General features: G+C 46.2%; 3 protein-coding genes and 2 long non-coding RNA genes across 27 annotated transcripts; 3 read left to right on the forward strand and 2 right to left on the reverse strand.

Annotated features, from left to right (window-relative positions):
• The first annotated feature begins 12,281 nt into the window (after positions 1–12,281).
• Positions 12,282–18,816, forward strand: LOC144285127 (uncharacterized). The gene is made up of 4 exons (XM_077850376.1): positions 12,282–12,291; positions 12,448–13,686; positions 16,267–16,460; positions 17,323–18,816. The coding sequence occupies exons 1-4, from the start codon at positions 12,282–12,284 to the stop codon at positions 17,473–17,475; spliced, it is 1,596 nt and encodes a 531-aa protein (XP_077706502.1). The 3' UTR covers positions 17,476–18,816.
• A 9,126-nt stretch (positions 18,817–27,942) lies between these two features.
• On the forward strand, positions 27,943–49,273 carry LOC144284230 (uncharacterized). Of its 10 annotated transcripts, XR_013352581.1 has the most exons (6): positions 40,323–40,458; positions 40,573–40,639; positions 41,545–41,656; positions 46,316–46,365; positions 48,223–48,295; positions 48,920–49,055. XR_013352581.1 is itself a non-coding variant. In XM_077848558.1 (4 exons), the coding sequence occupies exons 2-4, from the start codon at positions 46,358–46,360 to the stop codon at positions 49,123–49,125; spliced, it is 297 nt and encodes a 98-aa protein (XP_077704684.1). In that variant the 5' UTR covers positions 41,560–41,656; positions 46,316–46,357; the 3' UTR covers positions 49,126–49,273. The 10 variants fall into 10 exon arrangements, 3 of the variants coding, with proteins under 3 accessions (XP_077704684.1, XP_077704682.1, XP_077704683.1); XR_013352580.1 differs by lacking the exon at positions 46,316–46,365; XR_013352583.1 differs by lacking the exons at positions 41,545–41,656; positions 46,316–46,365.
• A 9,742-nt stretch (positions 49,274–59,015) lies between these two features.
• On the reverse strand, positions 59,016–61,669 carry LOC144284232 (uncharacterized). The gene is made up of 2 exons (XR_013352587.1): positions 61,528–61,669; positions 59,016–59,225 (listed from the first exon to the last, which is right to left on the reverse strand). It is a non-coding gene; the product is annotated as an uncharacterized LOC144284232 (long non-coding RNA).
• Positions 61,670–65,330: 3,661 nt separating this feature from the next.
• Positions 65,331–80,708, forward strand: LOC144284233 (uncharacterized). Of its 14 annotated transcripts, none has more exons than XR_013352600.1 (9): positions 65,331–65,428; positions 68,924–69,132; positions 71,530–71,667; positions 73,143–74,105; positions 74,487–74,596; positions 74,754–74,882; positions 78,522–78,789; positions 79,327–79,443; positions 80,137–80,708. It is a non-coding gene; the product is annotated as an uncharacterized LOC144284233 (long non-coding RNA). The 14 variants fall into 14 exon arrangements; XR_013352588.1 differs by having other exon boundaries at positions 74,487–74,574; positions 80,137–80,707; XR_013352599.1 differs by having other exon boundaries at positions 73,143–73,251; positions 80,137–80,702.
• Positions 78,527–81,627, reverse strand: LOC144284231 (beta-defensin 103A-like). The gene is made up of 2 exons (XM_077848559.1): positions 81,408–81,627; positions 78,527–80,263 (listed from the first exon to the last, which is right to left on the reverse strand). Exons 1-2 carry the CDS (start codon positions 81,625–81,627, stop codon positions 80,118–80,120), a joined length of 366 nt encoding a protein of 121 aa, XP_077704685.1. The 3' UTR covers positions 78,527–80,117.
• Between the last annotated feature and the right edge of the window lie 20,802 nt (positions 81,628–102,429).

The raw sequence follows: 102,429 nt of genomic DNA on the forward strand, positions 1-102,429 counted from the left end.
CCAGGTGGCTGTAGCAGGTATGAAGGGCCCCGGCCCTGCCCGAGTCGCCGACACTCCAGCCTCCGGCCCCCGGGGTCCAGTCTGCCTCCCGCTGACTCGATTTCCCTTCCCCACTAGCAGTTTTCTCCTTAATCTCCGGCACCTGACGGTGCCAGCTCCGTTCTTTTGCCCTCGGTTCTGTATCCACACCGGGGATGTCAGGGTGCAGGCTGCCTCGCTGTGTGGCCCAAGGCCCCCGGCGGCGGAGTCCCAAGGAGCCAGGGCGAGAAGGCACCGCCACCAGAGAGCCTCTGGGCGGGCGGGCGGCGTTGGAAACGGGACAGCAGCCGCACAGCTCCCAGCCCCCGGCTCGTGCTGCTAAGAAGCATCAAGAAAATCGAGCTGTCCGTCTCGTTGACCGGGAGGCAAGGTCACAGATGGCCAAGTGAGGAGAGACCCCGGCTCCTTGGCTCCGTTTTGGGGGGAATATGCTGCAGTGCCTGCCGGTTAAGGGAGGGTGGGCGGCAGGCTGGGATGCACCCATCGTGTCTAGGCTTGCGCGGAGCCTCCAGCTTCTGTTTCGCGTAGCCATCCGCCCTCCGGAAGCTGCAGGCCAAGTTCAGGGCCACCTCTCCCGGTGAGGCCCAGCCCTTCCGATCTCTCCCGCCCATTCTCTTTGTTCACAGCCGGTTGGATTTGGCACCTGCTGCCTGGGACACTCTTGGCTTCTGTTCCCCCATGTGTGAAATGGGGGGACAGCATTCCCAGGGGTCAACGGTGCTGGTGTTTGTGGTGTTCACACAGACTGGCAGAGGGACCGGGGCTGGACTCACATTGCCCCCCATACGGGGTGCACGGAGGGGAATGCGAACAGCAACATCTACTGACCGCTCACAGGCACTGGGCTGGATGTGTAACTTGGCTGGTTCCTCAGTACAGATCCACTTGATGGCATTTCAATACTTAACGACGTAACAACGGTGTGCTGAGCACCGCAGGGGTGAAGAACATTCCCTGCCTCTGGGGGCTCGAAGTTCCTGGCGGTGAGCTGTGCTCATGTTCCCCATCACCTCCTCTGAGAAGCCCTCCCTGACTTCCACACATCCCCCTAAAGGTGGTTGGGGACCTCTGAGCTGCTCCGTCTCACCCTCCTTCCCCATCACAGTGACCGTCACGTGCTCTCCCTGCTTGTCCCTACCCCCCACCCCCCGGCCTAGTCAGTGAGGTCTGAGCGAGGGGCTGTGTGGGAGCCCCCTTCCTTTCCCACCAGGAGGGTCCGGTGTGCGGCGGAGAGAACCAGACACCGTCCGGAAGAAATGCACGAACAGAAGTGATTGACCCGAAAGGCCTCGGGTTTACAGTCTCCGGCCCTCCCTCCGGCGGGAGGGCAGCCCCTACGCCCTTACCGCCTTCTGGGGAATGGTAGTCATGGGATACTTTGTGATAGAAAAGCATGAGTCAGGGTCTCTTCAAGGAGGAACCTAAGATTTAAGGACATTCCTGTGGGGAGAAAGGAAAAGAAAATCTCTGTGCGTGCGTGTGTGCGTGTGTGCGTGTGTGCTCACAGTCATAGAGGCAAAGAGCCCAGAGCCTAAACGGAAAAGCCCAGTGTTTAGGTCTGGGAAGGGGAAGGGGGCTCAAAGGGGCGGGCCGTGAGCCAACCCTGCCTGTATTCATTCTGCACATTTTTATTCGGGGTGATCATTCGGTTAATGGGCGCCGCGTGCTGTTCTGTGGCTGTGCGTGTCCCGGGAGCAGTGGGCACAGTCCCCAACCTTCCCCTGGCTGCGCTCATGTGCACCAGACCTTGACTGTGGTCTGCTCAGGTCACCTCCTTGGCCGGCTGGTCTCCAGGACACCGTCTCCCAGGCCTCGGTGCTGGCCGCTGCCCGGAGGCAGGAGCTGTTTGGGTCAGGTGCTTGTCACACCTTGGGAGCATGAGACCTGTGCGCAGAGGCGAGGGCGGGCAGGTGGGGAGGGGCGGGCAGGTGGGTCGCAGCTGCCTCGCGGCCCCACAGCCGGGATCAGGTGAGATGCTGCCTTCCACTGTGGGGTTGAACGGTTCAGGCCGAACCCGGGCTCCCCCGAGGCCTGGTCTCCACGGGTCTGTGGGAGCCGCTCCTCGGGACGGGGGTGCAGGGGAAAGAAGGGCAGAGGCTGACAGCAGCTCCCCAGGGCAGGGCCGGGGGCAGACCCCACACCTGTGCATGCACCCACGTGCGGAGCCTCGGAGGCCACGGGGGGCAATGAAGTGGCCCCTGCGGCAGCAGACTGGGCTGTGATCCTGCGCCTCCAGCCAGGGGCAAGGTCCCTGTGCACATGGCATTGAGCTGCTGCCCCGCTGCCGGGGAGACCCCACAGTCCCCACCAGAGGCTCATGTGCATCTCCAAAGTATAAGATGAAGAAGTGACAGATGGTGAGAGGCGTCCGACCAGCACCGCTGCTCGCAGCTCTTGCTTCGGGCCGGCTCCGCATTGTCCCCGCCGCCCCGGGTGCCACACCTGCACTGGCAGCGCCACCGGTACCGAGCGAGGGCCCAGAATTGAACCCAGGTGGACGGACCGTGGGGAGGGGGCCGGTCTCAGCTGTCTTCCCTGCTGCCCGCGTTCTTCACACAAACCACACACATTTCTGTGAAAAGCTAAGACAATTCTGCTTGCAGATCCTGAACGGGACCGCGGCCTTGCGTTCTGCTTCCTGCAGATTAGGGATTGCTGGTGACTTGGTTTCTCTCCGCCCGCGGTGTTTCCCTCTGGCACTGCAGAGCTGCCTACGTGCACGTCTTCACACATGCAAGGGCTTTTATTTATCTTATTTATTTTTATTTTTTTTAAGATTTTATTTATTTATTCATTCATGAGAGACACAGAGAGAGAGGCAGAGACACAGGCAGAGGGAGAAGCAGGCTCCATGCACGGAGCCCGATGTGGGACTCGATCCCGGGTCTCCAGGATCACATCCTGGGCCAAAGGCAGGCACCAAACCGCTGAGCCACTGAGAATCCCCTGCAAGTGCTTTTTTTTAAAGCAACATGCCATTACTGTGGTGGAGCGTGCTTCGTTTCCGATGTTCATTTGGGCATTTTTTTTTATATCATTGGATCATTTTTATAATGCACCTACACTGCACCTGTGTTCCATCTACGATGGAATACTTTAAAAAAAAAGATTTATTTTAGAAAGAGAAAGTGAGAGAGTAAGCCCATATGGGTGGGGGCGAGGGGAAGAGAAAGAGAAAGAACCCAAGCCGACTCCTAGCTCATCACAGAGCCCGACACGGGGCTCCATCTCCCGACCCTGAGATCATGACCTGCACCCAAACCAAGAGCCAGACGCTCCACGGACTGAGCCATCCAGGTGCCCCTTTGGCAGGATATTCTTGAGAAAATAACTTTTGTTTGGAACTTATGGTAAGATACATAAAACATAATATTTACCAAGCTAACCATTTGAATGTACAGTTCGGAGGGGTTAAGTGTAGTCACACTGTTGTGCAACCGTCACCGCCATCCAGCCCCAGAAGCATCCTTCTCCCGAGAGGGGAACTCTGTGCCCGTTAAACACGAACGGCCCCTTCTCCCCGACCCCAGCCCCTGGGAGCCTCCACTCAGCTTCCCGTCTCTGAATCCGACCGCTCTGAACCTCACGTAAGTGCGATCACGCGGTATTCACAAGTCGTCCAGTTTCATTCATGCTGCGGCAGGTATCAAAATTTCCCTTCTTCTTAAGGCTAGGCAAAGTTTCAGGGCGCTTTGAAGAAATACAAGATCAGTAGTAATTCTACAGCTGAGGAAAGTCCCTAACTCAGGACCCTCTTCTCTGCTCACCCTCCGTCTCCCTGTACTTAGTAGGGCAAAGCCTCCCTAGAGGTAATCAGCCCGCACCCCAGCTGCCAGTGATCCTCCCGGGAGGTGTTAATACCTCTGATTTCTGTACCAGAACTGATGCTTGGACAGTGTCCCCCCCTAAAATGTAAACACACTCCATGAAGGTCACATGGTCGTGACCAATTGATCCCCCTCAGGCAGCTGCAAGCCTGCCTGTCCCAGCTCAGGCACGGGACCGGAGCAGAGCCCTGCGTGGGTGCCAACTTCCACAGTGATGCTCGAGTTGCCATGTACGGCCCCGTAGAATCGTAGCCTCATGGCATCCGAGCAGGAAGGGACGTGAGCATTTCCTCTGCAGAGTCCCTGGTTTCCATGAAGACATGATGGTTCTACCAAGTACCAACAAGTCCCGCGCTCTGGGCCTTGCCCTGCTTCCCCCAGAACAGCCCAGATACATCCACTCTCTGTGTCAGGGCTGAGGATGAGCTTCTGTCCGACAAAGGGTTTCTGGGAGTTAGGAAGGAAGGGACCAAACAAGTCCAGCTCAACACAACCAGATGTTTTGCAGATACAGAGACCAAATGCAGAGTGAAGGCATGTCTGCAACGTCCTAACACTTTCGTGAAATGGGGACCATTGGAGGTGTCTGTGGCGAGTCTGTGTCTGTCCCGGCCCCTGGACCTGGCCCCTCTGGCCTGGCTAGGGTGGCAATGCTGTCCAGAAGGTCTGGCCGGTCTCTCTTCACCCTTGCGTGAGGCCTTCGTTTCCAGAATCTCTGATTCTGAGCATACGTGGGACTCTGAGATCCTTGATTTGCAGGGACTTGCTTTTTGTTTCACACTAAAGCCAACCACAACCACACCTGCCTGCTGCTGAATGCCTGCTGGGTTGATTTTTAATGTTGACATTGTTGAAAACAGAGGCGATTGAAAGAATACCAGAAACCCAGGGGGGAATTTATTTTGGTATGTGAAGCAAAAGAGTTGCTAGACCCCAAAGGAAGTAAAACCAGTTTTGAGTGTGCAACTTCATTCCCCAACAGAAATCCCCTAGACCAGTTCCCGCTGTAACCAGCTCTTCCCATTGGTGATTTGAACACCGACTTTCCTTCTTGTAAGTAGGTAATGATGTCAGAAGTCTGGAACTGTCGGGGTCATGAGGATCTGGGAAAGCCTGGGCTGGAGCCAGGAGGTAGGATGGTCAGGTGGGAAGCCTCCGGGAAAAAGTGCCGGGAGGCCAGTCCTGAGTCAGAGCTTAGGTACAGCCGGCTGTGTGAGATCTTTGACAAATTACAGGCTGTTTACCATTCTTAGTTTCCTCTCTAGAAGAAAAACAACAACAACAGCAGCAAAAACAAACCACGGGAATTTTATGGGATTTTTAGAGACCAGTTTCCAAACTGGACAGCCCATTGCAATCACCTGGAGCATCTTTAGAAACAGCCTCCGAATTAGAATTGCCAACAGCAATAGTCTAGAATTTGTCTTTTAAATATGCTCCCCCAATAAACACAGATCATGCAATGCCATTTGTTCTATGTTCTCACGTATCTTCATGCATTTCTTTGATTTGTCAATGCACACTGTTTCGTTGTGGCTTTTTAAAGTTGGGGTGAATCTTACAGTTAATCATAATAATTTTAATATAAAAAGTCTGTAAGATTATAAAGTATACTAAATAATAATGATGATAATTAATGTGGTCTCCCCTCCATTGAAAAGTAGGTAAAGAAATATGAATCTAGGGCGCCTGGGTGGCTCAGTCGGTTGAGTGTCTACCTTTGGCTCAGGTCATGATCTCAGGGTCCTGGGGTTGAGCCTCACGTCAGGCTCCCTGCTCAGCAGGTAGTCTGGTTCTCCTCTCCCTCTCGCCCTCCCCCTGCTTGTGCTCTCTCTCTCTCTCAAATAAATAAATAAATAAAATCTTAAAAAAAAAAAAAAAGAAATGTGAATCTTACATTTACTGGCATTTTTATATTAAGGAAACACCTAATCTCATTTCCATTTTTATGGTAGTCTTAGGAAGTAGGCCTTGAGGAATAAATTATTCCCTTTTCATAGAAAAAGCAGGCTCGAGTAGGTTAGACAGGTTATTCTTTGATTTATTTATTTATTCAATCAATATTAATAATAAACATCTTCCCTAGGAGAGGTGCCAGGCTAGGTTAAAGGGTTGCAAAGATGAATAAAGACCTGGTTTCTGTCCTCAGGGAGCTCGCAGGCTCATGGGGACATAGTTATACCCATGGCTGGATTGAATTATATTGAATTATGGCCCTAAAAGCCCCTTCGGGAGCTGCGGGGACAGAAGGATTGGCTCTGACTGGGGGTTGGGATCCTCCCCTCCTTCCCACTGTTGCTCTGTATCCCAGCCCCACACAGTCTGAGGGATTTGTCAGGGGCAACACCAGGCAGAGGAAAGGGTTTGACTCCGGGCACATCACTACTTGATTTATCCCACAAACGTGCACGGAACGCTTTTTCATCAATGCTGTGCTGGGCACACACGAAGATGGACGAGACAGGTATGCGTTCTCGATCTGAGCATGGCACACAAATATTAAAACTTTTGCGAGTGTTAAATTCTCTGAAGGAGGAGTATGTGCAGTAGCACTCGTACAAGACAAGGTCCCTGGTCTCATCTGGCTGTGAGGTTAGTCCCTTCAGAGCTTGGGATTTGAGGCTGAGATTTAAGAGATGAGCAGAAGTCCAGGCAAAAGGAGTGATGCAGGGAGAGATGGATTAAGAGCCTTCTAGGCCGAGGAGAGAGGGTCCCTACGGGCCTTCCACGGAAGGAACCCCAGCAGTGCGCCACAGCTGGAGCTGAAAGACCGAGGGCGGCGGGAAGGAGGAGTGCAGGGGGCAGGAGAGGCCCTGTCTCATGCCTCGGAGCACTGCTAAGAGTTGTGGATCTTGGGCACCTGCGGGGCTCAGTCGGTGAAGCGTCTGCCTTCGGCTCAGCTCACGATCCCGGGGTCCTGGGATGGAGCCCCGCGTTGGGCTCCCTGCTCGGCCGAGTCTGCTTCTCCCTCTCCGTCTGCCACGTGGCCCACTGTGCTCGCTTACTCTCTCTCTTTCTCAAATATATAAATAAAATCTTTATTTTTTTTAAAAAAAGTATTATGGATCTTCCTCTGGGGACAATAGGAAACTGTAGAAAAATAATTTTTAAAAAAGATTTTTTATTTTATTTTTTAAAAAGAATTATTTATTTATTCATGAGAGACAGAGAGAGAGAGGCAGAGACACAGGCAGAGGGAGAAGTAGGCTCCATGCAGGGAGCCCGATGTGGGACTCGATCCCGGGGCTCTAGGATCATGCCCTCGGAGCCAAAGACACTCAACGCCGAGCCACCCAGGCGTCCCTTTTATTTTTTAAAATATAAATATACATTATGGTAAAGCATACACAACATGAAATTCACCCTTTTAACCATTTTTCAGTGTGCAGTGTGGCATAAACATATCCACCGTGTGGTACAGCCATCGCCACTATCCATTTCCAAAGCAGTTCTTCTACCCAACCTGAAATACAACAATAGCACCCCATCCTCCTTCCCCCAGTCCACGGTGAGCTCTTTTCTACCCCCTGTTTCTACCCGTCTGACTATTTCAGGAGCCTCACAGAAAAGGAATCATGCAGTATTTGGCCTGATGTGACTGGCTCATTGCACTCTGCGTGCCTATTGTCAAGGTTCATGCCTATTGTAGCCTGTGTCGGAATGTCCTTCCTCTGTAAGGCCCGATACTATTCCATCTGATGTATATACCACAATTTATTTATCTATTCATCTGATGTTGGAGACCTATTGAAAGACAGAAAAGTACCATGGTTCCACATATGTTTTGTGAAGATCCACCCGGTTGCTCTGTGGAGGCTGATTTGGAAGCAGGTGGGAGTAGGTCTCCCAGTTGGGAGAAGGTTGCATGGATCCCGCCTAAGAGGATTAGGTGGTGGTGACGATGGTAAGAAATGGAAAGTTTAAGAACTACCTGGGAGGAGGAACCAAAAAGTGTGTTTGGGTGTGGGGGGAGCCAGGGAGAGAGAGTCAGGCAAGTATTATCCCAGGTGGACGGGGCTGCCATTTGAGAGGAAAAGATGCAGATGGAGAGTTGAGGTTTAGATATGTGGGGTCTGGGAAGCATGGGGCCCTCCAAGCAGAGATTTCTCAGTCTGGAGCTCAGGGGAAAGCTGGCGGCTCAGATGGGACAGTCACCGGCCCTGAAGTGATCATCGAGGCCAAATGGATACATGTAACGGCCCCCGAGCGAGAGTGCAGAGAGGGCGGGGAGGTCCAGGAAAGGATCCATGAGCAACTTCCATGTTTATGGTCTAGTAGAGTTGGATCAGCCGACCCAAAGCAACGAGAGAGAACATTCAGAGGGGACAAAACCAGAGGAGTGTGGCGTCAGAAAACCCCAGGGAAGAAGAAGGGCTTTCAGGAAGAAGGTGTTGAGTGAGGCGAAGACTGAAGAGTGCCCATCGATTCCAGCCCGTCCTTCCAGGAGAGGCAATGATAGGAAGGCGGTGGATATGGAGTGTGGGACGCCCGCCGGGCAAGGGTTGATGGAGAACTGGAGGTAATGGGTGGTTACCAGCTCCGTGTCTTCAGTCTAATTGTTCAACTTCTCTGAGCCTTTACTTCCAAATCTGCAAAATGTTCAAAAGCCATGCAACAGCTCATCCCAGCTGTGCTTTCAGGCGTGGTAGGTGGACGGGCTGGAGCCACCGCTGGAGCTGACGGGAAGTCCTGTCAGCACAAGACGACTTCCTTGACCTTGCACCTGACTCCCTGCTCTCCCTGCAAGCCAACAGCAGCAGGACTCTTGAGGAGTCGGCACGTATCCTCAACACTTGTCCCCTGGACCCTAGGGGGTGGGAGGCAGGATGAACATGGAGGGCCAGCCTCCTCCGCTGCAGAGAAATAGCTCAGGTAGTTGTCACCCTCTGGTGTTTGGTTTCTGGGAAGCCAGTGGCAGGAGGGAGGAGACCAGGCTCTGGTCTGTGGGAGACTGGCCCCGCGGCCTTGGCAAGCCGCTGCTTCCCACCTCGGAGGTTCCTAATCGGCCAGCTGGATTCTTCTCCAGCGAGATAATGCTGCAATGCATTTCCTTATTGCAGGTGTGTCTGTTTTGCAAAGAAGTCCCTACCGAGAAGGTCGTGACGATGCCTTGGACAGAAAGATATGTCTCCTAGCCAAGGACTCACATAGCTATTGTCACATTAATTCCCCCAACAACTGGTCCGGGTGCTGTGAATCCCATGGAGTGGACGCTGAGGTGTAGGTTTTGGAGGCCAGTGACCTGCTGGAGTGGGAGAGAGCACGTTCGTACCACTCAGTAAATAAGGTTCAGGTAAGGAATCATGAATTTAAATCATAGTTGATGCATAGTTGACTGTTCCCTCTGCAAAAGGAGTCAGTTGAGCAGGCCAATGCCTGACGGAGCCCCAGCTGCTCTTTCCTTCCTAGAGAAAACCTGAAATCCTTAGCAGATCTTTGGAGACGTCCATTCCTTGGATCTCAGCAACTTTCCCTGGATTATCTTCCATTTCTCCGCTGTGCTCCCAACCGTCTGTAGCGTCCCTGCTCCTTTCCAACTCCTGCTTCTCCTGCTGGTCATACCTTTGCGTTATTTCCTGGGCCAGGAGGCCCTTTCCTAGCAACGCAGGCGAAGCTCCGCGCATCCTTCAAGGCTCGTGAACCTTTCTTGACCTCCCAACCGCTGTAACATCTTCCTCCTGGTGGATCCTTGTTGCACCTCATCCTTCTCTCTTGGTTCTGCTGTTTCTCTGCCTTGAATTAAAGTTGTTTGTCTATCTCTCCCCTTCATATTAGGACAGTTAGTAGGGGGTGCCTGGTGGCTCAGTCGGTTAAGTGTCTGCCTTCGGCTTAGGTCATGGTCGCAGAGTCCTGGGATCAAGTTCCGCATCGGATTCCCTGCTCATGAGAAGCCTACTTCTCCTTTTCCTCCCTGCTCATTCTCTCTCTCTCTCTCAAACAGATAAATAAGGAACAACTAGCCTTCAAGTTTCATGCAAACAAAGACCATGACAATAGTTAGCACATAATAAAAGCTCAGGGGCCCCTCGTTGGTTGGAAATGCCTCCACCTTAACTGGTTTTGGGTTTGCTCCTGCCCACATTGACCCAGTCACGGATCATTGCAGTGTGCGTGAGGTCTCATCGTGAGGTCTCATGCTACGTGTAGCGTTACCATGGAGAATAAGGTGTTTCACTGACTTTATCTTGGGAAAGTCATCCCATTAAGTAGCCACCTGTTTCTTCTGGATGCCCCCTACCAGCCAGCGGTCATCTTGGCCTGGTGTGTCTGCACCGTTCAGAAAGCTTCTTTTTAAAAATATTTTATTTATTCATGAGAGACAGAGAGAGAGGCAGAGACACAGGCAGAGGGAGAAGCAGGCTCCATGTGGGACTCGATCCCAGGTCTCCAGCATCTGGCCCTGGGCCAAAGGCAGGTGCTAAACCGCTGAGCACCCGGGCTGCCCCTGTTCGGAAAGCTTCTAATGCACGGCCAGACCTGCACTTGTTTGGTAATTACCTCAGCCCCTGAGATGAGTCCAGCAGGTCCACTATCCCCACATTCCCATTTTCTAGATGAGGAAACGAGTTCAGCCACGTTAAGCTGCCTTACCTGGGACTTCACAGTTCCCGGGTTGGATGGCTGCTCAGTCTTCTGGTTTCTGGTCCAGTGATTCCTCAGGGTAGGAAAAAACGTTCAAGAAATACACAGGTGAGGACATGGCAAGTGGGGAAGAGGCGCCCAGACACGGTGGGCAGAGGAGAAGGACTCCAAGGATCAGAGGCATGATCTTTGAGCAGGATACGCGGCTTCTGGAGTTCCCACTGGGCTGGCGACGTGGATGCACAGTCGGGTCTCCGCTGCCGGAGCCCACACTGGCCAGGCTGGCTGGTGGGCGGCGAGCCCCCCCTGAGCTGGGGACCAGGGCCCACGGGAGTCCGGGCGTCTTGCATGAGGTCTGTGCACATCGACTCCACCTCCATGTGCGGACTTCAAAATCCAACCTCCTCGCCACGTATTCAGGACCAAAGTGGGTTTTGCGTTTTCACCGCGTTGAGAGTGAAGTGTTTCAGACGGTGATGGACAGCTGTCTTTGCAGGAGGAAGGGGGTGCAGGCCCCCTTCCACAAAGCCGGGGAAGGCCTGGCTCGGGGCTGAGGTCCGAGTGCCGGGTGCCTGCGCCTCAGGAAACCCCTGCCCCTTGCCGTGAGCACACCGGGCCGAGCCCGGCTGTCCGGTCCTGGCAAACTGTACTGTCTCCACAAGCAGGTACTTCATGCCATTTTCCAGAAAACCCAGCTGGCCTCCCCACCAGGGCCCCACCAAATCGTACCAGGTCCTCCCTGGGCCTTGGTAGGCTGCTCACAGAGAGGTGACTTTGAACCGTTTGACTCCTAGGGTCCTTCCCCTCCTCTACATTTGGAGTCTACTCAGGGACGGATCACCTCCTGCCTGCGGACTTTATGCGTCACCTTTGGTCCTCCTGCCTTGGCTCCCGGACCAACCAGGACGGCACAGCGTGCTGGGCCCGGAGACTCAGGACGTCAGACTCCTGCCACCCTTCCAGAGGAACTGGGTGGCCTCGGGCAAGTTACGTTCCTTGCCTCAGTTTCCTCACTTGTAAGGTGGTGGTAATAACTACCTACTGCCTGAGGTCGTTGTTAAGAAATAAATGTTACTATAGAATTAGAACAGTACCTGGCACTCAGTGAGGGCTGGTGGGCCTTACTGGTTTGTTCTAGATGTAGGTGTCTGGCCTCCTCAGCTTCCGTGAAGGGGGGACTCCTGTTATCTTTCCGGGGTGGGGGTCCCCACCGGGCTCGCCAGAGCTGAGGTTGCTTGAATTCATTCTACTCCAGGCCACCAAAAACCCTCATTTCAGAGTTAAAGTCCCTGGGGGCTCAGAGGGTGCCTTTAACCCTGAAATGGGGAAACAGGGTTAAATAACTGTTATCCGAAGCCAAGAGTGGGGGTCAGCTCCTCTGGAGCCCCAGTGGCTTTCAGGAAGTTGTCTGACCCCATTCTTGGCCTTGGGTATCAGTTATTGACTCTCGGGGCATTTGCACTCAAATGCAAATACCGTGTGTGGATTGTCTTCATTTGTGTCTGATTGTAGGATTTGCTCGTGGGAATATATAGTTACACAGAGCGGAGCCCTGCCTATAAAAAGTCATTTTTTTAGACGTTAAAAATTTTAGAATATGACATGACTGCTCTGCTTTTAAAATAATCAGACAGGGGGCCCCTGGGTGGCTCAGTGGGTGAGCGTCTGCCTTTGGCTCAAGTCATGATCTCAGGGTCGTGGGTTCAAGCCCCGTGTTGGGCTCCCTCTCCTCCTCCCCATGCTTGTGCGCTCTCTCTCCTCTCTCTCTCTCTTTCTGTCAAATAAATCAATAAAATCTTTAAAATAGAATAAAATAGAATAAAAACGTAGAGAATGCGTGCAGGTAAGATTTGTTTGCTACCTGCCCATCCGAGCCCCCTTCTCTTTCCTGGAGGTAAATACAGTTCACATGTGGTGATTCTCTTTTTAGGCTCTGGGCTTTTTGCTCCGCATTTACGTCGGTGAGTGTGCACACGCTTTTGTAGATTTTCGTGAGAAGTGCTCACGCCCCACGCCTTATTCAGTGAATGGCTTTTGTCGCCCGACACGGATCGCCGGGGCGTCTGGGCTGTGGTGTGGGGTCCAGCGACTTGTGACCCCCGGGGAGGGGGCATCGTGAGCTTCCCCCAGGGCCTGCCCCGACCCCAGCTGCTGCCACAAGCCGCCGCAGGCACAGCCAGGGCCAGTGTCCCGGGAGGGGCCTGGCTCCAGGGGGTACAGGCTTGGCACAGCCTGCCGCAAGGTTCAAACCCAATTTCGTCCCCGTGCTGCCAAGGGGACAGGCTCTGGTGTAACTCCCGTTTCCTAAGTGAGGAGACTGGGCAGGGGAGGTCTGCAGGCACTGCCATCCGCGGGAGGTCTGAGCACCCTGTCCTGGGGGCCGAGCAGCCTTCCTTTGGGGCCGAGCACCCCTCCCTAGGGGCTGAGCACCCCTCCCTGCGGGCTGAGCAGTCTTCGCTGGGGGCTGAGCAGTCTTCGCTGGGAGCCAAGCATCCCACCCTGGGGCCCAAGCACCCCGCTCTGGGGGCCGAGCACCCCTCCCTGGGGGCCAAGCAATCTTTGCTGGGGGCTGAGCACCCCACCCTGGGGCCCAAGTACCCCACCCTGGGGGCCAAGCACCCCTCCTTGGGGGCCAAGCAGCCCTCCCTGGGGGACGAGCACCCTGTCCTGCAGGCCAAGCATCCTGCCCTGGGGCCCGAGCACCCCACCCTGGGGGCTGAGCACCCCACTGTGGGGGCTGAACAGCCCTCCCTGGGGGCTGAGCACCCTGCCCTGAGGGTTGAGCACCTGCCCCGGGGGCCAAGCAACCTTCCCTGGGGGCCAAGCACCCAGGGCCCAAGCACCCCGCCCTGGGGGCCAAGCACCCCTCCCTGGGGCCGAGTACCCACCCTGGGGCCAAGCACCCCACCCTGGGGCCCAAGCACCCCGCCCTGGGGGCCGAGCACCCCTCCCTGGGGTCGAGCACCCTCCCTGGGGCCGAGCACCCACCCTGGGGCTGAGCACCCGGCCCTGGGGCAGCGCCGGCTTCCCTCTTCCAGACGCAGCCGGGCAGAGCTGCACAAGTGCCTCAGAGTTGGTGGTTCTGGAAAAAGCTGGACAGACTGGCTGAACCCCACCTCCTGCAGCATCCTCCCTCCCCAGCCTCCTCCCCTCCACAGGACCAGCCCGCGCTCCGGCCAGGCCACACCTGCGTGGGTGCCAGCAGCCGAGAGGAGCCACGACAGGAGCACGTCCAAAGGTCAGTCCCGGGCTAAGGGCTTGGGCTGAACCCTGTGCCTTAGGGCAGCGTCTCGCACCCTCCACACGATGACATTTTAGACTGGATCCTCCTGCTGCGGGGGGCCGTCCTGTACGTTGTAGGACATTGGGCAGCCCCCCCCCTCACTGGATGCCGGGGGCACCCACAGTTAAGACTCGTCCCCAGAACTGTCCCCAGAGGTGTCCCATGTCTTCCAGGGGCAAAACGCTCGGGCTGAGCGGCTCTGCTCCCCGGAGGAAAGTCTCAACCCGGTTTCAGGCTTGTGGCCGGCGCTGCTTCCAGGAGGGTGTGCCCAGGTCCCTGCAGTGGGAACAGCTGGGCAGGCTGCAGGCTCCGTCCTATCGAGGGCGACTCGCAGGGGAGCGACCACACGCGCTGGCTTTCCTTCTACTCACTGAGCAACCGCAGGGCCCCTGCCCGGTGCTGCCTGGGCCGGGGCTGCGGTCCGTGCCTCGGGGGCCCGGGACGGAAACGAGGTGTGCCCGCCGTGCGGCCAGGTGGGGGCTCAGGAAGGTGACGTGCACGTTCCTGCCCTTGTCCCAGCGTAGGAGCAACAGCCAGGCTTTGCAAACAAGCCCGACGAGGAGTCTCCTACACGGAATGTTCTGGGCTGCTAGGAAATGGTGTGGGCTGTGTTACCAAGGAGCTTTTCTGCTCAAACCAACATGCCCTCTGGTACTCTTTAACAGCCAAATGCAATTTTTAGTTGTCGGAAGTCATATTCTTCTCATTTTCTGGTGCATTTTATTTTATTTTTTAAAAGAGTTTATTTATTTAAAGAGAGAGAGCAAGAGTGAGCGCACATACCAGTGGGAGGAGGGACAGAGGGCAGGCGATGCAGGCTTCCTGCTGGGCCAGGACACCCCCCACCCCCCACCCCACCGCCAGGTGGGGCTCATCCTAGGACCCTGGGATCATGACCTGAGCTGAAGGTGGATGCTTCACCCACTGAGCCCCCTGGGGGCTCCCTGGTGTATTTTAATCATTCTGCACATCACCGTTTCTCCTTAGTTGGCCCATTCACTCAAAGGTGTCCACGGACCGCCCTGGGTGTGTCCCAGACCCGCTTAGGCTGGGGCATCGGCGGTGAGCTGCAGGTGCCCGGCTGTCTGTGGCCCCTCCAGGGGCGGCCTGAGTCTAGCTTTGCCACCGTGGGGATCTCCTGTGGGCTTTGGGAGGTGTTGGTGACGTGAAGGGAGCCTGGCGGTCCCCCAGGCTCCCGGTGAGCATGGCCTTCTCAGCCTCCACAGCTCAGGCTGCAGCAGTGAGGGACGTTTCTGGGATCCTGGGCTGCAGGCTCGTGGAGGACACCCCGCCGGCACCCCCTACGTGTATGAGCTCGAGCGGATTCCCTGCTGTCTTTCTGATTCAACTCACATGGATTCAAGGACATCCAGGACCCCTGGTCTCTTCGAAGTTTTATTTTAGTGCATGAGATTAACCTGGGATGACGCACAAAGTACATGCACACACAGGTGTGTGTGTGTGTGTGTGTGTGTGTGTGTGTGATGTGCAGGCAAGGATCGGCGTGTGATAAAAATTAAGCAGCATGAGATGAAGGAGGAGTTCGTTGAGAGGCCTGGCCAGCGAAGGTGCCCCCGAGGAGGAAGTATTTCAGCTGAAACCTGAACAGAACGTGGACAGAGCTCTGCGAGGGCCCAGTCACCAAGGTCATACACGTGCACACACCTCTGCATGCCTATGCACACACCCAAGCATACACAGGTGCACCCCACACACGCATACACACATGCACACGTGTGTGCATCCAGGTCAGCCGGCTGGCCTTCCCCTTTTCCCCCAGCTTTGCAGTGCCCTCCGCTTCACTGCGCCCGCAGACGCTGGTCCCCCCATGGTGTGCCTGGTGCAAAGCCTGGTTTCGGGGCTGGAGGGCAGGAGGGCACGGGGCCTGGGGTTGTTGCTATAGGCTGGCTAAGGGGAGGCCAGGCGGAGATGAGAGCCAGGCTTGGGCAGATACCTAGGGGAAGGGGAGGCCGTGGGGGTGGAAGAAGAATGACTGGATGGAGCGCCCGGTCTAATGACCCAGGACCCCCTGCGCTCCATGCCCCACCGCCTCCAGCCTGCACCTGCCCTCGGGGACCTGTGAGTTGAGCGAATGGGGTGCAGCGGTGGGTGCAGGCTAGGTCTCCTGCCGCAGGCCCTCCGAGCATTCCTGCCTTCTGCTCAGCACTGGCCACAGCTCCTAGCAATGGAACAAAAGGAGTTTGAAGCCCGTCCAGTGGACGTTTCCACGTTGGCGGGAGGCAGAGCTCCCAGGGGTGCGTGGAGGGCAGGGGCGCTGCAGCAGGTGCTGTCCGGAGCCTGTCCTCCCAGGCCTCTGCCTTCCTTCCCCGTGTGAGTGAGAGAGTGGCCTGGTGGGCGGGCGGTCGTGGCCTCACTGGCCATCTCTGTCCCTCCGGCCGGGCTCCAGGTGCATTGCGGCCAGAGCCCTGGGCTTCGGTGCTCGGGATGGTGAGACCCGGACCCTGAGTCACTAATTACCAGATGCGCGACCGGAGGGACGAGACCTACCTGCCCTGCTCTCATTTTCCTTTACAGTAACACAATACCTGCCGTGCCTGAGAGCAGATGGCGAAAGATACAGGAGAATGCTTTCACCGAATGCAAATCTGGGGGGACCCGCTTCATGGCCCCCGCCCGGGGCAGCTGTAATGGGGTGTGTGCATTTCGGTCTCCCTGTTGCAGGCAGCGTGGGCTCAACCAGGGAGCCTCTCTTCTGGCGGAAAAAGCAGGTGAGACCCCTCTCCCCCCGCGCCTTAATAGAGACCTTTGCAGACAGAGGCTGAGGGACGCACGTGAGAGCTCCTGGAAGCTGGGACCGCACCCTATTTCGGTTCTTCTGTTTTACCTTTAAGGTATACACGGTAGTGATTTAATATACACAGACATTGGGAAGTGGGCGCCACAACCAAGCTGATTAGTGCACCTCCATCACCTCCCATAGCTCACACAGCTGTGAGCTGAGAACATTTAAGGCCTACCGTCTTGGCAAATTTCAGCTCAGCCACCACGCGTGCATTACATCCCCAGACCTTAGGCACCTCATAAGGGAGGGTTCATACCCTTTGGGCATTTTTTTTTTTACGTGATTGGTGCCAAGTAAAGAAAGATGGAACATGCCTGGAGGAACATCCCCTCCTTCGCAGACCCCTGTTACCCACACCCTGCACCACCCCACACATCTTTCCAGAATTTGCAAATGGTCAAATCCCAAAGGTACTGGGCTCTATGACAGGCTGTCCTAAGGGAGCGGTGGAGAGGGTGAAGCCCACACCCTCCACTAGGAGTTACTGCAAAGTGGGGAGAGCCCACAAGGAAGAAGAGAGGGACGTCAGGGGTCAACTATATTTTTGCATTTACTCTCAGGACACGTAATCCAAACAGCACCAAGTAAAAACCGATCAAAACCGTATCATTTCACGAGAGGTAGACATCCAATTGCCGAGACTGCTATCATTTAAATAATTCTGGTATAATCTGATACAACGTTTTCTAACTTCCTCTGGCATACCTGAGAGTTATTGCCGGGTACCAGTGATCCGGGGACTAGGAACAGAGTTTCAGAAACAGCTCTGTTGCCTCTTCCACCTTCAGCACACAAGGGGCTTGCGAGCGGAGTTCGTCTTGCGGAATGCTCGAAAGGCCACGTCAAGGTCACGAGGTGTGGAGCTGAGAGTCTCCAGTCCTGACGCTGTAATTCTGCTGGAAACACACCCTATCACTTTGGTCGAGTCAACCGATTCATGATTGTTCACTAAAAACTCCTAGGTACCGGGTCTTCTGCAGGCACGGTGCAGATTCCTAGGTCACTAAAATCGTCGGGGGGATGGACGTGCATGCAGCTGACATTGAAACGAGCTATGCTGTTGAGTTCCTGCTTCTGCCTCTGATAAAAATATCTGGTTAGGTCAAGACAATTTCTTTTATTTATCTATTTATCTATCTATTTATTTATTTAGTTGGTTTAAGGGGTAGAGTTTAGTGATTCATCAGTGGCATACAACACCCAGTGCACATCACATCACATGCCCTCCTTAATGCCCACCCCCAGTTATCCCAACCACCTGCCCCCAGCCCCTCCAGCAACCCTGTTTGTTTCCTAGAGTTCGGTATCGCTTATAGTTTGTCTCCCTCTCTGTTTTTGTCTTATTTTATTTTTCCTTCCCCTCCCCCATGTTCATCTGTTTTGTTTCTTAAATTCCACATATGAGTGAGATCATATGGTATTTGTCTTTCTCAGTCTGACTTATTCTGCTTAGCATAGCACCCTCTAGGGCCATCTGCATTGTTGCAAATGGTCAAGATGATTTCTTATGGTGCTTATAAATTTTTGATGGCTGAACAGCCAAAAAGTATTTTACTAAAAAATTAATGAGAATCTGAGGTGCAACCAACTTAAAGAAAAAAATGTTATTATGATCCCCATTATGATCCCCCATGACCTATTGGCAGTATTACAATATTGTGGTATGTACATATTTTACTATTATTTTTGAACAGTGGGTTAACTTTTTAAAAATAGAGAAAGAGTAGTGTAGAAACCTGTGTTTAAATATAACCTCTGTTGGGACGCTTAGGTGGCTCAGTGATTGAGCACCTGCCTTTGGCTCAGGTCATGATCCTGGGGTCCTGGGATCGAGTCCTGTGTTGGGCTCCCTGAGGGGAACCTGCTTCTCCCTCTGTCTGTGTCTCTGCCTCTCTTTCCGTGTCTCTGATGAATAAATAAAATCTTAAAAACTGCTTTCTAGGGGCACCTGGGCAGCTAAGCATCTGCCTTGGGCTCAGGTCAGGATCTCAGGGTCCTGAGATTGAGCCTCACATTGGGCTCCCTGCTCAAGAGGGGAGTCTGTTTCTCTATCTCCCTCTACCCCTCACCCTGCTTGTGTTCTCTCTGTGTCAAATAAATAAATAAAACCTTTGGAAAAAAATTAAAAAATAAAAACTGCTTTCTTAACCAGCCCCCTTAGTAAAACTGGTTGACAGAATCCATGAACTTGTTGTTTTGTTACTGTTTATCATACCACTTGACCAAAGCTCTACGTACTTGGACTTTGGAATATGACCTTAGCCCTGTCCAACTCTATCCTTGCATCTGTCCTTCATCAGAGTATGCCCTGGCAACACCTCTGGCTCTCAGCTCACTTCTCAGGGTGACACGTGAGCCACTGAACATCGACCATGGAAGCAGACCAGTGAATGTGGGCTACTGAGTGTGGACCACCGAACGTGGACTGCCAACCATAGGCTGCTGCACACAGACCACCGACAGGGGCCCCTGAACTTGAGACAGTGAACAAGGATCATCACGCATACGCTGCTGAACATAGGCCACCAGATATGGGCCCCTGGACATGAGCCACCAACACGGGCCACCCAACACAAGCCACTGAACATGCCACCCAGTATGGACTGCTGACTTTTACTTAGTCGCCCTAAGCTAAAGGCCAGAGAGAGAAGTTTTGGAAGGGATGTGTAAACAGAACATTCTAGAATGGGATCTCTGAACTGGGTGCTGCTGCCTGCAGGTGTGTGGCATCATGGCTGTGATTCCCACACACGGTGGACTCTGTCTTCCGTTCTGTGGGAGAGGGTCTGAGTGCAGGTGTCATCGTCCTCCTGGTCTGCAGCAGCCTCCTAACTGATCACCCTACTTCCATCCTTTCTCTCTCTTCCACCCTTTTAAACCAACCAGCAACCAAAGTGATTTTTCTGGGGTGAAAATCAGATCATGCAATCTCCCTGTTTATTACTCACCTATGACTTTTCATGGTGCCTAGAAACACAAGACGGAACATGCTCAGGCCCTGCCCTCTGTCTTGGAGCTCGTCTCCTACCCTGCCCTTTCTTCCTCGGGCGCGCCCAGGCTGTCACCCTCTGCACACACCTCTACCTCCGTGGTGCCTGTCTGCCTGCAGCTCTCTGTGCACGGGCCCCTAATCACTCAGACCAGGGCACAGCTTTCCCGACCACCTGCAACCGGCACATCAGCCCAGGGCTCCACAGCCCCGCCTGTGACCGTGCATCACACCTTGAACCTCAGGGATGACTCATCCTCATGACCCTCTGGATCCTTGACCCGCTCTGTTGTTTGGGCAGCTTGTGTCTGCAGCGAACATTGAATTTTATGTTTGTTTACGTTAGACCTTTCCCTGTTTAACTGCTAAGTGTTCCTTTCTCCACCCGAATGTGTGTCCCACAGGACAGAGGTTTCTTGGTTTCTGGATTGTTTCTCTTTCTCACCAAGATGTAAGCTTCCAAAGGGCAGGAAGCTCAACCTTCTTGCTCGTCAGAGTATCGCCAGCAGCTGGGATAGTCCCTGATACATGACAGACCCTGATACTTTTTTTTTTTTTTTAATCAGTGTGAACAAAAGACAGTGTTTTGGATTGCAATAGAGAAGTAATGGGTTTCAGCTCAGCAGCCCGGTCCCCGAGGAGACGGCCCCATCCCCTCCATGTGGGCAGTGAGAGTCTTCCTGACTTGGAGAACAAGGACAGCTGAGCTCACGCCGCCTGCCCTCCATCTCCACCTGCAGCCTCTCACTGTGTGCAAAGCGCACCCCCAACTTAGCTCCGTGTCCTTCAGAATTCAGCTCAGTGTCTCTTCTAGGGGCCCCTCGGTTCAACTTGCCCATACCGCTCGTAAGCACTCACCAGGCAGTTTTGGAGCCGCAGACGGTCCTGGTGGCCCCCACAGAAGCTCTAGGGAGGCAGGTGTGGGCCTCTCCTCGGCAGGAGCCCATCGGCCTTACCCATCACAGCGGCTCAACAAATCCCAGGGGGATGATAGAGAAGACGAAGGAATGCGTCAGTGAAGCCTCGTGTCACCTTTTTTATGCCCCAGGCTTAACAGAATGATGCGGGATGGAAAGGTAGTGAAGCTTCCTCGGTGGCCCCGATTGGCAGCATTTGGGTTGAGGAAGTGTTACCAGTGAGAATCTATTCACTGCATTTTCCTACTTTCTGTGTTCTTGATGATCTGGCGTGTGCGATCCTGATCCTGGAGAGGCTGCCCTCCCAGGGCTAGCTAAAGCCTAGAGTGAGCAATTGAGGCCCCTTGAGAACATCCTTCACGTACAAACCCACCCACCCAGAGCCCACACACCTAATTGTCTCTTTCTCAGGTACTCCCTCGGCTCCCAGTCAGGGGAGGCCAGGTACCAGGTAGCCAGGGATCAGCTCTAATGCCCCGAACCCACCGAATCATTGAGCCATCCAGTCTTAGGCTCACTCCGGTTACCCGCCCTACACCTTGTTTTTTCCCACGAGAACCCCAGTAAAGGTTCTGGGCCATGCCCTGCCTTCCCCACCTCCTTAGCAGCCCAGGTGCCTCCCCAGGTAGCTCCCACAGCATGCTCTGCCTCCCGCTGCTCGGGAGCCCTGAGAAGGGACCTCCTCCCTCCTGACAATCGTATCCTGTCTGCACGTCTCATCACGTCTGATTAAAACACATCCCAGGTGCGTTTTTAGAACACAGACCTTGTTCTCTTCTGGATCCTCAAAAAAATAAATCTCCTTGCTTAGCCCCCCAAAATAAAAACAAAGGCCCAAGAAAACAAAGACAAACTACTCTGTGTCTGATGGATTTCGTTCAGGGTGATAGAAAAGCAAAAATAATTATACTTCAAAACTCTCCTCTTATAGAAGGAAAAACAAAACATAACAAAACAAAACAAGGGACCTGGAAACTTCTAAGAAATATTATTTAATTAAGAGATTGGCCTCATGCTCTGGAATCATGTATTTTTTATGTATATGGTTCTCCTATTAGACCAATCAGAGAAGGTCAACTCGACATCACTTTCCGGAGTTAATAATGTCACTTTTCTATTTTTTTTTAAGTTATTTATGATAGTTACACACACACACACAGAGAGGCAGAGACACAGGCAGAGGGAGAAGCAGGCTCCATGCACCGGGAGCCCGACGTGGGACTCGATCCCGGGTCTCCAGCATCGAGCCCCGGGCCAAAGGCAGGCGCCAAACCGCTGTGCCACCCAGGGATCCCAATAATGTCACTTTTCTTAAATTAAACTATCTTTTTTTCCCTTAGTGGTATAGAGTGCCTCAATCTCCCCTTCAGATTTCTGAGGTGTAGCATGTCCTCTCTGAAGTAGCAGAAATCTCTAGCTCTTCGTAGCCGAAAAGGAACATAATGCTTCACCCCCTTGAGGACAATTGTTTCACTAGGGATGCACTCATGGCATTCCCATGTGCTAAGTTTGAGACCATTGTCCTTAGAATTCGAGAATCTAAGGTGGTCATAAACAACTGCATGCAAATCAGTTTTCAGGAGGAAAAGATCCATCGAAAACACTTAACCGATGGAACAGTTACATTTTTTGTAAGTTAAAAAACACATTTAGTCACTTTTTAAAAAAGATTTTATTTATTTATTCATGAGAGACACAGAAAGAGAGGCAGAGACACAGGCAGAGACACAGGCAGAGGGAGAAGCAGGCTCCATGCAGGGAGCCCGATGTGGGACTCGATCCCGGGGCTCCAGGATCACCACGTGAGCCAAAGGCAGATGCTCAACCACTGGACCACCCAGGTGTTCCTTTTTTTTTTTTTTTTTAAGTCACATTATTTAAACCACTGACAGATTAACCAGAATGGCTTATTTACCTGATACAGTCAATGTTGTTAACTTAGTGTGACAGCAGACGCAGGTGTACAGTACAGGGGTGCACAATTCTATACAACACTCACACTCATCACGGCAAGTGTATTCCTTGACCCCTTTTCCCCCAGCCGTCTCACCTCTGGTAACCATCAGTCTGTTCTCTCTAGTTGAGTCAAAACTGTTTCTTTGTGTCTCTCTTTTTTTTCCCCTTTACTCATTAGTTTTGTTTCTTAAATTCCACATATGAATGAAGTCATGTAGTACCCGCCTCTCTCTGACTGGCTTATTTGCCTCAGCATAATACTCTCTAGCTCCACCCATCTTGTTGCAAATGGCAAGATTTCATTCCTTTTTCTGGCTGAGTACTATTCTGTCGTATATACACCATATCTCCTGTATTTGTTCATCTGTCAATGGACACTTGGGTGGCTTCCATAATTTGGCTGTTGTAAATAATGCTGCTTTAACCATAGGAATGCATGTAACCCTTTGGATCCGTGTTTTGTACTTTTTGGGCAAGTACCCAGTAGTGCAATTGCTGGATCATAGGGTAGTACTATTTTTAGCTTTTTGAAGACCATCCATACTGTTTTCCAGGGTGACTGCACCAGTTCGCATTCCCAGTAACAGTGCAGGAGGTTTCCTCTTTATCTGCATCCTGGCCACCACCTGTTGTTCATTGTGTTTTGCTTTTAGCCATTCTTATAGGCGTGAGGTGATAGCACATCGAGGCTTTGATTCGCATTTCCCTGATAATAGGGATGCTGAGCATCTTTTCTGAGCATCCGATGTCTGTTGGCCATCTGTATGTCTTCTTTGGAGAAATGTCTATTCATGTCTTCTGCCTATTTTTTAGCTGGATAATTTGTTTTTAGGGTATTGAGTTGTATAGGTTCTTTATAGATTTTGAATACTAACCCTTTATTGGATATGTCTTTTGCAAACACCTTCTCCCATTTAGCAGGTTGCCTTTTAGTTTTGTTGATTGTTTGTTGACTGTTTCCTTAATCTTTGACAAAGTGGGAAAGAATATCCAATGGGAAAAAGACAGTGTCTTCAACCAGTGGGATTGGGGAAACTGGACAACAACATGCAGAAGAATGAAACTAGGCCGCTTTCTCACATCATACACAAAAATAAACTCAAAATGAATAAAAGACCTAAATATGAGACCTGAAACCATAAAAATCCTAGAAGAGAGCATAGGCAGTGATTTCTCTGACATCAGCTACAGCAACATTTTGTTTCTGGATATGTCCCCCAAGGCAAGGGAAACAAAAGCAAAAACAAACTACTGGGCTTACATCAAAATAACGAGCTTCTGCACAGTGAAGGCAGTGTTTTTATGCTGAACTTAAGACTTTCAGGCAATGAAGCTATGAGAATAACGGGCAAAAATTCAAGTTAAACATGGAAGAACAGACTTCTACAGGTGCTTATAATGTTTTCCATAAATTAACTTCACAGCCACCAGAAGTTATCACCCAACGGCCTATGGTGTAAGATAGGGCATTCAAATGTTACAGTTCTTCAAGTAAGATCTCCATTATGGATTCTGGACCTATATTTAGGTCCTATATTTAGGTCCAGAATCCATTTATTTCTTGGAAGATAATTCAAATTAAATAATTACTTTACTGGAACTGAGGAAGGGTTGAAGGCATCTAAAAACACAGAGTAACTGCCTTCCTTTTGCACAAACATTTAAAAAAGAAGATTCTGAGTTTGTTGAAGGGTTTGCTCACTTTTGACACTTCTGCTTTCTTTCCTGTAGATACCCCCATGAGACTTTTTTTTTTTGTCAGTGTATTGGCACAAAGCAGAGAAATAGGTTAGATCCAAGTAATAGGTTAGATCCAAGTATTCCCCACCATTAGAGCTATTGTTATATTAATGTAAACATTAACAAGGGAAAGCAAAGTTTAACTCCAGAGGGGGACTGTGTTCCAACATTCAGAGGCCTTTGCCGTGGGTGATCATTATGTCACTCATAACTTTTGTTTAATCTCAATTGAGGAAACACAGAACACTACAAACAGAACAATGCCTGTGTTCAATCCCCATAAATGCACTTCCAACAATGTCCGTGTGTAGAGATTCTCTTATTTTTTTTTCTGTTATGTTCATTCTATTAAAATTATATTTATTGTGATAATAATAGTAATACATGTCATGATTGATTACAATACACATATTTTAAGAAGTTACACTTATCGAAATGTAATTTTATGCTTATTGAACCTAATAATAAAAATAGGACTAACTTGCATGTTGTTATCTTTTTTAAAAATTGATACATTGACACACACACTCAAAAGAAAGTTTTTTCACCAGGGAACTTCTGGGAGGCACTGCTCTGAAGGATGTGGTTGGGAAGAGGAGGTTAGTGGGCCGAACCGGGATTTGTCGTGCCAGTAGGAGGGGCAGGTGTTGCCAGGTATATATGGTAGCATCGTTTCTCCAATTGAAGCTCCCTTTGAGTTGTGGATTTTTTTGTTTTCTCCAAAATTATTTTCTTTTTAGTGGGTACAGTGGTAAGCCACCTGGCACCCCTGGCAAGGGGCACCGAAGGGACCGTTTCCACAGGCACGCTGTCGTCCTCTAGGGGTGCGAGACGTGCCGGCTCCCCACCACCTGGGCCACCAACTGCCTTCCTCTCTCACATGAAAACTCATGTCCCTTTTGATAAACATGAAAACCCGACACTTATATGCTCCCCTCTTCCACTCAATGATTCTTGGGAGTCCCTGAATTTGCTGCGTATTTTCATCAGCTAAGATTCAGTTCAAACTTCCTTGAAAGTTGTGATACAAAAAAGTTTTTTTTTTTTTTCATTTGTCAAGTATACCATATGTAACCTTGAGGACGCTTATGTAAGCAATGCCTCTCACTTGCAAGGCATTCTTATCCCCTTAGAGGTACACACCTTCCTGGCTGACTGTCGCTGTGTTGGCTCATGCTGAAGACCCCTTGGAGTTTTATTTTATTTGTTTTGTTTTGTTTTGTTTTTATTTTATTTTTAAGTAGGCTCCACACCCAGCATGGAGCCCAATGCAGGGCTGGAACTCACAACCCTGAGATCAAGACCTGAGCTGAGATCATGCATCGGATGCTCTTGAGCCACCCAGGCGGCCCTTCTTATTATTTTAAATAGTGTGGTATCCAGTGCAGTGATGTAGACGCTGTGATTTAGGTTGTCATTGCTCTTGCTTCTCTCCCTTCCCACCCTCTCCCCCTCCCCTTCCTATGCTTCCCCTTGGACTGTCTTGTCTTGAGAAGGGAGAAGGATGTGCGTAGTGATCCTGTAGCGCCGAGCACATATAGACCTTGGTTCCAGGCACGTTAGGGGCACCACCTGTGTCACCACCTGTGTTCCTCCCATCAGTTAGGTGGGGGGTGAGTGCTTGGAGAAGGGGGTGTGCAGGAAGCCAGGACCCCCGCAGCTGCTGGCACCTGGGCTCCAGGGAGACCTGCCATTCCTTGCCTTTACCCTATGCATGGTCTCCTCGGAAGCGGTGCCTGGGCTGTGTTTCGGTCGAGGGTGTGTGTAGAGAAGGAAGGGAGATGACACACGGGGGAGGGTGGTTTCCATGGTGTTATAGAGTACTGTAGCCCGACCAGGTTTGCAGGGGCGCTCTCATGTGCTTGTGCCCGGGGCTCAGACACACGACTCCCCGAGCACAGGGAAGGCTCAGGGTCCCTGAGGAGCAGGGATGGAGAGGACACACCTGTGCTTATTCAGGTGGGTGTCCTAAGACAAGCTTCCCTGCTGGGCCTCCTGCAGCCCCTGTCTTTGACGTGACCTCTGCCCCCTGACTCCATGGGGCAGTCCCCGGGCTGAACCAGGTCAGCACCTTCAGAGGTGGCCCGGGCCGGCGAGTGCTGACAAAACACCACTTCCTCAGCACACACTTGTGGTCTGGGAGCTGCCCAGGGTCCTCCCCAGACACGGGGCTCCCCTGGGGATCCACTGCGGATCTGCGTTCACCCCCAGGCCAGAGCCAGCCAGGGCGTCTGAACAAAGGGGTCAATGACCTTGAAGACTTCTGGGGTACGGGCTTGCCCTGCCAGGCAAAACAAAAGCAAAAAAGAAACTTTGCATTTGTAGCCCAGTTTCAGAAAGTCATTTAACTCTCCGGAGAATTTGGTGAGACGTCAAATAGAAGCGACCCTTCCCTGCTTCCTCCCCGCGGCCTGTTTCTTCATTTTAAATTTCTAGACAATTCTTACAAGGCTTATACTTCGCATCTGACAGCTTTTAATTGAAGCAGAGTTTGCATAACACGAAAAGCACAGGTCCTAAGAGCTCAGTTGGGGGAGTTTGTTGCGTGACCCATGTCGCCGTCGAGACTCAGGATGTCTCTGTGGAGCCGCAGAGTTGCCTTGCTTCCTCTCTGACCCTCTCCAGCTCATCTCCACCCGGAGAAACTCTGCTCATGATCTGGCCCTGAGGTCAGGGCAAGTTCCCAGCAGGGTGAAGACCCCAAATTTTGTATCCCGATAGATGTGTTCCCATATTTTTTTTAAATATTTTATTTTTTTACTCATTTAACACAGAGCAAGCGAGAGACACAAGCAGGAGGAGCAACAGAGGGAGAGGGAGAAGCAGAGTCCCCGCTGAGCAGATGGGGGCTCCATCCCAGGACCCGGGGATCACCACCTGAGCCCAAGGCAGATGTTCGCCCTCTGAGCCGCATCCCCCATAGGAGTAGTGCTGAACTGTCCCCTTACATGACTTTGTATCATGGTTAATCTGTGTGTGTGTGGGGGGGGGATTTTTATTAACATAAAGCCAGAAACTTAAAAACCCAATTTAGAAACTGAACTTGGTCAAGCCAAGTTGCTTCACAATAATAAAGGATAATTTGCCAAGCAAAGAGCTTAACACTACAGATCACAGTAGTCCATGAAGTAGTGGTCAGCACACCTTGATCTGATTCTAAGCCTGACTCTTAAGTGTTCAGGGTATAGAGATAATAAAATTACTTCAAGACCGATGAATACATAACTAGCAGTTACCTATAGTGACTCTAACAAGGTCTAAAGCTTTACTTGAATCAGGTCTTACATAAAACACTGGTAGGATACCGAAAGGCCCACAACCATATTTCTGTTGCTAAGTTCTCAGGATGATCTCGAAGTCTTCCTATCCAGAGTTCCTCTACTACTTTTAAACTTCCTAATCTTCTGGCCCACCTTGCCAGTCAACTACTTTTGCTCGATTCCACATCATGGTTCATTTTTAAACTAATATTTCCCCACGACTTTCGGCGTCACCGTGGCCATCAGACCTCTGGGAGGATGAGCCCTGTGTCCGGGCTGTCCCCAGGGGTGGGGAGGAAGGCACCAGTGACCTTGCTTGTGCTTGGCCCGGAACAGGGACTCTGTAAATTTCCTTGAAAGTGACTTAGGGTCAACACTGAAAACAAGGGCTTAATCATTTACTGGGCCCAGGTCACGCGTGTCGTCTCTGGAGGTGAGCCGAGAGTCCGCGGAGTCGCCTGCACGGACGTGGAAGGTGGGGGCTGGCTGTGCAGCCGAAGCACGGAGTCTGGGTCGGAGTCTGGGTCGGAGCGGAGCCTGTGCGGTCCCACGGGGCCCGAGAGCCACTGAGGTAAGGCGGGCGGTCCCCTGCCTCACACAAGGAGGAACCCTGCTTTCCACATCATCCTCGGGGGGTGCAAACCACGCTTTCTAGTCCTTGTGTCCTGGTGCTTGGATGTCTGGGACCTGGTTGACCCTGGAGGACCTGCCTCCCCCGACCCTGCCCCGGGGTTAGCTGATTCCTGCAGATAGTTGACTCCTCCACGAGACAACAGGGGCAGCCCCCAGGTTACTCAGACACCCGATCCTAAACCCGCACCCCCTGCCTCCCCAATTCCTTCCCCTCGAAACCACAACAAAGGCACTTGCCAGGCTCCTCCCTCAGCCCCTCTGCCTCCTTCACTGACCCACGTGGCTCCTCATGGCTGAGTGTGACCTGCTCCCTCTGACCATGAGTGATAAATTCTGTCTACAGTGACAGTCATCCCCTCATCTGTTGGCCTTATCGTAGCTGAATAATCATAACACCCGCATTTTAGAACATGGATATAAAGCGACTATTCATTCGCCAAGGAGGCCGTCGCGTAGGACGGGTTGGAGCTTAGGTGGAGGCTGTGGCTGGGGACATCCTGCCCCAGGGAGCAGCAGGACAAGGTTCGTGGAAGGGGCCCAAGTCAAGGCAGAGGGAGGCGCTGTGCAGAACAGGTAACTGAGGGCACCCACTTCCAGGACTCCCCTCCAGTGGGCTGAGGCGTGTCCCAGAGACTTTTCGAGGAGGAAAAACAGAAGGATGAGTCGTCAGATCTGGTTAAAATAGCAATGGGATTTTGTGGGATTTACACATCCTAGGAGGAGCGCAGGGTGGGAAGCCACCTAGATGATGGTGGAGTAGGGACGACCGACGGTCGGTAGCAAACACCCATGCGGCATAATTTGTTAGTATTGTTTATAGTAACTAGGTACTATTTTTATTCCCTTTTACAAGGAGGGCAACAGATGCACAGAGATGAGACGATCTGTTCAAACTCACACAGGAAAGGACATGCGAGGAGCTGGGCTGAGCAGGGAGCCCGACGCGGGACTCGATCCCAGGACCCTCAGATCGTGACCTGAGCCCAAGGCACCCCCCTCCCCGGGCGCCCCTGGGCTCACAAGTTTAAACATTTGAATCCAAACTGCAGTGGGAGGAATGGAAAATCGCCGAGTGGCTTTAATCCTTAATTTTTTACACTTGCTTTTATCTCGAAAAGCAAGGTAGGGCTGTTCAGTGTCCATTGCGGGGCTGGCCCACAAAGTTGGGGGACGTGTTTGAGCAGAACTGCAGGGGTAGCTGTAAATACGAATGTGCAACTCCCACAGGGGCACGTTGCCTCGAGCTGGTGGTGGGCACAGCGGGAACCCAGCCCGTGCCCGCCTGGCGCTCAGAGCCTGGGAAGAAAGGCCGCCAGCAAGCAGGTGCAGACACACGACCACTCCGGATGCTCGTCCAGGGTCCTGAGGGAAGTCAACGGAGCACCGTGATACCGAGGGCTGGTGCGCGTGCATGTGGCGCTCAGGGTGCCCTGAGCCTGAGTCAGCATGCGGGGAACTCCCTCCTGAATGACCAGCTGGCTGCTGGCCGACAGTCGGGAGAGGGGGAGCCTCGGGGAAGCCACCGGGTGCAGGTGCTCAAGGACAGGAGTGCCTCATCCCGCAGCACGAGGTACACACACGTCAGGGCCCCGCTTGGCCCGGGAACTCCAGCAAAGCCCCCCTTGCCCGTCTGCAGAGTCCCAGGCCCTGGTGTCCAGCTCCACTAGCGATTTATACCAGGTCCCAAGCTGAACCAGCATCTGACCCCCAAAACCTCCCGCTTCCCCGAAGCCCCAGGCGGCTGGAGGACACTACCAGGCCCTGGATGTGGGTCACCACCAAAGCCCTCCCTTCCTGCTCATCTCCACGTTCAAGCCATGACTGCTTCCCGTGCATCTCCTCATCTCCTCTCCTGACAGTTCCGGGATCTGCTCCAGCCTCCCCATCCGTAAGGGACCGACTCTACTACGTAGTTTGGAAGCCTGTCTTGGGAGAACCATGGTAGTCTGTGGGTCAGCTCGGAGGGGTTTCTGGATCAAAGACTTAAATAATGTTTGTCTCTCACTGTAGAGCTTGTGAAAAGCATTTGGGGGTGGGAGGGATGGAGGCAGGACAGCATCCCCCCCCCCCAAGGATAAGGACACCTGACGTCTGAGTAACACTGAGAATGACACAACTGAAAAAGGGATGAATTGTCTCTGCCCTTGGTTTATTCACTGTGTTTGTTTTGACTTTCCAAAACCCTTAGGAAATAAAACCACTCGAGGTGTCGAAGATTTTTGAATAGATAAAAGCCTATCCCTAAGAATTAAATTTCAAAGATTTACATGCAACATTTTCATATGGAAAACCCCTGGGTGGGTTACAGTTCCTTTCAATCTCTTCTTAAATAGACACCACTGTATACAATTCAACTTTTTCTTGCACAATGAAGCATAGCGTTCTGTGTCCCTATAAAAATACTGTCGCGTTACTCCCCTTTCTGAGTTCTTATGTCTGTTCTGCATATTTTTTTATTTCTTTCTTGATGGCCATGCTTATAGACATCACTTGCTTTAGGTAGAGCAGCTTAAAATCTGCTTCAGTGTGCTATAAAGAGGTTTTTGAAATTTTACTACGTTGTCCAGTTTCTCTGTCTTTTTCTAAAGTTCCTGATATTTGGGACATTCTTAGAACATTCTACCCTATATCAAGATCATAGATGTATTTTAATGGATTGCGTCTTTACATTTGAATCTCTGCAGTGGATATTGATATAGAAATGCATTGGAGATCACATTTTGTACCCCCCTCTCCGCAAATGTTTACTCTGTTTCCTTAAACATGTCTGAAATTCCCACCTTACTTTAAAATACTAAATCCTCACCTATGTGGTTCAATTTCTATTCCTTTTATTGGAACTAACATGTCTCTTTCTGAACCTGATCCTCACAGTTTAGCTTCTATGCTATTGCTATTCTCTTAAAATATATTGGGACGAATCTCATAACTTCCCTTTCTAGTCGTGCTCCTGCCTAGGGTCAGGTGTTTGTATAGCTCCCAGTGGACTTAAAGAAATGAAACGTAATCTGTTTTTATAAAGTTCATTTGGATTTTGATTGAATTGAATTAAGTGTGTATATTCACATAGAGAAATGGTGGCTATTAGTAATGTCTCTTTAACATCGAGGAAATTGTGCACCTGATGTGTCAGTATTCCTCATTATTTGGAGTCAGTTGTATCCTTTTATCCATCTGAGGTATGCAAATATACTTTATGATTTTTCTAGGTATTTTATGGATTTTGTTCTTGTGGTTATGTGTGGTGGCACAGTTTGCTTTGAGGTGTTAGTTGCAACTGTGACTGGGATCTTTCGCTGTGTTTAGGAAGAGGCTACACTACACACACATACACAGAAATTTAAATATTTGAGTTACAAAGAATTTTCAACCTCTGTAGATTTAGACTGGCTAAATTGGAAAAGCTTGGCAATGATGGAGGAACACAGGGCTAGCTGAGGACAAGGCACCAGCCTGGGGCAGCACATTGACAAGTCCTTACAACAGGCAGAGGGACATTTCTCTACGGACTCAACTGCCTCGATGCTCATACTTTGCTGAGGGCAAGAGGCAATCTTAGCCCGACCCCCAGGATCCTGTGAGTCTACTTTAACATATAAAAATTCCTTTAGAAGTTTCCCTTTATCTCCAAACCCCCAAGATACATGTTGGCGATCATCCCCCAAGCACATGGCCCACCGATACACATCTGAAGGGTCTCATGACTCAGGTTTTACTAGACGGTAATAAGTCACCTTCTCCCGACAACAGCCAGCCCCCTCAGGGGCGTGGAGACCTTGCTTCCAAAATTCCTTAGAGAGTAAGCTCTCCCCAAACCCCTCCTAACTCCCAGGTATATAACCAGCCACTCCTCACTGTCCCAGGGCAGTCGCTCTTCCTGCCCACGGGTCCTGTCCCTGGGCTTTAATAAAACCACCATTTTGCACCAAAGACATCTCAAGAATTCTTTCTTGGTTGTTGGCTCCGGACCTCACCCCATCAAACCTCATCTAGATTCCAAAATTTCATCAGGAAGACCTAATTTGGGAGAGAATATGGAGAAAGACACATGTTAATGCTCTCCTGGTGGGATTGTGAGTTCCTGTAAATTTTCTTATGGAGCATTTGACTACACACATATTTAAAAATATATATATACCCCACTTGACTTAGCAATACCAATTCTACAGATTCAGCCAAAAGATTAAACTGGAAAGTTCACAAAAATATGTCCAAGTTCATCATGTTATTGCTCATAATAGTGGAAAGGTGGAATCAATGCAAATGTGCATTGTAGGAGAATTATGAAATAAATCATGATATGGTCTTAGGAGGTAAAGCCTCGCAGCCATGGGTATGGTAATGTAGCTAAACACATATGCACATGTTGACCTATTGTCCTAGAGAATTGTCCTTGAGTGGTTATTGGAGGAATAAGGCAAGTATCGATCAGCATATATTCTGTGGTACCACACAGAAAATATGCGTCTAAGTACACTTGAAGCAGGAGAGCGAGGTTCTTGTCTCAGGGAGTGGAAGAATGATTCTCCTGGACAAAGGAGAGTGAGTAAAGTGAGAGAAGTTTATTAAGCAAGCATACAGAGAGAGCTCTCAGGAATGAAAGGGGTCCAGACAGGGCTGCCCAGGGGGCCTGTAGGGCCGGTCTTTTATTGAAAGCCCCCCAGGGAACCTAAATCCTTTTCACACCTCTATTGATCTCACCATTGAGTAAGGACTAATGTTAACACCTTCGATGGCTTACTTGCTTTTTAGGGTCTGGTAATTCTTCATTGGTCACAAGTAGCTGTTCTAGCAAGACCCCACCTCTGACACCGGGACAGGATGGTCTGGTTTATTTATCTCTGGTTTACTTTCATCTCCACATTTCTGGGATCTTTGTGAGCCTGATCCCATAGCCCCCTACCCATCTGTCCCTGCCTGTCCCTTACTCACCCTCAGCGTCCAAAAAGATATTAAACATTTAACTGGGATTTCAGGCCACTTATAGATTTTTTTCAAACTCTCTTAACTTTTTAATTTATTTTTTTTAAAGCATGAATCATTTTAAACTCCCTTCCTCCGCCCACCCAGCTCCCTCGGCCCAGAACTAAGTTGTATCATTGTAAAAAGCAACAAAAAATTAAGAAGATGATAACACGTACTAAACCAAAGTGCTGGAAAGAAAGCGTGGGTTGAAATAACAGGTCAAAATAAATAGTCCTAGAGGGCGTTTTCTGCCCTAACTCACAATAGCTATTGTTTAACATTGGGTTCTAGGCAATCGCTGACGACTTTCCATGGCTGATCTCATTCGGTGTCAGGACTGGCTTGGTCAGGTGGTATATTGTTTCCCCCACCAGGAGCTGGAAGTGCTCACAAACTTGGGATGGAGGGGAGCCAGCAGGGCAGGCTTGCCTGAAATCAGGAGCCAGCGGGGCCTCCCTCTTCCTCTGGGTCCCCTTTCCGCATCCACTCACCCTGTAGCTGACCATGCTCGGGGTGACATATTAAATATAATCCTGGATATATCCCAGATCTTTCTTTTCTTTTTTCCTGTTTGCTGTTTTATTGCTTCTACTTTTTTTCTTATCACAAAAGCAACTCATACTTAACATAGGGGAAAAAAATCTGAAAATACAGATTACAAGAGGATCCTGACAACCACCTGTAACCCATCCCTTCTGGGAGGATTGCCATCTATTTATACTGTTTAAACGACCTCGTATATATTCTTCTGGACCCTGTTCTGTATATATTTATTGTAGTTCAGTAAAGTGATATCCATGTATGCTGTTCTGTGACCAGGGATGATTTATCTGTTGCATTTTCCTCTATTTGGATGCTTGGTTTGTATCCTTTTTAAAAATTTGCTGTTATTACAACTAACACAGGGACGACTCTCTGATAATGAAAGAAATAAGAGAGCAAAGGGAAAGAAAAAAGAGGAAGACGCTTCACAATTCTGAAAAACTGGCCAAAATGGTCAAAACCCTGATAAGACTATAAAACTAGTCGGTAGTGTACCAAAATTATCAAGACTGGATAAACCAGGGACTGGGGATATTTGTTTCTGACAAATTATCATTTAAGCCAGCTTGGGTTGGTTCACATTGTTCCTGTCTGTCTGTCTCTAAAATAGATGTACTACTTATATGTGTGGATATATATGTATGTGAATATGTATAATATATATTTAAGCACATTATCTGGCTCCAGAAAGTGCAGAGTCTATCTGTGGGAAGCCTCGTTTTCCAGGAGGGGCTCCCCAGCTTCAGGAAGTAGCATCCCCCTCTCTCTAACAGATGAGACCGAGACAGCCTCCTTCCCGCTGTTTCTCCCCTCCCTCCACTCGGGCCCTTTGACCTGGTTTTTAGTACGACTCTGTCCTGGGGAGCTTTGGTCTCGTCCGAGACGTGTGCATTGAGTTCAGCCTAGCTTGGGGGCCCTGGAGGGAGCCAGGCGTGCCCTCTGGGGTGTCCCGAAAGGAAAGAGACCCTCCCTTCTCCCCACATGGGCCTGGCCTCAGAGAAAGGCCCAGAAGAGAAGTACAGTCGTTGCACCGACTTCCACGTGCGTGGCAGGGGCTCCCGCCTGGAGGGCAGCGAGCAAGCCAGAGGCCTACAGGCTGCGCAGGAAGGCAAACGTGGGCCTGCCCACGGGGTGAAACCTCAGACACAGCCGTGGCCCCCTGAAGGGGGAACCGAATCATCACGAGGCTCCAGGTGTGTCCAGGGGGGTGGGATGGTGCTTAGGGCACCGCTCCTGACTTGTCTGCTTCTTGTTCTCCTGGGGCCTCACTCCTAGCTTCACAGTGATGCCAAAAGGAGCTGCTGATGGTCTCGTGCTGCGCTAGGGTTTCCAGGGAGGATGTCAGAAGAAATATCCTGCGCTCCACTGTATCAAGAGGTTTGTTCTGAGAAGTGTGGGGGATCCAGCTGCAGGTGTGTGGACGAAGAGCATCTCTGGAACCAGAATTTGGTGTCTGGTGACCATACACAGTAGTAGGCCTAGCAGAAGCTGGACTTACAGGTTTGCAAAGTAAGGAGGTCTTCCTGACTCCACACAGCCTTAGAGAATTCTGGAAAACCTAGAGACATGAAATCCAGAAAGTCAGTTTCTCCAACATCTAGCAACAGGAACCTGGGCCCTGGGCTGCTGATGGGGCCAGGCCTACCATTTCCAGAGATGAACTGGCAGGTGTAAAGAGGGGGCACTTGATGGGATGAGCACTGGGTGTTATGCTATATGTTGGCAAATTGAACTCCAATTAAAAATATATATATATGCAAAAAAGTAAATACATAAAAATGCAAAATTTAAAACTGAAAAAAAAAAAAAAGAAAGAAAGGCTCAGATTTCAAGACACTTTCAAGTGGGAAGGATCCAAGAGGTGATTTGAGAGCTGATTGGCAGCAAACATGACAGGACTTTGAGCCCCAAATTGTGGTGTCTGGGGCTTTTGAAAATAATGTTTAGAGGATATTTTTATTATAAAGGAAATAAACACAAAAGTGATGACCTTAAATCTAACCATTAGGTAGCTCCGTGGACGAGTTAAGAAAAAAGGAATCATATATCCCTTCAACAAATGTTTACTGCGTTTCTAGTTTCTTCTATGTTCCAGACGTAGCTCTAAGCCCTCGAGGTATAGCAGAGAACAAACAGGACAAAAGTCCCTGCCAGCACAGAGCTTACATCTCAGTGTGTGAGAGAGAGAGAGACAGGAATAAAAACACGATGACAGGAGAATAAAACAGTGTTATGGGATGAATGGTGTCCCCCAGAATGCGTAGGCTGAAGTCCTAACTACCGGGACCTCAGAATGTGACTCTGTTTGGAGATGGGGCCTTTTAGGGATGATTCAGCTAAAATGAGGCCATTAGAGTGGGCTGGATCAGGTATGACTTCTGGACACAGGAAGCGATATGTCACACAGAGGGAAGGCCGTGGAGGGCACGACAAGAAGGCGGCCACCAACCTGCAAGACAAGGAGAGGGGCCTCAGGAGAAACCAATCTTGGGACACTTTGATGTTGCATTTCTAACTTCCTGACCCTTGAGAAAGAAATTCCTGTTGTTTAAGTCACCTGGTCTGTGGTATTTCCTTATGGCAGCAAATAGGTCATAGGATGTCCAATGCAATGGAGAAGGGTAAGATGAGGTCAGGGGCACGGGGCCGTGAAGGTGCCTGGGGGAAGAGCGTTCCAGGCAGAGGCTGCCAAGGCCGCGTGGTGGGAGCCAGCATGAGGCAGTTGAGGGTGAGAATAACCACGTGAGAGCTGAATATGTGAAGATTTGGGATTTACTCTGATTAAACCCATTTTCCTAATTAATAAAAAATCCTTTTGAAGTGAGAGAGTAAGGTTCTTGTCTCACGGACTCAAAGAATGAATCTCAAGGACAAAGGAGCATGAGCAAAGCGAGGGAAGCTCAGGAAGCAAGGATCCAGAGAGAGCTCTCAGGAGTGAGAGGGGACCCACAGGGCTGCCCACGGGGGCCTCCACCCACAGTCTTGTATTTAGGACTGACCAGGGAGCTTGTGGCCTTATTCTTGTGATGTCCTGGTTTGAGTAAGGACTGTGATACCATCTTCAACGGCTTCCTTATTTTAGGGTCTGGTTATTCTTTGTTCATCACAGGTGATTGTCATAAAAAGACCCCCTCCCCCCCACACACACACCTAGGGCAGGGTGGTCTGGAGTGTTCCCTATCTCTGGTTTCCTTACATCTCTACATTTGGGGGATTTCTGTGAGCCGGATCCCATAGCCCCTGTCTATCTCTCCCTAGCTAGCCCTATCTGTCCCTTACTCATTTTTGGTGTCCTTTACTGGCTTTATGAGATAGTAAGATAGCTAGGCAGATGTTAGTTAGATAATATCAAATTTAAGAAACTTTGACTTAAAATAATTTTGAATTTCTCAATCTCTGATTGTGATATCCCTTTGTATTTGTTAAAAATCTTATTTTGTAAAAAAAAAATAATAATAAAATAAAATCTTATTTTGTGTCCTCACTAAATGTTAATACTTTTATTCATCTATTTCTTACACATCCATTATTAGGTTTCAAAATATTTTCTGTGTTGATATCATAAATGGTATCTTTTTCCGCTATAATTTCAAAGGAATCAATCAACCTCTTTCTCTGTCGGTTCCCTGTAGTGCACAGTGACCTACGTAGCAACGTTCGCTTCCTCCCCGTTCCCTTTTACTAGCCAATTTTAGTGGTGAATATCACTTTTCTTTTACTTCGGTATGTGTCCATTGATTTCTCAGGCTTAAATGAAGTTTTCTGATTTCCAGCTATAAAAGCAGAGGGGAGGAGTGTCAGGTGGCATTTTGTCCCCTCCTTCCCATCACTGGCTAGTTGTAGAATTCCACAGTTCACCATCTGTGACACTTGCACTGGGTTCTGTCCCATCATCATTGCATTCCCCTCTTTAGCTCTAGGATCATACCAGCTTGATACTCCCAACGCCTTATCCTACACCGTATCCTTCCCGGAAGTGAGTCCTCCAGCACGCTTCCCCGGGCTAGCCCCCCATGGGAGCTACACTCCTTGAGTCCTTTTGTTGAAAGATGCCTGCTGCCTTTAAAATGGAAAGCCGGGATGAGCACTGGGTGTTATTCTGTATGTAGGCAAATTGAACACCAATAAAAAATAAATTTATTATTAAAAATAAAATAAAATAAAATAAAATAATAAAATAAAATAAAATAAAATAAAATAAAATAAAATAAAATAAAATAAAATAAAATGAAAAGCCAGTTGTCTGACTTAAAGAATTTATGGGCTCACAGTTCCTGTTCTTGAAGGCTTTGCTGGCATTGCTCCTTGTCTTCTAGGGCTGAAGGTACTTGGTACAAGTCTCCACCTTCCTGGTAATATCGGCAACTCGACTGTTTTGCCTTGCTGTTCTGGAGATTCTTTCTATTAAAAATCCAGAAGTTTTATGGAGATGTTAAGATAGAATTTGTTATTGATGGTTCTGTGCCAAATTTTCTTGGGATACCACTTTAATTTTGTAGACTGGAGTCTTCTGATCGCCTGAACATCTTTCTAAAAATTTTATCTTTAAAGTTTTCCCAATTACCTCTTAGAGACACTGATTATATGAACGGCAACTCCATTTTGTTGACCATGACTGTCGTTCCTTCCTGCTCCACCATGTGAACTCTGATGTATTCTTTTTTTTTTAAATAAATTTATTTTTTATTGGTGTTCAATTTGCCAACATATAGAATAACACCAGTGCTCATCCCATCAAGTGCCCCCCTCAGTGCCCGTCACCCAGTCACCCCCACCCCCCGCCCTCCTCCCCTTCCACCACCCCTAGTTCGTTTCCCAGAGTTAGGAGTCTCTCAGGTTCTGTCTCCCTCTCTGATATTTCCCACTCATTTTTTCTCCTTTCCCCTTTATTCCCTTTCACTATTTTTTATATTCCCCAAATGAATGAGAACATACACTGTTTGTCCTTCTCCCATTGACTTACTTCACTCAGCACAATACCCTCCAGTTCCATCCACGTCGAAGCACATGGTGGGTATTTGTCGTTCCTAATGGCTGAGGAATGTTCCATGTATACAGAGACCGCAGCTTCTCTATCCATTACTCTGATGTATTCCCATTTCATTTCACCCGCTCTTCTCCGTCCCGTCCTGGTTGTCCTCTGCTCTGGCGCCAAAACTGTGCACTCTCTTCCGCATGCCTCCATTCGGTCGCGGTTTGATTTTCTTCTTTCACTTCTCCCCTGGTTCTACAAGCTCAGCTTTCTTATCTCTTCTTATCTCAAAATATCTTTTCTGAGTGAAAGTGTCTCTGATTTGTGGATTATCTCTGTTTTAAAACAAATACTTGCTTCATCATCTTCATCAACTTAGCGTGCTCTGTTAGGCCAGAATCTTTGTCCATTTCATGGCAATATTTTCAGCTGGGGGTTTCTATTCTACCAATTGTTTCTCCTGTTCCTTTATCACTTTAAAAAATGTTTTGTTGTTGTTTTTTTATTTTATTATTATTATTATTTTTTTTTTTTTTGCTAATGTCTTTAGGGAGATTCTGTTTAGTTTCCTTTTTTATCTAAAGATAAGTCATCTTTGTTTGGTGAAATATTCCTGGACTATCTATTTTTAAGAGGTTTTTGTGGGCAACAGACAAAAATGGATTTCAGACACCTGAGAGTCCTCCCTATGACACACGATTATAGATAAGAATACGTCCTGTTAGTGGTTAATGAATCAGGGTGACATACCATATGCCGTCTTCCTTTACATAACCAGACTGTTTCTTACAACTACGGACTCGTGTGATTGCTTCTTCAGCACGTCCTTTCAACCCCATGAAATGTGGTGTGTGTCTGGATTCAGAGATTCTCCTACTACCCACTCACTCACCTGATCCCACCATTTCGGATAAGAGATTGTTGGTTTGTCTTTAGGGTGAAGGCATGATTTCACATAACTGTGCTCTGCAGCGTTGTCCAGGACCGCCAGATACACGTAGCCTTTCTCCTCTCCCATCCGGCCTCATCTCGAATGTGATGACACTTCACTATTATTTACCCTATTTTGGAGCAATAGATATCTACTAGTTTTGCAGATAATGAAGTTTCCATCTTTATTTCTTCTTCCTTTTCTCTTTCTTTTTTTTTTTTTTGTTTTTTGTTTTTTGTTTTTTTTGTTTTTGTTTTTGTTTTTGTGGAGTTTCTGAGAGAAGAGGAGAATCACGATCTTTACTAACCCACTTTATTTTTTTTTAAATTTTTTTTTACTAACCCACTTTAAAAAGAAGTTCTGGCTCATAATAGTCCTTTACCTGGGCCTCCAGAGTCCATCTTACATACTACCACCAAGTCATGTCTAAGCTGCACATTCGGCAATGTCATCTTCTTGTTTAAAATCCTTCAACATCTTCTCTTTGCTTACAGGAGAAATTCAAACAACTAAGATCTGATTCTATATATCCTATAGTTCCTTTTTCCTGTACTTTAGCTGAAGGACATACTTATGATTTCCCAAATTCACACTGAATCTATGCCTTTAGATCTTTGCCCGTGATCTTTTCTCCTGGACTCGCTTCACCACTGTGACTGCCTCATATATGGCAACTCACCTCTTAGGACACAGATGGAGTGTAAACCACCTAGCAAAAATTTCCCAGTTTCTCTCCTCCACCTGCCAGGACACAAAAAGAGCAACAACCATTCTTTCCTGTAAGATCCCTTATGCTTACTACACTTTATAACCATGAACCATTACAGAGTGAATCTATTTAATCGAGCCCAAGTCCCCTCACGTTCTGAGATCATATTTTGTTCCTTTTGTACCCTGGTTCTGGATAAGTAACTGGCAAACTGTAGGAGCAGAGAGACTGGTTTTCCTGATGAATGGTGCTGAGCCAAGCATGCTGTGTCCTTGGAAATGGGGCGAGGAGATACAAATTGAGAATCAGGTGAGAGCTGATAGCACCCACTTGACTTCTATCTCTATAAATCCTCTGACTTGACTGCTGTGCTATTCCTGCAAATATCCTCAGAAATTCTGATTTAGTCTTTTCATTTTCCAGATGAAACACTAAGGCCCATAACCGAGAAACTGTCTGTTCAGGTGGTGTCCCTGAAGCCACAACCCAGGTATTTTGACTCCAGTGTTTCCCTTGGTTAATCCAAACTTGACTCTATAGTGATATATTTTCTTTTATGGACACTTTTAATAAAAAGATTTTATTTTATTTATATGAGAGCGAGCGAGCACGAGCATGGGGGAGAGGCACTTTTTAATAATATTCCCAAATGATTTCTGTGGTTTTCAGCCCAAACCGGTTTTTGTCCATTTATTTCAAATGCATTCCTATGGAGCACACTCCATACCCCGACCAAGCCACCAAAGGGAGCAAAACTCTTCTCGCCTTCTCAGGTAGATGACATTACCGCCCTCCCCACTGCCCTCTGACATCACTGCTCACTCCATAGCTAAAGCTTTGGTCAAGGCACAGTTCAGTGCTTCATTTCACTATCTGTCTCCCCAGACCTACTTTTATTTCTTTTTGCTCCTGGTACATGTCACTATTTCCTTTCGATTTACTCCCTTCTGCACAGAGATCTTACCTTTTCCATTTGTTTACCATTTTAGCCCTCACAAAGTCCCACAGTTTCATAGATTATCTTTCCCCTCCTCATCTGTTCCACGTCTCCCAGTTCTCACAGTCTGTTTCCCTTCTTGCAACGTGCTCTCCAAGGCAGTGCTCTGGCCCCTGACACACCTCAGGCCTCCTACACAAGGGTGGGTTCCTGTTCAGCTCTTGGTGTGAGCAAGTAGCTCTGCCGGGACTTTCCTGAGAAGCAGTGACCGTGCTAAGTCCTCTGGCACCTTCGTGGGCTCCTGTCCCCTAAAACTTTTGTGGATTAGCCTAGGCTTCCATGGGGAAAACCACATTTACAAATGCTAATGGGAATACCTGCCCTAGCCCTTGGGTCACAGCGAGGAGCATGCCGCTCCTCTGGAAATTATCCACTCAATGGTTTCTCTGGTTCACTAGCTCAGTGTGATCAGAACAAGGTCAGGCCATTAGGGGCACCTCCAGGTACAAGCACTGGGGAATGAAGAAGAGGTTGAGGAAGCCGCCCTGCTGCCCACAGGAGGGAGAGGAGGTGAGTGCTCGGCAGGGAGCAGACTGGGGAGGATCTGGGACAGGCTGTGTGTTCAAGGCCAAGTTCCCTCTTTCTCAAGCAGAAGGTCCCATCCATCCACTGAGCAAGCATTTCCTTCTCAAATTTCCCTCTCTTTCCTTGGGCCCATGTACACCTCCCAGAAGTGCCTAGGACCACTCATCTCAGAACTCAGGAGGGGACCTTGGGATGTCGCCTACCCCAGTTCTGTGATTTCACAGTTGAGGGATGGAGGTGACATTACTTGTAAGTCCGAAGCAGAGCCGGACCCAGAACCTACCATCCAAAATCTGAATGTTCTGCTTATTTCCTGCATAATATTCTTGAGACACATGAAGCTATTTTGTGGAAAAGTCTAGGCTGCATGAAGTGAATTTGCACTATGGCTATGAGCATAGGTTTGACTCAAACTTGAGTTCAATTCCTACTTGGCCACTATGTGGCCCTGTTGCCTCATCTCTAGAACCGAGTCATCATTAGAACCTACTTCTAAGGGTTGTCTTAAGGATGAAATGCAAGGATCATGAACAGAATGTAGCATAATGCTTTGCTTGTGGTGAGGGATTAATGTCTGTTACTTGTCACTGGGCCCATCGGGCGCTCCTTTTCAGATGTACAGCTCTGTTGCAGAAGACCACAAGCCACCTATCTACAGGTATAAGATAATACAGTTCACTTAAACTGACCTAAAGTAAAATATTGGGAGCTTGAAAGGCCACCTGCCTGGATTCTCACATGAAGCAGGACATTAGCAAAGTGGAGTGTACTCAGAGGTGGGCAGTGATTCCCCTCTCTGGGGAGTGAGGTTCAGAGGCTCTTCAGAGCAGAGAAAGGAAGGCTCAGGAGAGCCTACTATGCATCTGCAGACAGGTGACACGTTAGCACGGGGAGGAGAGATGAGTTCCAGGTCTGTAGCTGTGTGAAAAGTGTTTCTTATTCCTATTGAAGCTAAAGTTGTTCTCTGTCTAGTTATACTGAAGAGTTCAATGCTGAGGAGACAAAGAGTTAACAGACCCAGTCTCGAATTTTTAAGACCTCGTGGTCTCTTAGGTATCATATGGATCAACAAGTGATAGGACATCCAGCTGATTCCTGATCAAGGAGATGGTTCTATTTCTCTAGTGAGAAGGGGATGGGGGGCTCGTTTAGTGAGACCCGTCTGCTCAGAGTGGCGCTGGTAAGCTCAGATCTCTGTAGGCGAGAGAGTGGGCTGAGAACACAGCAGCCAGTATTTTGTTTTCTCTTTAGAGAAGAGAACAAAAGTGCTGAACTGGGACCATCTGCTCTGTGGCCTGCCCTTCTGGAAGGAACCCTACCAGGGAAGCAGACTCAGGGGACTTTACTACCCCAATGTTCAGGGAGAATTTTATGAGATTCCCATGATCTCTCTCATTCTCTCTCTCTCAGTCTCACCTTCTCTCTTCCTGTCCTCCTCCCTCCCTTCATTTCTACTTTCTTCCTTAAAAACATCAATCACCCTTCCTTTTGACAATTTTTCTCCCTTTCCCTAATCCTCCAGAGATTTCTCTCAGAGCTTATAAACAGTAGTAGCCCAAATTCCTAGACCCAAAGTAGACTTTCTCTAACTCTCATTTGTCAAATGGGAATCTTGACATAAACTAAATCATGTCAACTCTGGGTCCTGAGAGAGTGGTGGCCTGAGTCCAGGGGTCACAGAAGCATTGAATGATAGTGTTGTCATTAAAAACCTTTCAATCCCTTCACTGGTTTCTGATCCCAAGGGACATCTGGGCTGAACCACAGCCTGTGCTTAATGCATGAGTTGAAATTCATAATCAAGCCCTGGAAGAAAAATCAAAGGTTTTCATGGAAGAAATCACATGTAACAACAACAACAACAAAAAACTACTGAAGCGTCTATTTTTAAAAAACTTTTCTTTAAGCCCTATTTTTGAAAAATCTTGTTTGGTTTTGGGGATTAAGGAAGTTGATCTTTGACAAGATCTTATTCTTGATCTTTGACAAGAATAAGAAAGAGGAAAATGGGAGGAAATAAGGCAAAATTCGCTTTGTGGTGACTGGGAAGGAGTCTGGGAGAATGAGGGGCATCTCCTGCAGGCGTGGCCATGACATCATCTTGACCATAGTTCCTCTCTCTCTGGTAAGCAAGCAGGTTGGGTGAAGGGATCTCTGAAGCCTCCAGTGATTACAAGTCTTTGCAATTCAATGAGAGGAGAAAATAGCAAGTCTATACCTTAAAATCAAGGAAGTTAAATCATAATTAGTGAAGGTTTATAATTTTATGCTTGAAAAACCATTGAGAAGTCACACACACAAGACGACAATAAAAGTCCTACCAGTGGGACAAGTGACAAAATCATTGTATATCATCAATTGCATTTTCTGTGCAGACAGTAGCCAATTCTAAAATACTAAGTGAGAAGAATGTGACTCAAATACAAAGAGAAACCGTAAAATATCTAGAAATGAAGTCACAAGAAGTGTTCCGGATCTAGATGAAGAAATGTATTGAAGGACACAAAAAGGGTATGTCCAAAATCGCAAAAATGTGGAAGCTGAAACTTTGTTCTTGGAAAGACTCAATCAACCACAGTCAGTTTTTTTTTTTTTTTTAATAAAACCTGTCATTTCAGTGCAGTATCAGTTAACAAAGCAATAACTTGTTTTTAACTTGATTAAGGAGTTAACTTATTTTGTAAGATTGAATCACTGAGAGTGCCTGTGAATTCTGACAAAGACTATAAGGTAGGCTTGACTTCTTTCTTTAGTGTCACATTAAAAAATATATATTAGGAAGATTATACAGTTGGTCCTTGACCCCACACAGCTGAAAATCAACCTATAACTTTCTTTCCTTTTCTTTTCTTTAAAATTTTTATTTAAATTCTTGTTGGGAGCAGCCCTGGTGGCTCAGTGGTTCAGCGCCGCCTTTAGCCCAGGGCATGATCCTGGAGACCTGGGATCGAGTCCCCACATCAGGCTCCCTGCAGGGAGCCTGCTTCTCCCTCTGCCTGGGTCTCTGCCTCTCTCTGTGTGTCGCTCATGAATAAATAAATAAAATCTTAAAAAAAAAATAAATTCCAGTTGGTTAACATACAGTGTTAAATTGGTTTCCACTGTACAATGTAGTGATTCAACACTTTCATACAACACCCAGAGAACATCAGGACAGCTGCACACCTTCATCATCATCACCTGTTTCCCCTACCCCCACCTCCCCACTGGGAACCATCAATTTGTTCTTTAGAGTTAAGAGTCTATTTCTTGGCTTGTCTCACTCTTTTTTTTCCCTTAGCTCATTTATTTTGTTTCTTAAATTCCACATATGAATGAAATCATTTGATATTTCTCTCTCTGACTTATTTTGCTTAGCATAATACCCTCAAGTTCCATCCACATCATTGCAAGTGGCAAGATTTCATTTTTTTTATGTCCAAGTAATATTCCATGATGATGAATGCCGGTTAACATCATGCAGCATGGCACAGGAAGAGACACACAGAAAAATGGACAAGAACAGAATCCACCCCATGACCTGAGCCTTTTTGGGCATTTGACATCTGACAAAGTTAGGATTTAAGTGCTGTGGCTCACATGCAAAATGCCCCGTCTGTTCTCTCCAGGGTGTCCTGTGGTACTGTCACATCCGGGCAGTCTTGGTCATTGTCCATCCCTTCCCATCATGTGTGGTTTTGTTTCTCTTCTCTGCAAGACTCAGTGTTTTATGAGAACAGAGACATGAACTCAGACATGTGCCTTTCCTGAGATAGCACATGATTTGAGAGTGGAGGCATTTCTGTGGGCTTGGGAAATTCATATTTCCTAGCAAAGCATGAACCAGTCTTCCTATCACTGCTAGGGACCCACATCTGTCAGAGCTTTTCAGAACAGCTTCTATCTCTGCATCTAATAATTGAAGATGAAACTGGGAATACAGACATAATTTAGGTAAACACACAGATAAAACAAATATCTTTAAGAAAAACTAAACGTGAGCAAAGAAAAAAGCCATCAATTCTGGCTACTAGATGAATGGGTACAAAACAAAAGGAAACCAGAAATAGTTTTTGCAAGACATGTGATAAAGGATTAATGACCTTACATAAGCATAGAGTTCTCAGAAATCAGTAAGAACACAGGAGTAGGAAAATGAGGAAACAAGTGAACTGTGTGAACAGGTAACAAGACATAAAAATAACCAGTGAATGTTGGTGAAAATGCTCAACCTCAGAAATGATGTTAGAGATATATTGAAGCAAACAGGAAATATTATTATTCACTAATGTGATTTGCAAAGATTGGAACAATCAATAATAATCAGTATTGATAAAAATATTAACAGTCAAAAAGGTATTTTTATACACAGTAAGTGGGTAAGTAGTACAACAGTTTCTCAAGTGGGCAGGTGGGCAATACCCATAATATTGGGGAGGTTGATATTTCATGTCTAGAGATTTTTACAAAAGTTAAGAGTCCTATGAATTTCTAAAGATATATGTATAGTCATACAAATATGTGAAGTAAATGTATTTGCATAGACATTAAATAATGTCCCAGATAATATTCAAGTGAGGGAAAAAACTGCAACGGATCTGGTTGTGAAGTATGATTCTATGTTTTAAAGTTAAAGATTAATATTTACATGATTTAATTCACAAGGGAGAAGAACAGAAGCACTCTGAATCGTAAACAGTGGTTATAATGGAAAGGTAGGGTTATGTGTTTTGTTTTTTTCACCTTCCAGTTCTTACATTTCTCTATTAATTGGCAGTTTTCCAGTGTGTAAGTATTATTTTTTATAATCAGAAAAGTAATTGGTTGAAGTGAAAGTAAAAGATAAAATTCAAATCTTAGGAATATTTTTTTTCGGGCGTATTTTTTTCCCCAAATTTTTAACCAATATTCACTATCCCTTCCTTCAACATGGATTCTCTAGGAAGGTTAGAGCCAAGCCACCACCATTCCGGAGCTTCTGTAAGAAGCCCTGCACCATCCCGTCAGCTTGCCTCAAACTCTTTTCTAATGAACATCCTTCCCTGTAAGGAACTCTCTTGACTCTCCTGTTGCAACAGCTTGACTGTCCGTCCTCCTACTCACCCTCAGGGACTGCATCTTTGGCTTTGCCAGGACAGATGCCAGCCTCGCTCAGTGTGGTCAGATAGCAGTGCCTCTAAAAATGGAACTACTCTACCATCTGATAATTACACATTTTGGCATTTACCCCAAAATGCAAAACACTAATTCAAAGGGATACATGCACCCCTATGTTCATAGCGGCATTATTTACAAAAGCCAAGATACGGGAAGAGCCCAAGTGCCCACTGAGTGGATTTTAAAGAAAATATGGGGTATATATTTTAGGGTATACCATATATATTATATACACATACATATGCTATAATAATATCTATAATGGAATATTACTTAGCCATAAAGAGGATGAAATCTTGCCATTTGCAATGACATGGATGGAGCTAGAGATTATCGTGCTCAGTGAAATAAGTCAGAGGAAGAGAAACATCATATGATCTCAGTCATATGTGCAATTTAAGAAACAAGGCAGATGAGCAAAGGGAAACAAAGAGAGAGGCAAACCAAGAAACGGACTCTTACCTCTAGAGAACCAACTGAGGGTGGCCAGGTGGGAGGACGGTGGAGCGGCGGGGGAAACGGGGTGGCGGTGAAGGCTGCACCTGTCCTGATGCCACCGGGTGTTGTGTGGAAGTGTTGAATCTGCACCGTCCACTACCATCACGTGTATGTTAACGATACTGGAATCACAACTAAAACAAACCACGGCTTTAGTAGAATAGGTATGGTTTCTTCTTTAAACGTTTGATAGAGTTCCCCAGGGAAACCATCTAGTCCTGGACTTTTGTGTCTTGGGAGGTTTTTGATGACTGCTTCCATTTTCTCCCTGGTTATTGGCCTATGAAGCTGTGGTCTCTGTATACACTGGAATATTCCTCAGCCATTAGAAACGACAAATACCCACCATTTGCTTCAACGTGGATGGACCTGGAGGGTATTATGCTGAGTGAAATAAGTCAATCGGGGAAGGACAAACATTATATGTTTCATTCACTTGAGGAATATAAAAATAGTGAAAGGGAATAAAGGGGAAAGGAGAAAAAATGAGTGGGAAATATCAGAAAGGGAGACAGAACATGAAAGACTCTGAACTCTGGGAAACAAACTAGGGGTGGTGGAAAGGGAGGTGGATGGGGGATTTGGGGTGACTGGGTGACGGGCACTGAGGGGGGCACTTGATGGGATGAGCACTGGGTGTTATTCTGTATGTTGGCAAGTTGAACACCAATAAAAAATAAATTTATAAAAAATAAATAAAACAAACCACAGCGGTGCGTCCACCCTCAGGCCGAGAGGAAAGGTGACGAGCAGCCGGGCCCGCGGAGCAGAAGGGCCGGGAAGCTGCGGCTGCACCTGCCGCGGAGGAGCTGGGCTCGGGGAGGGGGGCTCGTTCCCACGCGGGTCCCTGGGCCGCCCGGACCTCCTCTGGCCCGGAGCCTTGGGCGTCTGACTGTCCTCCTGCTTCTCGCCATCAGCCCCAGGAAGCCCGGCTCTGTCACAATGAGACTCCTCCATGTGGTCCTCACGGCCGCCTTCCTCCTCTCCCAGGTACTGCCCGGTAAATACCAGCCCCCCCCAACCCGCCTGTTCGTGTTACTTTGCTCCCTGCTTCCCCCGAGGCCGCCACAGTCCAAGGGTAGAGGTGGGGGCTGCTCAAGGGCATCTCTAACCCGCCCCCCAAATAACTTCCCGATGAGTCTAGAAATTCCTGGAAGGGGGTGTAAAGCATCCTGCTGAAGGCTTGCTGGGCTGTCTTGCGCTCCCTCCCCTTCCCTGGGGAGGAATGAACTGGGTGATCGGGAACAATCCGTTGAATCACCTGCTGGAGGCAAAGATCCTTTACCCTGGCCCTGCCTGGGGACTGCTTGCTGCCCGTGTGGCGGTGGTGACCTGGCATCTCGCCGGGCAAAGCTTCCTGCAGACTCGGGGTGTCGGGGCGCCGCAGGTGGGGGGCCAGCGAGGAGCAGCAGGTGGCCCAGGTTACCCTCCGTGGACTCCCAGAGGTTCCCGCTGCAGGAAGGACTGTGTGTCCCCGCCAGTGCTGTCTTGGGGCAGAGTGACAGGGGCGGCGGTGGGGTGTCGGCCTGGGACGGAGGGGGCTTCCCTCCGGGCGGTCTCCCCAGGGGCCCTCTCCGGCCTTCAGGTGCATGCAAGCCCCCGTTCATTTTCCAGACAGCACCAGGGCCTTCAATTTTGAAAGGCCCTGCTACCTGCGGGGCGGAAACTGCCTGAAGCGAGGGACGCCAAACTGTGAGCCCTTCCGAGGCCCCTGCCGAGCCTTCACCGTCTGCTGCAAAGCGAAGGGGAGCGGCAGGAAGAGGAGCAGCCAAGGAACCCTGGCTCCCCGAGCCAAAGCGCGGCTCCCCTTGTCCAAGTAGCTGCAAACAACGTGCAAGTCTAATTAATCAGTTATTTTGTCCTTAGGATTGATTGGAGGCACAGTTGTGTACTGTGTGTGTGTGTGTGGTGGGGGGTAGTCAGTGAGAGGGAGAAGATGTAAGAATAAAATCTCTGTTATGCTTTAAATTTTGCAAATCCTTTCATTCGCACAATGTGTAATCCTTAGAGGGTTTTGGTTTGTCAACCCCACTTGGTGGATGTAGAAACCAGACTTAGTTAAATAACAAGATGACACCATCGGTAAAAGGAGAGTAATGAACACTTCTGTTTTGGCTGGTGTATAGTACTCTACCCAAATGCAAGGGAAGTTATGGTTTTCCTTAACAATTGCAGGGACTCTGGGTAGGAAAGGGTCCCCTAGAGTAGGGCGAGGCGATGTGAGGACAGGACTGGGTCCCGGGACTGGCTGGTGCAGCAGGGCAAGTGCCCAGTGGGAAGGAAGGCGCTAAGGAGGGAGCCCAGGGCTAGGGGTGTGGTGCTGGCCCCGCAGGTGTACAGAGAGACCACCCAGAGGGGAAGCCCCACCTCAGGGCAAGCCTGGGAGACGTGTGATTATTTTGTCTTTCTTGATCATTTTTCTTGTTCGGGGCACAGTATCTGCTGTAGTGTCCTGAGTAAGGCACCTCTCCACTCCGAATGTCACTGTCCCACCTCTGCAGAGGGAGCAAACCCAGGGATGACTGTGGCTTTCTATGATCTACAAAGCCAACTTGGAAGCAGTGGGGAGAGGAGGCAGGAGGTAGGGCCAGGTGTCCCGGGAAGCTGGAGGACACAGAGAAAAGATAAGTTTTACTAACACCCTTCCAAAACCTAAACGGTCACAGGAAAAAGAAAGGAGCGTGAAAGGAATTGTGACAAGCAACAAAGAGAACCCTCTCTACCACCAAGGCCCCATCAATGAACAACTAAAGAACATCCAGTGCAAGTTTGTACAGGAGCAGTGGATTATTAGCAGCTGTAAATCAGCGTATATAAGATACCCCGATCCAGATGCAAATGTTAGTTTCCTTGGTGTTCTTCATCGGCCCGGGCCTCCCATACAGTCTGCCCACAGGGGTTACAGGACTGGAGCATTCCTGGTGTCTGTAACGTGAGGCCACAGTGTGCCCTGTCGGAATGATTTCTCCATCCAGTCACAGAATGATCCACGACCACCAGGGGAATTTAGGATCCGATGGGTTATTTATTTTATTTTATTTTATTTTATTTTATTTTATTTTATTTTATATTCTATTTTATTTCATGTTAAGATTTTATTTATTTATTTGAAAGAGAGAGAGAGTGAGCATGAGCAGTGAGAAGGAGAAGCGGTCTCTCCACTGAGCCCCAATGGGGGACTCGATCCCAAGACCCTGGGATCATGACCTGAGCCAAAGGTAGATGCTTAACGGATGGAGCCACCCAGGTGCCTCCCCATGAGTCATTTTAAAATTACTCATTTTCTTGTTTATATTTCTTCAACCTAAAGTAAAAACATCCTTCACTTTCTCATATATCTGCCACCATGCACAGACTCATTGACATCTCTGTCTTATAAACTCTCTAGAAAACCCCAGGCACAGCCCTAGGCCTCTACTCCCTGCTCCTCCTTCCCTTTTGCTTTTGAGTCAAGCACTGTCTTGGCGATAGCAGAATGAGCACGGAGCATCAGAGGGCAGAGGAGGGATAGGAGCTCTCGTGGGAAATCTGGAACTCTGTCACAGGGAAGGAAGAGAAGAGGCAAAGAAGAAGAACCAAATATAAATTTTGTTTGTACATGTTGGATCTCTGACGATCCTTTTCTCAGCAAAACAGTCGAAAGACATTATGGTTCAGATCGGGCTGCCCATTCTGCTGAACTGTGCAGAGGAAATGCAGTGATTACATCAACTTTCATTAATTTATTTTTCTTAACTCGTATTCATTGAGCAGTAAGCAAAACAAAACAAAACAAAACAAAAAATCCCTACCTTCGTGGTGCTTATATTCTAATAGAGGAGATAAACAATAGACACACAAACATTTAATATTTTAAATATTTAGAAGTGCAAAATGTGAAAAAATCAGGGAAAAGAGATAGGAAGTCCTGGGTGTGTGGGCAGGTGTGCAGGGTCGGCCTCACAGGGGAGCGTGTGGCTGATGAAATCCCTTTGCTCCATCTAACTCCATCTGGTATGGGTTTTAGTTAGTTATCCCGAATCTGAGGCTGCGCTCACTCTGGGGCAATCCCTAGGAATTGTTAGGTCTCTTAAAATAAAGAGGCACATTCTGGAATATGTTGACTCAAAATGCTGTCCAGCATGCCCATGCATGTTGTCTTTTTGCTGTGTCCTCGCGTGATGGTAGGGACAAGGAGCTCTCTGGGGTCTCATCCATAGGGACCTAATCATCTGCCACAGGCCACCCAAATACCATCACACTGGGGGATTAGGCATTAAAGTATGAATTTTAGGAGGACACATTCAGATAACTCTAAAAACCTTGACATATTTCATCCTTCTGACATTTTAGGAATTTTGGTAATAAATATTAAGTCTTTTGATTTTTTTCAGTTATATAAGTAATGCATTCTTGTTCTCTACAAAACACTCAAAAATCAAAATTATGTAGAAAAAAGTTATAACCTATTTTCATGCCTCTACTTAGATTATCAAATAGTTTTTCTCTAGATGAATATTCAGTCAACTCTACATGCTTTTTCAGAGAATAGTCCTTCCCTCCCAACTCACATAAAGTCACCTTTATCATAAACTGTCAGTGGGTGCATGGTTTGTTTGTGGCTTCTCTGTCCTGGTGTTTTTTCCTTTTTGGAGCCTCTGTCACATATTTCAAGCCTCACTGTTATTTTAAACAATAATAAGTGGTAGTGGAAGTCACCATTGTTACTCTTTATAAAAATATTCCTTCTTCTTACACATTTTCCCTATAGAGTGGATGTTTACGTTGCCTGGGTTAATGTCATAAAAACCTTTATTTTTAAGCCCTAATTTCTAAATGATCACTAGTCTATGGAAAGTTACTATTTGCCAGTTTATTATTCTTTTAAAATGTATACTTTTTACTGGATCCTAAGAGCCAATCCTTATGTAAAGAGATTAGTGGAATACCTTGCAGTAAGAAAGCACTCAGAATCCGGAACCACACTTCTGACTCTGACTTCACCACATACAAATATTATCACTGTACTAAGTATCTCCAGTCTTATTTTCCTCATGTGTACATTTAGGGATCATATTAGTACCTGCATAACGTAGGGCTACTTCTCCCCTGGCCACAGGGGAAGGTGGTAATAACCCCCTTCGGTATGTCTTCCTCATTGGTTCTAACTACTTATACAAATATAAGGTAAGTTACTGTAAGGTAAGGTAAGGTAAGGTAAGGTAAGGTAAGGTAAGGTAAGGTAAGGTAAACTAATGTAAGATAAATCATATCTAGGGAGAAGAGGCAAAGGTATGAAAATTCTTGAGTCAACAACTCCCAAGGACACTTGTTGTAGACAAGGGTTCATCCAGAGTCTGGGGAGATCATTGTTTTTGGAGGAACCCAAGATTTTCTCGGTGAGGAATAACTGAAATCTCATCCCCAGCTCCGTGACACTGAGTCAGGGTCAGCTAGCCACACCCCAGTTATAGAGAAGAGAGGCAGCAGGTTAAATAAAACGTAAGGGGTAGATTGCCTTAAATCACCCTGCCTCAAGACAAAGGCCTAATTTGGGAAGAGAACTTGTCACTCTTCAGGCTTCGGTTAGGGAGGAAAGCCCCTCTGCTTTCACCTACACTGGAAATTATGTTTGCTTTGCAGGACAAGAGCCAAGAACACGAGGTTTTCTGTCATGAGACATTACCATGGCCAGAATCAGCAGGGTCATCGCTGGAACAGGAGAATTTCCCTGAGCAGAGTGGGCAGGACCAGTCCTTATTAAGACCACGTGGCATGGCCGAGCACAGAGTAGATTTCAGATCGAGAGACCAGAAGGACCACCTCTTCAGGGGGAGTAGGGCCTTGGGAGGTGAGTCATAAGAGGTAGGTGACGGTTTTCATTCTACCAAGCACTAGAGAGATGATTTGAAAAATATGAGGTCCTCTTATGACTGTGTCTCTACTCGGAGTTGCAGTACAGACTCTCCGAGTTCCCTGAGAATAACTGGGAAAAAAAGTTATGCAAACCGTCCCAGGTTTTTCAGAGTAAATGCTGCATGAATCCCATGTTTATTTGACGGCCATTACCGTCCTTCCTTGGGCCTTAATTCATTAGGTGCTAACAAAAGAAATTCCTCCAGCTCTGAACCAAACGTTGCTAATCGCCGTCCTTGTTTATTTTACGTGCATTCATTGTCCACTATGTATTTCTGTTGGTTCTGTGATTACAATGGACATTCTCTTCTGTATTTAGTCAGCCCGATCAGACTTATAAAAGAGGAGGCTTTAAATGACTTTTTATTCAACCCCGTTACTCTGTCATTTGTCTTCTCTTTTCAAGGAACTTCAAAGAGGTCTCCACGGACTCGGCACCATGAAACTATTCTCCCTTCTCATTTTCGTTGTCCTCTTCATCTCTCAAGTCATGCCAGGTAAACCCTCTTTGGCATCTGCTTAAGCTGTGACCTGCTTTCTTGTCCAATCTGATGACATTTCTACAAATACGCTCTCCTTTCTTGAAGCTTCTGCCTGCTGAGCTGTGTTTGAACTAAAGTCCTCCATCCTCATTCTCCAGATACTGTGTTTAGTGACTGGCTGTAAGAGCAGGAAAAGAGAGATCTTAAAGGTTTTCTAGAAGGAGGCAATTCATGTATTTAAAACCATGGTATTTTGGAAGAAACCTGAAGGTGTGTGCTCTTCCAAGCAAGAATAAAGGGAGTGGCAAGAAAAAAGGGAGAGAGGTAGAGAGGGCCTCACTTCCTGCCTGGTGTTCATTCCTGACATCCCAGAAGTACTGAATATCACAGAACAGCTCAGGGGCTTTATAGGGTATTATAACTCCTTGGATTTGGGGGGAGAAAATTGGCTTGAATGGTGAGCATCATGAAGGTCTGGTGGGTCACTGAGAGTTTGAACGTTACTTCTTCCAGAAAACCAGCCATTCTCTTTTGTTGTCATATTGTGCTTTGTGTTCACCCACCTGAATCTTCCACCTCTACTTTTCTCCTCCTCTATATTCTATCTTTATATAAATGAATTCACCCAAATAGTCCATTCCTGTGTCTCATGGTTGGGGCTCCTATGCCTTCTAGAAGAGCACCACTTCGCAGAACTGACAGATGATGAGCCAAGGGGACAGGAGCTGGGTAGGGCAGGGTGCCCTAAGACACTGTCTTCCTTCCTGCTTTGTGTCAACAAGTCTGTTCACTGTGGACCCACTGAACATGATGATTGGTTTTGTTGCATCACTCAGAATAATGACCCAACCTCAGCTTCCTCATTGAACTGGTTTTTAATCCAAGAGCAGAGGAGAAGAGAGTATATTGGGCTATGAGAGAATGTATTTGGGGAAGAATAAGGAGAGGATTACAGGACTGCTCTTAGTGTAACTCTTGGTGACAGAGCTAGGGCAAAGAGATACTAGTGTTCTTAAGGATGGGTGGCCCTGATGCCCGAGCTGCTATGGTCATAGATGAAGACAAGATGGGCAGGGGGCCTTACATGATAGCTTTGACAATGTGGTGTGAAGATAGGGTGCAAGAGCCCATGATAAGCAGGTTTATGAAAGCTCTCTAGTAAATGCGCAGCTCTAACTATTTGCCCCAGTAGAAGGGGGGCAGGTTAAAGACAACGTAAACAGAGCAGAGACCCAAGAATGAAGTGAAGGAAGGGAGTAAACCTGCCTTCGACCCTTGAGTTCTTCCACAAAGGATATGCATGGCCCTATGGCTAGTCTGAGGCCCCACGTCTACAGCCTGGGTCCAAAGTTGGTGAATTAGCTAATAACCCATGGTGGGCAAACTGGACAATTGGCAGCACCAAGGCCCTTCTTTCTTGGGGCTGAGTGTAGGTTTTCTCTCTCCCACCTTCTAAGAGGCAGGAAAGGAAGACTTCTTCAGGACTAGTTTGAGACACATAGGATTTTTTTTCCCCTTCTGGAAACCTCTCTTACCTCAACCAGTGCCTATGGGTCTTTTCCTTCAGAGACTTGGATTTTAGATCTTTAATCTTATTTTTAAGACATATCTGATAAACCCTAAAGATAGGGATTCTAAGCCTCAGAATTATGGGTAAACTTCAGGGAGCTGGTGACATTCCTTAAACACTTTGAGGCACACTGTGTGAGTATACTTTTATATTTGACCAAATATGCATACAGATCTTTCTTCCTCAGATGAAGGGCTGTATTATCATCTTCTTCTCAGTGGAATCCTGTCCCAGGAAGATAAAAACCAAAGTCTTAGTGTATTGCTTTTGAAGGACATTGACAATCCCATAATCAATCACTAGGGGCACACTTGCCACTCTTATGGTATGTCAACCCAAGAGGAATATGTGAGGACTTTGATTTCAGCCTCCAAATAACATCATAAATTTCTGTTCTTAACAAGCTCTCAAAGACTGGCATTGTCCTCCTGTTTAACAAGCAAGCAGGAGTGACAAGGCAGGGAGGAGGAGGTGCAGGTGACAGTGTAGGTTCTTGAGCAATAAAGTCTCGGGGTTTCTGCTTAGACTGTATTATTTCTCCCCTGTATGGGGGGCTTGAGACTTTCTTCACAAAATAAATAGTTTTTGCTCTTTCTACAGGTTATAGGCACGGTGAAGTGTATCATTTTTGTGACTCACAAACAAGCGTATGCCTGAGAAGGAAAAAAAATTGTATGACTCGCATGCCAGGGATGTGCCCTGGAAGAAGCTTCTGTTGCGTAAGAATGAAATGAATGGAAGAATTCATGTTTAACGAATCTACCCTGAATTAAGTAAACTGAAAAAGTCATGCTTACTGTAGCTACCCTGAATTAAATTGGAAGGCTGAGGCCTCGTGATACCATTTTCTTCATTCAGTGATTCATTAATCTTGTTAGTACTTCTTAACGACCTACTCTGTGCTAGGAACTGTACTGGTGTATGGGGGGCTGGAGTATGGATTCAAGGTGTTTTCTGCTAAGAAAACTCACAGAAGTGGAAATCATATCCAAGTTGGGTGGTTCAAAGATGTCTTCCCAGTGAATGCCATATATGAGCTGAGTCTTAAAAAAATGGGTAAGAATTAGCAAGAGGAAGTTGAAGAAGTGATGTGTTCCAATGTGAAGAGAGCGAGGTCATTATAGCACACACATGCCTGGCCTCACATTAGGGGGTAGCTTGAGAACCAGAATGTGATGAAATGAAACTAGAGAATATATGGCCCATAGATGGAGGACTTCAGATTCCATCTACCAGAAGAAATTTTACTTTATCTTTGAAGCTTTATGGAAACAACAAAAATTTTAAATGGAAGTGGGGAAGAGAGATTGACTTGTACCAATATGGCCCCATGGCTGTTTAAGGTTTGAGTTGTAATTCAACAGTTCATTTTTTTGGATGAAATTGTTTCAGGTTGGCCCATTGGGAGCTCTTTCAGGTCTCTCTTGGGTCCTCTCAACATGCCCCGTTTTCTGAGCACTTTGTTTTCTTCTGGCCTCACCTTGCATTTTCTCAGTCCCAGTCCTGGAGCCAGTTAGCTCCTCAAAGATCCTTGGTTCCATCTACAGAGAACGGTATTTAGAAACAGAAATCTGAGGAGTGCCTGGCTGGCTTAGTTGATACAGCATGAAACCCTAGATCTCAGGGTTGTGAGTTAATGCCCCATCCTGAGTATAGAACCTACCTTAAAAAAAGACGTAAAAAAAAAAAAAAAAAAATGAAACAGAGATCTGAGTACTCGATATGCTCATTGCTGCTGACATGTCCCTGATCCTTGTTTCTCTCTCTTGTTTATATACACACATGAATATATCTGTATTTTAAAAACCCATGGTCTTCTTCAGTGTCTCCAGCATCAATCCAGCACCATGATGGTCCTTCTCACCTCCCTCATTCCTTATTTATAACCTTTTTTCCTCCATCAGTGACAAAACTGGCTCTTATTTACAGTGCATTTTCTCCTTTGTTCAACTCTGATATATACAAGTAGTTTTAGAATTGCTAATCCAAACCCCTGAAAAATAAATCAAACAACCAACTCCACTTTTCATGTAAGGTCTTTTCATCTTTAGTCTCGGATTATCAGATCAAAACAGTTTCTCAAAATCAGTTAGGTTAGTTCTTTCTTCTCCACTGCCTTTCGTGTGGTCATGATTAATGTATAATACCATTAGATCCAATTGTTGTAGTCTGCATTTCGTTTTTCTGCCCACGTCGAGCTGATTATTTTTAAAAATGTATATATATACTAAAAATCAAACTTCATGGTGTAGCATCATTTGAAGGGATTTGCAAATGCAGAGTGTCCCCTACCATACATCTATACATGATAGTCCTATCACCTACATTCCCCTTGTTTTATTCCTTATTGTCAGTCTCCGATGATCCCTTCCCTTGGCCACCACTGACCTGGCTTCCAACCCTATGGTTTTGCTTTTCACGAGTGCTATATAGATGAAATCAAATAATCTGTAGTCTTTATAGCTGGCTTCTTGAACTCAGCAGAAGGCCTTTGAAATCCATTCACGTTACTGGAATCAATCATTTGTTCCTTTTTATTGTGGCATGGCACTGCATTATGTGATGTGCCACAGTTAATTCACTAGTTAAAGGACATCTGTATTGTTAACTATTTTTAGCAAACATAAGCTGCTAACATTTGGATACAGGTTTTTTTTTTTAAGATTTTTTATTTATTTATTCAGAGAGAGAGAGAGAAAGAGGCAGAGAGAGAAGCAGGCTCCATGCAGGGAGCCTGACATGGGACTCGATCCCGGGTCTCCAGGATCACACCCCAGGCTGCAGGCGGCGCTAAACCGCTGCGCCACAGGGGCTGCCCTAGATACAGGTTTTTTAATGGGAATGTAAGTTTCCATTTCCCCTGGGTAAGCACCCAGGAGTGGGATTGATGAGTGATATGACAAGCGTACATCCAACTTTATAAGAAACCACCAAATGAGCTTCCAAACTAGCCTTACAACTTTGCATCCCCAGCAGCAGTGTCCAAGAGTTTCATTTGTTATCAAAAGAAAGTCATTAAGAAAAGAAAAATTGTACTCTATTTCAAAATTAAAGAGTTTCTGCTAAAGATGGCATTTCCCCTTCTAATCAGCTTCTAATCAGGCTTCTGCTACACAATCCAAATCCTATCTGTGTGGAAAATCATTCTGTGTGTTCTAAGAAAGTGAATCTAAAGGAATCCGCTATTTGGAAAGGCATCTTTGGAGAGAGAAAACTAATAACTACCGCTAAATCTTGGTTGCTTATGAAACAGTGGGTTGGTTTCTAGAATCTCTGAGTTCTGATTCTATGGCTGGATGCCTGGGTACCAACTTCGAGCTTTCTGCACCCGTAGGCCCTTCTGATCCATTTATTTCCCTTGTTCTTCAATAACCAACTGGGAGCCATTGCTTGATACCCAACAGTCATTAAGGGGTATGAAAATGAGAATAAAATCTCTTCATACCCCACATATTGTCAATACACACACATATGCATGAGCACGCATGTGCGCACACACACAATTCAAGCTTTTATCCTCAATCAATTGATTGATAGGTATATATGAACAGATTACAAGGGGCTTGGAGAACCATTTGAATTCTGTAACTACAGAAGATGGAAGCTGAGACATAGAAAAGGAGAGGCCTTGTCCAAAGTCAATCAGGTAATTAGTGGTGGGGACTGAGCTTATAACTTCAGTCCCACACTGCCCCTGCCCTCCATTAGTTCCATGAACTGCCACCTAACCATGCCCTCAGAAAAACCTGATGCAGGACCCACGTGAGTGGCAATGTTTTATTCAGCAGAAGTCAGCAGTGGAGAGTCTGGACCCTGCTCTGAAGATTCACTGGAGGCTAAAGCTAAACTCGGCAACAGTGCTTATTCCGACTTTTGCATTCTGCAGGCAGGATGGAGCATCCATGGGTCTTTTGGTGCTTACAGACACCACCCATTCTCTCACATTCAAGAGATTTCCGCCTTTTTTCACGCCCTGAAAAGGAAGGAGAGGTGAAAAAAAAAAAAAAAAAACCAATAAAGCATGTTTAACCAAAGCTACCAGAATTGATCTTGTACAGCAAGGATCTGCAACCTGCAGTCCACAGGGACAAAACCAACCCTCTACCCATTTTGGTGTGACTTGTCAGCTTAGAATCACTTTTTATTTTTTAATTGTAAAAAAAAACTTCAGAAGAATAAAAATATTTGATGATATATGAAAATTATATGAAATTTAAATTCAAATGCCCATAAATAGTTTCATAGACATTCATTCACAACTTGTTCATTTACATATTGTCTATGGTTGCTTCTCATGGCAAAGATAAGTTGTCATGACAGACCTCATGGCCCAGAAAGCTTAAAATATTACCTGGTCATTTACCAAAAAAGTTTATTGACCTCTGCACCATAGTGTCTTTCTTTTTCAGATGAAGGAACTTTAGATGAGAGAAAGCAAGTGACTTGGTTATGCTACATGGTTAGGGACACAGTCCACATGTTCTTCATAAAAGCTTCCCAATTGCCTTCTCTTTTTCAAAAAAGCAAAATCTTACAAGTGTGTAGCACAAGTTAGACAATAAGCATTAGACAATAAGTGGGCATTCTCACTCCTGAATACTGTCCCTCCCATCTCTCATGCTATGAGAGAGTCGTTGAATACATCGGGACATTTTAAATGCCACCACCATGGCATGTAGCTAGCACTGGTCTTCTTGGCTTCTGTGAGCTAAGCTGGAAAGAACATGGTACAGGATCAAGTTGGTTGACTATAGCAATTCAGGAAAAAACTTGAGAGTAGCGACAGCCTGAATGATGCCAAAGATTAAGAGAGCAAGAAAGACAATGATGATCAGCCACAAGGAAACTATGAATAAGTCAGAGGCTATGGCTTCTAAAAGCACTATGTTGTGATGGAAAGCACACTTGGCCAGGATTTAGGACACCTGGCTTCTGGTTCCTGTTCCACCAGGACCAGAGTTTTTCTCTGAGAGTCACAGATTCTCCTAATATTTCATAAGAAGGCAAGGTAAAATTAATTATATATATGTAATTACAAATTATATATGTAATACATATGCTTATAAATAAGAATGTATATATGTGAATGTGTTGTGTTCATGTATATTTATGATTGATATCATTTATAAAAATATGAATATATATCCACCTATATTCATATCTATATCTCTCTATTTATCTATATCCAACTGCCTATGTCCATTAGGCTGTTCACCAAATAGGTCTGGCTCTTTAGGTTCTTCTCACAAAGTAGGATTTATCTTTTGTATGATTGGGTGGGGCCATAAGACTTGCTCAGTTAATAAATTTTAATCAGAAGTAATGTGTCCTTTCAGGGCTAGAGCCTTTCACTGACAATGTTGGGTTCCTCAGAGCTCTTTTCTTTGACATGGCAACCAGCAATATCCAGGGTGGTGGCTGTTCCATCAGCTAGGTCTGAGCAGCTGCAGTAAACAGACCCATGATGGATTTGTATCATTTGAGCAACAATTAAATCATGACTCTCTGAAGATGCCAAGATTCAGACCACAGCATAACCTGGCGCATGCTGAAGTATGCATAGGGTTGCCAGGTAAAATGTAGGATTTCCAGCTGAATGTGAATTTCGGATAAATAACATACTCTTTTAGTATGTATAAGTATATTCCAAATATTGCATGGGATGTACTCATCCTAAAAAGGTATTTAATGTTTACATATAATCCAATAAGTAAATTTATTTTATGAGATTATTGAATATTTAGTGAAAACATCATCTGAGACTAAACCCACTTAAGCTTGAGTCAAATGCTCCTACATAGAACCTGAAAAGACTTTGAACAAGTTACTTCATTTTTTAGTCTCATTTACAAGACAGAGAACACTTACCCATAGTGTTATGAGGTACCTGGGGGACACTACATTAAAAATTTTTATTGTGATGTTTGGTAAAGAGGGAGCGGTCAATATTATATTTTGTTATTGTTAGTGTTGTTGTTACTTCATATGGAAATAATTTGTAAGCTGTAGAGATCCTGTAAGTGTTATCTACCACCGTTATGACTTATGGGTTTACTACCAACTAATTAAGAGCAATCTTGGGAAAATCTTTTAATTTTTCTTAAGCTACCCTTCTCCTTATTGTAAAATGGAATGTGTAGTACATGCTATGCTTCTTTCAACTTTGTCACTCAGTTTTTGTACTCTGGTACCTCACTGGATCATGTGTCAACGTGGCCCTATTCCTCTCCATGACCATCAGTCATATCATCTGACCAGTAGGAGCTGCAGCTTACCTGATGTCATCTGGACAAGACACACAAGGAGGAGAAACAGGAGGAACAGTAGCCTCATAATGGGAAATTAATTCTTGGGATTATAGGAAGAACTCCCAAAGTCTGATGGTGGCTCTTTCCTCAGGGCGCATCAATGGGGGCAGGTGACCTAGAGAAAGAGTGAAAAACTCGGTTAGAGAAGAAAAGCATTCCTAGTCCAGATAGGGCCTGGGTATTACTGGAGACTGTTGCATCTATGGACACATGATTACAGATCCAGCTTTCCTCCTGTCACAAAGGAAGAGCTTTACAGTAAGTCAGCACTTTCTAGTTGATTTTCACTTCTGCTTATGACTCTGAGGCTTTTTATTTTTGAGAAAAAAATCACTAAAATATGGAATTATTTTAGCAAATCACCTATCTATCCATTCACTTTTATTGCATGTCTCTACACCTGACACTTCCCCTTTAGAAATACAAAAAAAGTCCCCTTTTTAGGAGTTAAAAAAGAAGGAACTATCTAAATGGGAATGAGCTTCTCTGCTTTTTTTTTTTTTTTTTAACTCCTAATAATTTGTTTTTTTTTTTCTGCTACCCATTTAAAAGACAGAGTTGATCCGTTCTAGACAAGCTTTTGCAACACCAAACTTTGCATAGATCAAACCCGGTGAGACTTTAAGGGCCAAAGTATTGCTTAATACGAGATTTCCTCACACATCCTTGCGGGAAGGGAATTAAGTAGTAAAACATAACAAGGTAGAACACTGAAATTCCTCTCCATCTCTTCCCTCTCTCCTTCGTATTGTTTATATGTCTCTCTTTTTCACCATACTATGAATTTCTAAAGCAACAAGTCCTGCTTTGTTACCTCAATTTCTCAGCACCTTGATCAGTGCCTTGGCACTGATGAATGTGTGTGCTTGTATGGAAGAACGAATATGTGGGTGTATGAATAACAGGATGGGGAGAGGAAATAAATGAGGGATGGAGGAAGGAGGGAGGGAGCGGTGGACGAGAAGGGGACACAGGGAACCAGACTTCTCTGTTTATCTAACACAGGTCACTAATGCTGAGGAGTCAAAAGAGCAGACCTCAAAGATATCATCCAGACTCTGAAGTAAGCAGGGACCTTTGGGGGAATAGAAACAAAAAGAATTTCGCTTAATATTTAAAGAACTTTGGGGTCGGCAGATGTTGTCGGTATACGTCTTTGCTCTGCCACTCATTAGCTGAGCGATCTTGAAATAACCTTTTCAAGTCCCAGTTTCTCCTTCTGTACACTTGATGATGGATAGAGTATCATCCTCCTAGCCCTGTCTCAGAAAAAGGATCTTAGAGGAAGCCAGTGGTAGACCAATATCTTTCTATGCTGAGAGTCATGCTTTAAGTAGGATCACTGCCAGGGGTTTCAACCTACATTGTGAGGCGGGTTTTTTAGGGTTCCAGAAATCACACAAGATGTTGGTTTCTTCCATCAACATCTGGGATGTCTCAGAAAAACACTGCCTTTTAAAAACTTGAATTTGGCTAAATTGTACTTTTGTTGAGCCCATGGATCTCAAAGCTTGTAGTGAAACTTTGGCCACTATTGGCATGGAAGAAAGACAATATATTTTTTTTAAGTTACCAATACTTATTTATTTATTTTTGCATATTTTTTTAATTGGAGTTCAATTTGCCAACATAAAGCGTAACACCCAGTGCTCATCCCATCAAGTGCCCCCCTCAGTGCCCATCACCCAGTCACCCCCACCCCCGGCCCACTTCCCTTTCCACCACCCCTTGTTCATTTCCCAGAGTTAGGAGTCTCTCATGTTCTGTCTCCAAGAAAGACAATCTTAAAAAAGAACCTGGAATTGCAGGTTCATACACACAATTCTCCCTCGGATTTCATTTATGAAACACAACTATTGCTTATTAAGTTTGCATAATTTAATAAAATAATATTAAGCTACTTTTGACCTTCACTCTAGTAGAAGAGAATGGGACAAATTTTTCTGGAATACCTATTATGTGCTAGGAATCTTAGAAATGATATCTGAGTTCATACAACTGTCATGTGAGATACTTTCTTAAAGCAAACAGAACAAATGCAGGTTGTATGGTTATAATAAAGTCTGGATATGAACCCTTTGAGCTTATTTTACAATCTTTTCTGCTAAAGTAAGCATGATGGCATTTGCCAGATGAAGGAATGTAGCCATAGCGAGATAAACTAGTGGCGTGTGTGTAAGTGTCTGTGTGTCTGTGTGTGTGTGAAAGAAAGAGGAAGGAAGGGAGAAGGAGAGGGGGAAGGGGAAGGACATGGGTAGAGGGAGGGCAGAAGCATGAGTGAAGAGTCCTGATTAAAGGTTTTCTAAATTAGCCTCCCTCTATCAATAAGGAAAATGTGACACAGATCAGGCTGGTGCCCCCTGAGCATGTTGACCAAATAATTCATCATCCAAACTGGGACACTTTTTAGAATGCAAGGAACTTATTACTAAAGTATGCTGGAACAACAGGCATAAACTGGGACTGTCTCAGGTGATTTGAGATATTGTTACTCTCTAAGAAATCACCTGTGTTAATAAGCACACATTTCTTTGCTAGAAGTCCTCGAAGCTGATGGTCCTCCGTACAACGCCCTCATATCCCTGTTCTGGAATGACCAAGAGCATACCACCTGGCCACAAGGGGCTTCTAGGTCATGGTAACTGTTCATGGCCTTGGCTTATCTGTGCTACTCATCTTTTGCTCATTTCCTCTCTCAGGTCAAAGGCTATGGGCTGATGAACCTTGGAAGAGACAGCACTCCCTCCACACATTTGGAAGTAACGACATCAACTTAATTACTATGCTCTTCTGATTTATACTAAGGTGAAACACATTTTCACTTCTAATCATGTAGCATTCACAATCCTAAGCTAACAGAGATAGCATTACCACAGCCAATTATTAATCTGGGAGGAGACCTGAGAGGGCTCTCTTGCTTCCCATTCTTCGTGGTACAAATTGATCCACCACCTCTAGCTTTCATCACACTAAGATCGGTCAAATTATTTTTGGAGAAAGGTCGGGATATCAATGAATGACTTATTTAATATTTTGGCCCAGGCATAACCTGATGGCCAGCTGAGGACCCATTAACTAGCCTTATCCTATAGTATCTCTGCCAAGCACGCCCCTTGACTCCCATCCCCATCCACTGTGTGCCACCAAAGTAGCCTTCCCTGCCCCACCTCTCTTCCATCTGAAAGAACTCAATCTGTTTCTGACATTTTGTGTTTGTGCAGAAACAACTTAGTGATAAAATGGTTCTGCTTTCGAATCCCGTGATCTGCATTTGAACCTTTCACTAAGTAGAGATCTATTTCAGTTTAGTGATATTGACCTAAAAATAGAATGTTTGCAGTAATCTGTTTAAACAAGTCACACTTAATTCTGTGCATTCACTGTGAGCGTTTTACTTCCTTGACTCCAGGAACATCACTTTTCTAATAGTACTAATAATAGCAATAATAATAATAGAAAAGAATGTATAGACAGAAACCTTTTGCCCTGCCTCCTATACTTGTATACTGAAAGCAATCCTTTTTTTGTAGATTCCCCGGATATCATGCATACATTCCCACCCCTTCTTCAACCACTGATGGCTCTCTCCTGGGAAACTTACTTTGCGGTTGATTCCTCCTCTGTTCACAGGCTGTCTGCTGCCTGTCATTCCAGCATCTGGGAGTGGTTGCCCATTGCCATATAATTAGGGGTCAGATCAACAATGGGCAGAGGGAGGTCACACAGGATGCATTGTGATCCTTTACTGACAGGAGTCACTTTGGTGAGAGGAAGGGGATGAGACAGATCTGAGTGGTATCAAACCCCCAGAGGAAGAGGAGAAGTGGGGACTGTGTAGACACTCCTTCCAAAGAGTTTTGCTGAGAAAGTAAGCAAAGACAGAAAGCAATAACTGGTCAATGACATAGTGTCAAAGAAAATGTCTGTGTTTGTTTTTAGTTTTTATAGATTCAGTAGAGGGGGCAGCAGGGAGAGTATTGTTCATGAGTAAGCAAGAGAAAGGACAAGAGGGACCCAAGTGGATAGGTTGGTCTTAGACCAGAGCACAAGCCCATTAATTCATAATCCACATAGAAAAGCTATCCTCTTCTTGCTACTGAAATCAGAAAGGTATTCCTCCCACCTGAGAGTCATAATAAGACTTGTAGGAATGTTATGGCAGTAAAACATTAATATATTTATAGGGTAAAACTTAAAAGTTTAGAAAAAAACTAAAAATCAAAATCCCAGTAGAGAAGATGATAGAATTTCAATAAACTGTAAAACCAAATCACATTTAAAATCAGATGAAGTCTAATCAATAATAAAACAGGCTAGAAATAAAGAATAAAGAGACATGAGTCATCTGAGGTATTATATCAACATGACAAATCAGACCAAGGAGATGAAAAGGATGAACAAGCTTGTGGCTGTTAATTAATGAACAGGAATTCGGAGCCAGGAGCAAAAAATGAAAAATTTAAACTTGAAGAAGATTAAGGATTTTGGAAGCCAAGGAAAATATTGACGGTCAGGAGAGATCTAGAAAAGATGAAAGTTTCCAGTTAATAACCTGAGCTAAGGAAAGCTGCTGAAGAGTTTTAAGAAGATTAATGTTTGAAAGTATGATCTGTAAGATCCCTCCCAAGTTATTGCAAAGTAAGAGATTGATAAAGCTTAATGCGGCCCTTCAGACGAAGAGGCCCTGGGTGACAGGAGTATGATTCTGAGGGTGTGATTTCACTCCTTTTCATATGTGTTCTGAGGGGCACATGACACAGGGATGTGCAGAGGGAGTGGATGTTGGCAGAGGCACCACGGGCTTTTGCGTGAATAAACATAAAAAATGTGTATGATCCTCTCCACAATGGTGGCACTCTGCCTTTATTTTGTCTGTGGCTCATTAAACAAATCCAGGTTTTGGTGCTATACCCTGGATATATATCAAAACATATAATTTTTAAGTAGTAAAGTAAAACTTCATAGTTTAAGGCCTAAATATCTTAACAAAACCAACGACAAAACACCAAAACAGAATAGTGATTCAGCACCGAGAATCCAAACCATTTATTCAAGGAAGCTTCTCTCCAACTGGGGAGAAAGTAAGAGGATAATTTATAAGTGCCGAGTAAGCATAAGCATTGAAGGTAACAATGCAGGTCTTTCTCCAAAGCAACACTGAATTTCCGTTTTCATTACATTATGTAACTCTGCCTCAGTGTTTCACTGGGAGAGAATCGCAATGGGACCAGTGGGACCAGAGCTGCCCCATAGGACTTTGTGTTGATAGGAATATTTTCCATCTGTGAGGCCCAACATGGCAGCACTGGCCACAGGGGGTTATTGAGCACTTGACTGGGTCTGACTGAGGATCTGAATTTTAAATTCTATTAACTTTGAATTAACTAAAATTTATATTCAAGTAGCTGCCTGCAGCTAGCGTCTACTGTAGCAGACAATGCGGGCTTAGATGCAAAGCGATATAGTGTGACCTCAAGATTAGACCTCTCCTGGCCCACAGCCTTCTCTTCTCATTCTTGTTGCCTATTGGAGTGCCTGACCCAATGCTGCCTCTTCGTATTTGTGAAGGAATGAGTGTATGATGGCTATCTTCTATTTGTGTTTATTAACACTGTCGGGTTCTAGTTCGTTCCCTGTAGTTCGTGAATTCCTCCCTTTGCTTGGGAGGTGATAATCTAGAATATCACAGCTGGAAGATACACTAAAGGGCTTCCAGTTCAGGAAAGTCAAACAGCTTGGTCATTTGGCCATAACGACTGAATCTTTCAGGAGTGCTGTGTTGAGAAAGACTCTGAGGCCATTTCAGCAAGAACTAGAAGAATGTCACCATCAATGGGTTACATGGTTGGGAGGTGGATGTGAAGAGGGGAAGGAGAGGTGCTCCTGTTATGTATTGCTGCAAAACAAATCAGTCCCAAACCTAGTTCTTTTTTGTTACTTTATTATTACCACTCATGGGGATTCTAAAGATAAATTAGGATGAGCTGGATGTCTGGGGCTAAGAGATGCTCATGGGTCAGCAGTGAGATGGGGCTGGAAGCATTTGGAGGCTCACACACATGCCTGGCACATGGGCTGGAAGGTTCCTTGCAGGGGCTGGAACAGCTGGAGCTGGTGGGGCATCTGTGTCTCCATGTAGTCTCTCAGGCCACAGTTTCAGAGCCACCAGCCTTCTCACACAGGGCCTCCAGGCTCCTACGGTGTGTGTCCTCAGAAAGAAAAGCCCAAGTGTGGCTTTGTGACCTCAGCAGCCCCTTAGCATCACTTTGGCCACTCTCTTAGTTGATGAGATCACAAAGCCTTGCTGGGGTTCCAGGGGAGGGGACATGGACTGCACCTCTTGGTGGAAGACCCACTTGGTTCTGGAAGAGTGTGTTTGGAAAATACAATCTGCTCCATGCAGAAGCAGAGCAGAGGCACATGTGCCAGATAATGACTTATTTTTTAAAAAATATTTTTATTTTATTCATATGAGATAGTACAAATGAGTAAAAGCATGAGCAGGGGAGAGGAGGAAAAAGAGAGGGAGAAGCAGAGTCCCTGATGAGCCGGGATCCCAAAGTGGGGCTTGATCCCAGGATCATAACCTGAGCTGTAGGCAGACGCTTAACTAACTGAGCCACCCAGATACCCCAATGACTCATTTTTCAAAATGAAACCCAAAGGGGTTAACTGTCTTTCCCAAATCATTTAAGACCAGCCCCGCTGCCCTGGCAAGAACCTGGAGTTGGGTTTGACCTCCTGGAATAAAGATGACAGGGCCACTCGAGAACCCACCCTGCCTGGCTGCTAGAACAAGGGCAGCTCTACCCCTCCCTGCTGCCTCTTGGGGCTGTGGGCTGTGGCCTCTGTCGGGAACAGTACAGAGAGCGCTCCTTCTTCCTTCTGCTCTACAGATGCGAGATAGGCAATGCCTAAGTCCTCCTCCCCCATTCGCCCCAGTGAGGATTTTCTTCCTTTAGGACCAGTTCTTTAAGAAGGAGCTGAGCATGGAACACCCAGGTGGCTCAGTGGTTGAGCATCTGCCTTTGGCTCATGGCATGATCCCAGGGTCCTGGGGTCTAGTCCCACATCGGGCTCCCTGCAGGGAACTTGCTTCTCCCTCTGCCTGTGTCTCTGCCTCTGGGTGTCTCTCATGAATAAATAAAATCTTAAAAAAAAAAAAAAAAAGCAGAAGGAGCCGAGCAGATTCAATAAGAAAGAATTGGCTGCAGTCTTTAAAATTAATATCTTTTTTCTTTTGTCTCTATACTTGCAACAACACTATAGGCTATTTATAGTTTTATCCATTTAAAAGATGAGGTGAGGGAGCTTTAAAGATTCTAAGTAACTCAATTCATTGTTTACTCCTTTATCTGACCAGAGTCATCATTGTGATGATAATGATGGTAATACAATAGCTACAATTCATTGATCCCTTTCTCAGTGCCCACAACTGTGCTGTAGCTCTTCCCAAATCATATCCCAACAAATCCATATAACTGGCACGAAACCAAGTCCGCCAACCTCCTGGGATCAACCTTTCGTTTATATCAGAATCATATACCTGAAGTTCCCTCCTCAAACATGCAGGTAGGTAAAATCCCTTTTTAAGATTTCTTAGGATTTCCAAGTGTGCTTGTACTCATCTGGCATCAAACCCCAGCTGCCAACATCTCCCGCTGACGTATGAAAGACATTAGGATTGGAAGCTGACGGCCAAGAAAGAATTCTTGTGACATCTTTGGTGCAAAAGGGTGGTTTTATTAAAGCACGGAGACAGGACCCATGGGCAGGAAGAGCTGCCCTGTGGTCATGAGAAGTGGCCCATTGTATACTTTCAAGTTGGGAGGGGGGCAGAGAGAGCATAGGTCTCTAAGGAATTTTGGAAGCAAGGTTTCCCGGACCTTTAGGGATCTAGCTCTTATTGGGGAAGGTCATTTGTTACAGTCTATTAAACCCTGAGTCATGAGACCCTTCAGATGTGTATCGGTGGGCCATGTGCTTGGGGGATGATCGCCAACACATATCTTGGGGGTTTAGAGATAACGGAAATTTCTAAAGGAATTTTTATATGTTAATGGAGACTCACAGGATCCTGGGGTTGGGGCTAAGATTGCCCCTTGCCCTCAGCAAAGTATTAGCATGGAGGTGATTGTGTCCCTAGAGGAATATCCCTCTGCCTGTTTCAATGACTTGACAATGGGCTGTAGGTAGTAAGGATATTTAATAAGTTTTCTTCTGCCTTTGTTCCCACATCACCTCCGCCTTTGGATCCCAGGTATGGATCCTGCAGCTGCTTCTGTCTCTTGCTTCTCAGACTCAGTGTGATATGGTCCCTTGTTCCTTGGCTGAGATCCCACACCCCAAAGGCCAATTGTATGTGACAAGGTTTTATGAATGTTGGAAACAGTGGATGGGGCAGGGGTGTGAGTCACTGCAGAAAACAGAAAACAAATTACCAGTAGACATGACAGCCTTTTGCTGCCACCTCCTCCTCTAGACTCTCCCTCTGGTGTCCCTCCTCCTGCTGTCCCCCTGGGCATCAGCATATGCCGCCCCAAACATGCCACTTAGACATACAGATTATTTTGAGCTGAAGGCAATTGAGAAATAACAGATGCCAAAAAAAGCTCTCTGCTCTCCCCTAGCATTTGCCCAAAAGCAAGCCTAGACCTAGACTCACCAGCCCAGAGATGGTAGGAGAGGAATCCACAGAACGAACTTGCTAACATAACTCTTGTCTTCCGTTAGTCTCCCCATCTGGTTACTTTCCCACCTTTTGCTGCCCTGAAAGCCTCAACTCCTTTTCCTTCCTCTTGTGACTTCTCTGCATTTATTGCTCTTTGTTACGATGTTCTAAAAGTCCCAGATTCTAACCTCCCTCCGAGTTACTCACCCCTGGGTTTCTCCCACACATATACACACTGTACATGTTAATAAATTATATTTTTCTCATTTTTATGAGATAGAGAGTCAATCTCTCTATTAGCAGTTTAATTTCTAGGATCTCAGCTAAGAACCTAGGAAGGTAGGAAAAGGGTCTTTCTTCCTCTAAACCCCGTGGGTCTGAGACCCTGGTGGTGTCTAAACAGCGTCCTAATGAACAACTAAACTTTTATTTTCAATACATAGATCCATTTAGCACTTATTTTTCTTTATCTCCATATTATGTATATTTCCAAAAGCTTTGCTTTCAAAACTAAAATGTCTATTGTGTTTGCTTAAACCATAGAGCAATTTTCTCTTTAAAAGTCAATCATGGGGATCCCTGGGTGGCGCAGCGGTTTGGCACCTGCCTTTGGTCCAGGGCGCGATCCTGAAGACCCGGGATCGAATCCCACATCGGGCTCCCGGTGCATGGAGCCTGCTTCTCCCTCTGCCTGTGTCTCTGCCTCTCTCTCTCTCTGTGTGACTATCATAAATAAATAAAAATTTATAAAAATAAATAAATAAATAAATAAATAAATAAATAAATGTCAATCATGGGGATCTCTGGGCGGCTCAGTGGTTTGACGCCTGCCTTCGGACCAGGACACAATCCTGGAGTCCTGGGATCGAGTCCCAGTCAGGCTCCCTCCATGGAGCCTGCTTCTCCCTCTGCCTGTGTCTCTGCCTCTCTCTCTCTCCGTGTCTCTCATGAATAAGTAAATATTTAAAATAAATAAATAAATAAAAGTCAATCATTCACCTGTTACCCAGGAATGAGTGAAATTACTAAAAATCTGCATTTTTCCCCTTTTGACCCATTATAGAGTAATTATTTTTCCATAATAGAAGTGAGAGAATAACTATTAGAGTCTAATCTTAATCTGCGTTCATAAAACTCCGGAACACCACACAACCAGAATTACAGGAAATTGGTTCCCTGATTCTGAACAGTGATTTAACTAGTTTTACATTTTACAAACATATCTTAGGGGAGCGGCTTCCCGCTCCACCATGGTCTTGGCAGTTGGCTTTCCTTATTTCTACTTCTGTCTTCTGCAGCATTTTTGTATGGGGAAGAAACATCTGCCAATCTCTTCCCGGTTATGAGGGCATCTGAATGGAAAACAGAAGCCACTGCTCCCAATACAAGATAAAGGAAACAGAACCCTTCCAGAGAGACCTGAAAAGAAAAAGGAGGTTAAAAATTTGTTCACACACCATTTCAGGAAGACTCCAAGCACGAGTCATCATCCCTATATAAATCCTTGAAGGGGCACCTGGGTGGCTCATTGGGTTAAACATCTGACTGTTGGTTTCAGCTCAGATCATAATCTCAAAAAAAAAAAAAAAAAAAGATCATAATCTCAGGGTCCTGAGATCAAGCCCTCCCTTGGGCTCCCTGCTCAGCAGGGAGTCTGCTTCCCCTCTACTTCTCCCTCTGCTCCTCCCCTAGCTAGTGCTCCCTCTTTCTCTCTGAAATCAATCAATCAATCAATCAATCAATCAATCAGTCCTTGAGGCAAAATCTTCTTTCCCAAGAACAGGGCTCGATGACCATGATAATTTTGACATGGGTGTGACTTCTCATAGATAATTTTCTGACGAAGGTACTGGCTCTGCTGTGTCTCTGTGGATACTTGTTCTTGAAGAATCAGATGGCTGGACACTCTAATTTGTGGCAGAGTGACTTGGGCCACTGGATGTGTTCAAGGGGAAGAATGTTGAGGGTTTTGTGCAAATGTGTCTCTACCCCAAGAAAATAAACTAGAGACCACTAAAGGTCAGTAGTTACCAAACAGAAAAAGCAACCCGGAGGCCGTTTGTTTGCTTTTCATTCTCCCAAATTATCTGGTTCATTGAGCATTTGGGCTTAGGTGAGAAGCGAAGACGCAATGAAAGGGTAATTATTGCTTTATAAACATTTAGTCATCTGAGTGCTATCATATGAACATAGCAAAGTTATACAAACGAGATTTACAGTGTTATTTCATATTTTTGCTGTTTTCTCAAAACCTTCTCTCTCTTCTTCCCTCCCTCCCTTCCGTCCTTTTCTTTATCTTTTTCTTTATCTTTTTTTTATCTTTTTCATTTTTCTTTTTTTTTAAATTTTATTATAATGACTGTAAGTGTCAAGACAAATTAAAGGAAGGAGTAGTAACCAAGTGAATGATGCTAAAGCTCGCCCACACTCAAAAAGATGTGACAGTGAACAATATACTCCTGATGATTTCCCTTGTGGAGAGACTACACAGGGACACACACTGGCAAAAGCTTCCAAAATGTATAATGGGAGCCCTAGTCCTATTATGAGTTTCTCCAGGTGACTGAAAACCCCACTGATTCTAAAAGGATAAAAAAGACAGCCAGGATTTCTATCTTTGGAGTAAAATGAACCCTATTTCTACTTAGGAAGGCACGGTACTTAGGCTTTAAGCATAGACCCTTTGATCTTGCCATGAAATAGCAGTGGAGCGTTACCCACTGATTTAGTCCGTTAGGCTGAGTTGAGAAAAAAATGAAACTGAGAACTCCCTTAAGATCTTCTGCACCTTTCATGGTAAAGGGAGAGTATTTAGTTGGAATGAATGATTCAGATAATCTATTTAGTCTGGAAAAAATTAGTGAGAAATTTCAGTCTATCTGCAAATTATTTCAAGCTTCTTAATTCTCAGGTCCATCTTACCTGGAGTAGGTGACGAGAATAAAACTGGTAATATGAAGAAGAGACAATGGATCTTCATGGTTGACAAACTCAGGGACTAGCTAAGGATGGAGAGCAAGGTGATTTTCTTTCATTTTTCGTAAAGATTAAGGGAACTTGGTTACTTGCAGAAGCAATGTTTGCAATTCTAGTAAAATTACACGACAGTGAAAAGGTTGCATCTTTCCTTCTGTCTCTTGTGTCTTGCCAAGACACATAACATGTCTCCTGAACCACAGGATCCTATGCCTCAGAAATTGCTATCATGCTTCCATTTGGGATGCAGAAAGCATATGCACAATTGGATTCTTTCTGGCAGTGGATCCAGGTGGTGTGGAGCTAGGCCTGGTCTGTGTCCATTTGGTAGCCATCCTAGGATGCGGAGCCTGGGTTTAATCTGTTCCCATTGTGGTTCTTCTAAGCTCCCAATTTCCTGTGCTCCCTGCAAGGGACAGGAGGCAGAATGAGGCCAAAATGGTTTTCAATTCAGTATGCCTAGGGGATAGATAGTCAAGCCTGGCTGTGAATCAGGACTTGGTCAGACCGAGAATCTCTATGGATACTCTGGGAGTTTGGGCAGGACAGAATAGGTTAACTATTGGACCTGAGAGAAGACAGGAAAAGTAGGTTACCTTCAGCAGGCAAAGGACCCCATGACACCTGAATTTTCATATACGATTGAATTTATGTGAAGAGCCTCTAAAATTCACCACCAATTACGATACAGACTATGAATTAGGGTGATATCTTGTTTCTCCTCTTCAAAGAAATACTGACGGGCCAAAGTAACTGGATTGTCACTTCTTGATGTCACATCTTGATGACACTTTCTATGCAAATGAGGATTCTAGGAACCTGCCTTTGTGACTTCAGGTTATTCGTAGAGTATGATCATTCTTGTTCAGATCCCAAGTGGCATTTGAAGATGTTGAAGGTAACATAGTGTTTTGTGTGGCAACAGTTTGTTTTTCTTAGAGTAGCCTTCTGGGGGTATGTGATGAATTAATAACTAAACCTCCAATCATAGGAACAAGGCTTCAGTGGTGTAGACCTACCGAGGAAATGCTTTTGGGGGGAGAGATCTTGGAGATGTAAAATCGCAGGACAGAGCATGCGCTCCACCTCCACCAGGGTGCACCTTTTCCAAATAAATACAAACTACATATCTGAAATAAACAGGTCTTTTTTGTAATGGTGAGCGCAGGGCCCTTACTCAGGGAAAGAAATCGGACACATGAACCATGGGCATTTCTATGAAAAAAGATACATAAATAAAATGTTGACAATTTTTGCAATTTTTTTCTCCACTATACAGCGTAGCTTTGGATCTTTTGTGTGGCTGATGAAAGGAGGATGGGACTATGGCTAGATGGACCTCCTCAGAGCCTGAGGATCACACAGAAGTGAGTGGCCATGGACACGCTTGTAAGCCCCACTTTACTCGATTATTCAGGCAACCTTAGCCATTCAGGGTCTTTTGTGGTTCTATACACATTTTATGATAGTTTTTGTCTCTGTGAAAAAATGCCATTGGAACTTTTCTAAAGATGATCATTTTAAGTTTAATTCACGTTTTTCATAGGAAAAGGAATAACATCTTTGTTGGAGTTAACCAAATTCATCATTAATACTCACCTGATAAGGTAGAAATAAGACTGAACATTAATTTGATCATAAAGACATCCCTGAGTGCTGCAGACCATCTTTTTCAGTAAGTTGGGAAATCTGTATTTCTAACACAATTTTATAGCCCTCAATCTATTCTATTTTGTTTTTTAAAGTAAAAATTGTATATATTTAAGGCATGCAAAATGATTCGATATGTATCCATAGTGACATGGTTACTACAGCCAAACTAATTAACAAATCTCCTCACATAGTTACTGTCTCTTGGTTGTATGGCGAGAGCACCTGAAATCTATATTCTTAGCAAATTTCTGGGGTTCAACACTGTATTACTAACCCCGGTCATATGCTGTACACAAGATCACTAGACTTTCTCATCTTACATAACTACCACTCTGTAGCCTTTGGCCAATATCTCCGTTTCTCTCAGGACCCCACCCCTAGTAACCACCATCTGACTCTGCTTCTAGTATCCAGCTCTTAGATTCCACGTGTCCGTAACAACAGGCAATAATATTTCCTTTCTGTGTCTGTCTTATTCCACGTAGCATAATGCCCTCAATGCTGTCCACATGGTTGCAAATGACAGGATTTCCTTCCTTCTGAGTGGCTGAATAATATTCCATTGTATGTATAGCACACTTCTTCACCCATCCATCCGCTGATGGATGCGTAGGCTGTTCTCATATCTTAGCTATTGTAAATACCGCTGCAATGAGCATGGGAGCACAGATAGCTCTTCAAGATTCTGGTTTTGTTCCTTTGAGTCTATACTCAGAAGTGGGATTGCTAAATCCCCTGGTATATCTTTTTCTTGAGGAATCTGCTTACTGTTTTCCACTATGGCCATATCATTGTGGTCGTACTAATTGACATTCCTATTAATAGTGTACCACAGAGGCCCATGGTGGCTCAGTTGGTTGGGCATCTGCCTTCAGCTTGGGGTCATCATCCTGGGGTCCTAGGATCAAGCCTTGCATTGGCTCCCAGGGAGCCTGCTTCTCCCTCTGCCCCTCTCCTTCTTGTGCCCTCTCAAATAAATAAATAAATAAATAAATAAATAAATAAATAAATATCTTTAAAAAAAATAGCATACCAAAGTTCCTTTATTTTCTACACCCTTACCAACATCTGTTTTATTTTTATTTTATTTTTTATGCTGGCCGTCCCAGCAGGTGTGAGGTGATAGGTGGTTTTGATTTGCATTTCCCTGATGATTAGTGATGTTGAGCATCTTTTCATGTGTCTGCTGACCACTCAGAGCAAAGGAAACAACAAAATGAAAAGACGACATACAGATTGGGAGAAAATGTTTGCAAACCATATATCTGATAAGGGCTTAATATCCAAAATATGTAAGGAAAACATACAACTCATTAGTAAAACAACATACAAGCTGATTTTAAAATGGACTGAGGACCTGAATAGACATTTTCCAAAGAAGAAGTACAAAGGGCCATTGGAGTTTTGATATTGATTCCATTGAATGTGTAGTTGCTTTGGAAGCACGTCTTAAACGTAAGAGAAAAAAGGGGGACGTGACATGCCCTTGCAGGAGGTAATGGTGAGGGTGTGAATTACCATCACCTGGTGGCAACTCTTTGTCTAACTCACCCCAAGATGCATACATGTTTTCATTTTCCTGCCTGCTTAAAGGGAGTGTGTATATCCAAGGCATCTTATGAGTTCCCCCCTTTTTTTTCTTTTTCCCTCTTAATGAACTAACAATGTCATGGTCCTCTCAAAGATTACCAGGTGTCCATTTTCTTTTTATTCACTTTTATCCTCTTTACTTCGGGTTACTTCCCTTTATTCTAGCTCTTTAGGGTAGACATTTATGTGGTTGATTTGTGAGATTTACTCCCGTTTACCTTAAAAGCATTTGGTATTATAAATTTCTCTCTAAGCACCGCTTAAGCTGCATTCCCACAAATTTTGGCATACTGTTTTCATTTTTAATGAGTTTAAAATATTTTCTGACTTCCTATGTGATTTTTTCCTGTACCCATTAGAAGTATGTTGATTAATTTCCACATATTTGGGGATTTTTCAAGATATCTTTGTAAATTCCACTGTGGACACACACAGTGTATATCTGTGTAACACTGAATAATGTTAAATTGTTTTCATTTTTGAGACTTGTTTTACAGCCCAGTATGAGCTGTATTGCATAACATTTTAATGGATTCTGTGATTATTGAGTAGAGTGTCCTATAAATTTCAATTAGGTCACACTGAATGGTAACGTTGTTCATGTCTTCTGTATTATTGCTTATGTTTTGTCTGCTTTTTCTTTTCATTACAAGTGAAATAGTGACAATATCTAATTGTATTTATGTATTGGCTTTTCCTCTCATTTCTATCAATTTTCCCTTAAGACTTTTGGGACCTTGTTATTCAGAGCATGCTAATTTAGCATTAATATATGTTCTTGGGGAATTAACCACCTTATCACTGGGGAAAGTATCTCTTTTTATCTCTGGTAACGCTCCTTCTAAAATGAACTCTGATTTATAGGCAATTCGCCAACATGGCCAATTCCATTTTCTTTAGATAAATAGTTTCCTTAGCATACTTGCTTCCTGTCTTTTATTTTTAATCTATCTTTGTCTTTCCATTTGATATCTCAAGTGGATTTCTTATAGACAGTACGTATCTTTTTTTTAAGGTTTTATTTATTGATTTGAGAAAGGGAGAACGAGTGGTGGGAAGGGGCAGAGGGAGAGAGAGAAGCCGACTCCCCACTGATCGGGGCACCCCAACGCGGAGCTCAATCCCAGGACCCTGAGATCACAACCTGAGCTGAAGGAAGACATGTAACCAATTGAGCCACCCCGGCACCTGTGTATCTTATTTTTTAAGAAGTTGGCAATCTCTTCCTTTGAGATAGAATCTTAGCCACACTCTCTTGTGCAACCTATAGAGCCAAGTTTCCAACTGTCATTATTTTTCTTCTGCCTGAAGAATTATTATTATTATTTTTGATAGTTGATGTTGTCTGGTGAGGAATTTTCTTAGCTTTCTGTTATTGTTTAAAAAGTTTTACCTTGGGCAGCCCGGGTGGCTCAGCAATTTAGCACCACCTTCAGCCCAGGGCGTGATCCTGGAGACCCAGAATTGAGTCCCATGTCGGGGCTCCTTGCATGGAGTCTGCTTCTCGCTCTGCCTGTGTCTTTGCCTCTTTCTCTCTCTCTCTCTCTCTCTCTCTCTCTCTGTGTGTGTCTCTCGTGAATAAATAAATAAAATCTTAAAAAAAAAAAAAAGTTTTACCTTTGGGCACCTGAGTGGCTCAGTCAGTTAAGCCATTGCCTTCAGCTCAACTCTTGATCCTGGGGTCCCTATATCGAGCCCCACATCAGGCTCCCTGCTCAGCAGAGAGTTGGCTTCTCCCTCATTTGCAACTCATACTCCCTCTCTTGCTCACTGCCTTTCTCAAAAAGATAAATAAAATCTTAAAAAAAATAAAAGTTTTACCTTATTTTTTTTAACAGATTTTATTTTTCAGGGCAGCCCGGATGGCTCAGCAGTTTAGCGCCGCCTTCAGCCCAGGGCATGATCCTGGAGACCCGGGATCGAGTCTCACATCAGGTTCCCTGCATGAGGCCCGCTTCTCCCTTTGCCTGTGTCTCTGCCTCTCTCTCTCTCTCTCTCTCTCTCTCTCTGTCTCTCATGAATAAATAAATAAAATCTTTTAAAAAAATAACTCTCAGATTTTATTTTTCAGAGCAGTTTTAGGTGCACCACAAAACTGAGCAGAAAGTACAGCTATTTCCCATCTACCCCATGTCTGGACACATGCACCACCTCCCTCAAGATCCATATCCTCCCAGAGGATCTGTTACTTACAACTGATAAACCTATATTGCCACATCATTATTCCTGGGAGTAGTTCCAGACTGGTTCCCTTTAGAGCTCAACAGCGCTACTACAAAGGCAAGCCCTTTCTGAGGACTCTCAACATGTTGCTGTGGGAACGCACAAGTTCCAGCCTGGTACGTGTTCCTTGAACTGTCCATCCAATCCCTCAGGTGTTTTTGTTTCCCTGTGGATTTGCCAAGTTTTACCCCAGACGTGCTCAGACCAGCACTCAGGCCAAGATTCAAAGGAGCCCTGTGCTGCACTTGGGAGCTCCACCCCCATCTAGATGCCCCCTTCTGCTTTTCCGCCCGGGGAATGGGGGTGTTATGCTGCCTGAACTTTGATTCCATCTCTCGGACTCAGAAGGATTGCTGGTCTGCTTGGGTTTTCCTTCCCTGTGCTTTGGCCTGGAGTCTGCTTCCTGCAGGAGACTGGAGACAATGGATCTCACTCATGTGGCCCCCGTTCCGGCAGCCACAGTCCCATGCTGCTGGCCGGCCGGTGCCTAGAAGGCTTGTCTCACATCTCTACTTCCCTAGTTGCATCATGTTGGAGGGCAGTTTCCACAGAAGTGCATGCTTTTTTGATAAAAAGTGGGATCTAAGTTCTTCTTTTTGGGAATCTGCTCACTCCCCTCTTCCTGAGAGCCTGGTTCTCTTGTCTTTCCATAGGGCTGATGTGGGGCAAGTTGGGCCTCCCATGGCATCTCCTGGAGTCCTTCCGTATCCACATAGAGAGGACACTGAAGAGTTAAACTGCAGAGCCTCAAACCGCTGGAATGTACTTCGGTAAACACTTTCTGCGCAGCTTTTATGCTCAAGACACTTTCCTAGGCAGTCCAGCAATGATTAAGACAAGGTCCTTGCCCTTAAAAAATGATGCAATCGAATAAAGAGATTGGAAATATGCAAATATATACACCGCAGAGGTCAAACAGATTCACAGAAGGAACACTCAGTCAGAACCCTGCAGTGAATCAGGGGAAAGCTCCTATTCTTTTGGGAAAGCGGCTCTCTTTGTAAGGAGGAGGTAGGATTGTGATGGTCCCCGGGGGATGGGTGAGAGTTGGAAGGGCTACTATATGCCAGGTATGAGGTCAGCAGGAGCAGGGGCGTGGGTGGTAGGAAAGCAAGGGGAATATTTTGGGAGGAATAGGGAGTCCAACCTCACTGGGGCACATAATTTGCAAAAGAGGAGTCAAATCTGATAACGCTTGTAAAATGAGTTTAGGCCCCTTTGGAGATTCCTCCAGAGATTATCCTGTGTTTGAATTAAAGATGAGTCAGTGAACACTTTCTAAATTATCACGTGGTAACAACTGCCACAATAACCAGACTTTAAAAAGAACGATCAAGCTTCTAATTCTTTTGAAAAAAAAAATATTTAATTCGGTTTTTCTTCTATAAACTTCCAGGAGGCATTTTCACACTTTACAACGCTCCCATCCCATTTCTGGATTTTTTTATTTCTTTCTTCGGCAGCATTTTCGGCCAGTGGAAGAACAGCGGCCTATCTGCTCCTCCTTTGGCAGGCAGCTCAGCAAGGCGCACCGACCGCTCCTTATTCTGCAATAATACCTCTGCAGGGTATTTATAATTCCCCCATTTCCTGCAAAGAAAAAAACAGAACGTGCCGGAAAGCTTTAGGAAGGCTTTGCTCCGAGTACAAGGCTTTTGGAATTCCCCAGATATCTGATGTCTTCCCTTTCTCTTACTCTTCCCCTGAGCCCCAGTACACACTTCTCCTTAGGGTCAGGTAGGGAGTTCAGTTATAATCCTCATTGTACACCTCACAGGGATGAAGACATACATCTATTTCTTTAAATTAAGAAATGAGGAAACACATGGTATAAAGATACTGGTTAGAATCTGGTAGATAGGGATCCCTGGGTGGCGCAGCGGTTTGGCGCCTGCCTTTGGCCCAGGGCACGATCCTGGAGACCCAGGATCGAATCCCACGTCGGGCTCCCGGTGCATGGAGCCTGCTTCTCCCTTTGCCTATGTCTCTGCCTCTCTCTCTCTCTCTGTGTGACTCTCATAAATAAATAAAAATTAAAAAAATTTTTTTAAAAAAAGGATTTGGTAGATACCAGTTTGTAATTTCCTTTACACATAAAATATTATTCTGATCACTATTAATCCTTCAAGGGAATTGTTTGTTTTTCTTTTATTTTAGGGTGTTTTCTTTCTTTTTTTAAAAAATTACTTTTTCTTTTTTCTGTAAAATGAGAAAGTAGAGAAAGGACTATGCAACCAACTGTGCTTCTATAGGCTTTTATAGGCCACAGCTCAGCCCCACAGGGGCAGTGGGGGAGGGGCATGGCCACCCTGGGGCCCAAGCCTTGGAGCCTACAGGTGCAGGGGCTGGTCACAGTGGTCCCTTGGGGGCTTGCCAAAGACTCTACTTGCAGTCACTAAGCTAGTAAGTGGAAGTCTGTGCTTCTGATCTCAGATTAAATCCATCTCTCCTGTTGGTGTTAAAGTTTTTGTATCACTTTCTTTATGTCTCACGAGTAGGTAAAATGGTCTTTCCATAAAGGGGTGGTCTTTGTGAGCTATTTAGTCTCTGGGAAGATTGGAAAAACAGCTTCAAGATCCCTGATGAGTCTCACCAGAAAAAAAGAAGATGGTGACATCTGTTCCCATACAACAAATATACCTGGTCTACAGTTCCCTGAAGAATGGAGAAAGGCAGACTCTGAATGACATATTTGCGATTCCTTCACCCCTCTGGCCTCCCCACCCCATCTTACCTGGAACAGGCATCAAGAACAGCAAGGGCAACAGGAGGAGAAGGTAATAGATCCTCATGACCAACAGGCTTCGCGACAGGCTGAGACTGGATGGCAAGGTGCGTGCACTCGTCCACTTTATAAGGTTGCAGGACACACAGCCATAGGTACAAGTAAGCAGCGGCTGCAATTCCTGTAATAGTACAATGATGACAATATGACTTGTTTCCTGATGCTTCATGCCAGTGTCTCTTACCCCACAGACCACACCCACTCACCCCAAGTTAATTGCAAACCAAAAGGGTGAAGCAAACCTGATGTGAGCACACAGCTATCCTGATGCCCTCTAGGCTCCAGGAGTGCATCCAGGTCTGGCTCAGAGCTCGCTATAGGTGTAGGTGGGAAAACCCCCTTCCTCTTGGGAGCAATCCTAGGGCATGTAGTTGAGAGCTCCTTGCCCCCATTGTGGTACTTCTAAGCTATCTTCTGAAAGTCCTGGGACCATAGCAGTCCAGCTTTGGACATATTCAGAATCCAGGTGTAAACTCAGGCTGGGTCACACCTCAGGTGTGCCTGAAATGGAAATTAGATGGGATCAGCTTCTAGGTAGTAGGAAAGGGAGGAAAAATGGGCTACTTTCCAGAGTCCTTGACCCTATGCTCCTTGGCGTGTGATGTGGGCTATAACATGGGTGAAACATGGCTTACATTTCATCATTATCTGAAAACTGTCAGATTCATGAGTCAAGGTGTCTCATTTTCCTTCATCAGAGGAGGAGAATGCTAGGATGATGTATCTGGTGGACTGGTACCTCCTCCTTGTTGATGACACTCCTTATACAAATAAGGGGCTTAGGAAGGTACGTTCAAGACTTCTGGCTACTTACTCATGGCTTGGGAGCATTCAAGGAAGTCCAGAGATCAGGTAATTTCCACTGGACATAGATTCAGTGTTTAAAGTTTCAATGTTGAAAAAAAAATATTGGATTTAAATGTTAAGGAATCCATTAGTGGTTTGTATTTGTTGAAAGACAATTTAATTGGGAGCTGAAGTCACCATGACGTTGCCTGGCTGTGAATGCAGTTATAGCGGATCCACTGAGGTTCCAGGTATATTAGTTCTAGGAGTGTGCATCCAGGACTACAGTACCCATGGAGTTCTGTAAGGAATCTGAGCACACCTCCTACAGATAGACAAGTGCCGTGTGCTTGGGGTCAGTGGGATGCAAGAGGGTGAGATGCAAAGAGGGACCAGATTGGGTTCTTTCTCTCAGAAAGCACCTGTGATATGCATGCAATAAAATAAGCTATAGAAGGGGCATTTTGACAAGTGTCATAGTAAGGGTTCTAGCACAGGGCTATGGAAACATAGAAGAAAGGTAATTCACAGTGAACGGCAGGTTTAGATGATTTAAGAAAAGGCTGGAGTTGTAGACACTTCATCTTTTCAAAAGCAAAATTTCCTCAGAAGTTCAGAATTTAAGACAAAGCAGATATTTTTAATCATTATTAGAGAGAGGAGGGAGGAAGGGCAGAGGGAGAGAAAGAATCTTAAGCCCACGTGGGGCTCCATCTAATGACCCAGAGATCATGACCTGAGCCGAAATCAAGAGTTGAATGCTTAACTAATGAGCCGCCCAGGTGCCCCCAAAGAAGGTATTTTTAAATGAGGGAGGAAGCGAGTGTGGGGCGGGATGGGTGTTGGCTGTGCAGACAGCCTTGCTCAGTCTTACTTCCATAGGACAAAAGAGAGGGCGGGGTGGGTGTTGTAGAGAAAGACAACCTGCTCTCAGCCCGGGCGCTCGGAGTCACCTGAGCATCAGGTCACTGGAGATGATTTACTTTTCCACATGGAAAACAGATCTCCACGGTGAACTCTTGGTCTAACTGGTTCTTTCAAAGACTGGAAGGCATTTTAAAGGCAATGCCACTATTTTATGAAGTTCTTTAGAAGCCCTTTACCTCATCAGCTAATTTGGAAGCTGGGGCTTGGGGATGGGGCTCTGGCAGTGGCTCCCCACACCTCCCCAGCTACACAATGAAAAATTCATTGAGGAGCATTTTGAGAATGTTTACAAAAGTCATGAATGTTTGTGGTAAAAATTCAAATAGAAGAGTTAGACAATGTTCTTCACTTTTCCTCTACTGGGGGAGCCACTGGTAACTATGGTGTGCCTTCTTTTTGGCTTATCATACCTTTTTTTTTTTTTAATGTCAAACATACTTCTAGCTTCTCCAGTCCTGGCAGTTACAGATCTCCCAGCTGATAATGAATTCGGGCCTGTGGTGTCTGACACATGAAAGAGAGTTGGTGCCACTGCCTGGCCCTGGAACCTCGAGTCATGGAGCTTAAAACTGCAGGCCGCACACACTGAGGTGCCGGGCGTGCTCGATTTTTTCTCAGCTCTGACAGCAGTTTCCCGATGTTGATAAGGTTGACGAGGGGAGATGTCAGTTATTTAACATTTTTTGTGTTAGACTTTGTGCTAGCCTTTTTTTTTTTTTTTTTAATTCTGTTTTGAAAATATGAAGCAGAGATTTGGTTGATGCAAGTCTGGGGTCCAGGAGCAGCACAAGGTGGAGGGCAGAGTGCTGGACCAGGGTTTGGAGAGAGGAGTTAGCAATTGAACTGTCAGCCCTGTACACTGCTTATTTGGGTTTCCCCGAGTAAGTGCCTTAGTCCTCTGAGCATCTGCACCTCAGCAGTAAGCCCGGAGAGGAGCGGTGGCGCTGGCCGACGGTGGAAGCCCTGGGAGTGAAGGCTGTGGAATTGACTGGAAACTGCAAATTACCAGGTGACCCAAGGATCACCCTGTGGCCCTCAGGAAGTGTAACCAATGAGGGGATGGTGAGTGATGTTCGGGCAGCTTAAAGATGATGGCCTGGGCTCCCAGCAGGGGAATCCAGATATCCACTCCTTTCTTTATCTTATCATAGTCGAAGGGTGGCCTAGCCACTCTCCTTTATGGCCATTTTAGTCTTGTCATGACCACTGCTGGGGGAGTCACCCAGGCAAAGAGACACATTATCCCAGTCTTACAGTTGAGGAACCTGAGGCATTGGTTGAGTGACTTGCCCTAGGCCACCCAGCTAGTCAAGGCCATGCTGTGAACTGCAGGGAACTGTATACATTTTCCAGTAACCCCTGCTCTCAAGGTACCATATACATTGCCAAAGAGATGCCTCGGCATAATAAGGGAAGGCAGGAGGTGGTGAGAAGCCAGGATATTCCTCTACCTCTATGTTAGGAGGCATCTCCTCTGTGCCTCCAAATCCTACCAGAAAGCTGCTTCATCCATGGTCCTAACTTCCACCAAACAGGTCTGCCATGACCTGTTGGGTGCTCCATATCCTAAGGTTTGGAGACATTATCTCCATCCTCCTTCAGCCCCTCTGGTCCTAGGGAAGAGTAAGGAGCAGGTGGGGCTAGTTAGGGAGAGATAAGTAGGTGGCTATGGGATCAGGCTTACAAAAGTCCCAAAAATATGGAGGTGAAAGTAAACCAGAGATAAATAAACCAGATCATCTTGTCCCAGGTGTCAGAGGTGGGGTCTTGTTAGAACAGCTACTTGTGACCCACAGAAAACCACCAGACCCTAAAAGGGAAACGGGCCATTAAAGATGTTATCACCAGTCCTTACTCAGTGGTGATAGCAATAGAGACATTAACAGGATTTAGTTTCCCTGGTTGGCTTTCAATAAAAGACCAGCCCTACAAGCCCCCATTGGCAACCGTGTTGGGACCCCTCTCACTCCTGAGAGCTCTCTCTGTACCCTTGGCTACTAAATTTCTATCACTTCACCCACTCTCCTTTGTCCAGGAGATTCATTCTTCGACTCCGTGAGACGAGAACCTCACTCATCCTGCTTCAGGGACAGTAGTGCCTTTCTGCTGTTGCAAATTCTGAGGTGACTCACCATACATTTGGCTTCTTAGCTCTCGTAAATAACTGTCTATATTGAGTTCTCCCCATTTGAGGCTCTTAAATTTATTACAGTTTCTCTGGTTGGCCCTTGATTATACTCAAAGTCCATGCTCTACATTCACAATATTCAAGTCCTGTTAATTCTTCTGCTTATGATATTACGGTATTGTCACCAGCTAGAACAATGCTTTGCTCTGCAGTGTCCTCCTGTATACCTCATCAACATCCCAAAATGTAGCATAAAGTAGGATCCTTGAGACAGTGGTGGGGGGTTGCACGTCGATGCCAGCTTGTCATGGCCTCTCGTTGACCTGTTCTCATACCCCTGTATGTTTCCACTGTAGGTGTATGTGAGGTGGTTTCTAGCACTCCGATTTATCACCGCTATTTTAGATTAATTTTTCTACAAAATAATGTAAGCAAGGAAACAGGAAAAAGAAAACCTGTCTCCAGCTATGTAACCATAGATTATCTTTACTTCCAGAAAGGCAGCAAACTGGAGGCCTCTAGTTGGGGACCATCCATGGGGGTACTTTGTTTTGCAGGTGAATTAGGCCTCCAGGGAGGTATTAAAGCACAGCTGGGCACGTAGTCCCACCTGCCCTGCTTTGTGCCTTGATAACGTTTGCAGAGTTCCTGTGGGCATCTGAGCTATGTCTTCCTGCTTTAGGAGATACTGTCTTCCCTCCAAACCCAAATCAGAGAGCTACTTCTCTCTGGGCTAGGAGAAGCAGAGGCTTGATTTCACACAGGCTAACTGGGTTGTCTGTTTTCACCAAATCATCCAGTGTGGACAAATACTTTGTATCATCTTTGCTAGCCAACTCTTTTCCCTTCTTTGCAGCTTCCCCTTGCCTTTCTGTTGATATTTTCCCCCTCTTTTTTTAGTACACCGGATAGAGCACAACAGAATATAAAGTGCTCACAATACAGTGAGAGGGGTCCCAATAGGATTGCCAATGGGGACTTGTAGGGCTGGTCTTTTATTGATACAGTAATACCATAAGCAGAAGAATTAACAGGACTTACATATTGTGAGTGTAGAGCATGGCTTTGCTAGCCAAAGATGACACAAAGTATTTGTCCTTCTTGGCATTTTTATATCTAGCAGACATGAACAAAGTTCATCCTTCCTTCAGCTTCTGGTAAATGCCCCTGTATTGTGAACACTTTATTTTCTGTTGTGCTCTATCCACTGTACAAAAAAAAGGGGTGGGGGATATCAACAGAAAGGCAAGAGGAGGTGTGCAAAGAAGGGACAGGAGTTGGGCCTGAGTGTCTCACCAGGAGTCACAGGATGTGGTTGGGTTGATGGGGTGGGACAGAGTCAGAGCCACCACCTAGATGGTGAAGCATAGAGCCAGTTAGGGAGCAGTGAATAGTCTAGTTTGGCCAAAGTCAAGCAGACGAGCCTGTGGACAGGTTTGCATTTGATTGGAGAGATATGCCATGGATTTATGAGAAACTAGATCTAGGATTTAATTTCTCAAGCATGCTGACCACCCACTGACAGCTTCTTCAAGAAAGGCTGAGGGCAAGGGTTGAGAACGCTGTGCACATACAATCCGGCCAATGAGCCTGGTGGGAACTCTTTCCCAAATTCTTGAGTCATAAAGGGATTTACATCATCTTTCTGCAAACGGTGTCAATAATGGCTCTGGGAGCTCGGCCACTGTGAGGTGGATACTGATGCCCAGGCACCTTCACTGGGTCCCCTGCTCCTCCACACCACAGCAGGAGTGTGGTTCTCTAGCAGCGAGACACAGTCTGGAGGAAGAAGGTCTCGAAGAGGCGCTGCCAATTTTCTCTGCCCAGAGGCTGTGATGTGGGGAACAAAGGCAGGAGGGAATGTGGTAAAATTAACTTTCCTGACAACCTGCAGCCCATCGACAACTCCTTGAGACAGGCAAAGTGTGACATTCCTCCAGGAACGCCAACTGTCTTCAAATGAATGCCTTAGCTTGAGGATAGCCAGACCTCCAGGATCCTGTGAGTCTTCTTTAACAGATGCAAGTCCTTTTGGAAACTTCCCGTTGTCTTTACCTTCCCTGATTCCAAAGAGCCACTGCTCACAACTCCAGGGCAGCTCTTTCTGCCCAGGGGTCCTGTTCTTTTTTACACTAAAGACTGTCTCAGGAATTCTTTCTTGGCTGAGTCTCCGAACCCCAACATTTCCACATCAGCTGTGCCAAAATTCTGACTCAGAGCCTGTTGGGGAGGCCAACTGAGCATACCACCTCTGCCGTGGTCTCACACTGAGACTCACTGAGGCTCTGGATATCATCCACAAATTAAAATTGAGGCAGGAGAGTGGGGTTCTTGTCTCATGGAGTCAAAGAATGAATCTCACAGACCAAGGAGAGCGAGTAAAATGATAGAAGCTCAGTAAGCAAGGATCCAGAGAGACCTCTCAGGAGTGAGAGGGGACCCACAGGGCTGCCCACGGGGGCCTCCAAGGACAGTCTTGTATTTAGGACTGACCAGGGAGCTTGTGGCCTTATCATTCTTGTGATGTCTTGGTTTGCGTAAGGACTGGTGATAATATGTTTAATGGTTTTCTGCTTTTTAGGGTCTGGTTATTCTTTCTTGGTCATAGGAGATTGTCATAATAGAAGACTCCCCCCCCCCCCCCGTTTAAAAAAGAAAGACCTCCCCTCAACCCCCTTCCCCACCTAGGGCAGGGTGGCCTGGAGTGTTCCCTTATCTCTGGTTTCCTTACACTCTGCATTTCAGAGATTTCTGTGAGCCTGATCCCGCAGCCCCCACCTCTCTCTCCCTCCCTAGCCCTGCCTGTCCCTTACTCAAAATCGTCCTACACTGCCATTTCTTTAGATGCAGAATAAATTGCTTTGAAGAGACGGTGCTGCTTTTCTACTTTCCCCACACTCAAGGTTTTACCTTCACACAGCCATGGCCATATCCCTATTCTTCCCAAACTGGACCACTCTAGTCCAGCCAGGATCCCGGGCTCCCCATCATTGCCCATGCTGAGGGACCATCCCTCAGGATATTACTCATGGATCTAGCAGACCCAGGGAGATGCTTACCTCTGGGGAAGGGAGAATAAAATAAAGTGAGTCCATATCCACATTCTGCACCAACTCTCCTCAGAGAGACCCTGTCATTGCTTCCTTGGGTCGTAAGTCCAAATCCCCCCAAATTACCCTCCTTGACAGTCCTTTGAGGGGGTGCCAGGTTCACCTGATGCCATCTGAGACTGTTATGAGAACAAGAAGAAATGAGAGACCTTGTGTGGTAAAATGGAACCTCTCGGGAGACTAGAGTTAGAAGATTGTGTTGTGTCCAAAGGGAAGCCCTTAACCAGAGCCTGCTGTGTGCTGTGCTGGAAGCGCCTTGTGGCCAAGTTCCTGGGCCCACCGCCTTCACGTCATATTCAGGGAGGGACTTGAAGGGTGGGCTCTTCCACTTGAGCACACACCCAGGTCAACTCCTGCAGGAAAGAGAAGAAAATGTCTTCTGAATGAATACAGCTTTTTTTCTGGGGGGGTGGGGGGGTGGGGGGTTGGGATGGCTCTTTCTAACTTACATAACTTGATGATACCCTTTCAGAGAAAGAAAATGCCCAGATGGTCCAGAGGGCACAATTTTAGTCAAAGATGTAAAAGACCTATACAGGGCTCTAAAAATTAGTTCTTCCCAGCTAATGGGGATAGAAGGAAAGAGGAACAAATCCTCTCCCTAGTGGGTCACCATGTTCCAGACTCTCCCTTGAATTTTTCTTTTTTTCACTTATTCTTATTTCTCCCTCTTGGTTAAGAGGAAGTTTTTCTCCTTCCTTGGCTCTTCTCTCCATGCTCTTTGAACCCACTGCTTTTAACCACACACCATTACGTAAACCCTTCTTTCGCCACTCTCTTACTCTTGGCTCCTTCACTGTAGTCCACACTCACACTCAATTCTCTATTTAAAAATAACCTGTAAATGACCCTTCTTCTCTCCTTAAACCATTATGTCACCCTCTTCTTTCATTCGTTACCAAATTTCTCAAGAGTGGTCTGTGCTCATGTGGCCTCCTGTGCCCTCCACCCATTGCTCTCCAGTTGATTGCTTCCTGGTATCTGTCTCAAGAAATTCATTCCAAATAGAATGAAATGGGATTGGTACTAGCATTTACCCAAATAATGAGTGGAAAGAATTAAGGTGGTGATACCCCCAGGCACTGAAGGGAGGCATGTTCTGGAGAGAGAGCCAAGCTGAAGAGAGGACACCTTTTAGCAGGCTCAAACTAGTTCAGGAATTTGAAGCCTTAGCAGTGATGTGGTGCTGTGTGCCTTTCCCAGAGCCTAAAATCACACCTAACAAGGTAGGGGATGAATCTCCTGACTCCTGAGGGCAAAATCAAGAAGGGATTAAGTACATAAAGATTCATATGAAAGGCTACCCGACCATCCTCCTACCTATCTGTCAGCAATTTTTTATTTCCAAATGGAATGATGTGTGTATGATGCATTACTTTCTGTTTATATTTTTTACACTCTAATCAGATTCTTTGACTGCATTTCATGCTCAGCCCCAGTGAAAACCCATCACATAGCAACTCTTGCGACAAGCCTACACGGTCTGCTGGCTGCTTCTTTGGGAAGGACTTTTAGGGTACAGGTGGCTCTTACAACTCATCAGTGGGCTGGGGGCTGGGATGGAGGAAGAGATGTACCCAAAGGCAAGAGGTGGTACCGCAGGGGAAAAAAAAATTAAAAACCTAGGACTCCTGCCACTATTAGGTAATCAGAACCAATGTTTTGAAATAAATCTATCAGCTACAGTTGCCATAGGCAATGGGAAACCATCAGATGTTTCATAAATAACGAGCGGCATCTACGGAACTGTCATTATGTCCCTAGTGGATGTACATGTTTGTAATTGGCACCTTAGTGCATTTTTGTGACAAAAAGGTGTGTGGTCTTTATTGTAATCTATATTTTTATATTATAATCTATAAACCTATTTTTATATAATCTACATTATAATCTATAAGGAAATTGAGGCTAAGAGGAATGAAGTAACTTAGTACAGTTCAAGTTTGGAGCCTTGATCCGTCAGGTTCACAGATTATGTTGAATTACGGTCATGCCACTCTACCACTTGAGGTCATTATAACTATGGGTTTTTGGTTTGTTTGTTTGTTTTTTAGTTTTTATTTAAGTTCCAGTTAGTTAACATACGGTGTAATACTAGTTTGAGGAGTACAATTTAGTGAACCAACACTTACATATAACTCCCGTTTTTTTTTTTGTTTTTGTTTGTTTTTGTTTTTCCCAAAGGTTTCATGAGAGGGGTTTCCAGTAGAAAAGTGTATGATGCTATGAGGTAGAAAAGAATGCAACAGGACTGAGGGAAGTGAAGCCATGCCTCACCCACTTGACCCAGACTACAGAGCTGCTTCTGCTTTGATAATTCCCAGATAAGTGTCTATGGAAGTGTTCATCATGGCATTTATGATGCCAGAGCATCGAGTGAAATGCAAGCAAATGATGAATTTAGCATCTCTATTTCAAGTTCCTCTTCCATATTAAAAAAAAGGGGGGGTTGGTTGCATAGATAAGAAAACAACAAAGTTTTTTCTGTAAAGGGCTATGCAGTAGAAAAATATGAGGTTTTGCTGATCATAGTTTCTGTTGTAACTACTCAGGTCTGCAGGTGTGGTGCAAAAGCAGTCACAAGCAATATGCAAACAGATGGGGGCATGGCTTTGTTTTAATAAAACTTTATTTCTAAGAACAGGTAGTAGCTGGCTTCAGCCAGTGCACCATGGCTGGTGGACCCCTGGCTTGCATTTGTGAGACCATGAGAGCTGAGATGGCCTCCAGTGATTCCTAGCTTCTAGTATTCACGTTCTTGTGTCATCCCCTCTTTTTCCTTGTGGACTAGCCTTATTGACTCATTTCTAACACATGGAGTAAGGCAGTAGTGATGGATGCCACTTCTGGGCTTAGGTTATAAAGAGACAATAGATTCAATTTTGGGTGCCCTCTTCTCTCTGACTTGCTGACTTTGAGGAAGCTAGATGCCATATTTACGGCTGTCCTATGGAGAGGCCCATCTGGCAAGGAACAAAAGGAAACTTTTGGCCAACCCAGCAAGGAACTTAAGAGACCCTTAATCTTTTTTTTTTTTTTATTGAGCAAATATCAATTTTATTTATTTATTTATTTATTTATTTATTTATTTATTTATTTATTTTAAATTTTTTTAAATAAAATAATTTTTTATTGGTGTTCAATTTACCAACATACAGAATAACACCCAGTGCTCATCCCATCAAGTGCCCCCCTCAGTGCCCGTCACCCACTTACCCCCACCCCCCGCCCTCCTCCCCTTCCACCACCCCTAGTTCGTTTCCCAGAGTTAGGAGTAAGAGACCCTTAATCTAACAGCTTTCAAGGAATCTACTTCTGCCAACGACTGCTTGAGCGAGCGTCACAAAACGGATCCTTCTCTGCTGAGCTTTCAGATGAACTACAGCCGTGGCTAACAGCTTGACCAGAACTTCGTGAGTCCCTGGATCCAGAAACGCCAGGCCAAGCTGTGCACAGTTCCCACGACCCACAGAAACCCAGATACTCAACATTTGCTGTTGTGCAATGGGTAACTACTACAGTGAGCTCGAGGAGAAACATTACAAGACATTCAGAGGCCTGTGTTCTGGGGCCAGGGTTTGTGTGAATCGAATTTAGGTACTTACCCATCTGGGCAACATTTAAAGGAGTAAAGATGGGGCACCTGGGTGGCTCAGTCGGTGAAGCATCTGCCTTTAGCTCAGGTCATGATCCCAGGGTCCTGGGATCCAGCCTCACATCAGGCTCCCTGCTCAGTGGGGAGTCTGCTTCTCCTTCTGCCTCTGCCTGCAGCTCCCCCTCCTTGTCCTCTCTTTTCTGTCAAATACATAAATAAAATCTTTTAAAATACAAAAAGAATAAAGGAGTATTCTATATAAAACTCCATATCTCTGGCTTCGTTAGAAAAGCTTAGTGATTTTCACCACTAGCGCCCACATTCCTACATGGGAACGTCAAGGTGTATCCAAAGATCTCTTGCCCCTTCCCGTAGAACCAAAGCCCCCTAAGTCAGAGCCCCCACTTTTTATCTTTCACTGGTTTGTCTCACTTCTTCAAAATGCCTGGCTCTGATGAGTCTGATCTTGCTTTGAGATCTTTCCTATAATAGAACAAAGGTGTTCTCTTACCTCCCGGTCATGTCTTGAGTCTGGGACATTGGCCCTTTGTGCGATGCTGGCTGTGTCACACTGCCCACGCCCACAAGTTCTGCTGCACGGGCCTCAGGGAAGGCCCAGCTCAGAGCCTGGGCGTGAGCTACGAGTGGTTTGCCTCTGCGCCTGTCCTTCGCTCTCCCTTCCCTTCCACATCTGGAAGACCTCTCTCCCTCCCACAGCCTTTAAGGAAAAACACTCTTCAGCGCTCAGGTGTGTGCACACACGCGCCTACACACAATTGTAGAATTCACTGTCACTCAGAAGCTACGTTTCCCTATTTCCCTGTTCTTGACATAGAAGAGTTAGAACAACTTTTCCTTCTTCCACCTCATGCAGAACCTCGCCGCCCCTCTTACCTGATGTCACTTATCTCTGACACAATCTCTGTGAACCCTTGACTCTCTTCCCTTTTCTCCACCCGCCTCCTCCCCTTCACCTTCTTACAATCGCATGGTTTCTATTTTTCTGTGTTGCCTGTGTTTGGATTCTCACTCTTTTGAGTGCCAGGTACTATCAGCTCATTAAAAGCACAGTCTACCTCAGATATGGATATATGTACCTACTGATTTAAACTACCATGACTCAAAATTTATCTTGATTTATCTTGTGTGGAGGACATATTTGTGTTTGTGTTATAAGAATTTCACAAGATGCATGTTTTAGGAAACACTCTGGCCTCGGGCCAAATCTTGGCTTTAGCACGCTACTTAGGTACACATAGCTCAGGACACCTGCTCAGACCTGCCTACCCAACTACGGAACTTGTCCACCCGACGACAATATATCAAAACTGGGGGGTGAGGAGGGGCGGACTAACAAAAATATCTAGCTGTTGTCACACGTAGTACATATTTGAGAAAAATAACTTAGATAATGGATTTTATTTCTCCTGGAGACTGACATTTGGCGACCACCCACCCTTGTGTTCATAGCGCTGTGAACATCATGGGTCACTGGACAAGGGAGACCGGGTGGCCAGGACGGGGGGTGCAGCTTTCCAAAGGGCTAGCGTTGCTTCCGTCAGTTCCCTGTAGCTTCCCGGGAACTAGATTTTCTTCTAGAAAATTGGTGCCGAGAGTCACAGTTTGCCTTGTTCAGTTCCCTGACATTTTTTTTTCTTTTTTAAGATTTTATTTTATTTGGGAGAGATAGAGAGAGAGCGTGAGAAGTAGAAGGAGCAGAGGGAGAGGGAGAAGCAGGATCTCCCTGAGCAGGGAGCCCAAGGAGAGGCTCCATTCCAGGACCCTGGGATCATGACCTGAGCAGAAGGCAGACGTTTAACCAATGGAGTCACCCAGGTGCCCCCTTTACTGACTTAATATTTGCCTCTTCCTTGGACAGATGTGGAAGCTCCAAGTATGAGCCTGCAGACCCACAACAAAGCCGCACCCACTTTTTCAACAAACAAAAACGATGCATTTCTTCATCCTTTGGAGATAGTTTCTTACAAAGAGGAAAGCCCTTTCCTCTAGTGTGAGAGATCTGTTTCTATTTTTTCTTTCTACCTGCGCAAGTAAACAAGACGGCTATTCATTCTCCTCCCCCCTTATTTTATTTGCTCTTCTTTGAAGTTCCCAATGTTCCCAACGTGCCCCCCTCACCTTCTCCAGGAGGACAGACCCGCTGGGTTGGATCCTGATTGGAAGAATCCAGCTTCACTTCCTGGGACAGGAAGGGAGGGGAGGTGCTCTTCCCGGATCCCAGGGAGCGTCGAGGTGGAGCAGGGCAGAAACCAAATGCTGCTTTATTGAACAATGAGCTCCTGACTCGCCGGAAGTGAGAAACGTCTTAGCAATTAAGGAACTGTGTCCTTCCTCCCTCTGAGTTAAGCCTGCGTCGTCCTGAAACACTGATGTCTGGCCTGGGGAGCCCCGTGTCTCACAGGGTCGGGAGCTGGACACTAGCTGTGTGCCTTTCCCCTGCAGGCACCCACGAGCCAAGAGCCAAGCCTGAGGTGTGCGGCCACCCACACCCTCCTCGGGAAGCCCAGCCCCTCCCAGCTTAACGTTCTCTGGAGCACGAGTGTCCCCAGTCTCCCTGGTTGTCCTGTTGCCGCCCAAGGAGCCCGTCCAGCATGTTCCGGGGAATGGGAAGAGGTGATGGGTGGAAAGAGTGACACCCCTCGCTGTAGGATTGGGGGAGAGCTTGAGGGTGGGCGGGAGGACGACGGGCTGGGTGCAGGAGACTGAGGCTGGAGTGGGAAGAGCACAGTGGAGTAAGACTCCCTTTTTAGTTTATTTTTTTATTATTTTTTAAGATTTTATGTACTTATTCATGAGAGACACAGAGAGAAGGAGAGACACAGGCAGAGGGAGAAGCAGGCCCCAAGCTGGATGTGAGACTCGATCCCGGGACCCCGGGGTCATGACTTGAGCCACTCAGGTGCCCCAAGACCTGCTTTTTAAAGGATCTAAGTGAAGGGACTTTCCTTCTGGAATGTGGGGAAAATATTAATTTGCCAGACTTTAATTTTTTGCCTTTCTCTGGTAAGAATTCTAGAAACATGAGTAAAATATCCTATTGGTACCTGAAAGGTCCATTGCAAGAGCCTAAGGGGGTCAGCAGGAGCGTCGGTGAAGGGGAGGGCCTGGAGGCCCACGACCCCGCCAGCCGTGTGCTTGTGCTCGTGTGCATCCCCCGGGGCGTGGAGGGGACAGCAGCAGGGACCACGGCCAAGGGGCACTGCGCGCCGGAGGGCTCGGCTGTGCCCCTCACGCAGACACCCTGGGTCTCAGCCCTGAATGCACAGCAGCGTCACCCAGGACCTTCACAGAAGCAGTGAAGGACCAGCCGGATGCCTGCGGGTGGTGCCTGGGGCGTGATGAGTAACTCGGAAACGAAACGCGGCCCGCATGGCACCAGGAACCACTGCTCTAGAGGAAGACGGTTCCCAAGGGGAGGCCACTCCCCTGGCTTAGGGACACACCTCACCTGTGGCTGCTCACCACCTGCACACCTCCACGTCCCTCCCTGTGGCGACACAGGGACAACGATCAAGTGAAATGTGCAGCTTTTCCAGTTCCTTCGGTCATGTTCACCTGTGACGGGCACCGCACCCAGCAGGGAGCATCACCCGACACCCAGCTCTGTGAGTCACTGCGACTCGGCTCCTCCGCGAGGCAGGTGTGAACCAGGGCGCTCCGGGCTGCTGCCCGCATGGCCCGTCCGCTGGGCCTCTGCTCCCTCCCTCCGGGGTGTGAAGCTGCATCCCTGGTGCCTCGGGTGGACGCCCTCCTGCCCTTCCTCCTGGTCATCCTGCCTCTGTAGGCTTTGTGCACATGGAGGGAGCTGTGTAGACAGCCAGCTCCTCCTCCAGAGGCAGAGTCAGTCTGGAAGGCTGGTCTGATCACCCTTCCAGATGCCATCGAGTGGGTTCATCCTTAACTTCCTTCATTTCTTCCTCTACCCTTCCTCCCCCTGCTCCCCAGACACACTCACTCTCTCATTGGTCATTTCCCATCACTGTGTTCCATCTTCTGTGGGATCCAGTTCTGCTGTAGAGGGCTCCATTCCCCCCGGGGACCCAGAGCCGCCTCCCCCAGCTCCACCAACTTCGAGTCTGTCCTCTTCCCCATCTGTGCACCTGCTGTGCAGACCCCCCCCACCCCCCCACCCCACCCCCCCGGGCCCTGAGAGCTGCTTCCCTGCCTCGGCTGCCCTGGCAGATGGCTCTGGTGCTTGCACCCACCTGCCTCCTCCCACCCACTGTCGGAGCTGCAGAAGGAACACCTGCTCCTGAGGACTCCCAGGATAACAGAGGGCCGCACTCAACCCCTGTGGTTGGCTCAAGCCTGCATCTCTAGTTCCTTTCAGGTTCCCAAGAAGAGAAATGCAAACAAGATTCGAGTGTGTCCTTGGATGCTCAGGGGGAAGCATGAAGCATGCTCATGCTGAGATGGGACAGGGAGATGGAGATAATTCAGCGTAAAGCCTATAACTCACTTCCTACCTTGCCCACATTTAGGGATACAGGAGCCTTGGCAGTACCCCAGGCTCCTTTCACATAGTCACCCAATGGGCAGGAGAAGAAACTATGGCCAACAGCCCCTTCCTGCCCCTTCGTTAGCTCTGTGGTCTGGGAACTGTCTCTTCACTAGGTAAATTTTAGTTTCTTCCTCTCTAAAATCTGAGTAATGACACACACCTCAGTGCAGATCGAGGGTGTAATATAAAAGGCCATTCGTAACGGGTGGTCTTCTACTATCACTGCTATGACCACACTGATCCTCACATCATTATTTATTAAGTTAGGGAGAACTAGAAGGGATATTGTGGGTGGATACTGCTTCCTCTGTATTTTCTAGGATGAGGGAATGGGGGTGAGGGGAAAGGCCCATCATCAATCTTTCATCAACTCGCTACGTGACCTCAGGCGAGCATTTGAAACCTCAAAATAATATACCGTAGTCTGCTGGCTCCCTGGCAGATCCCAACAGAACTTCCTCCCTTAGAGCTGTGTGGCTCTGGGTAAGCAGCTTCACACCTCTGAGTCTTGGGCATCTCCTCTGTTTTATGAGCACACTCACATCTGCTCCCTAGAGGAACCAAGAGAGGTGCATGTGGAGCCCTTAGCATGGGATTGGCACCAAGGAAGCATTTAGTAAGCACCAAGTAGCTGCTGCGAGGTGGTGCTGCCGAAGCCAGAGAGCAAGGTTCTTGTCTCATGGAGTCAAAGAATGAATCTTGCAGACAAGGAAAGTGAGCAAAGTGATAGAAGTTCAGCAAGCAAGGGTACAGAGAGAGCTCTCTGGAGTGAGAGGGGTCCCCACAGGGCTGCCACTGGGGGCTTGTAGGGCTGGTCTTTTACTGAAAGCCAAGCAGGGAGCTTAATCCTTTTAACACCTCTATTGATATCACCATTGACGAAGGACTAGTGATGACATCTTCAATGGCTTACTTCATTTCAGGGTCTGGTTATGTTCTGTGGACCACAGAAGACCGTTATAAATAAGACCCCCCCCCCCCTCCACCACCTAGGGCAGGGTGGTCTGGAGTGCTCCCTTATCTCTGGTTCCCTTACACCTTTGCATTTGGGGGATTTCTGTGGGCCTGATCCCATAGCCCTACTTTCTCCCTACCTAGCTTTGTCTGTCCCTTACTCATTCCTCACCCTGGAATAGTAACCCTAACTCCTTTTAGGGAATGGGATGATGACCGCTCTGGCTGTTTCCTGCTGAAATGGGGCTGTGGGCTGTGCAACAGTTAGAATCTATCCAGGGATTAGTCCAGGGCTTGTGGTATGGCTCCAGGGGCTCATGATGGACAGCAAATGGTGCATGCATTAGCACACGCAAAAAGATAAACATATGTAAGTATGAGGCCCAAAATTATGATTACATCCCTTAGATAAGATCCCCAATGACCAATTCTGTCAAATAGATTAGTGGATATCTTGATCTTATTTAATTGGTCATGAATGTCCCCTATTAATTGAGACACATTGTGGGAATTAACTGTAATGTCAAAACAACACATGCGAGGAAACTCCTCACACCCCAAATGTTGTAGCAATAGTAGACAGTCAATAGTGGCGCGGTTCTTGAGAAGTCCTTCTCTGACTTCACTTAATTCTTGGCCGAGTGTATCTAGTACCTGGGAAGTATCATTCAGATTTCTGCTCAGCAAGCATTCTGTTCTGTTTATTTTATGTTGCAGTCCTATCATAAGTTCTGGAAGTCCCGTAGCAAGCGTTGAGTCTCTGCTTACCAGGAGGGTTGTTAGATGCTTGGCTAACGCCTTTATAGAGGTAGCTTCTAGAATAAATATGATTAAGGGATAAAGCCATCAAGAAGCCCTCTTTGTTTGATGTCTAGCCTTAACAATATCTTTTTTTTTTTTAAGATTTTATTTATTTATTCATGAGAGACAGAGAAAGAGAGAGAGAGAGAGGTAGAGACATAGGCAGAAGGAAAACCAGGCTCCAAGCAGGGAGCCTGATATGGAACTCGATCCTGGGTCTCCAGGATCACTCTCTGGGCAGAAGACAGGCACTAAAGCACTGAGCCACAAGGCATCCCTAGCCTTAACAATATCTTAATTATGAGGAATCACTGTCAAGTAGAAGAAAACTTGTCTCAAGACATAAGGGCATCCATCCCCAAGTTCATCATCCAATCCAATAATAAAGAAAGCGGGGCCATCCATTATCTGCCTAAGTCCATAGTGAACTCCATGCAGCGGGGTACACTCTGGCTTTAAAGGAATGATTTTGTCATCCCAGCCACACAGAATTGATCAAGGCTAGTTGAGTCATAGAATTATTGAGTAATTAATCCAATTTTCTAGTTGTTTAAATAATCACATGCCCATGGGGTTCTGTTACAATCTCCACAGAATAAGAAGCAAGAAGACTGCCTGTATATGAGCTATTGTGGCAATTTCTCTGCAGTTTACCTCAAGCTGTCTAGCTTAGGCAAACAACAAACATTTGAAGACAGTCAGAACTAGAATTTTACATCTGCCAAGATATTTTATTGAAACATAATTTTTCTCTCTAAAATCCTCTTCATTGGGCAGCCTGTGTGGCTCAGCGGTTTAACGCCGTCTTCAGCCCAGGGTGCGATCCTAGAGACCCGGGATCGAGTCTCACGTGAGGCTCCCTGCATGGAGCCTGCTTCTCCCTCTGCCTGTCTCTCTCTCTCTCTCTCTCTCTCAGTCTGTGTCTCTCATGAATAAATAAATAAAATCTTTAAAAAAAAGTTTAAAAACATAAATCATCCTCATTTTTAATCAGAGATAGCCAAATAAAGACTATTTCATTTGCAAAACAAGTCCAATTTTAACAAACTTGGCCTATTTACATAAGCTGAGCAAGAATAATGGTTGACCATATAGATCTTTTAGAATCTGCTTTGCTGGAACTTTTCATAAGGGATCTCTAGGTTGAACTTTCAGTAGTCTCCTTAGGCCAGAAGCCAAGCCAAGTACTTACCGTCAGACATGTCTGCAATACCTATAGATGTGGGCGGATTCCTCTTTTCGAGGTTCCCAATATATCTTGAGGTTCCCACACCTGCCAGGAAGTGACATTCTTTACCCACCTGGTGAGGCTGCTGGGAACTCTATAAGCAAGGTATCAGGCCAGCATTGTCAAGGGGCTTTATGGCTCCATGTTTCATAAGGTCAACCCTAGTTCCTTAAAGCTGTCTGGTCATATCTGAGCCTACACGTGTCTCTCAAATACGACATTGTAGCCAAAGTCTTGGTAAAACAACCAAGGTTTCCAATGGTGTCCTGCTATGAAGACAGATTCTTACTGAACTTAGGCGAATGACTATGCTTGCCATGGAAGAAAGAATACTTACTGAGACCTTCAGAATTTCAGAGGGTTCAGGAAGAGAGAAAAGTTAAATGCTACAATTTGTTCACAAACGAATACTTTATCACATTTCTGTGAGTCATAGATATCTCAAGAGAAAGTTTCCTTAGTCTGGGAGAGCAAACATTAGAGAATTAGCCGTGTTTCAAACAAGAGTCACAATTCAATTAATCCCATGGAACTATTCTTTAATTTGAATGCAACTTTAGTTAATTTTGGACATTCTTACCCATTTCAATTTTGATCTTCATGATCTCAAAAGCCTGTATTTGTCCTAAAGTCCTTTTTATGAACTCCCTTGAAGATGAAACTCATTTGGCAAGACAGTAAGAACAATTATACATGGCAAAGACTCAGAAATGGACATTGTTCATGACTTGATGAGAATTTACAATACAGTTGGCAAATAACCTGATTAGGTTATTTCTGTGACACAGAACACTTCAATGATCAAAATACCAAGTGATGACTTTATATTGAAATATATTAAAACTTTAGGAATTGCATATCCTCTCTAGAGTAGTTGTAGCATTGACCCAAATGTAAGGCTTACTATTTGTTTAATAGTGCTTCCAGAGTAACTTAACACATCAAATAAAAAGGCCTAATGAGCCAAAGAGATTTCATTTACAATTTAAATCTTGGGAAGTTTGTTAAAACCTTAGGTTTAAAGCACATGCCTAAATAAAATTACAAGTCATTTACAAAACAATTTATTTAACCAAGGTGACAGGGAGAGATTCCAAAGGCAATTATGGAGGCTTATAAAGTTGTTAGCAGGGATCCCTGGGTGGTGCAGCGGTTTGGCGCCTGCCTCTGGCCCAGGGCGCGATCCTGGAGACCCGGGATCGAATCCCACGTCGGGCTCCCGGTGCATGGAGCCTGCTTCTCCCTCTGCCTGTGTCTCTGCCTCTCTCTCTCTCTCTGTGTGACTATCATGAATAATATAAAAAAAAAAAAAAATTAAAGTTGTTAGCAAAACTCATTTGCTTTAACATTGAGAAGTTTTAACTCCGTGACCAAACAGCTGATAAACCATAGAAACTAGTTTTCTGGGCAGATGAGAAAATGTAAACAATTTTCTTATCAAGAGCAGACCAAAAATCCAAAAAGAACTTGTCTTTTGAACAGAGAGAAAAGCATAATTTCAATCTTCCAACGGTGTACTTTTAAAATCCCTTCATTTTAACCTTAGTCTGTCCTGACCACACGTAAAATTCCAAAGATTTCCCTACAACAAACCTTCTACAGTTTTCCTTTACATTAAGATTTTGTCCTAAGCCATTTCTCTCCAAACAATCAGTCTTATTTAGGGTAAAATTACCTTCTTTTACCTTCAACAAAAATGTATTTCCATTCCTTGAATCTTTCTTGCATATAGCATTGTTTCCCTTATTTCCAGCAGTTTTCATTACATTTAGCAGAATTTTAACTCTTAGAAGCCTTAGTCTCCAGTGAAGACTACGCAGTTGTGAACTGTCACACCAGAGTCCCTTAGATGGCAATTTATGAATCAATTAAGCACAAAACATGTTTACAAACAGATTTAAATATCCTTAGTTTCTCTGAAATAAGAAGTCAAAAGCACAAACCTACATCCAGTAATCAATGCTTTAGCACTTTACCCTATTTGGGAAAGACCTAGATGTCCAATGAATTTAATTCCATTTATCATCCAAGCAAAACTTTTAAAGTTTCAGGTTAGTAAAGATGGTCACGACTTATTTTACCTTGCCTTGAAGAACCTGCCATTTTCAACCCGTGGAAAACACTAGAGGAGTTTTACAAGGGAAGATTACCCCATTTTGCAGTCCCTGATCCAGAGGAATCCCCTCACAGGATGGTCTGTTTCCCATCTCTCGATTCTGGTGGGAGTCTGTTACCCCACACCTGTTACAGAGAGGTGACTAGGAAGGCATCCTGCAGCTCAGCTCTCCCCTGTGAACCCAGGCGTCCCTGGTTTGCCAATCCAAGGTCAAAGAGTGGTCTGACATCTTGGGTTGGGAGGCGTCAGGCCAATGGGAGTAGCCACTCTTACCCATCCGTCATCTGATCTTCCTGGTCTCCTCTGGATTTTCAAAAAAAAAAAAAAGTCTGGCCTAATTATAGGATTTAGCAGAGGTTAACAGTTTAACTTTGATATTCTCTTTAGAAAGCTAAGAATGTGAGCAAAACAGCTAGAGTCCCCCAGTAGGAGGTGTGTGCTGCCTATGGATAAGGCTTCCCCGGGTGTGAACCCCAGGGCCAGCCTCCATCTTCTACGTGTCTCAGAGACCCCCAGGTCACTAATGGTAACCAAAGGGCAGGTTCAGAGCTCTGGATTGTCTGTCCTTCTGTGCACTCCCAGATGAACCTTCAACAAAGCAGGGAACGCTTTCAACGACCTCATTCTTGGGAGCTCCCCTGAAAGAGCTCTCTTGTGTTTGGTCATGTAAATTCACTCGAATTCCTGGCCCCAAGGGGCCAGATTAGACAGGCCAATTACAAATCAACTTCAATTGTGCTTCCTTGCCTTCCCCCTGGGCACTTCTTCTGTCCACATACCTGAGGTCCTATTTGCAAGCATGGC

Source organism: Canis aureus, chromosome 15, assembly GCF_053574225.1.
Source record: "Canis aureus isolate CA01 chromosome 15, VMU_Caureus_v.1.0, whole genome shotgun sequence".
Taxonomy (NCBI): Eukaryota; Metazoa; Chordata; class Mammalia; order Carnivora; family Canidae; genus Canis; species Canis aureus.

Excerpts from the sequence above, each read along its gene's own strand:
- LOC144285127 (XM_077850376.1), top strand. Across the intron at positions 13,687-16,266 it reads CGACAGGAGCACGTCCAAAG|TAACACAATACCTGCCGTGC; the intron begins GTCAGTCCCGGG and ends TTTCCTTTACAG. Across the intron at positions 16,461-17,322 it reads TCTTCTGGCGGAAAAAGCAG|CACACAAGGGGCTTGCGAGC; the intron begins GTGAGACCCCTC and ends TTCCACCTTCAG.
- LOC144284230 (XM_077848556.1), top strand. The coding sequence starts at position 42,286 with ATGTACAGCTCTGTTGCAGAAGACCACAAGCCACCTATCTACAG. Across the intron at positions 42,330-48,222 it reads CACAAGCCACCTATCTACAG|CCCCAGGAAGCCCGGCTCTG; the intron begins GTATAAGATAAT and ends TCTCGCCATCAG. Across the intron at positions 48,306-48,919 it reads CCTCTCCCAGGTACTGCCCG|ACAGCACCAGGGCCTTCAAT; the intron begins GTAAATACCAGC and ends TTCATTTTCCAG.
- LOC144284231 (XM_077848559.1), bottom strand. The coding sequence starts at position 81,627 with ATGAAGCATCAGGAAACAAGTCATATTGTCATCATTGTACTATTACAG. Across the intron at positions 80,264-81,407 it reads GTTCTTGATGCCTGTTCCAG|GAAATGGGGGAATTATAAAT; the intron begins GTAAGATGGGGT and ends TTTTCTTTGCAG.